The 141,438-nt window shown below is 51.0% G+C and overlaps 2 protein-coding genes and 1 long non-coding RNA gene across 16 annotated transcripts in view; 2 read left to right on the top strand and 1 right to left on the bottom strand.

Moving 5' to 3' along the window:
- Positions 1 to 7,723, bottom strand: part of WRNIP1 (WRN helicase interacting protein 1) — an 11,458-nt gene extending 3,735 nt beyond the window's left edge. The window contains 4 exon segments of the mRNA XM_070361414.1: positions 1 to 32; positions 4,283 to 4,524; positions 4,944 to 5,135; positions 6,839 to 7,723. The exon segment at positions 1 to 32 is cut by the window's left edge and continues 117 nt beyond it. Coding sequence (XP_070217515.1) covers positions 1 to 32; positions 4,283 to 4,524; positions 4,944 to 5,135; positions 6,839 to 7,585 — 1,213 coding nt within the window. The 5' untranslated portion in view covers positions 7,586 to 7,723.
- A 17,117-nt stretch (positions 7,724 to 24,840) lies between these two features.
- MYLK4 (myosin light chain kinase family member 4) lies at positions 24,841 to 95,658 on the top strand. 12 transcript variants are annotated; one of them, XM_070361424.1, is made up of 15 exons: positions 26,887 to 27,023; positions 58,966 to 59,175; positions 59,859 to 60,011; positions 60,220 to 66,014; positions 69,000 to 69,084; positions 72,875 to 72,980; positions 76,801 to 76,894; positions 76,966 to 77,075; positions 78,157 to 78,298; positions 81,143 to 81,213; positions 82,036 to 82,164; positions 82,925 to 83,077; positions 84,816 to 84,894; positions 88,042 to 88,114; positions 91,109 to 94,724. In XM_070361424.1, the coding sequence occupies exons 4-14, from the start codon at positions 65,958 to 65,960 to the stop codon at positions 88,087 to 88,089; spliced, it is 1,074 nt and encodes a 357-aa protein (XP_070217525.1). In that variant the 5' UTR covers positions 26,887 to 27,023; positions 58,966 to 59,175; positions 59,859 to 60,011; positions 60,220 to 65,957; the 3' UTR covers positions 88,090 to 88,114; positions 91,109 to 94,724. The 12 variants fall into 12 exon arrangements, 11 of the variants coding, with proteins under 11 accessions (XP_070217519.1, XP_070217520.1, XP_070217525.1 ...); XM_070361423.1 differs by having other exon boundaries at positions 60,217 to 66,014; XM_070361425.1 differs by having other exon boundaries at positions 59,859 to 60,712; positions 65,623 to 66,014.
- Positions 95,659 to 103,583: 7,925 nt separating this feature from the next.
- Positions 103,584 to 116,605, top strand: LOC138984974 (uncharacterized). Of its 3 annotated transcripts, XR_011462207.1 has the most exons (4): positions 103,585 to 104,253; positions 104,748 to 104,825; positions 105,865 to 107,877; positions 111,537 to 116,605. It is a non-coding gene; the product is annotated as an uncharacterized lncRNA (long non-coding RNA). The 3 variants fall into 3 exon arrangements; XR_011462208.1 differs by lacking the exon at positions 111,537 to 116,605 and having other exon boundaries at positions 103,584 to 104,253; positions 104,751 to 104,825; positions 105,865 to 110,554; XR_011462206.1 differs by lacking the exon at positions 111,537 to 116,605 and having other exon boundaries at positions 105,865 to 110,554.
- The last annotated feature ends 24,833 nt before the right edge of the window (positions 116,606 to 141,438 follow it).

The raw sequence follows: 141,438 nt of genomic DNA, 5'->3' as shown, positions 1-141,438 counted from the left end.
CCACAGCCTTGTCCTCGATGAGCACTGAGGACCTGCAACACCAGCGCATGTCACACTCTGGACACCCCCCTCCTGCAGCACGCTGTGCCTCTCATCCCCGAAAGGCCACTCCCGAGCTGTCCGGGACCCCGAGCCCTGGTGTTGGGGCAAGCCTGTGCTGTTAGCGGCCAGAGACAGCGCGGCTGAGCAGAGCCTCGCCCTTGAGTCCCGAGCTTATTTCACCTGACGTTTGGTCCTTTTCCATCCGACGTTCGGTCCTTTGCATCTCCAGGTTCCACATGCACGAATTCAACCGGCCTCGGACGTAAAGTATTAGAGGGAAAAATTCCAGATAGTTCTAGAAAGCACAGGTTGAGTCTGCTGCACACTGACAACCAAGTACAAAGCATTCAGAACCTATGTGCAACGACCTGCTGCTGCTGCTGCTAAGTGGCTTCAGTCGTGTCCGACTCTGTGCGACCCCACAGACGGCAGCCCACTAGGCTCCGCCGTCCCTGGGATTCTCCAGGCAAGAACACTGCAGTGGGTTGCCATTTCCTTCTCCAATGCATGAAAGTGAAAAGTGAAAGTGAAGTTGCTCAGTTGTGTCCGACTCTTAGCGACCCCATGGACTGCAGCCTACCAGGCTCCTCCATCCATGGGATTTTCCAGGCAAGAGTACTAGAGTGGGGTGCCATGCCTTCTCGGTTGCAACAACCTACACATGGTTTATTTACATCCTGTTAGGCGTGATGAGTCGCCTAGAAACAATGTTGGGAGAAACAAACATATGGGAGGATGTGCTCTGGTCCTAGGCAAACATCAGGCTGTCACAGAAGGGGCCTGCGCATCCTCCAGTCTCGTGTTCTGGTGTCCATGGGGGTGGGGGTCTCTGGATCCAATGCCTTGCAGATCCTGAGGGACAACTCTATAAGCACATCTTCATTTTTGTCCCCAGTCCCTCTGGGCACAGCAGCACCCAGGAGCTGGGCCCTGGGCTCTGGTCTGGGACATGCTGCCACAGGGGTACTGACCACGTGTGGACCTTCGTAAAAAAGGTCTAACTGTGACTCCGAGTCTAATTGAGCAACTTTTCCTATTCTGTCTAGTTAGACAAGGTGTCCAACACTTTTAGCTATATAGAGGGATCTTATTCTTTCTGGCTAGCTGCATACGTACAAAGTGAAATATAACTGTTCAAAGTTACAGCTCAGCCGTGTCCCTGCCAACCTTCAGCTGGAAATGTCACAGCAATTAATAAATCAACACGGATCATCTGAAGCAGCTACCTGGAGAACAACCCCGAAGGCCCCACTGGGCTGGGCAGGGAGTGCTCAGAGGGCGCCCTGCCTCCCTGGGGGGACAGCGTCGAGGACCCCAGGCTGCACTTGCCCTTGAAGGCCCACCTCTGGCGTCTCCCAGATGCCATGTCTCTGAAAAGACTCCTCTTCAGAGCCTCCCAGCTGCCTCTCTGCCCCCAGGAGTCGGCTCACAACGGAAGGCTCTCCCGTTGGCCCGGCCGCCCCTCCTGACCAGACACTCACGCTACACACCAAGACCACAGCGCTGCTCTTTGTAGAGCGGATTCTGGACGATCTGGAGAAACACTAGACCCACCCGAAAGACAACCCACAGTAGACAACCCACACTGGGGCCAGCAGCAGAGGAGGCGCTGTGGCTCGGGGGAGCCACGGAAGGGCACACCTGCCTGTGTCTATGCGTATGTGTGTATATGCTTGTGTGTGTGCAAGTATAAGTGTGCATATGTGTGTGTCTGTGTAAGTGCGTCTCTATGTGGGTATATAAGTGTGTATGTGTGTGTGTATAAGTACATGTTTCTGTGCGTGTATATGTGTGTATAAGTACGTGTGTCTCTGGGTATGTGTGTGTGATATATGTATATGCATGTCTGAATAAGTGTGTATATGTGTGTTTAAGTGTGTGTGTCTCTGTGTATATGTGTGTATAAGTGTGCATGTATATGTGTATATGTGTGTGTGATGTGTATAACTGTGTCTGCACAAGTGTGTATGTGTGTGTGTCTGTGTGTAACTGTGTCTGTACAAGTGTGTATATGTGTGTCTGTCTGTCTGTGTGGGGCAGGAAGACCCACACGGCCTCGACACCTCGCCCCAGAACTAGAATCCGACGGCCTTTCTCCTCGGAGCCGCAGGCAGCAGAGCGCCCACAGGACCACGTGGGGAGCGCCAGGCTGGAGGCGGAGCGCGGGGCTGGAGGCCTGAGCCAGTGTCGCAGGGCCACCCTTCAGAGGCGACTGGCTGCAGCACAGGGGTCCCTAACCCACAGGGCCTGGTGGACGACAGGCCCCACTTGTGCACACCGAGTGGGCCGACTTCAACTTCCCCACAGCCTCAGGATGGAACGTGTATTTTTAAAAACTGAGACAGATGGGAAGTATAAAAGAAAACAACACCACAAATCCTTATCTGCAACACCCAGAGAGGACAGCAGCTGCCAGGGCGCTTGCTGAGCCCCCTCTGCGAGCCACCCACCAACCTCTCACGTCACTGAGCTGGGGGTGGGCCTGGGGGCAGGCAGAACCTCCGGAACGCCCTGTACCTATCTATCCTGTGACCATCCAGTCAAGCTTCGAAAACAAAACTGGGTCATATCATACAGAGTCTGCAACCTTCATAATAAAACGCTATTTTGAAAAGCAAGCCAGGTACTCAGAACTCTCAGTATTATCCTTTTACCAAACAGGCATCATGGAAACTGTCAACACCAGAGACAAAGGGGTGGATCACCGTCGCTGTGCCACCATCGGGTCAGCGCCCAGAGGCACAGACCGCCCTTGTGAGTGACTGCACCTCGCACACCTGGGGCAGGAAGTGGGCAGAGGACAGGCATACAGGCGGTCTCAGAGCCCATCCTCACGGACAGGCGGTGAGCGGGCCTCGTTCGTTATGAAAAAGGCCAATGAGCAGGCTGCGAGAAAGCCTTTAGAGACAGAGAGTTTTCCACAGTTGGAAAATGCAGTCCTCCCCTGAGTGTTTGAGGTCTGCTCTGCTCCACCGTCATCCCTTCCATCAGGTCTGGAGTCATGGGCACCAGGGTGAGTCCACCTGGTCTCCCAACGGCTCCTCATCCCCTTCCACACGAGCCACATTCCAGGATCGCCCATGTCCAAACTTTAGTCTTTCTAAAGTTTAGAAAGTTGGAGTAATAAAAGGCTGCTCAGGACAGTCACGGGGCAAGTCTCCGGATGGGAACTGACTGCCAAGAACAACACTGCACAGAGGTTCCAGCCGCGAGCCAGTTCCCTGCAAGCCAGTTCCTTGCAACCCTGCTGACACCACGCGGGTCCTCAAGAGGAGTAAATACGCTGAAACCCCTCGAGACCTCAGGGGAGGGTGAGGAGGGGTGCTCAGGCCCAGAACAGACAGGGAGGTGTTCAGGGACCTCAGCAACCAGCACCCAGAGAAAAGTGTGCCCTGAGTCCGGAGACGTGCTTTCACGACTGAAGCTTCAATGATCAATGCCCTCAGGCCCCTCTCGGCTCCTCAGTGCCGGCGTGGGTGGCTTTCCCACCCCAGCTCCACCCTCAAGCCATGCAACCTGGCCCAAGTGGGTCCCTGTCCGTGTCCAGGATTTCCTGCACCCCAGGTAATTCCTCCCACATCTGGGACAGGAGCAAACGGCAGAGGCATGCTTCTAACCCAAATAAGGGAAGATCCCTGCTCCACGTAAGGCAATCGATGGCCCACGATTCACACGCCTCTCACGATACAGAGACATCACCCGGAGCAAACGGACGGCCTTTAAGGCATCATTTTCAGTTAGTTTCTTTCCTTTTGTGGAATTGAGTCTGACTTCCAGAGTGCACAACAATCACCCTAAAAACACTCGAAAAAGTTTACGGTAACTTTTACACTAATTCTTACTCAAAGTTTTACAGGGGAAAAAAAAAAAAAACTGCAGGAAAAAGAAAACTGGAATCTGAGTACAAACTCCAAAAGATTCATGACGTAAGTTTCTCCTATGAAGAAAATAATCAAAAAGCCTCTCCAGGTTTTCTGAGCCTTGATAAAAAGGTGTGCCAGGAAAAGCCCGGAACCTGTCAGCACCAAGGCAAACGCCGAGAACTAAGCCAGGGGCCAGGCGGCCAGTCAGAGCCGGAGGAGCCTCGGGGGCGCCCGGACGGGTGGTCTCTCCATCTGCAGAGACAGGGCAGCCCCTTTGCAGCCCAGCATCACATGCACCCGTCCATCCTGGAAGGACACCCTGCTCATCCGGCCCTCCAGCCCAGCCAGGGGCTCCCCCCGGAGCCAGAGCTGCTTACTCGGAGCTGCTGTTGCCGCCGTGGCTCAGAGGGTCGGCAGGGCGGCTGGAGTCCAGCACCTGGATCCCCAGGGAGTTGACGGCCCGCATTAGGATGGTCACCACAGCCTCCACGGGGAGCTTCTCAAGCACGATGACTCGGCAGCGGCTCAGCAGAGCAGCATTGACCTGGAAGGAGGGGTTCTCCGTGGTCGCCCCGATCAGGGTGATGGTCCCACACTCCACGTGAGGAAGGAACGTGTCCTGATCAGGAAGAAAAACAGAAGACGCTGACCTGCAGGATCAGCCTGCAGGATCCAGGGTGAGCTGGCTGTTCCTTCTTTTCCTAATCCTGAGTTCAGGATCCGATCAGCAACTTAAGTTGTCCACTGAGTCCTGATGTTTCAATTACAAATGCCTGAAAATTGGAAACTTGACCCAAAGTAGTTTTTCTCATATCAACAGCCGCGGGATACACCTACAATTTCATTTATCAGACAGAAGCAGCATTTTCTGGACACCAAGAAAATGCTAAGAAAAAGTGAGGGTAAGAGGCGTGAAGAAGGGCGGAGGGCCTGGGCTCCTGGAGAATTAGTCACCCCCACCCTGAACCCTTGTGCAGTGACCGCACAGGCTTCACACTCAAGTCCACATTCACAAGGACCAGAAGGAAGAGCACGTACCTGCTGAGACTTATTGAACCGATGAATCTCATCAATAAAAAGGATGGTTTTCCTCTTGAAAAACCTCTTCTCGTTCTGAGCTTGTTTGATGACGTCCCGCACGTCGGTTGTCTTGGCGCTGGTTGCCGACAACGTCACAAACCTGATGCCGTGCTTCTTGCTGTTGTTGGCTATGATGTGGGCCAGCGTGGTCTGCGAGAGAGGGCAGGAACTGAGACGGAGGGATGGGCACCAGCATGCCCACCAGCAGCCTGGACACTGCGGCGCCCGGCAGGAGAGCCAGCTGAAACAGCTCGGTGTGTGTTTATACACTAAAGACAATGCTACCCATAAAGCAGGAAAAGCAGCTAAAAGCTCAGCTAATCCCAACCTCCTCTCCTTCATGTCTAACTCCGCTGATGCCTTCCGGGGGACGCTAAGATCTGCGGAATCTCTGGAAAGAGCTGCTGAATGGACGCAGCTGAGCCTGGTGGCAGGTGAGACCTCGCCCAGCCAAGAGAGCAGCAATACCGACCAGCGAGGCGCAGACCCCCGGGCCAGGGGGACCACAGCCCGAAGCTTGCAGGCAGTGCAGAAGAGAACCAGCACTTGAACTGGGGGATCAATGGTGACCCTAAACCACTTGTGACCGTCCGCTGTGGACGGAGTAAAGCAGCAGCAACGCCTCCGTCAGCGCTTCCCGGGAAGTGAAGAAATACAAGGAAAAGTGCGGCTCGGCACCTGGCGCTTACGCGGGGCTGCATACACACGCACATGTTCTCATTAAGTTTATTATTACTGTCGGCATCGCAGTGCGGCAGTAAGGATGGGGGTGAAGAGGGGCAAATGTGCTCCGGAATGAGTGGCAAGGGGGCATTTCATTTTCTGGTCACACAGCCCCATCAGACACTGCGGCTGCTCCTCCCAAGTCCCAGCCCAGAAGCCACACCTGCCTGGCTTGGGATGGGTCACCCACCTCTGCACTGACCAGCCCAGCCCACTGCCTTTCCAGCCACGAGTCCTCTCTGAGTGCGTCCTGCTCACCGCCCCAGGGGTGTTCTTCTTGTTCTCTGCCTCTTCTACCTCTTCCATCTGATTAAAGGTTCTGAGCATCTTAAGCAGAGTTCTCGGGAATCAGTAAGGATGCTATTGCATAGCACCGAGCTATGTGGGTTAAATCTGACCAAAGGAAAGCACAAGACACACAGAGGATGAAGCTAGAAAGAAAAACCAAAGAAAACACCATCAAGGCGTCTGAATCTCACAGCTCTGAGCTCTTCTGCACCTAATGCTGGGTTTTGCTTTCCACTCTGTGGTGCTTTCTCCCTCTTCCAGCAGATAAAATGTATGTATTTAAGCACTGCTTGGCTCTCTTTCAGTCTTAACACCTGCCTCCTTAAGGCTCCTTCAGACTCCTGCTCAAGTGTTCTGGCAATGCTCTGTTCTCTAGATTGCAGTATCCTAAGTGCCCACCTCTGGGCTTGTGCTAATTCCCAAGAAAGCACTGGACACCAAGACGCACCCAATTTCTTCTTTAAAGGGCAAGGCATCATAAGAAGTTATGGAAAACAGTGGATGAAAGCGACTTGAAAAGGGAAGGAGTTCTCAGGTCAGCCCTGTTAAATAAGTACAGTTTCAAGGTTTGATGAAGAACTGTCTGCAAGAACAAAGCGAATGAACAAGAAACCCGATAGCTAAACAGAAGGAAGCACAACAGAAATTTAAAATTTTTTGCATTTTTTTTTTTCCAAAACTGAATGGACACACTCCTGAATGGGAAACTGCTCCAGGCCACCTGTCCTTTCCCAGAGAATCAGGCTACTAACAGCCAGCGGGTGAGGGCGGGGCGGGGCGCCTCGGGGCCCTGATCGGACCCCCCCATCTCCCCCCGCAGAGGGCCGGGACGGCGCGCTGACCTTGCCGCAGCCCGGTGGCCCCCACAGGATGAGCGAGGGCACCTCGCTGGCCTCGAGCAGCGAGCGCAGCAGCGTCTCGGGCCCCACGGCGCGGCCCTGTCCCACGAAGTCCTGCAGCGCGTCGGGGCGCATGGTGTCGGCCAGCGGCTTCCCCTCCAGCAGCTGCCGCACCTCCTCGGCCGCAGGCGCGCGCGGGCGGCCCCCGGGGGCCCCGAATGCGGCGGCGCCCGCGTCCGCGTCCGCGTCCCAGCGGCCCGCGTCGTCCTCGCCGTCTGCGTCGCCCGCCGCCTCCTCCTCCTCCGGCGCCTCGGCCTCGCCCCAGCTCCGCGGGGACGCGCCGCCCGCCGCCGCCGCCGCCGCCGGCCGCGGCCCCGCGCCCTTGCCGCCCGGGCTGCCGGGCCGCGCGCCCGGGAAGTCGGGCAGCAGGCGCGCGCCGCTGGGCGTGGGCGGCGCGTCGTCGCTCTCGCGGTCCTCGCTCTCGCCGCCGTCGTCCGGCTCCTCCGCCTCGCCCTCGCTGCTCTCGGCTGCCGTCGGCGTGGCCGGCTGCTTGAGCGCCGAGCTCTCGGACGGCCGGCGCCGCTTGGCGCGGGGCTGCGCCGGCTCCGCCAGGCCCGCCGGGTGCAGCAGCAGGCAGCGGTCCAGGTGCGCGTTGATGTGCGCGGCGGGCATGGCCTGCTGGCACACGGGGCACTGCACCCGGTGCAGCTGCGCCAGCAGCGGGTCGTCCTCCGGCCCACTCACCTCCATGGCGGCCGCCGCGCTAGGCCCCGCGCCGCGCGCCCCCGGCTCCGGGAGGCGGCAGGACGCGCGCGGCCCGGCGCAGAGCGCCGCTCAGGCCTCACGTCCGGGCCGCCCGCGTCGACCCGCCCTCTGCCCGCCGCCCCGCCGCCTCGCGCGGCGCGCCGGGAAGCGGAGTCCGCGGTAGCCCGCCCGGCCGCCGCCGGCGCCGGCTCGCACGGCCCGACGGGAAATGTAGTCCGCGACCGCTCGGCGGGCTGAGGAGCGCTCCTTTCCGGCCGGCGCGGGCAGCGGCTCGCACGGCCTGCCGGGAAACGTAGTCCGCGGCCTCTCGGCGGGTTGCGGCGCGTCCCATTCCGGTGGGCGCCGCGGGAGGTCGGCACGTTGCGCATGCGCAAACCTACCTGCGGGCCGGAGCGGTGGGGCACGCGCCGCGGCTGCGCAAGGGGCGTGGCTTTGCGCGCGGTAGGGGGCGGGGCGGGGCGGAGGGCGGAGTCAGAGGGCGGGGAAATGCGGGTTACGGTGGACGCGGGCGGGACGCTGGGCGGGGACTGTCTCAGGGAGTCCGAAGGGCCACACACAGCGGCGGCCGGAGACACACGTCTAGCACCGTCCTCCCCAGACTGTTGGCCTTTTACCCCGAACGCGTGGTGTCTCACGGCCGCTTCGTGGTTAAACGTTAGGAACGCGCGAGCATCTCCTGGCGCCGGCGGACGAGCGACGTCGGGTTGGGACCCGCTCGTCTCTGGCCTGTGGGCGAGGGGATGGCCTTCTCTGAGCCGCGTTCCTGCTCTTCTGAAACTAATTAAAAAACGTGTCACAAACCTGACTTTTTGGTATTTAGAGAAAGGAAACACAGGTGGCATGAAAACAAATTAAACATTTTTAGGGGAGAATTGACTCCTAAAAGCTGACAAGACTGGAATTTCTAATTCATCTGCATAAGAACTGCTTCAAACTTAACCGAAAGGCAACCACCTAAGGAACGTATGAGCCCCTTCTTGTGCAATGATTTTACAAAAAGGAATGGATCACAGAGAACTTGCTCTATCGCCCAGCCGTGTCCAGTGAGTCAGTTCTTGGCATCAGTTGCGCAAAGCATTGGAGCTTCAGCATCAGTCCTTCCAATGAGTATTCAGGACAGATTTCCTTTTAGACTGATTAGTTGGATCTCCTTGCAGTCCAAGGAACTCTCAGGAGTGTTCTCCAGCACCACAGAGAACTAGCATTATATAAAAGATGGTATAAAAAAGAACAGCAAAGGAAATATTTTTTCAGTTGATACTGGATTTAAAGTATGTGTTGCAACCTCCCTGCAATTGTAAAGAGGACCGAAATCCGATTTTCTGATTAGAAGAGGTAAGCAAAAATGAGAAAGAATCTTTACCCTTTGGCCGTCATACAGTTTGAAATGTAGGATCATGAACTTTTATATAACCTTTTAATTATTACCCAGAGCAAATAGCCCCTGAACTTCACAAAAGCAGGTAGTTTGAGAAGAGGTTTTCAGAGCCTAGAGAGAAATTTCCTCATTCCACCTTAGGTTTTATTAGCTGGGCCCTTCGAATTTAACCAACAGAAGGCAGATCAAAAAGAGAAAAACGGGCCTGTGAGCATGCACAGGTCTCATACACAGGGAGTACCTAGTGGTGACCGGGGGCTTGGGTGGGAGCTTAGCAGCAAACGCAGCACACCTGAAGGAAAGTGAGAGGACAAGGGAGAGGGCCTTGCGTTTCTAGGGAGCAGACAGCTAAGGCACATGTATGGGAACCCACGGGAGACACACTTAGTGTATTGAAAAGCAGGGACATCACTTTGCCAACACAGGTCCGTCTAGTCAAAGCTGTGGTTTTTCCAGTAGTCATATACGATTATGAAAATTGGACTATAAAGAAGGCTGAGCACTGGAGAATCGATCCTTTCATCTGTGGTGTTGGAGAAGACTCTTCAGAGTCCCTTGGACTGCAAGGAGATCAAACCAGCCCATCCTAAAGTTAATCAACCCTGAATATTAACTGGAAGGACTGATGCTGAAACTGAAGTTCCAGGACTTTGGCCATCTGATATGAGTGGCCAGCCAAATCATTGGAAAAGACTCTGATGCTGGGAAGGATTGAGGGCAGGAAGAGAAGAGGGCAGTAGCGGATGAGATGGTTGGAGGGCATCACCGACTTAATGGACACGAGTCTGAGCAAACTCCGGGGATAGTGAAGGACAGGGAAGCCTGGCGTGCTGCAGTCCATGGGGCCATAGAGAGTCAGACACGACTGAGCACCTGAACAACAACAGATGGGAGACAAGAGCCAGTTAGGTACGTTATATAGCTTTCTCTGGTGTCGCCTCTGGGCCCATGAGGGCCCAGGTTCCCTCCAGCGACTGTCCTGGTAGATGGGATGGGGGACACCTTTGCAAATTTATGTCCTGCTCTTAGGAAGTAAGGGGAGAGCGGAGAGCTTTTCTTGTATCAGCTTAATTACCTTCAGCTCAGTATAATCTGTGGACTTCCTGGTGGCCTGGTGGTAAAGAATATGCCTGATGATACAAAAGACTCGGGTTCAATCATTGGGTCAGGAAGATCCCCTGGAGAAGGAAACTGCAAACCACTCCAGTGTTCTTGCTTAGGAAATCCCATGGGCACAGGAGCCTGGTGGGCTGCAGTCCGTGGGGTCCCAGAAAGAGTCAGACAGGACTGAACGACCAAACAGTAACAGTGCAGTCCTCAGGCCAGAGTGACAGTTGGGCGTGGCATGTTCTGCTCCTGGTCAGGTTCTGGGGCTGCCCTCAAAATGAGTTTTGAAGGAACGTATTTCTAAATATGGAAACATAGTACACTATGATGATTTTAAACATTTGTAGAAATAAATGGACACATGGTCACCTTTAACACAAAATATTTTGAAATAGTAACAACAAACCAGGCAACACCTGTGAAGCTTCTTGAATCTTTTAATAAATGTAAAGCTTAAAACTTAATTTTTTTAAAACGAATACACACTTACTGTGAAAAGTCTCCTCATTCTCACTGTTAATATTTTAACGCCCTCTTCCAGTCTTTTTAGAACGCATTTGAAGACCCTGCTGTGTACACACATACGAATGCAATCCTGTGTCTGCCTCTGCTGTGTACACACATACGAATGCAATCCTGTGTCTGCCTAATATGTGTACACACATTCAAATCCTGTGTTTTGCTGTGTACACACATGGAATGCAATTGTATCTGCCTCTATTGTTACCTAATAGGTATTTTCAAAAGTTTTTGCTGTAATGGAAAGCATTTATTGTGTAATACTGAATAAAAGTTAGAAGATACAAAGCCATATAGTATAGTCCTATCTTATTACTATACAAGTGCTTTGTTCATGTATTTGTATATATAAATATTTAAAAGAAAAAAGAAAAAGTAAAAATAGAGAAGACAAAACTCTCCGTATCTCCACGTGTACATGTAGTTTACTCCTGTGGTCTCATCCATGAATAAAATCAAGCCACTTGGATGGAAGGCGAGGTGAAAATGCACGGACTTGCCCTTGAATCTGGGCTTGAGTGGGGCGTGGTGTGACCTTGGGCAAGCTGCTGCCCTTCGCAGGCTCAGCTTCCAGACCTGAGGGCGTTCGGCAACGCCTCGCAGGCCGTTGTGAGCGGTCAGCCATCCTAGGAATGTAAAGGTGTTTAGTACCTCGCTGGTCACCCGCTAAGCCCTCTGTGACTCTGTTTTCCTGAACCCTAGCTCATTCTGTCTGAAGTTCAAAGTTTTCTCCACTAGATGGTGGTACCAGAAAAATAAAATGAATAAACCATACCAGCTTCTCTATCCAGATTTAAACTTTCTTTTTTTTTTTTTTTGATCACTGATATTGTATAGAAGACATAATGTAAGAAGACATAATGTAGTTAATCAAAGCTGACTTCTTTATAGTGGAACTGGAAGAGACCTTATCCATGAAATTTCAATTTTAAAAATTATTATTTCAAGCCTGAGATAATAATTTTGAATAGTTTTTAAAGATGTAATACCTTAAGAGTAAGACTCAGATAACCCTAGTTATGCAAATGATAAACCATTGGTAGAAGAAAGACTCAAAGAGGAAGAAAAAAGACTTTTTGAGCTAGAACAAAGGGCCATTTAAGAATTCCATCTCATGGCCAACTGGCACATGAAAAGATGCTCAACATTGCTAATTAATAGAGAATGCAAATCAAAACCACAATAAGGCACGATCTCACACCATCAGAATGGCCGTATTAAAGAAGTCTACAAACGACAAATGCTATAGAGGGTATAAAGAAAAAGGAACCCTCCTACACTGTTGGTGGTCATGCAAGTTGGTGCAGCAACTATGAAAAACAGTTAAGGAGGTTTCTCAAAAGCTAAAAATAGAGTTCCCATGTGATCCAGAAATCCTATTCCTAGGCATATATCCAGGCAAAACTATAATTCAAAAAGATACACATACCCCTATGTTCACAGCACGATTCACCATAGCCAAGACATGAAAACAATCTAAATGGTCAATGACAGGTGAATAAAGATATGGTGCACATATACAATGGAATATTACTCAGCCATAAAAAAGAATGAAATAATGTTATACGGCACCATGGATATGGACCTGGAGATGATCATAGTAAGTAAGACAAAAGAGAAAGATAAATATCATGTGGTATCACTTATATGTGGAATCTAAAATATGACACAAGCGAATTTATACAAAATAGACTCACAGACATGAAGAACAGACTTGTGATTGACAAGGGGGAGGAGAACTGGGGAAGGAAGGGATTGGGAGTTTGAGATTAGCAGACACAAACTACTGTATGCTGCTGCTGCTGCTAAGTCACGTCAGTCGTGTCTGACTCTGTGCGACCCCATAGACGGCAGCCCACCAGGCTCCTCCGTCCCCGGGACTCTCCAGGCAAGAACACCAGAGTGGGTTGCCATTTCCTTCTCCAATGCATGAAAGTGAAAAGTGAAAGTGAAGTCGCTCGGTCGTGTCCGACTCTTAGCGGCACCATGGACTATAGCCTACCAGGCTCCTCTGTCCATGGGATTTCCCAGGCAAGAGTACTGGAGTGGAGTGCCATTGCCTTCACCAAATAAGTGTAAATCCAGTTATAAGACTGTAGTGAATGAGATCAACGTAGAGCAATAAACCCAGGGCTTGAACGTCCTCCGTCAGTTCCTCCCGCTGTCGTGTTTTCAGCGGCCTTGGCGTTCTCTCTCTCTCTGTCCTCCGGCCCCAGAACCACGGTGGGCCGACGGTCGTGTGCGTGGCTCAGCTCTCAGACCAGCCGTCTGTTCAGTGGCCACAAGGAAAGTCTCAATGTGGCTGCGAGTGCTGCCGGGTAAGGAGCCGCCAGTACTGTCGAGCCTCGGGCGTCATCTTGCCCCTCACATTCACACCCGAGGTACATTGGACATTCTGAGCTCAGTTAACCCCACTGTGACGCACATCCCCGCCGTCTTTAGTCTGCATCCTAAAAGTCAGCCCCAGGGTCGTCCGTTGTCCTTCCTGCTGCAGGGGTCCTCTCCCCTAAGCTAGCCTCATGCGCCTTTCTTGTCCTGACTTTCCCGTGTCCCCTTCACTCTGCACCGCATCTCTCATCAAGTTTATTCCAATAAACTGTACACTTCTTGCTGCTGCACTGAGACCGTCGAATTGTTCTATTACTGGTCTTACTGGTATGAAAGAAGGGCCTTGACTTTTATTATTTCATATTTGGCTTTTATTAGTTTTAAGTGATTTTCAGTTGATACTTGTGATACAAAAAGAATATGTCTGAACTTTGAAATCAGTTTCTGGCACTGAGCTTCAAAAATCCTTGGAATTTCCTGAGTGACAGGAGAGCCAATGGGGTGACTCCTGGCGGGTCCCAGGAGAGCTTCAGGACGGGGGCGGGTCACCAGAAAGGCCAGCCACACAGTTCGAGGTTGGAACTGTGGGCCAGCCATCTCCGGGGAGGGCAGGGCCCTGCATTTGCAGCCAGTCCTGGGAGTGCTGGCCCCTGAGCCTGGAGTCTGAAATGGGCCATTCTTGTGGGGCGCTCTGCCCTGACCCATGGGTTCTGATAAAGCACTGGTGTCAAGAGAATTGAACTGTAGGATGATGCCTACTTGGTGTCAGAACAATACCGTGCCTCTTTATTTCCAAAGCATTTATTCTTTTTCTTTCTGAATTGCACTGGTCAGTACTAGTTATTATTACATTGTTGGAGAAAGCAAATCACTTTACCCCATAAAGTGAAGGGTGAATTGACAGAGGCAAAAATCCTACTTCAATCCCTGATTTTTTAAAACTTCCAGTCAAACAGAGAACAGCTGTGTCTTGGTTCCTATTTACCCTCCGGTTCATTGATCGTCCTTGACCCCCCAGGCTGGTCTGGTGCCTTGCCGTCCCTTCTAGCAGACACCCCGTGGTGCTGTAACTGCCCCCTGCGTGTCCGTTTCCACTCCTGCCCTCGACTTCCGTGACACAGGCCCGTGCAGGCCCTGAGCCCGGCCTGTGGTGCGCTGGGTGTGTCTGAACAGAACCGTGAGTGAAAGCCATCAGGCAGGCATCAAGGGCAGGCTTGACCCTCTGCCCCGAGGTTCACATCAGGAGCACTGTTTCTTCCAGAAAGACCACCCAAGTGGGGCTTTTAGTCATGGAAAGATTAGAGGCAGACTTTCAGAGAAACCTTCCATGAAGAAAAAGGGCAGTGTTCGGAGGTGGGCATGAGATGGTCTCCTGGGAGCAGTGGAGAACTGCAGCTGGCAAGAAAGACTGGCTGGCTCTGGGGAGAGCTGGGTTTTTAACTGAAGGGAGAATAGAATGTGGAGGGTGAGCCGTGATGTCTGTTTCCTTCCTGTCTTTTGAACTGAATTTGAAACCCTACGGGAAGAAGACCAGGATGGTTCAGGAGATGATGGGTGTTCTGGCCACGAATCTGGGTTGGAGGACCAGCTGTACCGCGGTGGAAGGAGGCCTCCCCCCTCCCTGCTCTGCCTTGGCCCGGGGCGTGGTGGGCTTCCCATTTGGACCCTGATGCTCCCACCATGGCCCTAGCAGCACTGCCAGCGCCCAGGGTTCTTCCAGGAGGGTCTTGACAGTGGCCTTCACCCAGCGGGGCAGGAGGGCTGCAGTCCACAGAGCAGCCGGCAGCACATTTCAGTGACCCTTGGAGGATTTCCAGAAATATTAATAAGTAGGGGGTTCACAGGGAGCTGCTAAGTGACTGGTTGGTAAAATGAGGCACGTGTAAAGGAGGATCTCAGAGACGTTGTTAAGAAGGCATTAAAATTACTATGAAGTTCAATAAATGATCCCATCAAAAGTAAGTAAATGACAGAGAAAAAAATGATCCTTGGCTTCTACTTCCACCGCAGGCAAAAATTAATTCAAGATGGACCACAGGCCCACATGTGAAAGCTAGAAGTATGAAGCTTCTACAGGGCAACATGGAAGAATATCCTCATGGCTTTGGGGTATGTGAAAGTTTGTTAGTGATGGCATAAACAGCACTGCTCATTAGAAAATATATATATGAGTGTATATATATATATGTATATATTGAACTTAATTAAATTTTAAAGCATCTGCTTTTCAAAAGACATCTGTGGGAAAATGAAAACATAAGCCATAGCCTGAGAGAAAATATTTGTAATACATATGTCTGCACTGGACTTATTTCCAGAGTATATAAAGAAAATTATTGTAACTCAACAATAAGACAAAATACCCGTTTTTAAATGCACGAAAGGTATAAAAGAATGCTTCACAAAAGAAGGTACACGGATAGAAAAGCACGGGAAACATCCACAGTGAAAGGCACGTTAAAGCTGCAGTGAAACGCTACAGGCCGTCTGCCGTGCCAAGTCGCTTCAGTATTTCTGACTCTGTGTGACCCCGTGGACTGTGGCTCACCAGGCTCCTCTGTCAATGGGAGTCCCCAGGCAAGAACACTGGAGTGGGTTGCCATGCCCTCTGCTGGGGATCTTCCTGACCCAGGGATCAAACCACACTCTCTCTAGAATGACTGAAAACTGAAAAGATTGGCCACATTACATACTGTTGAAAACAAAACACAGTTGGAACTCAAGCGTTGCTTGTGCGAACATACAAGGGTAAAATCATTTTGGAAAATCACGTGGCAGGTCTCTTAAAAGGGCAAACATGCCCTTGCCACATAATCCAGTAATTCTGCTCCCAGAGGGTTTACCCAGGAGAGAAGAAAACATACTCCTGATGTGTCCAGAAAACTGGCTGGACACAGACGGTTAGCACAGCCTCGGTCATAACCACCTCGGACTGGAGACACCGCAGAGGCCCGGCAACAGTGGGATGGAAAACACAGAGTGTGGTTTATTCACACAATGGAATTCTACTTAGTAAAAAAATAAACGTACCTGCATACACAGCAAGATGGACAAGTCTTAGAAACATTGTGCTGAGTAAAATAAGCCAGATGTGAAACAGTGTGTGTGTGTGTGTATATATAATGACTCCAATCATGTGAAAATGTAGACCAGGCAGAGCTCATCTGTGGTCTAGAAATTGCAGCAGTGTGTGAAGGGATGGGGCTTGTCGGTGGCCAGGGCTCGCGGGGTCTCTTGGCTACCACGTTTCTTCACTAGCCAGAAACTGCCTCAGGCCCTGGCCTTTTGGGTAGTGATAGAAATGTGGTGGGCTTCCCTGGTTGCCCAGCTGGTAAAGAATCCACCTGCAATGCAGGAGACCCCAATTTGATTCCTGGGTCAGGAAGATCCCCCGGAGAAGGGATGGAGTACCCACTCCAGTATTCATGAGCTTCCCTGGTGGTTCAAATGGTTAAGAGTCTGTCTGCAATGCGGGAGTCCTGGGTTCGATCCCTGGGTTGGGAGGATCCCCTGCAGGAGGGAAAGGCTACCCACTCCAGTATTCTTGCTTGGCGGGCTACAGTCCGTGGGGTGGCAAAGTGTCAGACGCAACTGAGCGACCAAGGACAGCAGCACAGAAATGTGGAATATATTGATTGAGGAGATGTCAAAACTCACCAGGGCATCCCTGGTGGCTCAGTGGTAAAGAATCTGCCTGCCAATGCAGGAGACACGGGTTTGATGCCTGGTCTGGGAAGATGGCACTTGCCGCAGAGCAACTAAGCCCGTGCCCCACAGCTGCTGAGCCTGTGCTCTAGAGCCTGGGAGCTGCAACCACTGAGCCCACGAGCTGCACCCCCGGAAGCGCGCACGCCTAGAGCCCGTGCTCTGCAGCAAAGGAAGTCACTGCCTGTGCACCAGGAATAGAGAGTAGCCCCTGCTCGCTGTAACTAGAGAGAGCCCTTGTGCAGCAAGGAAGACCCCGCACAATCAAAAATAAAAATCCTCATCACCCTGTACCTTTAAAATGGGTGCAGATTGTTTGTGTAATTTATATAAGGTTGATTAAACCCCCGCAAGATCCTGTTTCCTGCCCCTGAGGATGACTGCAGTTCACAGAGCCGTCAGTGCCACACGCTGGCAGGGATGCAGAGCGGCCACAACGCCCACAGGCTGCTGGCGGGACGCCGTGGGAAGCCTAAAATGGGCTCTTAGAAAAGCTTGCCGATTTCTTACAAAACCAAACGCGCGTCTGCTCTGCGACCCATCAGTTGCACTCTGAGGTATTTACTCCACGGAAAAGATAACATATGTGTAAAATGTCTTGTAGAAAAGTGTTTATACAAGCTTTATTTGCAATAGCAAAACAAACAAGTAAAGACCAGGATACACTGTAAATCCGCAGGTGATGGATAGACAGACCGTGGTCCTTCGTCCTGTGAAATGCTACAGTGAACTAGAAAAGGAGGGGCTGCAAAAGCACACGGGGTTCCCACAAACGCCATGCTGAGGGGACGAAACCAGCGCAGAGGGCACAGGCAGTGAGCCCCTCGCAAGTTCAAGAGCAGGCAAGTCTAGGGAAGCCGGGTGTTAGAAGTCAGTGTCGCTGAGACAGGAATTGACTGAAAGGGGCAAAACAGGAATGTTACGTGTGCGGGTTGGGATGTGGTCTAACCAGGAACCAAGCACTGTTAACAAATTTCTCCTCAATTAAAAAAAAAATTCAAGGGGTTTCCATTTCCAGTAACGGCAGCTGGGAAATTCAGATAGACCAGTATAGGCAACTGCTGAAAACAAGTAATAATGCTGAATAGAATGGCTTACAAATCTTCTTAAAAGTACCAGAGACCTGATACAACAGGAGCTTGCTGTTTTAGTTGCTAAGTCGTGTCTGACTCTCTGCACCACCATGGACTGTGGCCCGCCAGGCTCCTGTGTCCATGGGATTCTCCAGGCAAGAATACTGGAGTGGGCTGCCATTTCCTCCCCCAGGGGATCTTCCCGACCCAGGGATTGAACCCACATCTCCTGCATTGGCCGGTGGATTCTTTACCACTGAGCCATCAGGGAAGCATGAAAATAGGAACTATCTGGGAACAATCCGAGGGAAATGCAAATCCAGACAGAGCAGAAGGACCTGAGCACAAGAGGTCCTTCTGCCCCGAGCGCTTTTACCAATTCTGCCAATTCTGAGAGCGTCCGTCATGCGCCCAGGGTCTACCCGAGTGGAGGGCTCACCCTCAAGCAGAGGGGCCTGATAGTCCTCGCTCCCCCTTCATGAAGCTGGCACCCAGAGGGCAGGAGCCCCGGCAATGCTGAGCAGGAGGCAAATCCAGCCCCACAACCACTGCCCCTAACTATCACACTCATTTTTTCTGGCACTGTTAAATATTCTTCTATGCGTGACTTAATAGAAACATAATGTTCTTTCTCATGGAAGGATAACCAGCTTGTACTTATGTTCTATCTCAGTGTTTTAAATGTAATAAATAACGTCATCATCGATAACTTCAAAGATATTATTTTGCAGTTCTATTTCCTTTGGGGCAAAAGTCCTAGAAGTGCAATTGTGGGTCACAGAGCGCGGCAGAATGGCCTTCCCCCAAGAGGAGGGCAATTCCCACTCCGACCAGAAGTGCAGGGGTGTGCTGCTCTGCGCCCCCAGGCTTCGTGCGCGCTCAGAACGTTTCCCGCATGACAGCTGGGACTCGTAAAGCCCTTTTACCGTTCTACCAGCTGCCACGGTCCTCATGCACCAAGAAACGCCAATACTTTTGAATATGTGGGATAAAACCTAAAAACCTATTATGAACCATTACATAGTAGCCAGATTTATTTTCTCCCTAAAGATACAACTGTTACCCTTGATAAGAAATAACACACCCCTGAGCATGTGGGGCGTCTTCACCCAGCTCCCCGCCAGCCACCATCACCCTCTTGGCTACAAAGTTCTCCCGTGGAAAGTTTCTCTCCTCAACCTTACCCTCGGGAAAAGCAGGCCAACGTTTGGTCAGAAGAGCATGGCTTGGGCTTTGCACTTCTGTAATTTCATGCGTCATTCCTGTCATGAGCTCCTTCTAGCTCTTAAAATTCACTTCTAATTTAGAAGGTAGAAAAGCATCCTCAAGAATGGAAACGTAAATATACCCTTCCTCAAATTCCAGCTGGAAAAGATGATGATTCATGCTGTGCAACAGAGTCTCTAACATTTGGACCTGAACACTCTCACTTTTCCCAGTTGTTTAGAATGGACTCAACAGAAGCGTGAATGCTACCTCACAGCAAGTGTTTTATTTTGTTCTTTCCTTCTTAGGCTTAAAGAATCAACGGGAGGAGATGTTCTTGTGGAACGAGGCAGAACGAGGGGCACGAGGCAGAGAGAATCCTGCGGGGTTGGGTTGGGATTAGAGAACTATAAGGATGAACTCACAGCTCAAGAAAGTTATGCTTCCAGCTCCGTCCACGGAAAAGGACCGGACAGTCCAGTAGCTAAGAGCCCTCTTGCCTTGGTCTTGGTTTCTAAATGCCCTTCTTCCCTGAAACGAACCAGGGCTGCTCTGAGAAATGGCAGATTCTAGAAGAGCAGGAAAAGGACGTGGGGAGCTTCGGCGTCTCTTTCTGCCAGAAAGTCAGGAAGTGCCCCCCTAGAACAGCAGGGGTATGTCAAAAGTATTTTGACCAAATCCGGGACAATTTGAGCATCACAATGAATAGCACAGGGCATGTGTTTTATGTTCAGAAATGATCCTGAAAGGAAGGGTATCAGGATGGGGATGGAAAGCTTCTTAATGAAGAATATCAGTTAACAAGCGTAGAAAATGATGGAATTCAGAAATCACTTCACAGTCAGTGTGGTGATAGCCGATTCATGCAAGAAAGGATACTTAAGTCACAGAGTGATAGATTGTTGTGGAATGGGATACCCATAAAATCTCACAAGTTGCCTATTAATTGCAAAAGGAAAAGGATAATTTTATTATGGAGAAATCTAGCAGACACTTCCTAAATCAGATCACCAAATTATATGATTACTCACGGTGCAAGCCTCATCACGTACCACCTGTCGAGACATTCTGAGAAAGACGTGCCATCAGTGACGTGGTTTTCATGCCCTGTGGTTTACCTGGTTCAAACTATGAGGAAAGATCCAGCAATTCAAATTGAGAGACATTTTACAAAGAAACTGGTCTAAAGTTAAAAATATAAAAAATATCAATGTCATGAAAGGTTAAAAAAAAACCTTGGTTTTTGTTCTCTGAAAAGATAAAAAGGAGACTGAAAAGACATGTCAACAAAACGTGCTGTGTGATTTTTGGTTGGATCCTGTGTCTTATCTCAGGAGACATATGATAATGTATTCGGGGTAAAGCTTCATGAGGTCTGTAACTCAGAAAAGAGAGAGATGGCAAACATTGAAAATAAAAACCTTGGTGAATCCACGTGCAGGGTGTATGGATATTCACTGTACTATTCACGCAAATCCTCTGTAGGTGGTAGGTTCTAAAAATATAAGTCGGAAGGAATGGAACATTTCTAACGAAAATTATACCAAAGTGCTATGAGCTTCAGAAACGTATTTCTGAATTATGAATGGTATTGAGCCATGTACTTGGCTCCTGTTGAATATCATATATGTTTTCTAAGCAGTAGATTAACTCCATGACTTGTATTTACATTTTACAAGAAAGTTAAAAAAAGATATAATTATGTGGACGAGTTGTACAACCTTTATAGAAGTAATGAACTGGAACATTATTTGGTACTTCTGAGGAGACCAATTTTTAAAGGGCCCTAGATGTATTTTTATCTAGTTTTTTTCAATCCTCCTATTTTCATTTTTTATTACATGAAATTTAGCTACTTACTCACTGTCACCTGGACATTTTAAGGGTCTAATATCAGCAGGGTTGTAAACAAGTCCGAATGTTCCATCACATCACTGTCCTCCCGGCTCAAAGCGTCCTCTCCCCAAGTAGAAAGTAAGAGATACAAATTAGCTTTAAATTTCTGTTAATTTTCTACTAATTATGAAACCCTACACCATGCGACATTCCTTCCAGGAGAGAAGAGTGAGATCTTGGCTCTTTCCCACCCACCGTTCGCTCTTCCTTTCTCTGGCCCGAGATGGCCTGGCAAGCGCAGGGTGTGATTTATGACTCCTCGGGTCCAGCCTAGGTCACCTGGAACAGCCGGCCACCAACTGTTGAGTGGCTCTTTTTTTCCTCTTAACAAGTTTCCCTTTCATTATTTATATTATTGGGTTTTCTACTTTCTAAATTACTTTTTTGAAGTATAATTTGCGCACCCTACATTTCACCCATCATCAGTGGACAATTGAACTACGTGTTAGGAAACACACTGAATTGTTCAAAATGTTTTTTGAACGTTTCCGTCACCTGAGTAGATTTTGCTTACAGTTCATCCTTGTTCCTACTCTCAGCCCAAGGCAACTCGAATCTGCTTCCTGTGTCTACAGATTTGCCTTTTCTGGACATTTCATACAAAAGGGAAGTTTCAGTCTGTCTTTCTGACTCTCTTCACTTAGCACAGTGTAGCCAGGGTTAGTGCTGCATTCACTTCTACTGTTGAGTAGTATTGCATTTGAATGGCTACATGGAGTACTTTTCTCCATTCACTGAATCCGCTGCTGGACACTGGACTGTTTCTAGTTTTTGGCTGCTGTGAATGACACTGCTGAACATTTGCATGCAAGGCTTTGTGTGTTCACGTGTTTTCATTTCTCTTGGGTAGATGCCTGGGAGAAGAATTGTTAGGTCAGATGGAGAATAACTTTAACAAACTGCCAACCTACTTCCTAAGACCTGAATCATTTTGCATTTCCTCCAACATGGGTGTTGAGGGCTCCAGTTATCCCACGTCCTCACCAACGTCTTCCTGCATCTGTCTTTTTATTATAGCTCTACAAGTGGGTACGAAATGTTATTTCCTTGTGATTTTAATTTGCATCCCTCTAATGACAGATTTTTGAGCATTTGTGTGTGTGTATTAACTATTATATATTTTCTTTTATAAGATGTCCTTCAAATCTCTTGTCCATTTTTAGAATTGGGTTGTCTTCATATTGTTGATTTGTAAGAGCCTGTGTCAGGATATGAGTCTTTTATCAAATATATGGTTTCACAGTATTTTCTCCATGTCTGGAGCTTGTTTTTCCATTTTCCAATGGTGTCTTTTGAGGAGCAAATTTTGAATTTTGGTGAGTACAGTGTATCAATTTTTGCTTTCCTGGATCATAGTCAATGATGCTTTTTGAAAGGAAAGTTTAATAGCTGTGTAGATCGCGGGGGGCCTTTCTTTGCATTTTGATATTTATGAAGATGGCTGCACTCCTGTGTGTACACATGCAAGAGCCTTGCTGTTCTGGGGCCTCAGGATGCCGAGCAGGCGCAGGAGCTACCAGCACTGCCCAGGCTGTCTTTGCACCAGCCAGCACACAGAGTCTCTGGCGATGCCTGCCTCGCCCGCTCCATGACGGCACACTCTCTTGCTGGTCAATGTCCATTGAAAGCAATCGCAATTTCTATGGCTCTGTGGAATGACGTTTTCTAAGGTTGAAGAAAGTGAAAGTGTTAGCTGCTCAGTCGTGTCTGACTCTTTTGTGACCCCATGGACTGTAGCCCGCCAGGCTCCTCTGTCCATGGAATTCTCCAGGCAAGAATACTGGAGTGGGTTTCCATTCCTTCTCCAGGGGATCTTCCCGACCCAGGGATTGAACCCAGATCTCCCGCGTTGCAGGAGGATTCTTTACCTTAGATTAGTATTTCTATAAAAGATTTGTGGCTCCAAAATAAGAGGCAAATCCAGGGGAAATGTCTGGAGCTGTTTCTACCTCTCCTGTGAGGTTTTCCACTCGTGCCATCTGTAGAGACGCTTCGGCTCCGTGGACTTTGGGGGGGTGAGGCGGGGAGGCCCCAGCGGGTGTGCCTGCTCTGCCTGTTTTTCTTGGTGGTCAGCATCGTGCCAGGCTGCTTGTGCTCGGCGCTGCTGCTGCTTAACTTCAGAAGACAAGCAGCCTGAGAGCAGTCCTTTCAGTTGACTTTTCCTTTAGGTCAGTTGCTGCTGCTGCTGCTAAGTCGCTTCAGTCATGTCCGACTCTGTGCAACCCCATAGATGGCAGCCCACTAGGCTCCTCTGTTCCTGGGATTCTTCAGGCAAGAACACTGGAGTGGGTTGCCATTTCCTTCTCCAATGCATGAAAGTGAAAAGTGAAAGTGAAGTCACTCAGTCGTGTCCGACTCTTCGAGACCCCATGGACTGCAGCCTACCAGGCTCCTCTGCCCATGGGATTTTCCAGGCAAGAGTACTGGAGTGCGGTGCCATTACTAGGACAGTGAGGCACAGTTAAAAACCTTCTCTCTAGTGAACTCTGGTATTTTGGTCACCTGATGTGAAGAGCTGACTCATTTGAAAAGATCCTGATGTTGGGAAAGATTGAGGGCAGGAGGAGAAGGGGACGACAGAGGATGAGATGGTTGGATGGCATCACTGACTCAATGGACATGAGTTAGAGTAGACTCCAGGAGTTGGTGATGGACAGGGAGGCCTGGTGTGCTGCGGTTCATGGGGTCGCAAAGAGCCGGACACAACTGAGCAACTGAACTGAACTGAACTAGTGATCAATCAACAGATGTGTATTGAATACATATTGTGCATGAAACTGTCTGCCTGTGATAACTTCATGTCTGCGACCGGGACCTCTCCCCTGAAGTCCAGGTTTCTGTCTCACAACCTATGCAATTCAGATATCTAACAGGCCTGTCAAACACGGAGGGCCTGACTCCCCCCAGAGTCACGTCTCCATCACCACCAACCTCAGCTCCCTCCTCCACATGCTCAGGAAAAAACGTGGAGAGTCATCCTTGCCTTCCGGCTTCCTTTCACTCCTCACATCCAATCCATCGTAAATCCCGGTGGATCTAAATGAGTATAAAGTCCTGGGTGAGATTCCAACGTGGAATAGGAACATCAGGGAGGAACTCATGAAGCCTGAATAAAGTATTTGTTTTTGCTGTTGTTTAGTCACTAAGTCATGTGCGACTCTTTGCAGCCTGCCAGGCTCTTCTGTCCGTGGGATCTCCAGGGCAAGAACATTGGAGTGGGTTGCCATGCCCTCCTCCAGGGGATCTTCCTGACGCAGGGATCAAACCTAGGTATCCTGCAATGCAGACAGATTCTTTACCATCTGAGCCACCAGGGAGAGAATGCCATCAAATTAGCCAAGGCCACTCACCTGGCTTTCTCTGGGTGTGGGGATTTGTCACCTTATCTGTACTTCACAGTTTAATTACTCTGAGGAAACTGATAACCTCAAGTCAGTTCAGTCTTTTCCATTCTGTCACGTAATCTATCTTTCACAAACACATAATATTGTGAAGTTACTCTGCCTGAAGAGCAAAGTTCTCTGGTCCTAGAGAAACATCCAAAGTTTGGCTTTTTAAAAGATTTTATATAATTTTTATATTCTATTCAAAATGAAAATGTATTCTTATTTAATATGGAAAACACGGATCTGAATTAAAGATAAGAACTTAAATCTTTGAAAAGCAAGAGGCCACTAGAGATGGGTTGGGGTGGAGAGAGGGGGGTCGGCAAAGGCTCTGAAAGACGAAAATGGAAGGATTGTAGGATCACCGGTATCAGTTTTATTTTTTGGGGAATCGAGGTTTTACGCAACTTCAGTAAGTCTAGGAATCCCCTGCTGTTGGGAGCAGGCAGGTGGTTTGTTGGCACTGGATTCCCTTTTCTTGGCTGAAGACGGGGAGAGGCAGAGTGTTGTTTGCAGGGAGAGTTTGTGAAACCTCACTCCTGTTCTTTGTAACTCCCCCGCACGCCTGTGCCTTTGAACTTTCCCTGGAGCTGTAAATAGCTGGAGATGTTGCAAATAATCTTAAGCACTGAGAAGCTTAAAACTGTCGAGTGCTTTTGCTGGCAGAAGCTCTCTCCTATTGTAGTGGGATGTGTTCAAAGTGTAAGGTGGGCCAAAAAGGTGGGCTTCCCACGCTTGAACCCTCCATCTGGGAACGTGCTCGAGATGCCAAGACCAAAAAGGGAGGCAGAGCGGGGCGTGAGATGGCAAAGACAAACGCAGCTCTGTCGTCCTGAGGCTGCTGCCACCGTGACGCGACAAGAAGGTGAAGGTGATATTTCATCCACCGTTGTGGTGCGTCCTCTCCTTACCTGACCTCTGAAATGGAGCCATCGGCTTTGAAAAGCCTGGTGTCTAAAATTAATATTCTTCCCCATCTGACTAAGAAGGCAACAGCTGAGCAACATGAGATCAAGGACCATCTGAGTTTAAACAGGGGCTCAAAGTGGCATTCGAGAGAGAGGCTACTTCCTCCCGGAGTGGACACTTGTCTTTTCAGAAGACTTACTCTGATCGCAAGGCAAGACCTTTACCAGGGGGTTGAGTAGTCGTTCTGAACTCTGCAAACTCCCTTTATCTGCTGGAACTTGTGCTCGACGCTTGGAGTGGTCTGGACCCCAGCATGTCCTCTTATAAATGGTAATAACTCTATTTTCTTTCTTTCTATGTTGTCTTACATAGCAAGTTTTATCAAACTCCAGGCAGAACTTAATGTTTAATAGTTCTCTGCAAAATTTTTGTATCTTGGACCCAAGCTTTTGTTTTAATGTGCTAATTTTTATGTGGCTTCCTGAGCCAATTTGAGCACCTTCTACAATGATGTATTAGATTTTAGTTATAGTTTGTCTTAGACGTAGCTGTGAAATTCTTATTATAATAACAGATTTTTTCAGGGCAACTTGTAAGAACACTAATGATGGTCTGTAGTATATTTCACAGAGCTCTGGTTGATCCTGTTCACATTTTAGTGTGGATAAGTTTATGGTCTTTCTACGGTTGAGTAGAATTATGTAGAGCATTGGATTTTAAATAATTTAGAATTTCAAAGTATCATTTTATTATACTAAAGGAGTTGAGAAAATGAAAGATGAAGTTTTGTGGGGATAATTACAGATGATTTCAAATTGAGAAAAAGGAGGAAGAAGCAATTTCCAGAAAATCTCCAACAGGGGGCCTCTGGAGGGAACCAGCCACAAATTTGCATCAGCTCCCCGAAATGGTCAGGAGATGCGTGGATACAGACACCCTTGTGGGGCTTTAGTATCGGAGCAGTAATGAGCCTATTACTTCGTTTGTAAGTAATAGTGTAAGTGTTACTAGTTGTAACACTTGTAAGTGTATCTAGTGTGTGAAATCTTCAGTGAAGTGTAAGTGTATGTAGGGTGTGAAATCTTCGGTGCTCAGCTGCTAATGACGCAGAGAAGGGTGTCTGGGAATCTCGCCTATGTGAGAGGACTGTTAGGAAGCCAAATTCTTTTTAAAATAAACATTTTAAGACGTAGGCAGCAAAAGGCTCTGAAAATGGCGCATTTGGTGAGACCACTCCCCCGAGGGGGCAGAATCCCCAGGGGAGGCCAGGGGGCCCATTCCTCACGCAGCATGCCCTTCCCATGTCCTTGTCCAGGGCCAGAGGGGCAAGGCCAGCAAGCCAGTTAAACCCCAAGAGACTGTCTCCTTAAACCGGACGCTTAGCCTAGATCTTCTCTGAGGCAGTGAGGGGGCCATCAGCCGCCCCGTGACGCTCAAGTTGCTTCTCAGTATTTGCTTTTGTAGGAAAAAGAAGGGAGAGAAAGCTTTTTCCTTTCAAAGTTCCAACGTGTGAAACTCAAGTTAATATTTGCATTTCTCTTCCTCATTTGGGGCCCTTTCTCTAGTTAAGATAGAAGCAACCTCAAACTTCCCGCTGTACATTTTCCCAAAGAGTCAAACGTGTGTCTGGGTGATGGGAGCTCTGTCTCTCCCCCTTGCAGTGGAGAGAAGAGTCGTGATGACTGTGTCCTCATTCACAAATCAGAGACCGAGGGGGCAGAGACCACGCTCCAGACACGAACTTCCTTGGACTCACCACCAAGATGCTAACAGTGAAGAGGCTGGAAGGAATCAACGCGTGTTACTGCAGTGACCAGCTGGAGAAGATGGCCTTTTTCCAGTGCATGGAGGAGGTGGAGAAGTGCTTTCTGGAAGAAAGTTCTGGTGAACAAGATCCGAGATCTGGAAAGAACCAGGTAAGCCACGCCCGTCCGTATCTGTCGGACGGTTTTCAGATTCTGTGTGTCGTCACTGGTGTAGAATTAAGGAAGCTCTAGGGACAGGCAGACCCGAGCTTCGTTCCCTGGAGGTGTGCCTCCAGGTGGGTGCGGTCGCCACTGGGAGGCCTTTGAATGTGCAGCTCTCCCTGTGGGCGCCACCATGCTGGGTCACGAGGGTCGTGTGGAAGCGCAGTTTCTTAGGAGGGCTGGTTTGGGCATGCAATCTGGAGAAGCACGTGAAGGCCACAGCTGCTCTGCAGACGTTTCCAGTTCCCTCAGGACCCCGAGGTCCCCACGGAGTAGGGGTCAGGGCTGTCGACAGTGGCCGCTGGCGACAGGCTGGCGGCAGGCCCCGTCCTGGCAGCCGGCTCTTCGGGAGGTCCCTCGCCGAGCGTGGGGGCTACTGCTCTGAGCGGCGGATGCCCCTGTGTGCCAAGCACCCAGCACCGGCTCCGTCACGGTGAGGGGTGTCCTCGGGAGTGGACCGGCGGGCTCTGTCCCCTGCTAGGCCCCCTGGGTCCCCTCCCCCTCCCTCCCGGCTGGAGGGGGCCTCACCTGGAACTTGTTTGTCACCCTGCCCGACGCCCTCCTCAAGGTCGGGACCCCATGTCACCCACCTCGCCTGCTCTCCTGCTCATGGTACCAAACAGGCTCCGAGAACGTTTGCAGAACAAACAGGCCTGTTTAAGTGTGCCCTGCATTCCCCTGGGTAGGGAAGATCCCCTGGGGGAGGGCATGGTGACCCACTCCAGGGTTCTTGCCTGGAGAAAACCGCTGACAGAGGAGCCTGGGAGGCTGCAGGCCAAAGGGTCGCAAAGAGTCGGCCATGACCGAGCGACTTCACTTTCACTTTCCTCTTCGTCCAGCTTCTGTTCCGAAAAACCCTGTCCAGGTAGGAAGGGCATTTCTAATGGTACAACAGATGGTGGAGCACAGCTGTTAGGTGTGAAGAGGGGAGGAGTCTTTTCCCTGTGAGTACAGAGAGATAGACCTTGCTGGATAGGGGGAACGAGTCGGGCTGAGAGTGGTGTTTGGAGACTGCCCTTCCCCTGTGGGCTAACATCTTGTCCCGCATACACCAAGAAGACACTTCCTCGGCAAAACTGAAGTCAGATCCGAGGACTTCCTCATTCGGGCTGCTTGTGATGCAAATGAATAATCAGAAGGGTTTCCTTTTCGTTCATTAATTTCTGTGGAACAGGGGAGACAAAGTATTCTTATAGGCTAACTTTGAAAAAACCAATGATTTGTATAGTTTTTTTTTTTTTCAAAGTTCTTTTTAATTTTATTTTATTTTGATATTTGGCAAAACTAATACAATTATGTAAAGTTTAAAAAAAATGATTTGTATAGTTTTTATGAGTTTGATTAGGTTTCCAGGATGCTTTTTCGCCAAGTTCTGTGATACAAGTTTTGTAAGCAGGCAAGATGGTACTAGGTGGAAACACGAAGATTTTCAGGGAGTTTTGGTGATGATCTGCTCCAGAGAAATCGAGTGAGTGGGAAGTGAAATGCTTTAGGACACTTCTGAGGGAACGCCTGAGGATGCTGGCCCTGCGGTCCTGACAGAAGGTCCTGTGTGATGGGTCTGATGTCTGGCGGCGCCTGCGCCCGGCGGTCACGGCCGCGCGGAAGGTGGGGAGGAACCGCCGCGTGTCCCATTCAGTTTCTCGCCGAGTGGCTCAGGGCCCAGAGGTGTCGGCAGTCAATCTCCCTGTCTCTCCCTCGCCCTGCGGGGGACGGACGGGCCTGGACGGGAGGCACAGAGCCCTTCTCCTTGCCGTGTCTGCCAAGGCCACAGGCCCCGGGGCCCTCGCTGGCCCGGTGAGCGGGTGCCCGGGCGGCCAGCAGGCCTTGGCAGGGCTGGGAGGAGAGGGCCTTCCAGCGGCTCGGATGTCGTCAGGAATGCAGACGGAGCTGGGCTGACACGTCTCCATCTCCTGCTGGGGCCACGGGAAATCTTCACAATCCCGGGCCTTTCTCTCCAGGGACCATACAAACATGCCCACCATGACTCTCTCCACCTCTCCTCTGTCTCTTCATCCCTCCTCTCTTTAGGAAGATTAGCACAGCTAATCATAGTAGGAACCCTCACTGCGCTGCCCTGAGGAGAATTTACTCTGCATTGCAGGCGCTCTGGTGACAGGCACACTGCTCGGAAGGCCTGAAGCACAAGCTCTTTCTAGAAGAGTCTTTTCTCGCCTAACGAGAACAAACTGCGCGTTCCACAACTTACATCCTTCGACACAGTTCAGCGTAGCTCAGATTCTTTTCCTGCTCCTAACCAGGTTTCTCTGTCACTCATTTTGCCTCTTCTGGCTTTACTTTTGCCTCTCTTCCTCTCTTCCTCTGATTTTTTGAATTGATAGGACACCACATTTTCTACTTTTGTGCTGTGTTTTGTTCCTTGTGCTTTCCAACTTCCCTTCTGATTGTTTTTGAAAGGCTTTTCTTATATTCTCTTATATTCTACATACTGTTCAAAATCGCCTAAGAAGTGTAGAATTCTAAAAGCTTGTGGCGGAAACACTGGGCTTCCCAGGCGGCACTGGTGGTAAAGAGCCTGCAGGAGACGGAAGAGATGCGGGTTCAGGCTCTGGGTCGGAAGATTCCTTGGCGGAGGGCGCAGCTCTCCTGTGGGTGGCCGCAGCTCTGGAGTGGCTCCCTGAACGCACTCCAGTATTCTCGCCTGGAGAATTCCATGGACAGAGGAGGCTGGAGGGCCATGATCCATGGGGTCGCAGAGTTAGATGTGACTGAAGCGACTTAGCACAGAGCAGAGAGACTATGATAAACCAGCTGGAAAACCACACAATACGGTGTTGAAACAAAGTGAAACTTAAATGAGGGACGTGGCACGTGTGAGTCATGGTCTAATAGCTACCGTGTGCGTCGTTAACTCGGAGTGGTAACGACTCTCATAACTGTGATTAGCAGAATTTCACACAGTCAGATCCAGCGTTTCCTCTTCTGTTGTTCTGTTACCCGTATAAATAACCACCATGCTGTATTTCCCTCAGATCTGACTTGCTGTCTGATACACGCAAACACACACACACACACACACATTCTTTTTTCCCAGTGGAAGACCAAGGAGCTCCTGTTCTCAGCAACCTGAGTCCGTTCTCCCCTGCGGTTTTCTGCCCCCTCTGCTGCCCCACTGGCTCTACGCACCCTGCTTTTTCTGCTCAGGCTTGTGTGTGCTCACCTCCTGTCCTCTGGTCCTCAGCCCCTGCTCCCCCAACAGGCACGGTCCCCAGGGAGGAAGGGACCGTGCGGAGGTGGCGGGGGGTCACAGCTCCCGGAATGCTGAACCACTGGGCACAAATGCTGCGAAGACCAAACAAAACAAAGTATTTATGATCAGGATGTGAGTAGGCAGAGCAGATTGGGACAAAGCCTGGGTCTCCCTGTTGCGATGGCAGTCGGCGCATTCAATAGCAGGCGGCCCTTCCTGCCTCACCGCGGTGAAATTGTACTATCAGCGGTGGTCACCGAGATTATAACTTGGATCTCAAAATAACGCAGCTGCGGGCGGAGGGTTTGTTATGTTTGAAGCCGTGCGCCCCCTCCCGCCCACCCTGTGCCCCTCGCCCGCGTGGCAGGAAAAAGCTCCCTGGCGGCGGCCCCGTTTCCCTGGTGCCTATCGTCCTTGAACGGGAGACTAGCATGCTCTCCACAGTGTCACTTGCTGCCAGCCGGCCTCCCTCTACCCTGCACCTGTTTCCGATCTGTCACCCGGGCCATCATATTTTTCCTTTTAAAGAGGCAGATTAGCCGTTGATGGTGTAACTGGAACCGTCACCGCGGGGTCCCGCAGACCCCGCCGCTCAGCACCGCCTCCTGCCCGGAGCAGAGTTCTGCCTGGAAACGAGCTCGTGCAGGGTCAGGGCGGGAAGGGTAGGATGGACTTGTCACTCAGAAGAAAAGGCGTTTGGATTGCAGGTAGCCTGTGCCTTCTCTCGTCTCCCGTCCTCTGGCGTGTGCTCCGGTCCGTGATGACCCGCGGAGGTCACCGACAGGCGCCTGCTCTTGAGGACACCCAGGTAGTAACGTGGCCGCTGTCCTGGCTGAGTGTTTCTGGCCGGGGAACAGGCTCGCCCCGGCAGACGGAATGCATGCCCTGCCTTGTCCTCCCCGGGAAGGCCGCCCTGCAGGGGTGGGATCAGGAGAGGTATGCAGCCCTTGTCAACATCTCCAAGTCTCCACCAACTTTCGGGGAACCTGGAGGCAGTCATTCCTGACGTGTATGAAAGCTGGCGTTCTATTTTTGTCTGTGAGAGCTAAAAATAATGTCAGCGTGTCCTCTTCTACTTCTTATGTAACTGAGGGAGATAAAGTGGCACCAAAGCACAGCGTCCTTTCCCCTTGCTAAGAAGTGTCTGCAGAAGAGTGGCCGCCTCTTCTGAGCAAGCTCCCGAGCACAGACGGCCTCCCTGCCTCTTCCTTGGGACCTCTGCCCCTCCCTGCCTTTCCTGGGAGGCCACAGCTGCTCTCAGAATGGGCTTCAGTCAGGAAAACAGGAGAATTTTGAAGTAAGAGAAAGAATTCAGATTCTAAAGATTTTAGCGCTTCCCAAGAGAGAGTATTGTATCTGGGAAATCAGTTCTTCCTACTTGTTTAATTCTTTCATCAATTAGCATAGAATGAGTTATTTTTAGGATAAAGGAGGCAGTTTAGCAAATACTCTAGGAGGTGTTCTGAGTTGCTTTTCCTACCGGAAGTGGTTGTCAGCAGAGCTGCTTATCGCCGTCTCCCCCACCGCAGGGACTTCTGGCTTTTTTCTGCTTAGTCAAGCCCCTTCCTTGAAATCGTGCTGTCCCAGACGCACTCTGTACCTGTGTGTGTATTGCAGGTTGTTCTGTGCTTTGTGCACGGAAACAGTATGATTTTCTTCACTTCTCCCAAAGAAGTAATTTTTGCCTCTTTGGATTTGGCCCCTATTGAAAATGCGTGAATTTATGGTTAAAAGTCTCTCCCGGGGAGTTGGCTGACATGTGTCTATGCCGGCATGTAGATATCTGTCTTATTCAATAAGAAACCACCAGCTCTGCATCTGGGTGGTGCTCGGAGAGCCCGGAACTCGAGGAGCCAGGTCCCCGTGGGGCCCTGCGCCTCTCCGGGGAGCCGACAGGACGAGTGTTCCTGTCACTGGTGCCCAAGCCCGGCTGTGTTTGGCTGTTGCACACATGCTCCGGGGGAGTTGGCTGATACGTGCCTGTGCCTGCAATAGACTTCTGTCTATAGGGGACGCACGGTAAAGAACGGCCCCTCCCCTGGCTCTGAGCGGTGGCCCCCAGGAGTGTCCCGAAGGAGGGGCCGGCAGGGAGCTGAGCTCATTAGGAGTGCTCTGGTGTGTGTCTTTTATAAAATGTCGTTGTAACTTTCTAACAGTAAGGAAAATGTCTCTTAAATTAGGTTTTACAATATACCCTCTTCTCTTTTCCATTGTGAATGGTTATTTGGAAATGCGGGCGACCTCTTGTCTTAAGAGTGTCTACAAGAGCAGTTTTAGGAACTCCCTTTCCAGGGTGTCAGAGAATGCCATCTGGACGTCAGTCTTCACTGAAGAGGTAAAACCGTGGAAGGTATCCTGACACCCTGGGAGCACGTCTCTGCTCGTGTGGGAATTCTGAGAGTCCCAATCTATGTCCGTGTCATTTGGGTTCTCAGAATCGTTGAAACTGTGATCGTTTTATGTCATTTGGTGGAATAGGGAAAAAAAGGTCTTATTTTCTCTCTCTAAAAGTTAAATCAAAGTAGTAAAATTTACAAACATTGCAAATCAAGCCTGTGATTCTGTTAGAAAATGATGAGCATATGGATAATGAAATTTCTAGATACAGTTGACCAAACTGTGTCCCGATCCACTTACCTAAGACATGACGACTGTAAAAAGCACGTTTGTCTATCGGGGTTTCCCAGACCAATTTTTCTCACACTCCCTTCATGATTTTTGCTACATCTACACATTACTTTTACTCCTGTTAGTTAATATAATATTTTCACACATCAAGTCGTTAAAAATATTTAGCAAAAGCAAGAACAGAGTGGAATCACAGTTTCGATGTGCTTATTCTAGATTTTCAAATACACAGTAACACACGTAAATAAATTTGAAAATGGTTTCTAGTTTACAACCCCCACGTCACCCCAAGCTTCTAGTAAAGAGGTGACTTCACGTCACCGTTGGGCACTGGCCTCGGGCTGCCGTGTCCAAGTCTTCCGCCTGGGCCGTTGGGCACTTTGGGCTTTATTTTGAAATTTCTGCTCAAAACATAGCAATGATAACAAAGACAGGGAGTGATAAGCAGACAGTGGTGGCAAGCGAAGAAGCCCAAAGTGTCCCCCTGAATGCAGATGCATAGGAAACTGCCAGGTCAGGTTCACCTGGTGCCCCTCGCTGGTTCTCCCCGCTGTCACTGAGGTCCCGGCAGACAGTGGGGCCAAGGCGGGCGTGCATGTGGGGTGCTGGGGGTGTCCTAGGGGTGCACTCGGGGACGGGGAGCGGGGACCCCTGATGGCTGCACCGCCGGGCAGGAGGGCCTCAGAGGGTGAGGCGGGGGCACGATCCTCTGCCTCCTGTCACACCAGGGCCTTCTGCAGGGTGATGCTGCTGCTAAGTCGCTTCAGTCGTGTCCGACTCTGTGCCATCCCATAGACGGCCTCCTACCAGGCTCGCGAGTTCCTGGGATTCTCCAGGCAAGAACCCTGGAGTGGGTTGCCATTTCCTTCTCCAATGCCTGAAAGTGGAAAGTGAAGTTGCTCAGTTGTGTTCGACTCTTAGCGACCCGTGGACTGCAGCCTACCAGGCTCCTCCGTCCATGGGGTTTTCCAGGCAAGAGTACTGGAGTGGGGTGCCATTGCCTTCTCCACTGCAGGGTGATAGACCCCCGGCATTTCCAGCTGTGTGTGGGTGACCTGCACCCTCAGTTACAACTTTGGTCAGGGAGAGACACGGGCTGGTTAGTCCACTGACGGTGCAGAAGCGACAGACCCAGCCCAGGGCTGCCCTGTGAGCGTGGCTCTGGCTTCGTCCCCCCGGGGTCCCGGGGAGCACAGGTCACTGTGGCATTTCCATGATGGTTACGGGGTCAGGGGGCCGGGAAGCACAGACCTTGGAGGTCAGCTGCTGCAGGTCTTTCTGTGAGGGCAGCCTTCTTCACAAGTGGCTGGGCAGCCCTTGGCAAGCTCGCTACCAAGTTCCCATGTGGATGCAGCCAGCAGCCGTGAGGCAGGCCCTGGGTCTCGCAGGCCCCTCACAGGGTGGCTGACCTGTCCTGGACCCCGGCCTCTGGCTTTGGTGCCACCTCTTCCTGACTCCCCTGTTCTTTAGGCTCCTGCACTGGAAACGACCCCCCAGGCCTCGAGCTGGGAGCTTGGAGTCTGAGCAACAAGGCTGGGGTCGTGACAGGCAGGCCGATGCTCCAGTCCGTGACCAGGTGTCAGGAAGTTCTAGAAAGAGGCAGAGAGCAGACTGGCAGTGAGGGGTGTGTGAGCCCAGTCTCCGGGTTGTTTAGTAGACCTTCAGCTTGTAGGCTTTGCCTTGCAAACATGAGTGGAGAACACGGACGCCACCCTTCCTGTTACTGTGCTTTGTGCACCATTTAGGGCTTAGCTGATGAGATGGTCGGTACACGGCGAGTGCAGAGAAAAAAACCGAGCCGGGCAGTCAGGCAAGAAAAGGAAATTTATTAGAGGGAAACGAGAGGGTGACTGGCCCTTAAGGAGAACCTGTGTCCTCCCTTTCTGATGGGGTCTTTCTTATACCCCGCCAGTGAAAAATTCTCGGAAGGGATGGTCATGTAGTGGGAGGTCTGGAATCTGATGGTCTCGCAGCTTTAGAAGGTAGGCGCCAGTGAGAGAACGTCGTTTGGGCAATCTGTTCAGTCTCAAGGGTCACTGTGGTTGTATTCTTCGTTTGCGAGGTCAACATCATGAGCCATCTTATCAGTGAGGCCCCACGTGGGCCCTATTAGGTGGATGGCATCACCGACTCAATGGACATGAACTTGGGCAAGCTCCAGTAGACACTGAGGGGCAAGGAAGCCTGGTGTGCGGCAGTCCATCTGGTCACAAAGAGTCAGACGTGACGGAGCGACTGAACAAAACAGAACAGGGGGCTTAAAATTAAGGTGGGGCTAAGTATAGAGATTAACTATGAAGACAAGATTTTAATTCATGAATGTATTTTTTTTCTGCGTCCCAGAGAAATGGCTTTCCCTTCTGAACAGCGCAGAAGCTGTATGATGGCGCGTCCCCTTTCAGCTGTGCGATTCCAAGCCCAGCTCTGATCTGTTTGGCGCTGGCAGCGCGCAGGTGCGCCAGACAGTTGACTGCGGACACCTGACCGGCAGACAATGGGCACTGGCAGGGGCCGCTCCGCCCGGGCCTGGCCCAGGGCACCTGTCAGTTCCGGGGCCGCGTCCAGCCTGGGCGTCTTTGAGTCCAGCGTTTGTATGGTTTGCAGGACGGTTCCCGATCTGAAAGGGGTTGGAGCTCCCTCGGGCACCAGGGGCAGGACGGAGGCAGCAGCAGGAGGTGTAAGCTCTCAGAGCCTGTGCAGGCCCAGACTCCCGAGTCTCTCAGGCCCCTTGGGTTCTCAGGAGAGGGCTCAGAAGATGTTCAACATGATGACCGTCCAGCCTCCACCCTAACGAGGGGTGTTCCCAAAGTGCCCAGAGAAGGGAAGGCTGGAACAGGCCAGGGAAACACGTGATGAGTCTATGCTGACCAGCTCCGTCTGTCCTGGGACCAAGCAGTTCTCACAACGAGGTCCCTGGCCCCCCTGGGGGACCCTAAGACTCTTTTGGAAGTCTGCATGGTCAAAACTGTTTTCTCCTCTGTTCTAAAATTTTTGCCTTTTCCGCTGCTTTGACTCTTGCACTGATGACATCAAGGCAGTGATGAGTAAGACTGCAGCACCTCTGCACAAAATCAGGCCTGGCACCAGCGTGTCCTAGCAACCGTGGCGTGTTTCCCCACCAGACACTCAGACACAACAGAAAGCTTTAGTTTCTGTTTTCTAAAGAGCCAGGTTCCTTAAGAATTTACTTGGTGAAGCAGGAATAAAAATGCATCTGATTACCTGTGTCAGAGCTGAAATATTCACTTAAATATTCACTTTGTGCCTGAATTCTATGCTTATTTGCTCAGTGAAGAATCTCCGAGCACCCACTGAGTGAAGAGGAGGCAGAGTTTGATGAAACGGGGTCGTTTATTTAAAGGGCTCACAGAGCCTGCAGCTCAGCATGCTTACACAGAGGGGCTTATGATGGGGTCTTCCTGTAGAACCCTCGAGGGCTTCTAGTTATTTCAAAATTTAAAAATGGATGATGACACGAGTAAGGTCTTGTTTCTTCCCAAGCTTCTAGGATGAGCATGATGAGTTGACAGGATAATAGAAGCAAGTTTCTGCACTCGTAAGGCTGTGTTTGTATTTTACTCACGGCTGCCTGATGTGAAAAGCCTGCTCACTGGAAAAGACCCTGATGCTGGGAGAGACTGAGGGCCGGAGGAGGAGGGGGCAGCGCAGGATGAGACGCCTGGACGGCATCACTGGCTCAGTGGACCTTGTGGGCACCACCGCCATCAGCTCTGACGGCCGTGATCTCCAGCATTTGTGCTGTTTCCTGTGTTCCGGGCTCCGTGCTCAGCTCTTCATCCCAGTCAATCCTTACAGTGGTCCTGTGAAGCTGTGTAGTTGCTGTTTTATAGATGAGTAAACCGAGGGTCAGTGAGGCCAGTCACCCAAAGTTACAGCTCTGTGCCACGATGCTCTGTCTGGATGGATTAGTTAGTCCCACACATGGAACGGGCAACGAGGTTCATTTGTAGGCCATTTGGTGTTGCCGTTCAGTTGCTAAGTTGTGTCCAAACACTTCACTGGAATTTAACTCACAGACCATTTAACTGGATTTAGTTTTCAGAAATCAAGCATTAAGTATTTGAAAACCACCTCTGACGAATTTTCCAAGGACAGCTTATATCTTCTTCACGTTATCGGATGTGCTTCTCACCTTTGCTGTTTGGTCAGTTGCTCTCCTCCCTGATGCAAACACAGCCAGACTGGGTAGACAGATTGAAAGAAAGGGCTTGTTTCTTTTTCTCAGCAAATTGAGGCTCTTTTCTGGAACTGATGTCACAGTGACCTCCTGTGGGAAGAAGCTGCAAAAGTTGCCGCAGTCCTGCCGTGGGGTCAGAGCACTTTTGGCTTGTCCTTCCAACTGGGTTTTAAAAATTGTTTAAATAATTCATTAATTGAGGGATAGCTGATTTGCAATATTATATTGATTTCAGGAGTACAACACAGTGATTCAATATTTTCCTATGTCCGTTTAAAGTTGTTACAAAGTCGTGGCTTTATTCCCGTGCTGTGTGGTGCGTCCTCATTGCTGGTCCATTCTGTACACCGCGCTTCTCGTCTGTTAACCCCACACCCCTACGTGCCGCCCGCCCTTCTCTCTCCCGTTTCGTGACCGCTGGAGTCTCTTTCTGTTTGGCTTCTGCATTCGTTCATACAATGTTTTAGATCCTACATGTAAGTGGTATCATACAGTATTCCACTGAGCAAATGCTGTCTAGGTTTGCTCTTTTACATGATATTTACATGTTGTTTTACATGATATCATTTCATTCTTTTTTAAGGCTGAGTAATATTCCCCTGCATAAACACACACACGGCATCTTTATCCATTTGGCTGTTGATGGGCTCTTCCCTTAGCTCCACACCCTGGCTGCTGGAAGCAGTGCTCCAGAGAAGGCTGGAGTGCGCGTGTCTTTCTGGGTTTGTGTTTTTGTTTTCTTTGGATTGAAAGATTGTCTGGTGCTATATTTTTAGTTTTCTGAGAAACCTCCGTGCTCTTTCCCACAGTGGCTGCAGCTTCCAGTTATCAAAACCAGTGTCTTGAGGCTGCCGTCCGCCTGTTCTCAGCCACTGATTCCTGGGCAGAGGAGAAGCCAGGAAACAAAACGTTGGAACTAATGATTTTCTCAAACATATAATAAGGCTGTAAAATTATAAGCTAAATGCTGTGTGTCAGCGTACCTAAGATATTTAATTTCTTTGTTGTATAATACATAACAGTTTTTATAGTCTGTAGTTTATTAACTGTAGTCATAAGTCTGGACTCTTGAATGGATCTGACTTTCCACTACCTTTAGCTGGTGGACGATAGACAGGGAAGGTGGACGATCCAGGGACCAGCTTGTCCCGCTTTCACCGTGCTGCTCGGTATTTCTGCAGGTGCTTTACACACACTGTACTTAGTGAGAAAGTGCGAGGTGAGCCGTGGTTGCTGTGCGCACAGACTGGTGTGAGACCACAAGCGTGGATTTCACGTCCCCTGTGCTGCCTCTATGACACTGAGCGTATTGCCCAGCCTTTCATCTGCTTCCTCATCTGGGGTCAAGAGTACCGCCCCCAAAGGCTTGCTGTTGTCTAAAGCAGGCTACACAGAGCTTGCTGTGGAGAGAGGCTCACAGACCACACGTGGGTGGGCGTTGTCCGCAGAGCTGGCTTCCCCCCTGGGGTCTGACTGCTCTCCTGCCGAGAGCCCCACCGTCCGCCTTCCCGAGGGACTCTCCTCCTCTCCTCTCCTCTCTCTCCGCCCGGGAAGTCCTTCCCAGTCCCTGGGAACAGGCTTGGAGGCCTCATTCTCTCTCCTCTCCTGGGCCCTTGCGGGTCCTTCTGTCCTTCAGGGCCAGATTCAAGCCCACCGCGGTTGGCTCTAATCCAGCCTCCCGCATCGCCCTTCCGGGACGCTGTGTGCCCTGTGCCAAGTGTGCGGGCAGTTCTGATGCCCTTTCTGGTAATCACCTTGGGTTTGGCCTCTGCTCCTGAAAAGCTGGGGCCTCTTCCCCGGGGGAGCCTGCTCTAGTCCATCGTGCCTTTCACGGCACCTGCGTCACGCGGGTCCAATCTGTTTGTGTTCTAGTTATTCCTAACACGGTTTAGGGACTGTTTCGTACTTTAAACCTTAGACGTTAGGATAATTATTAATATACTTATTTCAACTCTTCAAACAAAGTCACGGGCAGGGCCAACCTCCAAAGAGCAGGATATCTGGAATAATATCGGTGGGGGAATTTTCCCCAAGAGTCCCACGAGGATGTGCTTGAGTGCGTTTTACTCATCTTGATGCGGGCAGGGTGGCCTTGGGAGTCAGCGTGACCTGACACACAGATCAGAGCATCGCCCCGCTGACCTGCTGCCTCCTTCTCTCAAATACAAATTTGTCTACCAGCCTGTATTCTGAAAATGCTCTCACAAAATCCAGGGAACATTGTTTACGGTCATGGCCGAGAGGCATTGTATAGATTCTGAAGTCTGTTTTGAGATTAATTTTCCAAGAAAGAATAAGTTTATTTGAACACGGTTTTTATTTGTTTCTCTGAGGTATTCTGATCTTTAACAGTCATCGTTTTCTGTGTGATGAAGATGGTCATTCACCACAGACCAGAACCTTGTTACTCAAAGGGTGGTCCATGGCTTGCCAGCGTCGCCTGTGAGCTGGTTAGAGGTGCAGACGGTCAGGTCCCTCCCAGACCTGCTGGGGAAGAATCTGCATTTTAACAAGGTCAATTGGTGACTCCTGTACTCATCGAAGGGTAAAAAGCGGTAGAATATTCACTGCCTCCTGCAGTTGACGGATGAAGGGTTCATTCACGTTTACTGTAAAAAACTTCCTGGCAGGAAAACAATCGCTACCACGGTTGTGAATACACGCTTGCGTGTTACAGGCATGTGAAAGCGTTAGTCGCTCAGTCACGTCTGTCTCTTTGCGACCCCATGGACTGTAGCCCGCCAGGCTCTGCTGTCCGTGGAATTCTCCAAGCAATAATACTGGAGGGGGTTGCCATTCCCTTCTCCAGGGGATCTTCCTGACCCAGGGGTCGAACCTGAGTCTTCCTCACTACAGGCAGACTCTTTATTGTCTGAGCCCCGAGGGATGGCCTTCATCACACACATGCGCACACACACACGCACAACACTTGTGTGCACGCGTGTACATGCATGTGTGCGTGTGGGCGTGTGTGTATTTAGTGTGTACATCTTTCCAGGGGGTTGTCAGGCTATTTCTTGGGAACCAGACAATATCCTTTCTTGAACATTTTAAGAACATATTTTCCTTGATAAAATAAATAGGTCTAAGAATAGTTCTTTCCATTAGATTTCTCAGGCAGACAAAACACAAAACTAGTACTAGGGCCAGTTAGATGAGCTGCGGGAGGGACATGCGAGGTGCTGGGCGTGGCCTGCCTCCCAGTTAGATCAGCTGTGGGGAGGGACATGTGAGGTGCTGGGCGTGGCCTGCCTCCCAGTTAGATCAGCTGCGGGAGGGACATGCGAGGTGCTGGGCGTGGCCTGCCTCCCAGTTAGATAAGCTGTGGGGAGGGACATGTGAGGTGCTGGGCGTGGCCTGCCTCCCCGTGAGGTCACTGGTCCTCTCCAGATGGACCCCAAGTTCCTGGCCCTTTTGAAAGGCAGGGTCCCTGACGAGCTGCTGTGTTATGGAAATTCCTTGGTCAGCCCTTGTCCACAAGGCAGCAGGTGATCTAACTGAGAAAAGGGATCATCTGTGAGGCCCTTCTAGTGACAGAGGCCCTTCTAGCGTGTAGGCATAGCATCTTGTGGGAGGCGGCTGGATCCAGGGCGTCTATTCAGGGAGGCCCTGCTCCCGAAGCTCCCAGGGTTGGGGGGAAGGTCCCTGTGTCTGGAGCTCCGGAGTCCGCCTGGGTTCCGCCCCTCACATTGGACAAGTGACCTTGACTCTGAGCATGTGTGTGGCTCTCTGATATTTGCTCATCCAGGGCATGTGTGCTAAGTTGCTTAAGTCATGCTCGACTCTTTGTAACCCCATGGACTATAGCCCGCCAGACTCCTCTGTCCAAGCAATTCTCTGGGCAAGAAGGTTGGAGTGGGTTGCTGCTTCCTCCTCTAGGGGATCTTCCTGACTCAGGGATTGAAGCTGCATCTCTTGTATCTCCTGCACTGGCAGGTGGGCTCTTTATCACTAGCCCCTCCTGGGAGGTCCCAGGGCAGCATTTCCCAAGCTCCTGCAGATGAGAATAGCCTGTACGTGGTGGGTATTCCAACCCCAGGCCCCTGGAACCACAGCGCCAGGCTCCCCATGAGGGACCTGTGCCTCTAACGCTCTCTGGGGCTCCTCAGGGACCCCATGTGCCCTAGGGACCCCACCTGGTTCCAGTCCAGCTGACTCTCCTTCCCTCTCTGGGCTAGCTGGCACCAGAGGACACCCACTGCCAACTGAAAAGATAATGATGTGTCTCTGCTGGGGGTTGGTTAGGCCGTAGAACAGATATGATACTTGAAATATTTGGTCTCTGTGTGTGATGTGCACTCATCATGCATCTCTTCTAATCAAGTTACTCTTGTGACCCCTGACGTCTCCTTAATTAAGGCTGAGCACAGCACGCATGTCAGAGGGCTCTCGGTTCTGAGGAACAGGTGAGTGCTGGCTGCTGTCATCGAGTTTCTTGCCCTTCGTGTGCTCGCTGGGTCTCTGGGGATCGTGGTTGCGTGGGAGGCGTGGGGACGCTGGCTTTGTGTGCGTATCTCCACTGGGTCTCTGGGGATTGTGGTTGCGTGGGAGTCGTGGGACGCCGGCTTTGGGTGCGTGTCTCCACCGCCACCACAGCTCTCTTACCTTTGTGTTAGTTGCTGCAGTAAACATTTTGTGCCGTAAGTTGGGTAGCAAAAGAGGATTCATGATGATAAAATCAACAGATTAAGAATCTTAGCAGAAGGAAGATGTTACACAAGGTTTAAGGAAGAACCGGTGGTCGGGTCACCCTGTGTCCAAGCAGGTGGATGGGCCTGTCTCTGTGGAGAATTACACTGAAGCGGATCTTCCATGAATCGACTTGAGAGACTGAATGAAATCCAACCTGAGCGCTCTGGGCCCTACACGTGTCCACAAATAGCTGGAGAGGGCACCCGTGGACAGCGGGTCAGGGGAGGTGGCGGCGGAGGAATGTTTGGGAGGAACATCGAAGACCAGGTGGAGAGAAGGCCTGGCTTCTGCAGCGTGAGGCCTCTGGAGCGGACACGAAGGATGGGGCAGTGCCTGTGGCCATTCCTGCAAACCCTCCCCGTTTCCAGCTCTGGGGCCCGAGTGACAGCCTCTGCTTCCCTCCCAGAGTGCCGGTCCCACACCAACCTGGACACCAGTGGCCTTTGGGCTTCCCTCAGCACGGCCCGCACAGAACAGCAGAACCTGCAGGTGGGGCGGGGGGTGCCCTTTGGAGCTGGTGGTGAACTCCGTCAAGGCCAGGACCCAGCTCAGACAGATGCTCTGGACGGGGTGGCCCAGCAGTCTGTGACCAGAAGTGCAGAGACTCACAGGCTCCACTCAGGCCGAGTGGAAGCCTTTGCTAAATGCCTCCCAAGAACCATTCCCGCTGGGCTCCAGCGAGGAGGACAAAGAAATGCAGTTTGCAGAGCCCAGTGTGCTAGCTGTCAGCCACTCCGGCGCCCACATGCGCTGAGGGTGACCTGGGCGTTGGTGATGCTGCCCTCCTTGGGGCTGGCGCGCAGGTGTGCCCAGTCTGCGCGGAAAGCGCTCAGCGCCGCAGATGCGTGACACTGCGGCTCCGTCTAAAAGATCATCGTTTAGCTGAGGTTGAAATGTCAGGCTGTCTGGAGCAGGAGGAAAACCAGATGGGCAGTCCCAGCTTGGTTCCTGGGGCCGGAGGTTCTCTGTGCTCGGGCTGAGTGTCTGGGCCGCGCCTGCAGGCGGGCCCCTTCAGGGCTGTCTCAGGTCTCACTTGGGTGAGCAGAGCGGGGTCAGCCCAGGTGCAGGCGGGTGTCCACCGACCGCTCGCTGCAGCGAGGGGTGGGCCCCAGCCAGCCATTGCGACGGCCACTCAGTCTTTGCTGCTGCTTCTCTTCTTGGCCAGTCCCCTTAATGCTCAGTTCAGAGCCGAGTCTCCAGGTCCATTTGGAATAGAAGAGACACTGGGTCCGTGAAGCTGGACTCACGGAATCCGGCTTTTGCCCCGCTACTCTCTGAGCACGCAGCGGGAGTGCAGGGTGGGCGACATGTACGCCCGGCTCCCCTCTGCCCTCAGTCTTAGGGAGCAGGCAGGCGAGGAAGGGGCGTGGAGGGCTGAGAGCGGAGCGGGTGTAGGGGGGTTGCCTAGTCTGGGGGCACTGGGGAGGTCCCCCGGAGCAAGTGGCGTCTCGGCTCTCACCTGACACGCTGGCATTCAGGAGGCGCTCAATAATTAAGGCTCGGAGTGAAGGGGGAGGCAGGCGTCAGGAGAGGAGAAGACACCCTTGCTGACCGGCCCGGCCAGGCCGAGAGAGCGGGAACCTCAGGGCTGCCCGGAGCCCGATACCAAGGTGGGGGCACCTCCCCCAGCTCCGACTTCCTGCTCACAGCCCTGCCTGTGTTTTATCAGCCCTGAAAGTTAATTCTGGTGGTTCCAGGCCTCATTCCTGGGACTTCTTAGAAATGAAATACACTTGGTGCCACTTCCCCTCCTTCTGAAATTACTGTTGCTATATTTTTAGTACGTTTTAGGGGAGTAAAAAGCATTACTTACCTCTAGTTTTCCACATAACCACTTCTGATGACTACCCCTTTTAAATAGCTTTTTTTTTTTTTCAGGCCATCCAGCCTGAATTAACTTTTCTGTGAGAAAAGGTCTTTCGTGGTTTATAAATTTTCATGCAGGATGCTAACTGCCAGGATATTCTTGGATCACAACCAGAGGCTTAACCAGCCTCCCTTAACGATGAGACGAGGCGGGCCTGAGCCGCACCTGGACACAGTGGCTCTTTCATGGTCCACGTTCAAAGTCATGGCACCTCCCGGCTCAACCTCAGGACGTCAGGAATTCTCTTTAAAAACCTGTTTCCTGGAAATGGGTCTTTGCTGTGCTAATGGATAATTTTTCACTTCATATTTTTTTAAGGTGCATAAATTCTATTTTTTCCCCTGGCAAATAGAGAAACCCCAGGGTATTGGGGTGTGTGGTAAGAGCCTCCTCTGTATTAAACAGGACAGAGCATCCCTGTCCTGGGTCTTTAAATATTTCATTAGCAACCGGGGGTTCTTACACTGACTCCTTCTTCCCTGTCCTCCCCAGACACTGGACTGATTATTTTGATTAAAAGTGCTGAGTAAGAGAATGTGGCCTGAGAATTAGCCTCGTAAGTAAATGCCCAAGGCTTTAACCACAGAGGGACCTGCTCTGGGGCTGTTTAGAGTTCTCTATTCGACGTGCCTTTAAGGGAAGCTGGGTTTTTGAGGCCTGACTTCCTCCTTTGTTTTCTCATCCTTTCTCCTCCTGCGCTGAGTGATCCTCCTGGGCTCGAGCGTCACTCCAAGCTGGCAAAGTTCCTTGGTGCAAAATTTTCAGAGCTGCTCCCTCTGGGCAGTAGATTTCCTTCCCTGTGCTTGGTGGCCTGACGTCCAGGCCAGCTGGTGACGCCTGTGGGAGAAGTCCCTTCCTCCATGGGCTCAGCCCCGGGGGCTCAACCACCGCTGACCCTCGATCCACCCGTCTCCTCCCCGGGCGGCTTTGCTCAGCCTGTGAACCACACACAGCGGACATCTTGCTGGAACGGCGAGTTTGCTGTCAGCCAACTATCCATTCGTTCCTGGGGAACCGCTGACAGCTTACTCCTAAGACTCCAAATAAAACAATGCGTTTGCGAAAGACCATGGTGGGTTTCCCGGGAGGACGGTGCCTGAGGAGGTGGATGGTTGCTGGACGCGTCCCCACCTGGATGGGGCAGGGCTGCTTGGCCCAGGGGTTCTGCTGGGAGGACTGGCTCCAGTGACCCTTCTGGGTTATGTCAATGAAGAATCACAGAGGCCGTGGCTCCCAGTGTGGGTTTTAAGAGGCTCCTTTGTAGTTCGTCAAAAACTGCTTTCCCAGGGGTTTTGGTGTGTAAACACTGAGACATACCTCCGAGCGGGAACCTCCTAGAAGGAAACAAAATAAGGCCTTCAGCGTCTCCCCAGGAGGTTCAGAGTCACGACAGCACATCTGATGAGCTGAGCCCACCGTCTGGAAAGTGTCCCCAGAGGCCTAGGAGGGCGTCTGGCCCAGCGCTGCAGGCAGGGGGCGGGCAGGGCTGCCAAGTAAAGGTCAGGAGCCCCTGCAACCTGAACTCCAGAGGAGCAGTGCATCCGCTTTAGCGTGCGTGTGTCCGTGTAGTATTTGGGGCATATTTATACCCCACAGTTCCTCATTGCTTCTCTGACTTGTTCAAATTCTGCAGGACCTCCTGTTTTCTCAGTCACACGGTAACAGGGCGCGGCCTGTGAGCACGCTGCACACGAGGTGCGTTGTGATCGTGGCCACGGGCTGACGCTGGAACCCAGAGGCCAGGTGTGGGTGCAGCTGGTGGGCTGGAACCAGGAGGCGTGGGGACTCCCGTGGCCCACTGCAGGGGTGCTGATGTCCTTACAGTGTCGGGGGCTGTTAAGGCCCAGTGGGGGAGAGGGACACGGCAGGGCTGCAGACAGGGAGGCCTGGGGCCACTGTGGGGGACAGAGAGAGGCTGACGGGGAGGCAGGGCTTGATGGACTGGTGTGAGGTCAGAAAGCAGCAGGTGTGACTGTCCTGGGTCTCCACATGGGTGACGGCCGGATACACAGGACTTGTGGTCAGCATGGTAACCAGGGGGTAAGAGAAATGGCCCCACAGCCCCGCTGGGTTCTGAAGCCCCAGCCTGACCTGATAGTCAAGTCACAGGAGAAGAAGGGCCCCATGGGCGCTGGGTGAGGTGGAGGTGGCAGGAGCCCAGGATGCAGGGGCAGGCTGGTCGAGGCCCCAGGCGCCGATGAAGGCGTGAATCTCCTGCAGCTGCAGTCACCAGATGCTCTTCTGTTGACCCCCTTCTTCAAATGTTGCCTGACGGGCTGGGCTGTATTACAGACAAGTGAGTGGCCCCTCCTGAGTGGTGGGGGCACTTCTCATCCCTGCAGAGAGCAGGGAGGAATCGCTGACCCCCAAGCTCTACGTCTGAGAACAGTCTTCCCCCAAAACAAGGACAGACAGGCTGCCCGCCCAGGACCGCCGCCCAGGGCCGCCTGGCCCTTGTGGGGACCTTGGTCAAGCTGCGATACCTGCTGACCTTTAGAAACAGAGGCAGGCGCTGCTCCCTCCTGCCCAGTGCCCTTGGAGTCCTGAGGCACTTTCTGGGCCCTGGTTTGCCTGTGTGGAGGGGAGGCCACATGACCTCCTGGTGGGTTAAGCAGGGGCCACCGGGCTGTCTTGCGTCCTCAGACGGCTGTCGCTGCCAGTGGTGACGTAGCGGTGAGACATGGGCCAGCCCCTCCAGACCAAAGCCTCAGATCTGTGCGAGTCCTGCTCAGGTGATTCTTAGGGTTCTACAAGCTTGAAACACGTTTCTTGTGACAGAGCGTCTGTCCTCAGGGGTTTCCCAGCCCCTTTCCTGGTACTTCCCCATTTCCCTTCTCAGTTCCCGTTTTTATCCCCAGAACCTTGTGGGGCTCCCTAGGATCCCACTCCTTCCTTGTGACCAGAATTGTGGAGCAAGAGAATCCAAGGGCCTGTGTTTGAGTTCCTGGTGGATCGCTTTCATTTTCAAGTCTGATTCAGTTAAAGGAGCCAGTTCTTCAAGAGTCATGAAGATTGACCAGAGAGAGCAAATTCCTGAAGCTCTTGGGGTGCCACCCATCTGCCCACATCCATGTTCCCCGAAGCCCCACAGGGACTCGACGGGTACCCCACTTCAGAAAGCAGCGGCCTGTGACATAGTCACAGCTCAGAGCATCAGGGATTGGTCTCTCCTGCCGGGAGGGAAGAAGCTGGCAGTAAGATGTGTACACAGAGGTCTGTTTTAGCCTGAAGGACCGTTCAGTTAATTACAGTTAATTACGTCATCAGGTCTGAGGCTCCTCGATCCCCCGTGTCTCCCGCCACGGCTTTTGTCTTCTCTGAGTCCGGCCACAGGGGACAACATCAAGGGGGGATTTCCTTAGGCGGACGCCTGACACTGGGATCTGGTTTCAGAAACCACTCACCTATGGTCTCAAGATACTTGAGCCAGTTCCTGGCGAAAGGCGCCGGCGCTGTGTGCCCGACCCCCTTCCTCCCCGCCACCCACTCCGTCTGCTCTGCTGTTACGACGTCTGTCTGTAACCTGAGGCACCTTGCGTTTTCTGCAGGCCTGCAGCGACAGGGTCTCGGTACCAGTTTTGGACGTCCACGGCCGTGTATGTCGGAGAGGCTGGCTGCTTCCTCGCTTCTTCAGAAACCAGCGCCCTTACCTCTGGGCTGACATGTGCAGCTGGCAGTGAGGGGAGCTCTGCTTGCTCCCCGGTGAGACAAGAGACTCTCGAAGACAAGAGGCGAGGGGCACTAACCCTGGTGGACCAGGAGGACCTTCCGGATACTGGGGTCTTTCCCTAGGGAGGCCTGGCCGAGCCGCGAGCTCGAACCTGGACCCACGTGTCAGGGTATCACAGAGGGAGCCGGGATGAGATGCGCTCAGGGCCACTGCCAACCGCGGGGTCTTTTGTTTTGCTTCAATACGGAGTCCTGGTGTTTGTTCCCTCGGTACATATGAGGTTAGCGACTGACCACAAACGTTTGAAGGATCGATTTCTGTGATATGAATATTTTATTAATGTTTGGCAAAAAAAGCCCTTTTTCCTTCCCCACAATTTTCCAGAAAGCTATCACTGACTCTTCACATTTTTGTTCCTCAGCTAGGGTAACAAACGGTGTCTAAATGTCTTCCTGCTTGAGTTAGGGCTTGAGTCAGCTGCATCAGAGTCAGAACACCTTTTTCAGAGCCCCATTGGACCCAGACCCTCTGGGATTCCTGTTGTTTTCCCCTAATATACCCCTGTCCAGAGCAAGCCCCCTCTGGACCCTCGGGGGCAGGAGCCCCAGGACGCAGGGTTTGGTGGTAATGTCTAGGCTACCGAAAAGCGCCTGTGAGTCCAGCCCACCCGTGCAGGTGCCGGGGGAGGAGCAGAAACGCCGTTCCTGGCCGCAGGGCGTCGAAGAGGGATGGCCATGTTCAGAATGGTCCACCAGAGAGCCAGGGAGATGGGGACAGAAACAGACAGAATCGCTTTGTGGAGAAGAGCCCAGAAACAGTGAGGCTCCCGCAAGTGCTAACAGCCTCAGGAAGGGCGTCTGTCTAGCCGGGGCTGCCTGGGGCTGGAAGCCCCCGCATCCCAACCGCTTCCCCGTGAGCTCTGACTGAAGATGCCAAAAGCCAAAACCGTGGCTTTATGAGGTGCTCCGGCTGGGCTGCGATGGAGAGGGAGCATGGAAAATAAGACAAAGAGCACACGCAGACTCTGGGGTGCCAGTGAGGGCGGGAGAGCCCAGGAGAGCCTGGGGTGAGCGTGGCCCTCAGCGTTTCTGAGCAACCTTTGCGTCTCCTGTTCTGCCGAATGTCCTTGCATCCTTCCGTCTGGGAAGCTGACTTGGGCAATTCCATATTCTCTCATTTCCGTTCTGGAACGCCTAGTATTTGAGTGCTGGGTCTCCTGGTCTCGGAATTTCTTACCTTTCTCGTCTGTTTTCCTTCTCTGCTCTGCTTTCAGGGAGTTTTCTTTATTGTGGGGGTTCCTTCAAGTTCTCTCGTCAACTATCGGAATCGATCCCAACAACTCTTTCCTATTCTCTGAGCACTTCTTTTATGTAAATCCTGTTCTAGTAACAGAGATTGAACACGTTTCATGGGCGTATTGATGAGTTTTCTTTTAGTTTTTTTTTCTTGCATCACCTCTGCTGCCTCCAACTTGCTTTGCTTCATTGGTTTTAGCCTCTGGTTTTCGTGCGAGGGCAGAAATGCCAGCACTTGTGGGCATGTTAGAATTACCAGGAAATCCTTAAAAACTCAAGTGTCCAGACCACAGGCCAGTTGAATTATAATTGAATTATAATCTCTGGGACTAAGATGAAATACTTAGTACTTTTCAAAGCTCTCCAGGGTTCTGTGGATAAGCCCTGTTGCTTCTCCACGTCCCTCCTCTGCTGTCCTGAGACTCCACTCTCTTGTCTGGGTCATTCGCCCATCTGCCTCCCGTTTCTAGTGTTCTGTTGCCTCCATGTCTCCTCATGTTACCTCTTGTTTCTGAGTGGGTGTCACCCGTTTATTGCTGTGGTGGTTTTAACAGGGTCTGAAGAAGGCGCAGAGCGTGGAGTAAGACAGGGAGGAAAGGAAGGGCTCTTAGAGGACGTCAGTTCCAAACCAGGAGGAAGGGTCCTTCTAGTTCAGTTCTGGTGGATACGGACACAGGTACAGCTGTATCAGCAGTGATTTTACTTTGCTTCATTTATTAAAAACGGGGCTATTCCCTGAAAATCCACCCAGATTTTCTTTGACTACGAGAGCCCTGGCACCACCCTCGTCTACAGTTAAAACTTCACAAGGTCAGTGTTTACTCATTTATGGTTTAGTCACTAAGTCCTCTTTGTGACCCCACGGACTGTAGCCCTCCAGGCTCCTCTATCCATGGGGTTCCCCAGGCAAGAGTACTGCAGTGGGTTGCCATTTCCTTCTCCAGGGGCTCTTCCTGACCAAGGGATCAAACCCAGGTCTCCCGCATCATAGGCAGATTCTTTACCAACTGAGCTACGAGGGAGTCCCTACTGATTTATAACTAGTGATAACAGACTTGGTGCAAGTTTGCTTTTCTCTATTTGTTCTGGTTAAAAAATTAGTGTAAACAATATTGCAAACTGGTAAACTGATTAAGAGAAAGATATTCAAGGATCTTACTAGAACTTAAATGCAGGAAGATGAACAAGTTGCTGTGACTACAGATGCTGCTGATCTGGTCTGCTCTGCCCTGAACCACACTTCAGTAGCTGTTAATCTGTGTCACTGAATTAACAGAACTGGAATAAAATTCTTCCTTCTTTTTAAACAGATTTCATAATTTTATTTTTTTACATACGTTTGGTCTGCCTGAACTTGGGACTGTGGCGTGTTTAATGAAAATAACAAGAAGACCAACTGTGAGGTGGAACATGTCATTTCTAGTTAATAAACCAGTAAACACAGGCAAGGAATCCCGGCTGTAAAGCACTGCGCCTTTCCACAGTCAATTAATGCAGAATTATTTGGCATGTTCAATTCTGTAGCTAGGTGGGAGGTTGGTGTATTTAATTGCGCTCAAGCTCACGCACTTACCTATGAAGCAGGGCTCTCTTTCCTGCTCTCAGGGCCGGTAACGGAACCCGGGGCAGCGGTGCCTCGGCCGCCCCGCCCCGGAAGCACGGTTGGTTTGTCTCCCCCACCGTGACCCCTGCCCTCTCCCCCTCTCTCTGTCTTTCCTTCTTCGCTGATGAACTTCCAGCGCTCTGGTCCCTGTGCCGGGGCCAACTGGTACACTTTCTCCCATGTGTGGGTGGATGTGACTCAAGGATGTGAGCCCAGACCTAGCTACACATCCTGCCTTTTGAAGGGTGTGGGTGAGTGTGTGTGTGTATGTGAGTGTGAGTGGGTGTGTGTGTGTAAAGTGTGGCTTTCTCTCAGAAGCCTGGGAGTTTCGCTCACTCCTGGCTGGTCTGTCTACCACAGCAGTCCTGAGTGGGGCCAGTGGAGTGAAAGAGAAGGCAGGGAGCCGGCCTCGGAAAGTCACACGAAGGCTCCAGTGGGACTGGTGACATCCAGCCTTATGAGTGTGAAATTTACAGACTCCCAGTTTCCCCAGCAACACAACTGCACCTCTTTTGTTTCCTGTTGAGAAAATAGATGACTAAGAGCTATTTTATCCATCAATTCTGTCAAATAGGCTTGACTTTTGCCAACCACACTGGTGTGACCGAACATGTGAACGACGGTCAGAGTCCGTGCGTGCCCGTGTTCAGTCAGCTGCCGCTTAGGGATGGTACGTGGCTTCTAGAAACAGAAGGGCTTCCCTGTGGCTCAGCTGGTAAAGAACCTGCCCGCTGTGGAGGAGACCCGGGTTCCATCCCTGGGTTGGGAAGATCCCTTGGAGAAGGCAATGGCAGCCCACTCCAGTATTTTTGCCTGGAAAATCCCATGGACAGAGGAGACTGGTGGGCCACAGTCCATGGGGTCGCAAAGAGTAGGACACAACTGAGCGACTTCACTTTCTAGAACTCACACTCTAGTGAGTTGAGTACATGAAGGTTTAGACCCTGAGAGTCTAGACGTCCAGAGGTTTGGTTCACAGCCAAGCTCTCTGAAATGCTCTGGCTTCTCCCTCACGGCCCCAAGGAGCTTACTGGGGCTCCTGCCACGGACCTGCTTTCCCTGTAGCTTAAGGACTGGAAGGGCAAGAAGTTTTCCTTGAAAGCTTTTTACTCTCTGATGCTTATATCTCAATGGCCAATCCTTCTACAAAAGAGGCTGAAGAATGTAGTTTTTTAGCCGAACACATAATCCAGGTGTCTCTTAGAGGGAAGACGGGGAAAGGACATTAGACAGACTGCTCGCGACCTGTGACATGGTCTGTCCAGAGACCAGGCCGAGTGAGCGCATGGGTCCGTGGGCAATGAGGGGCTTCTTCACACGTGGGCCAGAGACCCCAGCCCCGGTGTCCCCAGCACTCTGACTCCCCGAGACTGGGGTCTTGGGTGCTGGGTGTAAAGCATTTCCCAGAGGAGGCAGCTCATAGCAGTAAACGGAATGCTGAATACGGAGAGAGAGGAGATGGGTGCACATCCTGAGGAGGCAGCTCATAGCAGTAAACGGAATGTTGAATACGGAGCGAGAGCAGGTGGATGCACATCCTGAGTGATGCTCAAGCTGGACAAGCTGCTTGACTTCCTGGAGGCTCAGCTCTCCCCTGCCAGGAGGACACGCTCACCTTTACTCCCGGGAGGGCCGAGATGAGCCGGGGTCTGCGGACGTGTCTTGGCTGGGAGCCTCGCACACGGTGCTGCTGACTCAGCGGCCTTTAACCTGAGGAGCTGGGGTCGCAGGCCCACCCCGGACTGGGAGACCCCCGGACTGGGGGACCCCCGGACCGGGCAGATGTGAGCTGCTGGACCTTCACCTGGAGTCCCACACGTGGGTGCTGGGGTCGACGGCCACAAGGTCATTCCCAATGCCAAATGGCGCCTTGTGAGCCGCTCGGCCCGGGGAGCAGGTGCAAATCGGATCTCGCGAGGCGCGGGCCAGTGCCCGCCGCAGCCCACCCTCCCTGGGCTCTGCTTGCGAGTCTGCTTTGTGTTTCAGGAGTTTCGTTTTTATACTGGCTCGTTTACAGATGTTTGATCAGGTGTGAACTTCTACCAAGAAGACTATAAAAAAGCAATTTAACCAGGGAGTCTGAAATGCCATACGAAGGGTCGGCCTCTACACGAATTACGTACTGGACTTTAAAAATGAACAAAGTTGCTCTTTCTTTTTCATTTCCTTGCGAAGCTCCTAGAAGGAAAGTTCAGGAGTTCACTTCGCCTGTTCGGGGCAGCTGTCCCAGCAGCCACACTGTCCTGTCTGACCTCAGTTCTTCTCTTTTCCTGACACGGCCTCTCCCTCCTGCTCACCAGGCAAACACCTGGGTATGTTTTCAGGCCTGGCTCAAGGGGCAACGCCGCCTCAAAGCCTCCATAGCCAGGAGCCCCCGGAGGAAGCCCTCTTTCCCCTGGGCTGGGGTAACCCTGCATCTTTATCGTAAGAGCGTCAGGCGCTGATTGAGAGCTTACCACGTGCCAGCCGCTGGTCTAAGTGCTTCACATGCGTTCACTTCATGCTCATGAACGCTCTGTAAGGTCAGAACCCTTATCATCTTCAGCTTACAGATGAAAATTGAGGCACAGAAAGGTTAAGTAGCTTGCGCAAGATCACACAGCTAGAAAAAAAAAGCCAAGGCAGGACATTCATCCAGTCTCTTAAGCAATTATAACCCATACAAGATAATTCTTTTAATAATACACTTCTCAGTTTTTCTCACTTGATTATAAGAATTTTCCGTCAAGGGCTTTGTCTTATTCCTCTGAACATATTCAGCATTCTATCTTGAATGGATGAATGAATGAAGGGGTATACACATACCAGCATGGGGAAACAAATTCAAACAGTACAGGAAACTTGAAAGTGATGAGAAATTACACTATGGCTCCAACTCAAGTTTCTCTCCACAGTGCATGCTGTTGAATTTCCTGTGATTTCTTTTAGGAATGCCAGCCTATATGTATCTGCTTTAAAGAATTCATCCAAGCAGGATCAAACTTGAACACATTCTGTTCATTCCTAGTACATACAGGGCTATTTTTAACTTAGCAAGACTGAAAAGCGTTTCCCATCCATCCACCGTCCATCCATCCGTCCATCAGCAGACGCTTGAGTCTCTTCCACATTTGGCTGTTGTGGATAATGCTGCTGTGAACAGGGCTGCGCAGATACATTTCTGCATTCTTGCTTTTAGATCTTTTGGGTGCACCTCAGCAGCGGGACTGCTGATCGTATGGTGGCTGTCTGGTTGAATCTTTGGAGAATCCGCCTCACCCTTTGCCCTGCTGGCTGCGCCATTTTATGTTTCCACCATCAGTCCACAGGGTCCCGATTTCTTCACGTCCTCACCAACACTTACTGGTTTTATGCTAGGCTCCCAGGCGCGATGGGTGTGGGGCTTATGTTATTTTACTTCTCTGCCCATGTGGCATGTGGGATCTTAGTTCCCTGACCAGGGATTGAACCCATGGCCCCTGTAGTGGAAACTCAGGGTCTGAACAGCTGGACCGCCAGGGAAGTCCCCTGGCTTATATGACTCTTCATTCAAGAAAAATCATCCTTCACCCTGGGTTTGGGTGGGAGTGTTTTAAGGAGAAACAACAGAAGCAAAGCTCTCTGTGGGACGTGGCTCAGGGCGTGTTTGTCAGCCAGCGTCTGGGCCCAAATAAGGGATCCGACCTTTAAACTGGCTGGGAAGTGCTGCACCGCCCCGCCAGGCTGACCCCCAGCGACCTCCCCGGGGATTCCTGAGTGTTAAATTGTGCCCTGACTCTGGGTGGGAACGGCCTGCTCTAACAAAATGCTGGTGACTGCTTTGTGCTGGCGTTTATGGCAACGAGAGAGTGTTCTTCCAAGTGTCGGGGTCAGGCATGGATACGCCTCCCGGGAGGAGGTGGACTTGCTCCGGGCGGTGGAGTCTGTGCAGACAGCTGACCCGGCTGTTCTGGGGACCCTGCATCAAGCTGGTGTTTGTGATGCTTTTCTTTTTCCAAAAACACTTCCACATTCGTCACTGTATGTCAGCCCCTCAGTGATCTTTAAAACTAGGGGCGATAAGCCAGCGTCTCTAACGTGGAGCGCTGTCCGCAGGGGGTGCAGCTGGTTAGCAGAAACACCCCTAGGATCCAGCCTCCTGACTGTGGGCCAGTGATCCATCTGACAGAGATGGTCCCCTCCCAGAGTTAGGATTTCATGCCTTTGAAGAGCCTGCTTTCTTCAGGACTTTTTCTGGCTTCAAGCAAAGTACCCTGTCGAGCAGTGGCAGAGGGCAGCTTGTATCTGGCCCTTTCTCTGTGGACCCTGGTGGTAAAGACCAGCTCTATGAGGATGGGCACAGCCCTGGGGCCTCCCTAACCTTGGCAGGTGCCACCTAGTGCCCCTCACAAGCCTTCAAGACCAAGGCTGGTTAACTCTGCTCAGCTTAAGGCTAGAGACCTCTGCTGATGACTCTCATGATGGTTAAAACCAATGTCTCCAAGCATGAATGCCATAGACTGAGGAATGCCCTGGGTCTCCTCTTGTTGCTCTGCGTAGCTTGAGTCAGAGATCACGGGAAGTTCTGTGTCATCAGAGAAGGTCTCTGAGTGACCGGTGGTTCCCAGCTGGACTTAGGGCGGCCTGAAGTAGGTACAGGTCTGAGTGGCCCTCCCCAGGCTACTTGCACAAACACAAACCCACGCATAACCAGTCTGTCTTCTGGAACTTGCTCTCTGTGAGCTGAGTGGCCGGGGCACCGGGGCTCATGGACACAGCAGGTGGACACCACTGATGGACAAAGGCGGCCAGCTGAGCGTGGTGGCGTCGCTCCACAGAGGTCATCCCCAGCTCAGGTGGCCCCTGCTGAGAGTGAGCCCCGGGGCATGATGAAGCTGTTGTTCCAGGGACAGCAGAGTCAGCGCCCGGGGGTTTCAGGTTTCGTGACTGTTAGTGGGAACACGGTGAAGGTTTCCTCAAATAGACGGGCTCACAGCGTGTCCTTTTCTGCTTTAAAACAAAAGAGGAGAAAAACCCACCTCACATGCTACCTCTGACATGTTATATACTTACTTGCAAGATGTATGCCTTTGATTGATTATTTATATCTTTACAGAAGCACCTTCTTTGTCAAGGATACTACAACTGGAGGAAAGAGCTTTTGTTTCCAAGGAAAAACAGTCATCGGTCACTCTTAGGTCGCTCTTCAAAATGACTCCCCAGAGCCTACTTAAAAATTACAGACCCGAAATGTTGCCTTATGTCTTTTAAACCAGAGATACCCAACGTTAGCATTACTTAAAAATAGTTTTTAATTAGTGGATAATGTTACACATGAGATGCCCTTCCAAAGCATCTTAGCACTTTACAGCTTCTCAGATGATACCACCCTGTGAGAGTGTGTTCTTGAGCCCTGGGCTGACTCCCCACGCAGAAGCTCCTGAAGGGTAACCAGGTTTCCTCCTGTGTCATGCTCAAACACAGTTTGAAAATAAAAAGTCTTGCCCTCATTTCATTCCATCTTTACTGAGCCAGAGGTAAGAGAATTTCATGAGGAAGTTTGGAAGTAACTGGTGACTTGAGGATATTTAGAATATGGACCATCTGAGGGTGAAGACAAGGACTGCTAAAAAATACCTCCACAAATTTGTAAGTTGCATTCATCAAGGAAATGTTGTGCTAAACTCATTCTTTCTTCTCCTGAGTTATTAAACTGGCTGACGTGAGAGTGCCGTGACTTAGATAAATTTCCACAGCTCAGTTTCTTGCCGTGTCTTGTGGGAAATGCAGAGGCATGTGAACTGGCCAGCAGCAGAGCGGTGATGCTGTGGTTGGCTAGAGAACTATCCCCAGGACAGAGCCCGGGGCCGTGGTCCTCAGCGTCCTTCCTGCTGTGGCTCGGTCGGAGGCCCTCTGTTCCCGCCCTGACTCCTGTGCGTGGCTGTGTGCAGACCAGCTCCCTGGCACTCAAGAAAACACACCTCCAGACCAGTTAGGGTGAGAGATATTATTATGAGAATAAATGCACCACTGCGACCTGGAAAACGGACGGCCAGCAGATTTCAGTACCTGGGACACAATTAGTACCAAAGTGTTTGAGCATCTGTGAGGGACCCTAAGTAAAGCAGGCTGTGCTGTGACCTTGCCCTTCGTCTCAGCCTGCGCAGCATCTAAACTCCAGTGTTAAAGACACTGTAAGGCGCGCTTCCAGTCTCCCGGGGAGGCCCGGCTCCACAGCTGAGAGCAGCCTGCGTGAGAGAGGCGGCTTCACATCTCCAGGGGAGGCTTTCAGGACCGGAAAACCTACAGATGAGGGAAGCTTTAAGCCAGTACATACAAGTGGTTAATTTTTAAAAATGAAGCTTTGATGTCCCATCCAAAAGTTTTCAAAACAAGGCTTGATTTCTATAAGTTTTGCTCCAAATGGACTTCTCTGATAAACAGACATGTCAACATGATCAATTACTATTTGGGTAAATATTTTAAAGAACTGTAAGAAATTATAAGAAATAACTTGTTATTCTATCCTGCCTCTGGACGGCTAGTCCTTGGACGATGGTGACACCGTCTTGCTGGTTGTCTCTTCACCCTGGCTGTCTCAGGCACGTGCCATAGAGGCTTGGTGAATTAAACGCTAGTTCACAGACCTTGCAGAGGAGTCTTGGCTGTGACAGAACTCTCCGCTTAAGACAAAGTTTGCAAATTAGATGGCTAGGACCTGGAGGAGGTAACCCCAGGGCAACTGTTCCCCACCCTTGACTGTGCGTTACTCACAGGAGCTGCCCAAGAAAATACACAGGGCGCCGCTTAGAATGGAATTTCAGAGAACGAACGATTTTTTTTGGTAAGGGACACACATTAATAATTATTTGTCATTCATCTGAATTTAAATTTAACTGGGTGTCCTGTGTGTTCCTTTGCTAAACCTCATAAGTCTAAGGCTTTAGAAAGGGTTGAAACGAGGTTCTCACTTTGGCGGTTTGGCCTGGGATGGGGCGCCAGGGCTGGGGTGCTTCAGAGGCTCTCCAGGTGACTATTCTGCAGGTGGGGTCGCGGGGCGCTGTCCTGTAGGGTACATTTCGACCTTAAACCTGTTCTCATGACCTCCAGTTGGAAGCATCTGCGCCTCCTTTCCGAGGTATCCCGGGCCTTAGGACCCCAGGGGCCAGTGGTGGGGGTCTGTGGCCCGCAGGCCTGGGGAGAAGCGGGAGCTGTGAAGTGGCCTTGACATCTCTGCCCTTCCTGAGACAGCGGAGCTTTACCCTGGGAACTTCTCCCTGTTAGAATTCTCCCGAAAAGAAGTGTCTGTGCCCAGGCGCTGGGCTCCTTGGCTCATCTTGCCATCACAGATGCTGCTCCCAGCTCTGCACGGTCCTCAGAGGTGATGCTCAGCCCCTGGGCACCCTGAGTTCTCAGGAGGCCTCCTACACCCGAGTTCCCACACCAGGGCACCCCACAACCCAGGGAGGCCTCAGACTAGGAGAAGGGCCAGGCTTTGCTGGCCCCTCCAAGTTTGATCGTGTATGAGAGCCGAGTCTAGGCCTTAAACCCTTCGGACTCCCCACTGGAGAATGCTGCTGCCTCCTGGGGCCCAAGCCCAGCATCGGGGCCTGTCAGCCAGGAGCAGGCCTTGCAGGGTTTGTCTTCCCAGCTGGAATCCACAGCGGTGTGTCTCTGGATTCCCGCTTGCTTTTCTCTGCTCACTTGGTGGTGCTGGTCACACGCCTGAACTGGGGAGCTTGCCACGGCCTTGGGTCTGAGGCAGGCGAGGCTCCTCTGAAGACAGTGCCCAGTGGGAGGAAGGGGACTCGAGCGTGAGGTTAGGCCTGGCCCTGGGTTTCTTTGAGCCGGACACCACGCCTCCCTGGCAGCTCCACAAATAAGACACAGCACTGTGGATGGAGACTGGAACCCCTGAGGGCAAGCCAATGCAAGTGTAAGATGGTGGGTTTCATTTTAGATTTGTACGGTTTGAAATCCTGATACCATGACAAAATGGTAAGATCTAGTAATCATTGGAATCATGGGATTAAACACAGAGTTCTGAGCTCATTTGTGTAGAGTTTAGTTGAAGGTGTCCGTGAGTCCTCCAAGGAGAAAAAACTGGGGCTCGGTGCTCACAGATGTCAAGCACACGGAGGAGAAGCTGGGAGCTGCGTGATAATGGCCAAGGCAGGAAGACGTGCCAAACAGCTGTCAGCTCCTGATCACATGTGGACCCTGAGGACCGCTGCTGCGATGAGGTCTAAGATGAAGGCACAGCATCGCCTGCGAGGATGGGATTGTCTGCCATCTGATAGGCGCGTGGCTGATGGAGGGAGGCTAAACCGTTAGATATTTTTACTAGTGACCTATCAGAGATGCTCATTTAGAAAGAAACCAGATAGCATTTTCAAGGATGTGAGCTCTGTAGGAAAATTACTGAGGTGTCCTAGCCAGAAGACAAACCCGGTCTTAATAAAGACTTCTGCACTGAGGCAGCCGTGGAGGGAGGAGGCCAGAGCTTTTAATTTGAGTTGGAGTACAAAGTAAGACGCCAAAAGATTAAGTGGAAGGAACATATAGTCCTGGATATAAACAAAACACAGCCCTGTGAGAAGCCCAGCGCTGGCAGAATCCTTGAGCCTATTAGCAGCTAATTAACTCCTGTGCTAGCTCGGGCTAATGAGACCGATGGCCTGGTCACAGCAAATCCGAGAGGGGACAATTCCTTCTGTCTTGTTAGTGGGGGGAATGGAAACGGGACACGTGGCTTTTTTCTTTTTCCAGGGCCGAAATTCACGACGACAAAGGCTACACTGTATGGCAGATCTGTGAAGTTAAACTTTAAGATCAACTCCTTGGTATCCTCTGAAAAAAATGATTTGAAAAACGACTTGAAGAGAAGCTAACAAAATATAATGCTTAAAGGCAAATTTAAAAAAACAATTTTCATCAGAGAACGTGACTCATAAGCACACATTTTTGTTATTTCTAAGCGTAAGTACGTTTATAGATTCAGTCAGCTTTCCCAGCTTCAGCTTCGGAGCTGGTGTTCTTTGGCTAGTACTTGAATTTAGTAAGGAAACTTATTTAGCATTATGAATTATTAAAGCATTGTTTAGAGGCAGTATATTTAGATATAAAGATGAGACTAATTCTATCAAAATTCTTATTTTTTAATTTTGATAATGATGTTAGGTTACCTGGGGGAAAAGGTTATGTATACTTTCAGACATGAATTTGGTTAAATCAGTATAGATGGGAGCAAGGTTTAGTAAAAATATGGATGATTATGAAATGCATATGAATAGTATGCTGTTTCATTAAATATATATACATATATATATATCCATGTTATAGTTTTAGTTATTTAATCACTTGAAAAGAATTCCTACATTCTAGAATTTTTGAGTTAAGGATTTTTTTGCAGCTGGAGTCCCTATTTTATAGAACATGGATTTTCATAGGAGTTGGAATCCTCATCTGGTTAATTTTCTTTAAAATTAAAAAAAAAGCCCCACATTTGACTTCGACATTAATTGTTATTACTTTTAGGAGAGAAAAAAATTTGAGGTGCTACTAAGAGTAGACTCATAAAAAGGACTTAATATTTTTTATAACATTTACGCGAGAAACTGAGCTTATTTATTTTTAAATAACACTACTTCTGTGTTAAATAGGGAAAATTGTGCCGATATGAGTGGCTTTGTGGAGTGAGCAGAAAACGAGCAGCAGCCAAGTGCTAGCGGGTGAAGCAACGTCCAGGCTCAGACGTGGCCGACGCAGCCACAGCAAGTCACATATTTGTGTAAATGTACCCCAGCAATAATGAGGTCAGCTTGAAAAATATATTGCTTATAACTGAATTAAATCAAAATGAAAAATTTTATAGTGATTGTTAAACGCCAAATTGAACTGATCTCATTAAATGTGAAATTCAAGTATATTTAGACTTTTGCCTAAATTTTAATACATGAAAATAATGAGACATGACCAGAAGAGTTGGAAAAAGTTACTTCTAACTTTTTTTTCTTTTAGCAGTCTCTCATTTCACAGCTTAGATGTATTTTCTGGAGTTGGATGAAGTAGCCTAGCGTGTGAGCCTCCAGCGCGCCGCGCGTCGCAGTGAACAGAGGACGGGCTGCCGGCGTCGGCCTGGAGGTGGAGCAGACGTGAGCGTTCTGCTCGTGACCCGTCACCTAGTGCGGTTATCTTTCGTGTGAGTCAGGTTCACAGAGAAGAAAGAGCTCATTAAACTCGAGGAGGGGCTGCAGTGGCGTGGAGTGAGCGTAGACGAGGTTTATACGAGGTTGTAACTGAAAACAGACTTCAGTTCTGGGCTTGGGATACCCACAGCTGCAGCTTGCGTCCAGGTGGGTGCAGTGCCGCGTGGGCTGCGGCCAGCTGTCGCCTCCTCGTGGGCATTGATTTATCTCCTGCTCTTCCGGGGGCAGTCTGGCCAACAGTCTCCAGGAAGATGGATGAGCAGCTGGGTGCTGTGTTGCTTCCTGTGGAAACCCACGGAGAATTCCAGGTGGGCCCCCACAAGCCCAGGAAAGTAGGCCAGCCCCTCCTCGTTTTCAGACCCTGTCCAGCCCCAATCTACTCCATTTGGATACAAGTGCAGGCACTGACAGAGTTTCCTTAATCCCCACTATTAGGTCTTATTTGAGAAGAAGTTTTCCCTCCAAACAAAAGTAGTCACTTTAAAGTTTACTGGACCTGTGTCCTTCTCACTCTGGCGACCCGATACCAAAAGACAGATTAATGCTTCTGTTTATACCGGTTCATAACATAAAACAATTCTGCAGTTGCCTGTTCTAAGCGTCTAGAGACCTGCTGTGTAGTAACACAGCGGGTAAGGAGAGCTGTGTGCACATTTGGAAACGGTACTGCGGTGGGCGGGTGTTTAGTGAGAGGAGAGGAGAGCACAGTCTGTGACGCATGAGTCCAGTTGGCACTTTAGGGAGGACGGCGTTGTGGGGGAAGTAGCCAGTACTCACAAGAACCATCGCTTTTAGCAGAAATGCTTCCGCTAATTGGGTGCTCTTTGGTAAAGAACCCTCCTGCCAATGCAAGACACGGAGATGAAAGAGACATGGGTTCAATCCCTGGGTGGGGAAGATCCCCTGGAGGAGGGCGTGGCAACCTACTCCAGTACTGTTGCCTAGAGAATCCCTTTACAGAGGAGCCTGGTGGGCGACAGTCCATGGGGTCACAAAGAGTCAGACATGACTGAAGCGACTTAGCACACAAGATTAAAAGCTCCTACAGTTGAGTGGAGCTGAAAAGACTCTCATTTCTCTTCTCTTCAGCTGAGCTGACTGGGCCTACGTGCTCTTCAAGGTCTCTTCAAGTTCTAGATCATTTTATGATTTAGTAAGTTTTCTATTTCTTGTTTTATTTTGAACGTTTAAAACACTGTGTTCCTTCACTGTGACTTGTGTGGCTGGGAACACAAAACAGTGACGTATCCAACCCACCAGATTGGGAAGCAAAGTACTTTCATTATCTCAATTCCTTTAAAATGTCTGATTTAAGCCTGTGGTGTTTCATCTAAGGCAATTTTGTAGGTTTCTCCTTGCTCTGTCTTTGGTCATCGTGGAAAATAAAAAGCATTTTTTCCGTAATGAAAAATGCTACCTTTCCACATGTATTAGTTTTGTTCATGGACGAAGCGATCTTTTTGTGAACAAGAGATTGTTATTCTTATTGGAATCAGTGGATAGCGCTTTCTTTTTAAAAAAAAATAAATGTATTTTTAATTGGAGGATAATTGCTTCACGATATTGTGCTGGTTTCTGCCAGACATCAGGGTGAATCAGCCATAGGCATCCATGTGTCCCCTCCCTCTTGCGCCTCCCCACCTCCCAGCCCATCCCACCCCTCTAGGTTGTCACGGAGCACAGCACGGGCTCTCCCTCTTACACGTGGTGTGTATGTGTCTCCACGCCGCTCTCTTGATTTGTCCCGGCCTCTCCTTCCCCCACGGTCCATGCATCTGTTCTCTCCCACTGAAGCAAGGTGGACAGGCTCAATGCCAGCACTGCCCGAGACCAGGAATTCACAGAGGAGCTGAAGTGCGCATCTCAGGGGTCAGTCCCAGAGCCCCTGCCCCTGAGCAATGCTAGGGAAGGGGCCTCATCACACTCCATTCCCCTCAGACAGAGGGGAGATGCGAGTCTCCTGATAAAGGTCCCGAGAGATCACCCTCCTCCGTGTGGACAGGGCCCGAGGCAGAGGGGAGAAATCAGCTCTGTGGAAGCAACTCCCTCACCAGCTGAGAAATGGAAAGAGAGTCACGTACAAACAAGCACACACGTTTCTGTGATCTGCCCTCAGGACACCTCCACACGGCATCTGGTTATTAAATCATCATCACGGCAGAAGAGCGATTCCGAGGACGCAGGTGCCTGGAAAGGGCCCCCAGAAGCGGTTTCTCAACCAGCAGACAAAGATTCGGAGAGTGCGTTTAACTCCACAGGCTTCAGTCCAGAGTCAGCGGCCTCGCAGACGCTGAGAGCCGCAGGGGCGTTAGAGCATGCGGGCCGTGTGTAGGCGGGCTCCTTGGTCCCAGGACAGGTGCAGGGAAGGGCTTCAGTGTCCGAAGCAAAGGCACTGACTGGGCACCTGGTGTGGCGTCGAGCTCAGCGATGCACAAAGAAAGCTAATCAGATGTTTCAGAGGAAATCACTGCGGCTTGCTTTTGCCTCCTGGAAAATTAGGTTTCATGACCCTCATGAAGTAAAATGTGACCGTGCCAGCACCCGCCTCTAACCTTGTCTCCTCCCATCATCGCAAGTGCTCATTACGTCTGAAGCACGTAAGGCAAGTTGCACTCAAGGTCTGCGTGGTCTGCATTGCTGACAAGGTCTCGGGGGAGCTGGACACAGACCTACTCTGAGTAGAAGGGACCAGCCAACTAAACCTCTGGGCAGAGTCATCACAGACAAGTGTATATCTACAGCATTCGCATAACATTCCAAGTTCAGAGACTTCTCAGAGACGCCTTTTAAAGCCACTTTGCTTTGTAATATGCTTGCAAAACTTGCTGCCCTGGGGAAGCTGCAGAAAGGCAAACCATGGCAGGTGCAGCATTTTGCTCAGTGATTCTAAGCTCGGATCTCTGAACTTCCCTTAAGCCCAGGGGCTACACAACCCTCCCCCTGGAGAATGCTGGGCTCCCCAGAGAGCGCACCCACCCCCGTGAGCCAGCTTCCCAGGGGGCTGGGCTGGACCGCTCGCCGCTTCCTCGGAGCAGGACACAGGAGATGGAGCGATAAAAGCGAACATAAAATAAAAATTAAAGCGCATACGGAGAACACCACGTGAAATGAATCCTTATAAAACTGTCTGCAGTGGAGAAAAATCAAAGGGTTTTATTAGGTGATGAAAAAACCCTGTAAACTTCATGTGGAAACATTCCAAGGTCGGGTCTTGTGTTGTATAAGAGAGTTATACTAAGTAAGACTCATTTTAATCAAATGCACATCAAGGAGCTCAAATCCCATTTGTACCTGAGTTTGAAATTGGTTATTAACACACACACACCCCCCCCACCGGTGCCATTCCTCAGCAACTTTGCAGGTGCTATTCTGGGGACAGAGGCGGCCGCGACTGGGGGTTTCAGATTCACTTTTGTGTGAAGCGTACAAATAACTCCACGCCCTGGGAGGCAGTGTTCCCCACTGCAGCCAGTCTCCTCTCTGCTCACCGGCATTTGCACGGACGAATTCAGTCCCTTGCGATGGCCACATTTTGACCAGGAAGCAAGGCGAGGATTTCAGGGGAGAACAAGGGATGTGGGTGGGAATGTGGGCTTTTCCTTGGCTCCTCCCTCTCCAGATCCCTGCAAGATCATCTTGGAGAGGGGTCTGTGGTCTGCTGGGCAAGCGCCCCTAGACTCGTTCCTCGTGTGTCCCTGGTGGCCGGTGAGGAGGAGGCAGCAGTTTGCTAGATCATCCATCCTGGGGAGGATCGAAGACCCTTGATGGTGGGAGGGAGACGGCAAGGCTGAGGAGCACAGCCTCCCCAGTGTCTCACTGTCGTTCATGCTGCGGTGGGGCTGCCAGGGTGGTGAGCAACCAAAAAGTCCTCCAGAAGCCAGAGGCGTGGGCCCCGAGTGGGCAGAGCCCCGGCTCCCAAACCTGGCAGCTCTTATAGTGCACAGGGCGTGGCTGGGGGTCAAAATGTCAGTCTCCAACCCACTCTTGGAATTTTATGAGGCTCTCGGGAGCACCCAGGCACTGATGGTTTTCAGCCCCCTGCCCAGGTGGTTGAGAAGCAGCAGGTCAGAGCAAAGGAGGATCTGGGCAGGTGAGAGGGTGGAGGGCGACCGGAGGGTGGCTAGGCAGAGCCTCGTTGGCGGCTCCTGGGAAAGGCAGCAGTTAAGGGCAGAGGGCCCAGCGTTTTCTGCTTAGGAAAGACAGGAGAGGTGGTGGAGGGAAGGAAATAAGAAAGTATGAACCTCTTTAAGACGTCTGAGGTGAGTGTGTCTGTCAGCAGTAAGAGGGAAAGTAAAGTCTGTATGATCCACATGCCCGTGTGCCTGGATCTTAGGCCGTCGTTGCTTAGTCGCTCGGTCCTGTCTGACTCTTTGTGACCCCATGGACTGCAGTCCACCAGGCTTCTCTGTCCATGGGATTCTCCAGGCAAGAATACTGGAGTGGGTTTCCATTTCCTCTCCAGGGGATCTTCCAGACCAGGGATCGAACCCACATCTTCTGCATTGCAAGCAGATTCTTTACCACTCTGCCAGCCCAGATCTTTAGGAGAAGAGTCTTAATTTATTCCCGATTAGTTCTAACCAGTTCTTTTAAATCAACAAAGGCAGGCTGGAGAGGAGAGTGGAAGAGAGGGTGTATTTTCAACAGTCAGTGTCTCTAGTCCACAACCTGGTCCCCAAGGAGGAAGGGCAAACCAAGGGTTGGCCTCTCCCAAAACCTTGGGTCTTTACACGCCTGTTCAGGACCTTCTTGTGGCCCACTTGGTCACTCAGCTATAGCAGGGGTTTTGGGGGATGAGACAACATGTGCATGCCCAGTGGCTTCAGTCGTGTCTAACTCTTTGAGATCCCATGGACTGTAGCCCACCAGGCTCATGGGATTTCCCAGGCAAGAACACTGGAGTGGGTTGTCATTTCCTCCTCCCGGGGATCTTTCCAATCCAGAGACAGAACCGAATCTCCTGCGGCTCCTAGGTTGGCAGGTGGACTCTTTACCACTTGAGCCACCTGGGAAGCCCAGACAAAGCTTGAAAGTGTGTGAAGTAAGTCAAGTCTGTTCTCCGTGAAGAGTGGGAGCGCGTCTGAGCAGGGCAGGCCCCACCCACCTTCTCTCGCCGTAGGGGCAGTGACGCGGCGCTGTGCTGCCTGTTTACAAAACTGCTGATTCATCTTGTAATCAAATGAGGGTAAAATGATCCAGGTCTCTGCCCTTGACACAGGCGCCCATTAGGCTTTCCTGAACCAGCACCGTTGATTCTGGCCTCTCTCTTGACACACACCTGGGAGCAGTCATCTTTCCTTGGTGGACACAGCAAGAGGCTTTGGTCTTCCTGGCGGGGTCGTGTTCTCCTGTGACCGCTGACTGTCCCTGATGTTTTCTGCAGCCCAGGGGGTGTCCGCCCAGTAGCTCTGAGGTCCAGGTTGGCACTTCCCTCCCAGGTTTGGTCCTGCCCTGTCCTGCCAGGCCCGGCACGTTGCTCAGCAGGTTGTATCTGCCGGGGACTGTAGGAAGTTTTCTTCCTTAAGGTCCAGAGAGTTTGCATGTGCGCCGAAGATGAAGAGAACCAGATTTCTCTTACAGATGATCTCTACAGTTATCTTGCAGGAGCAGGTGAGGAGACCGAGTTTCAATATTTCTTGTGAAAATTCTTTCCTTTGTCTTGTTTGAGGCTCTGTTTTCCTCTCTCCCCTGTAAGGAGCCTAACCAAAGTTTAACAATTTAACATTACAGCTTTTGTAATTTTGCTTTTGTTTTTCTAAGGCATTGGTTAAAGTTACCCAGAGTGCTCGCTCACCTTGGCCCCTCAATAGCAATAATACACCCTCAGCTCAGCATACAGGCAGTTAGTTTGGTCGTGTCCCATTGGGATGTTAAGAAAACGGTTTTCTGAGGCAGCTATAATCCCCCCACAGAGAGCCGCGGCGATCCCGTAAACCAGCTTAGGGATGCAGACTGTCAGCGGCGCCCGGGGAGCCCGTCTTCAGTGGTGCAGCCTGATGGGGCTTTCCTGCCCGGCCACCAGCAGTCTGGAAAGCACGTTTTCCTTCTTGCGCATGGGTTCAGCAGGCCTGCCGTGCGGTGCCACAGAGTGGAGTGCAGGGAAAGGTCTGTGCCCCGGGCGAGGATGGTGCCCGGGGTCAAAGCTTCACCCTGAAGTTTTTGTTCAAACAGCAAGGAGAACTACAGCTGCTGCCTGTTTGGAGTTCGTCGGGTCCAAGCTCCTCTAGATGTCAGTATGACACAGGGAAACGAGCTATGACAGGCTGTGGCAACGAGGGAAGACCTTCTTACATCATTCAAAGGGGAAGGCGTACCCGATACACAACAGAAGGGAAAAAAAACAGAGCCTCACTTGGAAGCTGGGCTCTCACCTCGCTCAGCGCCAATACTTCTCCTGTTGGTCAAATCAGACCGTGGCACCTAGCGCGTCCTGTGGGCACCCACCACCGACATGGAGACGGCCCTGGAGGCAGCACCACCCACCACCGACATGGAGACGGCCCTGGAGGCAGCACCTGGGGTCGTGGGCACCCACCACCGACATGGAGACGGCCCTGGAGGCAGCACCCGGGGTCATGGGCACCCACCACCGACATGGAGACGGCCCTGGAGGCAGCGCCTGGGGTCGTGGGCACCCACCACCGACATGGAGACGGCCCTGGAGGCAGCACCTGGGGTCAGCACGCCACGTTATCCATTCTGCGTCTTTTGATAGACTGAAACCCACCTACACACACCAGTTTTCTTTCCTGAGTCCCCTGTGCTTTTACCATCACATTCATGCCATCCAGTATAAATCCAGAAGAGCAACACCTGCCCACCAGGGATTTTCACTCCAGAAGAGAAGCATTGAAAGACAAAGCTATCAGACATCTGAATTTGTTAAACTACCTTATCTGACTCAAAATCTGAATGGAATTCTCTTTCTCTCCTTTCTGCCATATTAATTCTGATCTTCTGACTGATGAATATTTATTTCTTTTCTTATTTGTTTCCATCTGATGGCATTTTCTTGTAACCTTTTGTCTTCTCTCCTGTGGTGCTGGCTGTATGGTAGATATCCCATCAATATTAATGATATACCTCGCCTATAATCTTCTATTTCTTTTTTCAGAGTGACAGTACAGCTGCAGTTAAGAGTTAAAATCCTGGTTATGCCATTTCTGAATTATATAACCCTGTGAAATTATCCAACTGTATTATAAAATGGAGTTAGTAGTATATATCTCGAAGTGTTCCCATGAGGAACCAGAAATTACTGATGTAATGTACTCAGAAACGTGCCTGGTGTGTAGTCAGTACTTAGAATATACCAGCCACCATCATCACCATCACCACCGCCGCCATCATCACCTCCACCAACATCAGTCCCTGAGTAAATGCCAGGGACTCAGAGACGAATCTGTCTTTTTGCCCACTGGAGCCCTACATCTAGTGGGAAGTTGATGATAAAGACATTAGGAAAGCGTTGCGTGCTGTTTGGGGTGGGGATGTGCTGGCCGCTGTGCTTGAACGCAAAGGGAAGCTGAAGGCCATGGTCCTGGCTCTCACTAAAAAAGAGAAAGTTCCAGACTACCAGACTCTAATCTCTAATTTTGGTTTTCCGCAGATTTACTAAACATGCCTCTGTGTTTGAAGGTCCTTATCTGAAAAATGAAAGCGCTCTGAACCCATTGCACTGCCTCTTGGCTTGTTTAAAAGCACGCTTATAACTTGTCTTGACATCTGTGACCTGCACTTACATAGTATTTTGTGCTTGTAAGTCACACACAGGCAAATTTTGCTCTTTCCAAAGTGAAAAAAAAAAAAAGACTGATTCTTTGAACACCCATAGAATTTCATTAATTTATAATGCATAACTTCAGAACTTGTGATAATCTGGGTGGACTGGGCTAATGTTTACCTTTTATGTGGTATTTAAAAAGGGTTTGGTAAACTAATTCGGAGAAAGTAGAACTGGGAGAAGAACGCTCATCTCCTTAGAAAGGGGCCGTCTGTTCTAAGTGGCATAGAAGCCTCTTTTATGAATGCTTACTGTAGTCTTCTACTTTCTGATTTGCAAAACCTATTCACATAGAGCCTCTGATTTTTATGTGAACAATATCAAGACAGAATAAGCAGAGGTCAAGGGTAACATACACATTGTCAATATCCTTTAATCTATCCAAGAAGATGGGCCTTCTTCTACAAACAATGCCAGAGTTTTATAAAACTTCTTTTAAAACATTCACTTTCAAATACTCTAGTTGCTACAGGGCTTCATCTATTCAGACTGTTCTGCCCTCTAAATTACTATCTATTTTTGGCATTTTTGTCCGTGTTTGAATTGTGTAATGTAGTGGTTCTCAATCTGGGGTGAATTTGTCTACCAGACATTTAGCAATTTCTGGAGGCATTGTTTTTGGATATTTCACCTGGGGGTTCTGTGGACATCTGGTGGGCAGATGCCAGAGATGCTGCCAAACGTCCTGTAATTCTAGAGACATTCCCCACAATAGAAACTTCTCCAGCCCCAAGCGTCAGGAGTACTGTGGTCAACAGATCCTGCTATGATGTGTAATTCACATTGCTGATTACTCCATCGTGTCCCCACAGGCTAAGGAGCAAGCGTGGTCACTCCCTGGCCTGAAGGACACAGCACCTGCCACCACCACCGATGAAAGGACAGCGGCCCCTGCAGGTAACCTTTCTGTGAGATTAGATATTGATGAATGAAGAGGGCTCCGTCACGCAAGGCCTGTTGTAATTCTTATCCAGAGGAAGTTACACTTTCGTGAAGCCCTGTGTTGGGTCAAGAGCTGCTTGAATACCTTTATCTGATTGGCTTTGGGTCCTCCTAGCTGCAGACCAGAGGATCTCTGGGGGCCCGGCCCTCAGTCCATTGGCCACATGCTCTCCTACTTTGCTTTCCAAAGCGTGTATCTGCCGATAAAGAGAAGCCTGAATAGAGGTGCCATTCTGTGAAGCCAGAATGACACCGGTCACATGCGCCCTTCATTAAAATATTTTGTGTCCTATGGTGGCTTTTAGAGAGATCTTCCCAGAAGAACCTGCCCTCCTCTGAGGAAGAATCGTTTAACAAGCTCGACGAGAAGCAGGCTGAGAAGACCCCTGCATCTCTAGCTCAGAGAAATTCCGCCACATGTCAGACAGAAAGACCCCGCGATAAACCAGGAGATTCTGCCCTCAGAAATTCCACAGAGCCGAGAAAGAGTGAGGACGGAAGAGATATTTCATGCCCAGGGAGACTGAGCCGACAGGATGCTCACAGCTCTGGGGCTGAGCGAGGCTCTGAGGATAGAAATGAATGTCTGGTGTTCAAAGGGGAGGAAAAGAGGCTTCGTGCTAAGGGAGAGCCTGGCGACGGAGGAGCTAAAGAAGCTGGAGGATCCGAGATGCCGCATAGAACAGGGCCGGCCAGGAGTTCACATAAAGAGCAGTGTGTTGATAGAACAAACGGTGGTCAGCCCCATGGAAGGTAGGGTTTACAGCGGTCGCATCCCCAGCCGCCGCTTTCTGTAAATCTAGGAGCCGTTGCAGTTTAAGGCCATACTGAAGGATTACTGAAGGGACTCTTTAAAATGACGGTTTAGAAGCTGCTTCCCCAGTGGTGAATTTCTTGCCATTATTTTTTCTTTTTGCTGTGACATTTTCCAGCAATTTATCACTTTCTATGTCTCCTACCAACTGACAGACAGATATGGTGATTACCAGCAATCACATTTTGTATTTTCTAAACATCAGGTAAAAGTTTCTTATTTTTAGCAATATAGAGCACATTCTTCCTGAGATCAATAACTGAGCAATGATCAGATTGATCAGATGGTACCTTGGCTGCTTCCCAAGCATTATGAGGACTGAGTAGGTTATTTAATGCTTCATCCTCATCTGCGAAGTCTCACATAGAAATTCAGGCAATTACGCAGCCAATTAAAATGAATGAATCTATGTTGTGATCAACCAAGTATCTACTTGAAACAAAGAGCTCCCAGATCCAAACATCTATGGTGTTTTTTAGGGATTGAAGATATAATTCTTATTTCCTTTTTGAATGATGTATTTTGGAAGCTATTTGTAGAGAAGTCTAATTTTTCAAGAGTTAAATGTAAACATTAATGCTTACGAAGGAAGTCCATCACTGAAGACATGGGTTTAGTAGCGTCTGGAGGTGTTGGAAAGTGGACATTAGGTCAATTCTTTCACCAGCAGAGGCTCCTCTCACTGCTGGTGCTATTCAGAGACCATTGCTTTTTTTTTTAATTGCACTTTAATGCGGTCGTTTCCGTCTTCTTTAAGGAATAAAGTGGAAAATGAAGATCAAATTAGTTAGGGAGTCATAAAATGACTGCTGTTGTAAAGGGTCTGTGGACTTGCCATGAGGTCGTTAGGGAGCATCTCTAGGATGTGGGCTATCTCCAGCTGCTTGGGATGATGGGGGTGCACCCAGCTCCATCTCACCCCAAAGCCTGACATCGCCAGCTCCCTGTCTTGAAGCTTACATCCCATCAGCAAAGCATCGTCGCGAGGAAGCTTTCCTGCTCAGAAATGTGACCATCTGAGAGTTTTCTCTTGGGAACGTTGAGAGCTGTGGCTGGATTCTATTTTCCAGGCGTGTCAGCTCCGTAAAAGCCATGCCCCCGTCACGAGCCGTGGGAAAGGCAGCGACAATACCCGTCTTGCAGAAAGCTGCTGCAACACAGGCCTCGGGAGGCGGGAAGAGGAGAGGCAGCGAGAAGAGCTGGGTCCAGGAGGAGATCAAGAAGAGCAAGACAGGCGTGGCGGGTAAAGGAGCCGGGGGCCCTCGGAGCACGCCGCAAGCCAGCCGCGCTGGGGACTCCCTGCAAGGCAGAGCCCCCGCGCCCTCTGGAGCAGAGGCCCCCAGGCAGCAAGCTCTGGAGACCCCCCTGGGTAGGAAACGACTTTGATTCCAGCCCTTTGAAGCATCTTACCTTTTCCAGCAAGCATTTCTGACTAAATTTCACTTAGACTAATGTCCCGCAGGATGCCTTACAACATATCTACAGCATTTGTGTTCGTCACTCCACCACTGTTTTGGGTGGCGGTTAAGAGACAAGTGCCACCATGAGGAATCTTTCCTAGCTGCTTCATTTTGCAGCACATTTATGGTGTGAGAGGAGAATGTCCTCATCAGATCAGATGCCCAGAGATTAATATCAGTATCTGAATCTTAAAAAAATATGAACTCTTGGCAGAGTGCCTAGCACAAGATAAGTGTTTAAGGATTACATTTTGAATAAATCGGCTCACTTCCCTCTGTAGCCTTTGGACACATGTATGAAGCTGCGTGCAGTAGGTGATTAAATAATGAATAAATGGAGAAATGAATAGGTTCATGGCAAGAAAAGTTTTACAGTAACTCTGGAAAAGTGAAAAGCGTACTGGAAGAATATTAGTAAGTAACTATGTATTTTAGGGCCTTGCAAGCTGGCGCAGTGGTTAAGAACCTTCCAGTCAATGCAGGAGACACCAGTTTGACCCCTGGGTCAGGAAGATCCCTGGAGAAGGAAATAGCAACCCACCGCAGTATTGTTGCCTGGGAAACCCTACGGACAGAGGGCCTGGCAGTCTACAACCCACGGGGTCACAAAGAGTTGGGCATGACTTAGCGACTAAACAGCAGTGTATTTTAGAACAGATCCTGCTGTAGACTGGAGGTTAAACGCCTAGGCTGGGAGGTCGAAAGTGGGAGAAATTTGCGAGCTGGAGAACATGCACTTAGGCAATGTTACAGGTGTTTTGTTTCTAGTCAGGAAAAGTTCATCTTTGAGCTTTGTGTTTAGTCGCTCAGTTGTGTCCGACTCTCTGTGACCCCAGGACGGTAGCCCACCAGGCTCCTCTGTCCATGGGGATTCTCCAGCCAAAACACTGGAGTGGGTGGCCTTTCCGTTCTCCAGGTGATCTTCCCAACCCAGGGATCGAACCCAGGTCTCCTGCATTGCAGGTGGACTCTTTACCGACGGAGACACCAAGGCAGCCCCTTTAATCTTTAAATGTGTCTTAAATAAAGGCTAAAATATTTTGGAAAGTCACGTTTAGTAATATCAAACCTTTCAATGATGGAATAAATTTTTCATTTTTTCCCTCTCTACTTTAATTAAAATTGTGGACTTTACCAGTTGTGTGTTTTTTTTTAAATGGGTCAAACAGTGTCAGGGGTTTGAATGTAAATGACTGAGACTTGGAAGCATTACCTGTTTGGACGTTACGTGGAGATCTTTGATTGTTTTGTGGTTTCTGAAAGCCGTCCCGGGGAAGCTGGGGGCTGAGGTCCTGACAAGCTTTCTCACAAGTGTCGGGGTCGCCTTCATGACCCACAAATCACGATATGAAATGAAGGTCTGTGTTCCCTGGATCTTTAGAAACCCAGGGGGCTGCTCGCGTTTTGCTTCTAAACGAGCACGTTGGCACGTGGGCCGCTTCTCACCAGCACTTCTCCTCTCGCCTCCCAGCCGACGCCCCGGCACCGCCCGCGCCGTTCGACCACCGCATCGTGACGGCCAGGCAGGCCGCGGTCAACAGCTTCTACACCGTGAGCAGGACCGAGATCTTGGGAGGGTGAGTGCCGCTCCTCTTCTGCACCCTCTTGACAAGGAGGAAAGAGTGCTTGCAAAGACACAGGTCTTTTTTTAAATTCCTACGTGTTTCATCTTTCTATTTTTACTTTTCTTGGTTTTTGTACTGATTTTTCATATTTTTAAATTTATATTGGAGTATAGTTAATTTATAATGTGTTAGTTTTGGGTGTACAGAAAAGTGGTTCAATTACATCTATATATTTTTTTTTCAGATTCTTCTCCATTACAGGTTATTATAGAATACTGAGTAGAGTTCCATGTGCTATACAATAGGTCCTTGTTGGTTATCTGTTTTATATACAGTAATGTTTATATGTTAATCCTGAACTCCAGATTTAGAACCACGCCACCCACCTTTCCCCTTTGGTAGCTGTGAGTTTCTTTTCCAGGTGTGTGAGTCTGCTTCTGTTTTGTAAATAAGTTAATTTGTATCGTATGTTTGGACCTCATATATAAGGGATATCATATGGCCTTTGTCTGTCTCAGTCTGACTTAGTTCACTTAGCACAATAATCTCTAGGTTTGTCTATGTTGCTGCAAATGGCATTATTTCCTTCTTTTTATGACTGAGTAATACATATAAGCTGGAATCAAGATTGCCGGGAGAAATATCAATGAGCTCAGATATGCAGATGACACCACCCTTATGGCAGAAAGTGAAGAGGAACTAAAAAGCCTCTTGATGAAAGTGAGAGACGAGAGTGAAAAAGTTGGCTTAAAACTCAACATTCAGAAAACGAAGATCATGGCATCTGGTCCCATCACTTCATGGGAAATAGATGGGCAAACAGTGGAAAGAGTGTCAGACTTTATTTTGGGGGGACTCCAAAATCACTTCAGATGGTGACTGCAGCCAGGAAATTAAAAGACGCTTGGTCCTTGGAAGAAAAGTTATGACCAACCTAGATAACATATTAAAAAGCAGAGACATTACTTTGCCAACAAAGGTCCATCTAGTCAAGGCTATGGTTTTCCCAGTAGTCATGTATGGATGTGAGAGTGGAATTATAAAGAAAGCTGAATGCCTAAGAATTGATGCTTTTGAACCGTGGTGTTGGAGAAGACTCTTGAGAATCCCTTGGACTGCAAGGAGATCCAACCAGTCCATCCTAAAGGAAATCAATCCTGAATGTTCATTGAAAGGACTGACGTTGAAGCTGAAACTCCAATACTTTGGCCACCTGATGCGAAGAACTGACTCATTGGAAAAGACCCTGATGCTGGGAAAGATTGAAGGAAGGAGGAGAAGGGGACGACAGAGGATGAGATGGTTGGATGGCATCACCGACTCAATGGACATGAGTTTGAGTACACTCCAGGAGTTGGTGATGGACAGGGAGGCCTGGCGTGCTGCAGTCCATGGGGTCGCAGAGAGTCAGACACGACTGAACTGAATCTATATACCACACATTCCTCATCCCCCAGCTATTGGTGGACACTTAGGTGACTTCCACGCCTTGGCTGTTGTGGATAGTGCCGCTATAAACAGAGATGGATCTTAAGAATTTCATAAATGTTTGTCAGTCTCACCCAGAGAACCAGAAACATCATATACAGTTATTTTAAGTGATTTTAACCATTTCTGAAAACTGTCGCTGATGCCGGAAAGGCTGATGAGGTGACTACCCTTCACGTTTCATCTGCTTCACTTCCCATGTTGTCCTGTCCGGAGTGAGAGGAAAGCAATGTGAGTCCCCAGGAGGTTTAGAAGCTTGAACGCTGAGGAGCAAAACGTAGAAATGTGTGAATGCTGTTTATCTCATGGCACAAAGTAAATATTTTTTTTTTAAATCATCGCTGGTTTTCCATTTGCACTGATACCATGTGAGTTACCGCCATTCATTTCGGTCGGTGACGTGCCCTGCAGAAGGACTTGCTGGCAGGACATCCACACAGATGCCCTTCCCGAAGAAGGAGGAGGCGAGTCCACCAGGGAGGAGGGACCTTCCTCTCCCACTTCAGCCACGACCCCCCGAGAGGTCCTGTGACTCCCAGTGTTGATCCCAACAGCAATCTATGTAAAGTAAGAGGCGGAGAGCAGGAAAACTGTACATGTATTCAACACATAGACATTTACTCACAACACAGGGAGAGCACGTGTGGTTCATAGCGAGCGTGTTTCTGCCTGTGGTCAGGGGTGTGGCTGACTCTGCGAAGCCCCTCCTGGGTTTTCCAATCCCGTGGCTCCTTTGCCCTCTGTCACAGGACACATCCGAACTTTCTCCTCCTCAGCCGGCTGATGGCAGAGAGGCCCCCGGCCTGTGAGGACAGTCGAGGGGGACGGGGCTTCCGGAGCAGGCAGCGCTGCCTGGGGCCCCCTACTCTCACGGCAAGCATTAGCTTATCAGGGTCTTGAGGAACGAGGGTAGCAAGCCAGCCACCGTTTCTCTAAAGGAGGAAAGTTTTTTGCAGAAGCGGCTTTGGAGCAACCCCAGGGTTTGTGTGTGTTTCTGGTCAAGGTCTCTCGGTGACTCTCAGAGCCTCCGGGGCAGCGCGGGGTCTTCTCTGGCGGCTGCAGGCGGGACCACCCGCCCATCGCCCCATCCCAGGCTCAGTGAGGAGCTTAGAGGGGTGGTCAGCTGGGCGTGCTGGCCTCGTCAGCGGGGACCTCCTCTCCGTCGGGGGCGAGTTGAGGCGCAGCCCCTTGTCCTACAGAGTCGGCGGGGCCAACCCCCCAGGGCCAGGATCCTGGGGCCCCCACGCCCCGGCAGGCCCCTCCATTTTCCTGGGGTTCCTTCCCCACCTGTGGCCTGTGGGGTGATTAGAGTTTCTGCTCATCATGGTCAGTTATTCCTAGCATGAGGTTATCAGCCTGGCGGGCCAGCAGGGACCCTTGAGGCCACCTCCCGCCCCAGGCCTTGCAGGGTGAAGCCTTCCAGAGGAACGGAAGGAGCTGAAGCTGAGCAGTGACGGGGCACCACGGCTGGGCCAGGCCGATCTGGGGGCCATTGCTAATTAAGGGAAAAAGACCTTTCTTAATGAGGAGCCACATCTGAAGCGCCCGGGGCTGTGTTCCTGGGCTCCAGGAGAGAGAGCACGTCTGGAACAGTGGGTGGGATTGATGTCACACTTGGCTGTGCTTACGGTAATGTCACTCCACCCCCACCCCAGGACGCATCTGCTTCTGTGCAAGGAGTGTGGCTGAGTGGGGTGGGCTGGGGTGACCTCCCCCCAGCTCCCCAGCCGTTTCACTAAGTCAGGAATCACACCAAGCAAGAAGACTGCTCATGAGTGTGTATTTGGGGAGGTGGTGACGTTTGTAAGAAGCTGCCTTACGAAGTGCATTTAAATTGATATCCAAGCTCAAGTGTGTACTGTATGCTTTGATTAAATGTGTCTATATGCAATTTTGTGATTACTTATTTATTTATATGCAGTTTCCAAAAATAATCTGACTTGCCTGACCAATAGCCTGTATCATTCTTATGCTTAGAGAACCTAGCTTGTTATATTCACATGCATTCAGAAAGATTCTATTTTCTCTACGATAGAAACCCTCAAATTTTAGGGTGCATGAGAACCACCCAAGGGATGTTGTGAAAATGCAGCTTCTGGGGTATTCCCCAGCCTTCCTGTTTCAGTAGGGCCGGGACATCACCCCCAGGTGACTCTGAGGCCTGTGGCTCGTATCAGAACTTGACCTGTTCTAGGAGATTTGGCAACAGCAGGGGCACGTTAGGCTTGCTCACTCAAGTCAGAAAGAGGGGTGCCGGAAAGCTTCAGTGTCCACCGGGCAGCGGCTGGACCGGGGCCCTGGCGGGGACAGAGCCTCACCTGGGCCACGACCTCTTCTCCCGCAGTGGGCGCTTCGGCCAAGTTCACAAGTGTGAGGAGAAGGCCACAGGCTTGAAGCTGGCGGCCAAGATCATCAAGACCAGGGGCGTGAAGGACAAGGTAAGGCCCACGCAGTGTGGACACGGTGGGCTGCCATCCGCCCAGTGCTAAACCAGCCCTCCCTCCCCCAGGACGACGTGAAGAATGAGATCAGCGTCATGAACCAGCTGGACCACGTGAACCTCATCCAGCTCTACGACGCCTTCGAGTCTAAGAATGACATCGTCCTGGTCATGGAGTAGTGCGTCCCCCATCCCCTCCCCATCCTACGCGCACATCCCCAGCACACCGCCCTGTCCTGCCTCCAGCTGGACCCTGCTGGACCCCGGGATTCTGACTTGCATGTGTCAGAACTGCATCCGCCGCGCGAAGGAAATTACTCAGGAAAGGGTCTCCACGTGAGATTCTGTTGCTAAGCAGCAGGACGACCACACAGGTTTAGCTCCGTATGAGCTGTACTGTCGAGGCCCTGTCTTAACTCTTGCTCTGGGTACCCTGGAGGGGTGAGCCTTGAACTGTGTCCTACTTTTGACCTGATAGTGAAAACAAAGCTCATGTCAGACTCTTCTAAGTAGAGCTAAGAGGCTTCTGTTTAACATCACCTTTCTGGGGCCATCCCTCATGGCCCAGTGGTTAAGACTTCACCTCACCACGCAAGGGCTGTGGGTTTGATCCCTGGTCTGGCAGCTACAGTCCCACATGCCTCGTGGCTAAAAAAACCCAAACATAAAACAGAAGCAGTGTTGTAACAAATTCATGAAAGACTTTAAAAATGGTCCACATCAAAAAAATTATAAAAAGTAAAATAAAATCACCTTTATAAAAACTTGAGTGTTTAGTTAGAAAGTGAGTCATTCTAACCAACACTGAATCCGTGTCTGCGACTCACTTCAGCTCCCCACCCCCAGCCCCCACTTCGGGTTTTGCTTGTCATTGTGCGATAGGAATTTCGGGTAATGAAACATCCAGCATGAGCTCCACACGAGCACTTAATCGCTGAAATCAGCCTGGCCCTCCAAGGAGTCTGGAATTCCCTCCACCCCTGCCTTCCTAGCGTCCTCCTGGGCCTCCGTGCTCCTTAGGAGATGGCAGAGGTGGGCCCACCCCAGAGCCGCAGCCCCTGCAAGGGAGGGGCTTTGAGACTTTCCATTTGAGCAAGTGGTGGGGCTCCAGTGACAGCCATCACCGTCAGAGGCATCTAATTCAGAAGGTAGAGAGACACAGCTGCAGACACATCCGGTGGGCGGGTCAGCGGCGCGCAGACGCGAGGAGCAGGTGCTCGTCGAGGGCGCTTACTCGGAATCGCCCCCTCTCCCCCGCAGCGTGGACGGAGGAGAGCTCTTCGATCGCATCATCGATGACAACTGCAACCTGACGGAGCTCGACACCATCCTGTTCATCAGGCAGATATGCGAGGGGATAAGACACATGCACCAGATGTACATCCTCCACCTGGACCTGAAGGTAGGGCGCGCTCGGCCTCAGGGGGACGCGAGCCCTTCCCCCAGGCGGGTCCGTGGTCCCTCGGGTACTGGACACCCGCTTGGGAGACGGAGCCCGTCGCTGGGTATGTATTCGGGAATTTGAAGACTCTGGACTCTTAGCCTCATCTCCCTATTCCCAATTTCTGTCACTCCCTGGTATGTGCTTGTCTCCATCCTTAGGGACTGCTGTTGAGAGTCTTATTGTAAGTTGCTTATGTTAAAGGAACTCATAGGGAGGTGGTTTCTACCATCACACCAGCCTCATCACCACCATCCTGGTTGCATCCTCTCATCATCTGAGTAGGTGGGAGGAATTTTAGCTGACTCAGAGTTCCCTGCTTGTGGTCAAACTCCCCAGCTCTCCAGAATCCCCAGCAGTCCTCTAAAACCCTCCAGGAGGCTCTGGACTTCAGGGATTATTCTTCTACAAGCGTGCTGGAGCCGGAGGGAGGATGCCATGGCAGCATGGGATCCAGGGCAGCCGGGGGGAGGTGCTGAGAGGCTGAGGGGCAGAAGGGTGGTGGGGGGGCTGGGCACCCCCCCGGGAGCGGTGCGAACCTGTTGTAAATGGTGGGGAGCCCACCCTCTTTCTCCTCTTATTTTATGACCTTTCCCTCTCGCGCTCTCTCCCTTTATGAAGTCCCTGTAATTCGACTGTGCATCCTTACGACCAGTGAAATACGGGCCCAATAACTCCGAGCAGCTCTCATGTCCTCAAGGCATCTTCCTGTGTGGCTCGGTCGTTTCTCATTTCCCTGTTTGCACAGTGTGACACTGAGATAAAATACACATTCTGTAGAACATACCATCTACTGCAAGTCATCAGGGATCGCGGAGCTAAATCAATTCAGCTTCCTTGAATAGGTTTCCATGGGCCTCCGTTCCTGTAACTTGGCTCCTCTCACCGTCCTGATTTACGCGCTTGCCTCTCCCATCCACAGAGCAGGAGGAAGTGGTCGATGGGATGACCGAGCCAGAGGTTAAAAGTCATTAGCAGAGCCCATGGCTATGAACCGGTTTGATAATGCGCACTTTCACGGAGCATTTTCATTGAGTGTAGATACTCTCTGAATATCCCTAACGGGGTTTGATTGGCAGCTGAAGCGGGGACCTGACCCGTCGGAAGTCAGGCAGCTCCATATGTGGCTTCAGAATGTTGACTGAGGACTTGCATGGGCAGTTCTAGTTGTGGCTCGTTCGTAAAGATGCAATAAAGACGACGGCTGGATGGGTCATCAAGGACCGGGCGCCCTTTCAGAAAGCTCCTTGGAAGGAGAGGGGCCAAAAATACCAAAGGCTTGTCTCTCTGTAGGGAGATTATAGGTGGCTTAAAATGGTCTCCTTCCTGCATTTTTTGTGTTTTGTAAATCTTATTCAATGAATATGCTTTAATTTTATAATTAGAAAAAAATTAACTTTCTGAAGTGCCCTCAGAGCTGTTTTTTTTTTTTTTATTCTGCAAACAATTCTTTTGTGTCGTGGTGCTTTTTGGCAATTGGACAGCTTGATACAGGATCAATCAGTTATGTAAGCACGAGGCCAAGTCTTCCTGTGCAGCACCCACTTCTCTATAAATTGCCTTTGCCTAGAGACATCTGTTTTAGAGATATTTTAGAGAAAAAGCTTCCAATGACATTATTCCCAACCAAATGGACAATTGAATGTTGACAAGCAGACACTCCTGGAGCAGGAAATGGGAACCCACTCCAGTTCTGTGGCCTGGGACAGAGGAGACCGGCCAGCCACAGTCCATGGGGTAACAGAGTTGGACACTACTTAGTGACTAAACCACCACCACCAAGCTGGTGCTAGCTCATCTCATAAAGTGTTGCTGTGTTTCTGACCTCACTCTACCCTCTCCTCCACCTGGACAGGCAGGGTAGGTGGGCAGCCATGACCCCATGTGAAGGGTGGGACGTGGAATCCTGGGGACTTGGCACCTCGGCTAATGCCCCCTCCTAGCGCTTAGGGAAGATTTGGGATGAGTTAGAGCTTGAGAGTTCAGGCGGTTCTTTGAAACCTTTATTTCTCTTTTTAGGATGAACTTGACTTTAAGTCAGATCCCCTATTTTTCCCATCCCTCAGGTCTTCTGTCCTAACGTAGGGAGGTGCACTTGTCAGATGTTCTATAAATACCGAGTTGCAGGGCTATCTACCTCTCTCCTCTGCACCCCGAGACCGTCCCATTGGCAGGGCCAAGTCTTTCCAGAGGCAAGCTCCAAGGGAATGCTTAGTCAAGGCTTTTAGGCACGGAGACCAAACTCAGCAACTCTCTGGAATCGCCGAGAATGAAGAATGAACGGGGGCGGGGGAGTCCTCCCCTCACAGATGACTTTCCCATAGACTGAGCTCAGGGAAAGCCTGGGGGTCAGGGCTGCTCGCATGTGGGTGCGTGCTCGGTGTGGCCGGTGGAATGAAGCAGGCCATTTCTCCTGGAACTCATAAATCCTCGGGAAAAATAGTCCTCCAAGAAGGGGAAATTCATACTTAATAATTTTAGGGGGGCGGATGTCAAGTCTGAGACGGCCTCCACCAGGCCATTTGGAAAGTCCTGAGGCAGGAGGCCTTGGCCTGAACTCAGGCATGGTCGTCAACGGCAGAGCTGGTGGGGGAGGGAAGGCAGGGTCATGCGAGCTTGGCAGGGGCCCACAACCTCATCCACCACATAATTAAAGGAGAAAATACCCACGCAGACAAGCCCGCCCCAAAGTGAAAGGCCTGATATGTTTTTCCTGAGCATTGTTGTATTTTTAGTTGTGGTTCAAGGACAATTTGAGTGAAGGATGGTTGTTTTCATTGCTAATGTGTCTCTTTCTCCTGGCAGCCTGAGAACATCCTGTGTGTGAATCGGGACACTAAACAAATAAAAATTATTGACTTTGGATTGGCCAGAAGGTATGTCAATTTGGACATAGGTGTATGAATTGAGTTAGAGAACATGATGGGTGATCTTTCTTTGCAAAGATAAATCTGATATACCCCTTGGTTTCATATCCCTGTTTAGAATTAACCAAAATTATGTTTCAGCTTTACTTTGCTGGCTTCAGAATTTGAACGTTTAGGAGTTTCTACAGTGCATGCAAGAAAAATATGGAATATTAAAACCTAGTACAGTGCAGTTATTAAATGTTAAGACATTAATCCATAATTTGTGAGAGTTTGTCTTAGTCTTTTGCATTTGGTCCATCTGTAAAGAGAAGACTTGCCTTAAAAAAGTAATTGTGTGAGCAGGATTGCTCACAGGGTTCAGGCAGAGATGAGCTCCTCAAGGGAACGGAGTTTACTCGGACCTCAGCGCGTGAGTGAAAGTGTTGGGCGGTCGTGAACGGCCGCGTCTTCTCTATTCATTAAACTAGGCTTGTTTGAGCTGTCGACAGGGCACAGTCTGTTCTCACGGCTCCTTCAGTCATGTTTCATAATTCATAATTCAAGTGTTCTAATTATTCCGAGTGGCTTTTCTCACAACCATTTCAGATTATTAAGGATCTCTAGGAGAAGCTTCATTACCGTTTCAGACTCTTCAGGCTCTCTGGTGGGAAGCTTCGTTACCAGTTTCGGACACTCTGTCTTTAATATACGATTTCCTTCAGTCTGTTTACATTAACTGTGCTGTGCAGCTGCAGTTATTTTGCTTATAGACTGCACCCTTTCTGTTTTCTTGAGTTTTGATTTTTGGCTGACCCTCTTCATTCCTCTGTGTTGTCTCCTAAATTTCAGGTACAAACCCAGAGAGAAGCTGAAGGTGAACTTTGGAACTCCTGAATTCCTCGCCCCTGAAGTTGTGAACTACGATTTTGTCTCCTTCCCCACTGACATGTGGAGTGTGGGCGTCATCACCTACATGCTGTAAGCACACTCCCAGCCCCTCGGACACTTGTTCTCAATCGCCGTGTAAATTCCATTTGCTATTTTGAATAAAGCCCTAAGTTAGATCTTTCAAAGATAAATAACTCTGCCCCATACTCAGGTACTTCCCATGTTCTGTTGAGTCTGGTGGATAAAGGAGTAAATTCTTTAATCATCAGAAAAAGTAATAGTCTCTCTTCTTCACTGATCACCCAGATTCCTAGACCACCATCCTATGCTCTAAAAGGAACTTAAAAAACACCCCCAACTGTGTCCTGATCCCCTGAGTGATGAAGCAGCCTCACTGTCCAGGGGTGACGTTCCTGGCGTCTGCCATCTGAGGACGTGATGGCACTCTGTGGCAAAACGCGTTAAAAGGGCATCTGTGTTATTCTGTGAGATTCGTGTTTGCGGGTAGCTGTGCCTTCACCACAACCACTGCTGATAAACAAAAAATCATGCTCGCGAGTCGCTCACTCGTGTCCAACTCTTTGCAACCCCATGGACTGTAGCCCACCAGGCTCCTCTGTCCATGGGTTTCTCCAGGCAAGAATACTGGAGTGGGTTGCCGTGCCCTCCTCCAGGGGATCTTCCCGACCCAGGGACTGAATTCACATCCTATGGTAACTCCTGCATTGCAGGCCGATTCTTTATCCCTGAGCCTTCTTTCCATTTTAAATGACAGAACCAGGAAGGCACCTGTCTTCACAGAGTCTGAGGGTGTTTAAAGGCTTCTCACCCTGGACGCCGTGTCTTACAGACTCAGCGGCTTGTCCCCCTTCCTGGGCGACGACGATGCCGAGACCCTGAACAACATTCTGGCCTGCAGGTGGGACCTGGAGGACCAAGAGTTCCAGGATGTCTCGGAGGAGGCCCGGGAGTTCATCTCCAAGCTTCTCATTAAGGAGAAGAGGTGACCGCATCCCCTCTGGGCTCAGGAGGAGGCAGGGCGAACAGAGGCGGGGCCCTGGGGCCGAGAGGACCGCAGTCAGGGAAGTAGCCACCAGCCCCGCGGCTGTCTCTCTGGTGCACCTGTGGGGCTGTAGACACAGTGACTCTGGTGCTCTCCACCCGGTCTCCTGAGGCCTGGAACCGCTGTGATCGCGGGGCTTGAGTGGGGCTAGGGGGCTCCACGCCGCTGAACAGTTGTTTCATGGGAGAGCCTGCTGTGGGCCAGGCCTGCTGCTGCTCTCCAGACATGTTCTCTTTACCCACTTCCCAGTTCCGTGGGAGGAGGGCATTATCAGTCATGTTCTTTGATGATACTCCAAGATCACATGGCCGGTTAAGTGACAGAACCAAGAATCAACACAAGGCCGAGCACGTGACTGTTATGTATGAATGGCCTGCTTTCTGTCTTGCTGATAATTCAGAATTCAGTGGATGAAGGGTACTGATACTGAAATACAGGGGATCACATTTTAGGATCATAGAAGGGGTGGAGGACTGTGATGAGCCAAACATACTTTTCAGATGATCCTGTCTTAAATATATAATGACAAAAGATAAGACTAAATAACAAAAATTTTAAAAAAGACAACTCCCAAAAACAGAAAAGAAAAATACAAAGAAAAAGAAAACAAATTAAAAATAAATAAATAAAAATAATTTTTAAAAAAGTTTTAAACAAAAAATGGAAAACAAAAAACCTCCAAAATGGAAAAATAATGAGAGAAAATAGAAAAATAATAAAACACATAATGGTAGATGGCATTTAAGATGTTCATGGCCAACAATACTTGCTTTATTTTTTATAGCTTTTAAGTTATATAACCACCACCATGAACCAATAGACAGGTGGTTCGGCGGGGTGGGGCCGGGGCTGACCCCAGATGCTCCTTGCCCTGCACTTCACTGTCCCTGATCTTCCAGAAATTGTATCTGGGGCTTTGAGGGCAAATGTATAAAGCCCAGTTCCTGGCTTTAGGTAACTTGTGATCTAATAGAAGAGACAAGCAGTTTTTAGTTCAGTTCAGTTCAGTCGCTCAGTCGTGTCCAGTTCTTTGTGACCCCATGGACTGCAGCACACCAGGCCTCCCTGTCCATCACCAACTCCCAGAGCTTACTCAAGCTCACATCCATTGAGTCGGTGATGCCATCCAACCATCTCATCCTCTGTCATCCCCTTCTCCTCCCACTTTCAATCTTTCCCAGCATCAGGGTCTTTTCAAATGAGTCAGCTCTTCACATCAGGTGGCCAAAGTATTGGAGTTTTAGCTTCAGCGTCAGTCCTTCCAAAGAACACTCAGTACTGATTTCCTTTATGATGGACTCTTTTGATCTCCTTGCAGTCCAAGGGACTCTGAAGAGTCATCTCCAACACCACAGTTCAAAAGCATCAGTAGTAAAGAACCTGCCTGCTAAGCAGGACACATAGGTTCAATCCCTGGGTCGGGAAGATAGAAGTTCAATTTATGAAGCTCAGACATCTCATCAAGAATGGTTATTTCTATTTGAAGGAAGATGTTCAGGTAGCATCAAGATTTCAGAATTGTTTGTCTTGCTTGTCTTACCAATAGTGTTACCCTGATGGGATTGGAAGGTAACCTATCCCTGATACTAATGCCATGGGAGACAGAATTGCCTGGCAACTTGACACGAGGCCATCTGGTCTCCGCTGGGTCCCTAATAACCGCTGCCTTTCCCTTTAGCTGGAGAATCAGTGCTAGTGAGGCTCTCAAGCACCCTTGGCTGTCGGATCCCAAGCTCCACTCCAGGCTCAGCACGCAGGTAACCACGGCTGCTGTTCTCCCTCTTCTTTCTAGTCGGCTTCAACCTTCTGACGATCAGATGCTAGCGGCACCTCAGCCTTGAGTGAAGCTCTTTCTAATTAGTCTCTCACAGCCTTCTAATCTTGTGCTAGCGCTAAATTGCTTAAAATGCTTTTATTGAGCAATTTGTGCTTTTTAATGATGCTAACTACACTAGAGAATTATTTTCAGCAGAACTATGTATTAGGTTTATTATTTAATTACTGTATCCATTGCAAAGTGAATCGTTTCATCACCGTAACCGCACCCACACTTACACATTTAGCCTCAGGCATAGGTCACATAAAGTTTTGGAGAATACATGTTAATGTACATTCAAGATATATCTCCTACATAGAACTCAAAATTCTAACTTCCCTGCTTGCCTGGTTTAGTGTGCTCTAAGCACCAAAAAAAAAAAAAAAAAGAAAGGTAATATTCAGCTTGGACAAGAGATTAATGTAAGTGCATGGGAAGGAGACTGAATGGTGGGGTGTACCTTGAGAGTGACCCGGCCTCCCCGTGTGGTCACTTCTTATGCAAACTCCTGACCGCCTCTCACCGCCCTAGCCAGCGCTTACATCTCACTTCCCTTGTCAGTACCTCCAGCACAGGTCTCTTTCCTAAGCTTTGGGCCCGAATACTCCCCTGTGAGCTGGCCATCTCTGCTTGGATTGTCTCCGCTCCCCCCTCCACCATCCTCACCACCCTCCCAGACCCCAACGCCTCTCTGTGCCCCCTCTCCCTCCCCCAGTCCCCTCAGCTCATCCATAATTTTCCTTCAACGTCTGCACTGATTATTCCTGGAATCTGTACAGTCCCCACCGTCAGGATGGTTGTCTAGGCTGAGGCCACCTGTCACCTGAGTGACTACCATCGCCTCCTGCCGACGTCCACATCCAGATCACCGTGGATTATATAAACAGCACAGAGGCAGAGGGGTCGCATCTAAGCAGCTTTCCTGAATATTTAGTGTGGTCAGCGGGGCGCGATCCCGGAGAGGCGGCGGGCAGGCCCTGCCGTCACTCCCTGTGGAGGCGGCTGGTCGGCCTCGTACACCCCCCTCCCCTCCATCTTTGCTCCTCCGGGGTTTGGAGTGCAGCTTTTCCACCGACCAAGCCCTGGGATGACTGTGCCCCTGGTACTCATTTTTTCCACATCCAGTTTTTATTGAAATTACTTCTAAATTCGGCATCAGTTGTAAGTTTTATTTGTGTCTGAATATACCTTTCCTTGATAATTGGTACTGATGTCAAGTAAAAATAGGCTGATTCCCTGGTAGGTACCTCACCCAGACGGCATAAACTGCTTATTAGGGTTACCAACCTATTCTGGGCCAATTTTCCACCCATGTATTTTTATCCAAGCTTATTGGTGTCCAAATACACTTTGACATGGTGGACAATATGGAAACCACAACAGATAATTAATGACATTATACAGTGTAGAAGTGTTTAAAAATATTTTTTAGATCATACAACAATAACAAAAATCACCTTTTTGTTATTTTATCCAACTGCTGGTACCTAAGGTGAATAGATATTTCAGGGATGGTGAGGATTAAACAAAAAAAATTCCGTTGTATAAATCCTGTTAGTTACCGTGAAAGTTATAATTGTACAGCACTGCGCCAAGCACTGTTCTGATGGCTTCAGGGAAATGAACTCATTTGGTCCTCAGGTCGATGCTCTGATTCAGACATGCCATCATTCCCTTTATGTGAAAGGGCCGCTGAGGACAGGGGTATAGACCCACCCATGATCCCACCACAGGCAGCAGACCCTGGAGTCGGGTGAGGCTCCCCACTCTGCCGTCCCGCTGGAGGCAGGCTGCTGGGCCAAGGGGGCCTGTGACACTTCCAGGACCACCCTGTATGACATCTTTCATGTTACTGAAGGATAGCACTCAAGCTTAATATATTTTATTTTTTGGTGAAGTATTGAGAATAATTTTTTCTAGGTGATTCACTTCTGGGAGAATCTTGTTTCTATGTCCTGTAGAACCAGAATTCAACTTTATGTTGACAATTCAACTCTTACTCAAACTATTTAAATCTAAATTCTGATATTTCAAAGTTTTCATAATAAACTTTTATTTGTCTCTTTTCATTGTTTCATGCTTAAAAGCACTTCCTGTTTCCCAGCCACTGAGCATGTCCGTGATCTGTGAACTTGGAAGGATTCTCCCTCTTAGACACCGAGGCCTGCGGTCTCCACCTCCTGAGCTGGGCTCATAGGGCCAAGCCCACCACCCGCACGGGACTCACTGCGTCAGGCACAGCCTGCAGCAGGGCCTCCCGGAGGGCAAACCCGTGCGCTCTTGGCCAGCACCTGTGCAGACACAGTTGCTGCTTTGGGGCTGGGGCGGGGAAGCAAGCAGGTGGGGCCGATGCTGTCCTGCCGCGGCTCATGACCATCCAGCTCTCCTCCCCGTCTCCTGGGCGCCGGTCTCATTCTCTGCTCCTGTCTACCGAGCTAATGACGATGGACGTGCTCAGAGCCTGCGTGCGCCCACGCTCTTCCCTGTCACCAAATCATCCCTTCCTTAATTATAGCTCTGACCGTATCATCCCCTGATGAGAGAATCTCCCAGTCTTCCCCTCCTTGCACCCTGAACCCCCATGCCCAGCAGTTCAGGCCCCCATGGGTGCCAGTGTTGGGGCCCAAGTCCTGGGCAGTGTCCGAGGCCCACTCCCAGTGCCCTTTCTCCAGGACGGTCTCCTCAGCGCCAACCAGAGGGACTTCCTCTGTCCTCCGGAGCTTCTCCCGGGGCCCTTAGCTCTCGTCTGCTGGCTTGAGAACATCTGCAAGCAGCCATGTCTGTGTCTGGCTCATCCCTGTGGTCAGTCTATCTTGACTCTCGTGCTCCGTCCGCCTGAGTCTTGGCTAAACACACACGTGTCACAACAAGGGTCATGGAGCGCGAGTCTCTCTGCCCATGACTCCGAGGGGAGGAGCGGTGAGTGACGACAGGGGCGTGGAGGGGAGCGCGGACGCCCTCGAGCCGGACTCTGCGGCCGTGAGCCACTCAGGGTCCAGGGACGTGTCTGCAGGAACCCCTGCCTCTTTGGGTATCGTCAGACCGCGTCAGTCTGACCCTTCTCGAAATGTCTTCTTGGTTTTCCTAGAAAAGGAAGAATTGCTGCTCTGATGCCCGGGACCTGGCGACCAAATAGTGTCCGGAAAGTGCCCTCTTGAAAGGTTGGTCTAAAGGGGCCTCTGAGCCTAGAGAGAGGGTGGGGAGAGTGTGGCTGGCTGACCGCGAATGCAGCGGGGTGCGTTCCCTCCGGGGGAGGCCCCGAGGCCAGGAGGCTGTGTTTGGGTCTGCTCTGCTGTTTCCTAGCAGAGGATCCTCCGTCTTGTGATTTGTGGACTGGGGACAGTCTCATTTCCCATGTTTGTAGAGTGGCTCCACTGAGACCATCCAAGCAAAGCCAGAGACCAGGGCTCGGCACACAGTAGGTACTCAGGAGGGCTCCTGGGAGTCCTTGCAACAGTTGTACATAGTAGGAGTAGCAGGCGAGGGAGCGCTATCTGCAGAGTCGGGGAGTCTGAGGACCTGCCCAGGGGCATCCCCGGAGCACGGTGGAGCCTGAGCACCCCTGGAGCACGGTGGAGCCTGACGCTCTGGGGAGTCTGCTCACTCTTCTCCTTCCGAGCTGTTGCCAGGCCCAGACCCCATCTTGGACCCCAAGGAACTGCCTCTTCATACAAAGCCTCTGCCTTGCTTAGAATTTTGTCAGAATTATTCAGAGAAGGAGTGTTACACACGAGCATGTGCTGTTACATCAATAAATGGTCCAATTTATGGCCTAAAAGGGGCTTCCCAGGTGGCGCCAGTGGTAAAGAACCCATTTGCCAGTGCAGGAGACATCAGAGACATGGGTTTGATCCCTGGCTCGGGAAGACCCCGTGAAGGAGGGCAGGGAAACCCACTCCAGTATTTTTGCCCAGAGATTCCCATTGATGGAGGAGCCTGGTGGGCTACAGCCCATAGGATTGCAGAGAATTGGTCATGACTGAGAGACTGTGCACACACACACACACACTCACACACACACGGCCCAAAGGAGAGGCCGAGGGCGTGCACTACCCCAGAGGGCTTCGAGAAGCCCCAGGACCCCGCTGGCCCCGGCCAGCCGCCCCGTCGTCTGGGCTGCGAGTCCTCGGCCCCCGGGCAGCTCGGCTTCAGTGGCCCTGCTGGACTCGAGCCTCGTGAGGCGACACTCTGCTGCCTGCCTGTCCGAACTCTCACCCTGACTTGTATCTACTCTGGCCCCGAGGTTTTCTTGGTCTGTTGCCTGTGTGCGCTCTTGCAAGCTGCCTCAAATCTGTTGAGGAGTAAGATGGGGTAGAAATAAATCACCAAATCATCATACAAGTCACGAACCAGCATCGGCGAACACCCTGGCTTTGGCACGACGTTCCCTTACTGGGGACCCTTTCGCTTGTTTGGAGATTGATGTGACGTCAACGGGAAAGCTTTTGCTTTCTACATACAAAGACCATTCTTGTTTGTACAGACTAGCAGGGGGTAGCCTCACGTCTGGTGCCACGGTGGAGAAGGAGGGCCATCTGCACCCCTGAAGTGGGCATCCCGGCTTTGCTGGGAGCCGTGAGCCCGAGGTCTGCGGGCAGCGCGCCCCGGCGGTCCTTCTCTCCCCCAGCCCCGCCCAGAGGCAGCTCTGTTCCCAGCGACCACAAACCCTGAGGGTTTGCCGCAAACCACCTTCCCACCATAAGCCCTGGGCAGGCTCTGGGGGCTGGTGGGAGCGAGGTCACTGAGTGCCAGGAGGTGCCCAGGCAGGAGGCCTGGCGCCAGGGGCTGGTGGGAAGGATGAGGCGAAAAGGCAGTGGGTGACGGTTCAAGGAGGTTTGCTCTTGAACCCAAGGTGATGGAAGGTGGTGGCGGCCAGAAGGACAAGGACAAAGGGTTGTGGGTTTTCCCCCCCAAACTTCAAGCTTTTTGTTTTGTATTGGAGTATAGCCAGTTAAAACCGTCGTGGCAGCTTCAGGTGAGTGGTCAGGGGACTCAGCATGCGTGTGGGTGTACACGCATCCATTCTCCCCAGATGCCCCTCCCATCCAGGCCAGCACATGACGCCGAGCAGCGCTCCCTGTGCTGGGCCGTAGGTCCCTGTTGGTTATCCTCTTTAAAGTGTGTACGTGACTTTCCCAAATGACAAAGCGCTTTGAGCCGGTTGCCCTGGCAATGCAGCATCTTTGTTGCAGATGCTCAGCGAGACCACTCCAAACCTGGCCTGGTCCACTCCGAGACGGCCACTCGGGCTGGCCAGCTTCCCTTCCTGGGTCCCCCCCACCCCTCCAGGGGCCACAGAAACCCACCTCGGTCCCACCGCATGTCCATGCGATGCAGGTGCTTCCTGGTTTGCTTTCTCACTTTTTTTTTCTTTCTCAAACTAAAATGTAAGGTTAAGAAATTAATGCTGGGGGCAGCCTTCCTTGAGAAGGATGCTGTGCTAAAAGCAGTAGACCGTGCTTCACAATCTCTCCTGCCAGGAGGAGCTTGGAGTTTGGCAAGACATAACATGAGTAAAACCAATTTTGAGATAATATTGATTTTTAAAATCTGGTGGTTGGAGATGATTCCTGTGGAAAAAGAGCCTTATGAATAAGGCATAACCCGCAACGCAAATTGAGGACAGAAATCTCCTGCAATTTGTCAGAGGTTTTTTGATGGGCTGAGGAAGTGCTCTAAAAACAAACCAGGTGGCGTTTCGTTTCTCCTTCCTGCTGCTCCGTGGCCAGCCCAGGAGACGCGCGCCGGGGCCAAGCCCTCGGGTCTACAGGGAGGACATGGGTCATACGTGGCTGAGACAGATGCAGAGAGTCCCACGCGCGTCCCCAGCTGTGCTTTGATGCCAACGGAGCTGGCGGGATGCAGGGTGGCAGCGGGTGGGAGCTGGCTGCACTTCAGGCGAAACAAAGAGGCCTTGTCCTTCGATCCTGCGCGTGGTACCAAAATATCTTGCATAAACTGAGCACACACACACACACACACACCCCACCCAGCTCTGGTAAGCAGTGGATCCTTCAAGGAGTTCCTTTTTTTTCTCACAGACACACATACATTATAAAAAGTCATCTGTGGTTTTCCTAAGGGGCGCAACCAACTAATTACAATTTTAAAAGCCTTGCTGAATTAACAAGAGTCATATTTTGTTTGCTTTGCAGGAAAACTGCTGCGGTTGCTGCTGCCTTGAGAAGATTTTTGGAAAAATCAGCAATTCTGATGCCTTGACCCCTACGGAGACTGGTGGCTCTGGGCGGTGGGGAGGGGAGGGTGCCACTCTGAACTCTGAGCACCTCTGCCAGGCTTGGGGGCGGGGGGTGCTGAGAGTTGAAGCCCTGGAGGCAGGCAAGCCTGCGCCCACCCCAGCCCCTGCCACACCCTGCGGCCGGGAGCACCCAAGAATATGGTTCCCTGCCATCCTGAACTTAAAGCTTTCTGTCTTTGTTGCTGGGGCCCAGCAGGCCTCGTCTCTGCTATGTCTCAGATCACTAGAGTGGTCATACTGGAGCCTGAGCTGAGGGTTTAAAATGTGTTGGAAGCAACAGCAAACTATTATCTATAGGATGGATAAACAGCAAGGTGCCACTGCACAGCCCGGGGGACTGTACTCAGCATCTCAGGATAGACCGCTGTGTGTGTTCACGCTCGGTCGCTCAGTCCTGTCTGACTCTTTGTGACCCCACGGACTGTAGCCCACTAGGCTCCCCTGTCCATGAGATTCTCCAGGTAAGAATACTGGAGTGGGTTGCCATTTCAGGCCATAATGGAAAAGACTATGAAAAAGAATGTATCGCTGTTCGGTCGCTCAGTTGTGTCCGACTCTTTGCGACCCCGTGGACTACAGCACGCCAGGCCTCCCTGTCCTTCAGTATCTCCCAGAGTTTGCTCAGACTCACTTCCATCGAGTTGATGATGCCATCCAACCATCTCATCGTCTGTCGCTTTGCTCCCTTCTCTTCTTGCCCTCAGTCTTTCCCAGCAACAGGGTCTTTTCCAATGAGTCAGCTCATTATAATGGAAAAGAATATGAGAAAGAATGTGGATATATGTTAAAAAAAAAAGTTGGATACATTTAGAGAGAGAATTTCCTTTCAAAGGGGTGAGTATGTTGCCAGAAAAAGTTCTAAGTCCGGTGAACCCTTGACCGCTTTGTTTCTCGGACTTTATTATTTTGATTTGACTGAAATCCGGTGAATCCAACTGATGAGTAACTTGCTTTCTGGAATATACGCTTTCTTTGAATTCTGAGCAACAGGATCAGAAAGCCTATTTTCCATTTGTTTTGCCATCTCCTCCAAGAGCAGCAGTCTTCCAAGCAGCTGGTCTACTTTCAGCTGAGGGACACAGGTTGTCACCGTGCACTTGGCTCTCTTCTGAGGGAACCGTCATCCACGTGAAACACGGGCCTCGAGAGGCAGTGCATGGTTAGTCTGTCCATTCATGGCCTTGAGAGTAACGTTAACTGTCCCGAGAGCTTCCCTCAACGCAGCTGGAATGAGAAGGACTCTGGTGAGTCCTTCAGGGGACAGTGCTGGGCTTCCTGTCGAGCAACCTGGGTAGAGAGGACCAGTGGCCACGCCACGTGGCGGCCCTTTGGCTCAGCCCGGCACAGGGCACCTCCACTCGGACGTGACCCTGATTTCCAGCTGGAAGCTCTTCCACTCCCGAGCTCTAGTGCCATTTCTTCACATGTAACAGGGGACCCGAGCCCTGCTGCAGAAACAGGAGTTGCTTCTCCAGGAAGCTGAGACGGTGGATGCCACGCCCATCACTTACTTCTTAAGCCTCTCTCACATTTTCCACTTCCAAATACCTGTTGTGTTGAGACCAGCTATAATAATGTCTTTATTTTTAGCTTAAGTCGCTCTAGGCTCCAGTTGTCTCGATAGTGATGAAACCAACTGAGAACAGCTCCGGGGCCCCCTGGGTGAGGGGGTTCTGACAGGCGCTGACAGTTCACCGTCCTCTCTGATCCCACCTGGGCGTCCTCCTCACCCGCCCACGTGTTTCGGGGGCGGGGGAGGCGGAGACAGAAGACACGTGTAATTAGTTCAGGCCTCTTGCCAGCTCACCGGTAGTGCAGTGCGAAGCGTCTCTTTCTCCTTTGGGCCTGCGCGCTCATCCAAGGCTGGCTTCTCCTCTTCCTGTTCTGTGATTCTGCTTCGTGTTTAATTTAGTTTCCTTAAAACACACATGCGCACACAAGGCCCTGTGACTGACGTGTTATGTCACCACTCTGTCCTTAGCTGCTGGTGTTCATCGGGTCTGGAAAAACACGAGGTGGTCCAGGTTTCATGCTCAGCCCACAGAGAGCTGCATCCGCTCAACCGCTGAACGGGACACAGGGGTCTGATCGGAAGCCCCTCGTGGAGGGTGTGTTCTGGCCCGGGTGTGGGCTCCCCCCGGCCCACATGGAGGACCTTCCACTGGGCTTGGGGTCTCCTCAGTCCTGGTCACCTTACCTGGTCCCACTGCATGCGGAGGACCCAGCTGGGGCCAAGTGAACGAGTGCTTGCTTGCCAGATTCACCCACTGACGACCCTGCAGTCAGCGGGCGTGGGCTTTAGGGTTTAGAAAGGAGACTCTGCTTTGAAAGCGGCTCTCCTTAGGCTGCATAGTTAGATTTGCACGCTTGGCTGGGGAGTGCCAGGGCGGGGTCCAGGGGGCTTTCTGAGGGCGCTAAGGACAGTGTGCTGAAGAGCTGATGATTGCCCTCCAGTTACACGAGATGGGGGGTTCCCGTCTCCTGCTCAGTGGTCCCCTCCATCCACACCCTCGTGTCGCTGCGGGATGCGATGATTCTTACGGGAAATGGGGTTTGCACATCATAGGAATCAAACCATAGGAGCGTGTGGACCCAGAAGCAGAGTCTGGCCAAACCGGGGTCCTCGTGACCCCTTTTCTCCAGAAGTCACCAGGGCCGAGAGGCTGTGCTGGGCTTCCGCCTCCTCTCCGTGGACGTGGTGGCCTTGCTCACTCCTTTAGGCTATCGCTGTTTCTCCAGCAAATGGAGAAAATCAAGTGACAGGGGGGTGGGGCATGTCCCCCAGGCTGGGGAGAAGGAAGCCGACAGGGACCCAGAGTCTGCTGCTGCTTAGAAACCAGGGAGAAAAGGACCATGCTGTTCACGACATAACCCCGCCCCCCCCCGGCACGGACTCCCACCTGGATTAACCGTGGAAACCACTTCCGGGTTGAGGTTGGCTGACTCGTGTCTTTGGGCGCTGTAGAGTTGCCTGGAGTCACTTTCTGTCTGACTTGACATTTTTTTGCTTTCTTTCCTCAAAGATGCAAATAGGCGTGATTTGTCATGCGAGGCCGACTCTGATATGATGTAGTCTCAGATCTGTGAGAACTAATGTTTTCACCATCTTTATGGAAATTAGTACAGCAGCATTTTGTCCTTGTTTTAGAACCAAATATGGATTTTTATACGAGGAAACGAGCAAGACTCTCCTTTTATTCGTTTTTTGTCCTTCTGTTCCCACGACCCCAACTCCAGCCTCTGGGTTGTGGGAGGGCCAATATTAGACTTGAGCCTGTTGGGTCTGGACTCCAGGCCAGTTGAGGGGCCTCCCTTGGAAACTGGTCTGTGAGCTCGTAACTAGGGGCAGGCGGGGTCGAGCTCAGCTCTCTCCCCTGGAGACTCCGTCCTGGGTTCAGGCCGTTCCTCTGTGCCCACGCCCTTCTCAAACTGGCCACGGTGCCCTCCTCTGCTTTTGCTCCACCTTTTAAAATATTCTACTTCTTTCTCTTTTTCTTAGATTGGAATCAAAGTCCGGCTTCTTATGTATCACCATGTTCCCCTAGAGCCTCTCTGAGATGAAAATTATGTTTGCAAAATGCGAGTTGCTTTCTGTCCTAAAGGACTGAGATGCTGCACTTGGTGGGCGGGACTTCCTGAACCAGAACGACTTCTGGGCCTTGTGTGAAGCTCACAGCTTCTCACCCCAGAGGGTCGGTGTATTTCTCCTCCCAGCTCCGATTCAGGCAGGCGCGTCGTCCCTGGCGGTCCCTCTGTGGGCGGTCTCACCGTGCGTGAAGGCTTCTCACTCCCCTGCTGCCCACTCGAAGGGGCGGAAGAGCCCTGCGGCGTGTGTGCCGTGTGGAGCCCCGCACGCTCTGCAGTCATCCCGGCGCATAGGTGCCGGTGAGCCCTCTGGACGACGTTTTTCCACGCAGACAAGAAATAAACACGGAGTCCCGAAGCCGTGACTACGCTTACCGTGTGCATTTTCTATTTCTGGTGTAGTTCTGTTCATCTGTACTCCTTTTCCTTATACAGATGTGTAACAGTCATATGTACGTGTCGTATTGAAGAATAAACTCGGACCTTGTTTATCCTTTGGTTAATGAGCTGATCTGTGGATGTGGCAAACGTGATGCAAGCGCTCTCCTTTGGACGAGGATGGCGTGTGGCGTCTGCTGATAGCAAGAACCCAGGCTACACGCACAGGGGCCCGAGACCATGCACAGGAGCCTGGGGAAAACTGCTCCCCCAGCTCGGACGCAAGGAGCCGACACAAGCTGCAGGGGCCCGAGACCATGCACAGGAGCCCGGGGAAAGCTGCTCCCCCAGCTCGGACGCAAGGAGCCGACGCAAGCTGCAGGTTTCCCCCAGTTTTAGCGCAAAGACACAGACTGACACACACAGAGCCCCGGTGCCGGCACCGCGGGAGAAGTCACGCAGGCCGCTGGCAGCTCGCCTTTCCTGCAGCTCTGGGCGACTCCTTAGACCCAGGGCGGTGTGCGTCACCCCAGAGGACCTACCGCTGAGGGACTCAGGAGGAGACGGCTGCCCAGCCCGGGGCCACCAGTCGCCTTCCCGGCTGGAACGCTGCTGTGAGGGCTGCCCGCCTAGGCGTTGTCTGAGGGTGACGTGGGGCAGGCCAACATCACTAGTCTAGCCCCCCAGGGTGGCTGCCCACCCATACTGGCTGGCACGGTCCTGCTGGGAGCATTGGACCCTGTGTTCACAGAGACACCCTGCTACTCACTCGAGACTCAGGCTTCCCCACCCGGCGTCAGGCCAGGCCCTCTGACCTCTTTCCCGGAGGAGGAGCCCTCCTGGGCCTCTGTGATGTCGTGACACAAACCACAGCTCTGTGTCTGACCCGGGTCCCAGGTCCTGGCCTGGGAGCTCCTAGAAGCCCCGGGATTTCCTGAGCGTCCACAGCTGAGCTGTTGCCCTCAGGTGATTCTGGGCGGATGAGGCTGGTGGTCTGAGGACCCAACCACAGGATTGGGGGGGGGCTGGCACCCTCACCTGGCCCCCACCGCCCCCGCCCCCAGGGACGGGGAAGGAGCTGGGACAGAGCTAGCACCGGTGGCCGTCACCCCTGGGTACTGAAACCTTTATTAAAAACCCTGAACATAGGGACCTGGAGAGGTTCTGGGTTAATGAACATGCTGGAGGGGGCGCACCCCAACTCCATGGGGTCAGAGCCTCCTGCTCTCAGGACCCGCCCAGGCCTCGCCCTTCTGGCCGCTTGTCTGTGTCCCTCACTACGTCCTTTGTAGCACCCCGGGAGTAGGAGGTGAAGGGAGTCCCTGGGTTCTGTGAACCAAGCATTAACTCAGGTGATGGAAGCTCAGGGAGGCGTCTTGGGAAGCCGTGATCTGTAGTCGAGTTGGACAGAAGCCTGTCCAGGGGTGGGGGGGTCTAAGGGACTGAGCCCGGAACCGGGGTCTGCGCTGACTCCAGGCGAGTGTCACAACGGTTGTGTGCGGAAGCCCTACGCGCTTGCCGTCAGAAGTGTTTCAAGGAGAGACACAGTGTTCTTCTGCCTCCAGTATGGGCACAAGCAGGTCAGGGTCCAGTTCCGCCCTTTCCCAGGAGGGCTCCCCCGCTGGGGCCGGGGGCTCTGGCTGCTCCCTGTCCTCCTGCGGGGAGGGGACGGGGCGGTCTCCCTCACCTGCGTCCCAGGGGAGGTCCCATGGTCACCTCCCCAGTCCCCTCTAACAGGCGACCCCACCCCACCTTGGATCCAGACCCATCAGGGGTTGAGAGGGTTTGGAAGCCCCCCTTCAGTAACTCTCTGCTCTTGCTCCCAACACGGGCATCCCCGAGAGCTTGTCTGTGTCCCCGGATGTTGCCGGGGACAAATCGTTTCTCAACAAAGATGCTTACCGGTGCACGGGGCCTCGCCTGCAGAGCTTGGCACCCTCAAATCTCACTCGTTGTTAAGTGACTGATGGCAAAAGTACGGATTATTATGAATAAGCAAGATTTTCTTTGCCATGTGTCCTCATGATTTTAAAATTATTTCCCCTGTGCATATGCTCAACTTGAAAGAAAACAACCCAACGAGGATATTCATAATTCCTGCTAATTAATGTCTGAACTCCTTCCCCCTCAATGACATCACACACCTGTTCACTGTAAATTTCCCAGAAACTTTTTATACTATATTAATGTTGTCCAGAACTTGGACACACACCTGAGGTTTTTCTGAATTTTAATTATTCTCAAGTCAATTTTAATATTCTGAATAATTTCAGACTTGCCCATATGTTTAATAAAATTGAACTCTAAAACATTATGAAGTTTTCCTAGGGTTTTTTTCAAAAGATAATGTACAGTCAGCCTTTATAAATGCTTTAAAAATTGTTTTTAGAAACTGCTTTCACTGAAAAATTTCCGATTTGTCTCAAATCTTGTTGCACAATTCAGTTAGTGGCTTTTCTTGTGAGCTCACAGCTTTCCAAGGGGACAGGAGTTTTGCTACTCTGTCAAGACCGCCTTCTGCTGACTTCTCGGGTGTCGGACGCTGTGGTTTTGATCGCTTTTCCTGCAGCAGTTTTCACGTTGCTTCTGCCTCACCCAGGAGCTATTCAGTCCCAGCTGTGCTACCTTAGAAGTTTGTCCGACATCCACCTGTTTCTTAAAACATGTTTGGTTAAGGAATTTCAACACACAGGATATTACTTTGTTGTTATCGTTTAGCCATTAAGTTGTGTCTGACTCTTTTTTGACCTCAGAGACTGCTGCCACCGGGCTCCTCTGTCCATGGGATTCTCCAGGCAACAACACTGGGGTGGGTTGCCATTTCCTTCTCCAGGGATCTTCCTGACCCAGGGGCTGAACTCAAGTCTCCTGCGTTGGAAGACAGTTTTTTTGTTTGTTTGTTTGTTTTTTTAACTGCTGAGCCACCGCAAATCGGGTAAAGATGGTTCCTGTTGTGACAATCTACTGGGACTTGAAATTTCAGAATAGTACTCTTTAAAATAGAAGAGGAGGCCTTGTCCGTATCGGCAAAGTAAGGTTTCCATTTTGTCACAGTAAGCAGCAAACAGCGTTTACTGTTTAGCCTTCATACGGGAGTTTTATTGCACAGTAACTTAAAAGTCTGGCTTCCCTGGTGGCCTGGTGGTAAAGACTCGTCTGCCATTTCAGGAGGCGTGGATTTGATCGGAAAAATTCCCTGGAGAAGAAAATGGTAACCCACTCTAGTATTCTTGCCTGGGCAATCCTGCGGACAGAGAAGCCTGGCAGGCTACAGCCCATGAAATTACGAAAGAGTCAGACACGACTTAGTGACTAAAGAACAATAACAAACTTAACAGCCGTTTTATTAGTTATTGGTAGTTACTATGTGGTAACATTAAAGAGGCAGCTAGCAACAAAAATTAGACTTAGATGGGCATATGGGGCTTCCCTGCTGATTCAGCTGGTAAAGAATCCGCCTGGGAAGCAGGAGACCTGGGTTCAATTCTGGGTGAGGAAGATGCCCTGGAGAAGGAAACGGCAACCCACTCCAGTATTCTTGCCTGGGAAATCCCATGGACAGAGGAGCCTGGGGCACTGCAGTCCATGGGGTCGCAAAGAGTCAGACTCGACTGAGCAACTAACACTTCACACTTCAGAAAGGTACAGACGGTTACGGACTTTCTGACGCTAAAAATAGCCTTTCTGTATGTTCACCTGTTGGTCATTCGGGTTACATCCAAATTTTAGCTTTTACAAATAAAGTTGCTGTGAACATTCCTGAGCGGGTCTCCGCATGAACGTCTCTTGCTGATGAATCTGGTTTGAAGTTTATCAATTTTATTGATCATCTCAAATAACGAACCCTTTCCCCCCATCGGTCTTCTCTATTAATTCTCTCTTTTCTGTTTAATTGCTTTCTATCCTTATCGTTTATATTCCCTTTCTTTTCTTTACTTTGAGTTCAGTTTGGTCTTTTTAAAAAATTTTTTGAGGAGGAAACATAGGCTGTGTATTTGAAATATTTCTTCTTTTGTAATGCGGGCACTCAGTGTGAATGATTTCGCTGTCAGCCCGAGGAAGCCTGTGATACAAGGGGGAGGCCATCCAGGTGGGATCATAAAGCGGAGTACCCAGCTGTCTCCTGATAGCACTGCCTGTGGGGCCCTCTCAACGCGTGTCCTTGCAGACAAAACCAGGAGCCCCTTCATGACTACACTCCCTGGAGGCAGCCCATGGAAGAGCCGTGTCGCTGTGTCATTAAAAGTGAGGTTCTAACATGCTTCAACAAAAGGCTGGCACTTGCCATCTGCCTCTACAAGGATTAATTCACAAACTGCCATGACCATTGACCTTCAACACCCTCTGAAATGAGTTCAGGGTGGAGATCAGGAATGAGGCGCTCTGTACTCTGGGAAAAACTGCCAGAACACGTCTTTAGATAGTTAGAGATTTCCAGGAGAAGATTTTATGAGCTCAATTCTTGCATCTCTTCATGTCTAGAAAAGCACTAAAATCTTCCATGGTGACGTCTGCTCCTCGGGACCAGCAGTGACCTTCACAAGCCGGGCAGAAACTGTCTGCAAAAACGTGTGTTTGATTGCGTGAACTGCCCTCAGCACGACCGCGTGTACGCAGACCTCCCGACCTGTGCAGAGCCGCCTCTCAGAGCCATCTGACACGCCGCCTCCCGCCTACAGTCTGCATTTTGCCCCAGATGAAACTTAACTCTCACTGTGCTTTTTTTTCTCAGTCAACATAAGCATTGGTGTTTACCTGCCTGAAAAGTCAACCCTCTGGCGTACCACGTGCATGCTCATCCCCGTTAACTAAGCAGATGTTTCGTACAGGATCCTGGGTGTAAGATTTGCCCTCACTCTCTAACTTCATCTCCACGGTAACCTGTGTGAGGTGTTGGCCCTACGATAATGCCATTTTTCACACCAGGAAGCTTCGTCCTCCACAGCGAGGCTGAAGGTCATTCTCTGTGAGCGTGGACATGGGTTTTTCCTAAGGTCTTTCTGATCCCAAATCACAAAGCAACCCTCTCCCTCTTGACTGCGTCCACAGCCTGTGCACAGATGGGCAGGTGATCCCTGACGAGCAATGGCCTGGTGAGGTGGCCCCCAGTCACGGGGCAGGGAAGAAGCCGGGTGAGAGCTACAAATCTGAGAAACTGCGATTCTCCCCCTTGTGAGAAATGCGTCTTCTCCCGAGGGCTTCCTGGCAGAAGCTGCCTCAGCTTATGAGATGACCCTGCGGTGGCTGTGGGCACACGGTCAGCCCGCACCCACGGGCACTAACAGGCAAAGTGAAGCTCTCCTTATGCCTGTATTGTGTCCTATTGTTTGTGAACACACACACACACACACACACACACACGATTTCACCCTCAAGCAAACCTTTAACAAAGGTTAAGTTAAATGATCATGAGTTCATACATCAAACATCGGAGCACAGTTGGGTTAAGGGTGGAAATTTGTTTAAATGCACACAGACACACATGGGTGCTCACAGGTAGAGCTCCCTGAGCGCTCCCTTGTAGCATCTGTCCTGAAGTGGAAGACGAGGATGTGTCTGGTGGGGGGGTCACCGGATGCCCCCACCTTCTGCGCGGCCAGGTGAGTGCTCACCAGGTAATCATTCCCGGGAAACGTGTTTCCGGGCTGCACGTGTTAGAAGTTCTGACCCATCATCTGTTTGAGGATCCATCTGTTCATTCGATGAGGAAGCAGTGCGTTACATCTTCACTCTACCTGCTAGTCTGAAGCTTTGTTCATGTCCGTTGGCCACCCTGCAGCGGCTGAAATCAGCGCAGGTTTTTGTTTTTTATTAAATGTTGACTCTGCTCTGGGCGAGGCCAGCCTCGCCGTCACCCAGAGTGCTCAGCAGGCCCTGGGAGTCCCGGTGCAGAGGAGCACTGCTGTTAGTAAAGCTGGCCGTGGCTCAGGGCTTATCTGTGCTCCATCCCCTCACCTCTGGGCCCCTCTGCGCTGCTCGGGGCTCCGGTTCTTCTCTGTCGGGAGGACAAGGGTTTTGTTCCAGGACGCGAGCTCCGTGGAGACTCAGAGACGCCTGTCCAGCACTCTGGGCTGGAGGGGCCTCTGCAAAGCAGGCCGGGAGCATCCAGCTGAGGTTTCAAACATGGCAGAAACCAGCTGATCGTCCCCCGTCTCCAGAGAGGAGTTCAAAAAGCCCAGGTGACGCACAGGCCTTCGGCAGGCGTCCGGCCGCCCGAGCGCTCCTGTTACACTCGTGCACGTCCGGTCCACCAGCCCCCGGAATGAGGCTGGGGTGTGGGTTCTCCCTGTAAACCTTGGGTTCCAGTAGACGTGGGGCCCTTGTGGCCCCGGCAGGAAGTGCGCCCCTGGCCTGGAAGAACTGGACACCGTTAGACCTTCTCTCATGTCTGTGCAACAATTCGGCTTAAGTCTAGGGATGAGAGGTGCAAGGTAACAGCCTCACAGCTCTGATTCTTCCTGCCTCAGGGAGACCCTCGCCGGGACAGGGACCTGGGACCAGAGGGTGACAATGTGGGAAGTCCTTGCGTTCACCCTCCTGCCTCGGAGCAGCACGGACGGGCTCCCCAAGTGCCCCCGGGTGGTCCCTGCCCTCGTAGCATCTCAGAGGGTGATGGATTTGTGTTCTCTTTGGCCAGAAAGACTTTCCCTGCTGGTGTCCACGCTTGGACTCTACCTGCAGCTGAAGCCGCACCCTCAAGCCACCTGGGTTCACGGTGGCTGCAAGGGCGCCAGCCCTCCCCTGGCTTTCAACGTGCAGGACCCCTTCCTGAGTCACAGGAAGTAACCTCGTCCAGGTGGGCACAGCCCTGGAGCAAAACCCCAGGGACCCTCAACCCAGGGGAGCTGGACCAGAGAGAGACGCCCGCTTCAGCCCGGAGAGAAGCAGGGGCACACTCCCCACCCCGCGCCCACAGCTGGTTCCCAGCAACAAGGGCTCCATGGGCCCCTCTGCCTCTGGCTCTCCCACGCCCCGCCCCTCACTCCTTCCCCGTAAACGAACCGTGTCCAGGCTCACGTCTCAGGATCTGCTTTCAAGATCCCTCAGATGAAAGCAGACACCACGGTGAATCCACACGCCAGCAGGATCACCGCCTGCGCAGGGCACTCCCGCTCACGCTCACGTGTGCCCACGGACGCGGGGAGGAGGAGGTCGAGTGACTCGGTTTCCTCGCAGCCTGTCCCTGCGGCTCTGCTCGGAGCTCCCGGGCGCTGCGTGCCTTCCCTCCGCGGTGGTCTCCCGCCCGACGGGCATCTGCCTTAGGTTTTCAAGACACCCTCAGTGCTCCTCACGCGTATCAAGGTCGGGGACCACTCACTGCAGAAGGAACAGGGTCCAAGCAGAAGCTGCTAGACCGTGAAATCCGAGGAAATATTCTCATGGTAGGAAGGATGAAGACGTGGGTTTTTCACTGGGAAACAGGACTCAGCTGATCCCCCGGGTGGTTCCACTGAGTCTACCCTTACGGTTTTTAGCTGGGGAAGCTCTGCCCACCTTTGCAATTCCATTCCTTCCCTATGAGGATAGTCCCCACTACTGTGGGGTCCTTGGTTCCCCAGTGCCCCCACTTACCACCCTTTAAAATGGGCCCATAACCGAGGGTTGTTCATCTTTGTGACTCTTTGCAGAGAGCATTAGACTTTTCAGTAGGAGACTGAGGGACTGAGATGAGTGCTGAGATGTGAAAATAGAGATGTTCCCTCCAGATTATTTTTATCTTGTCTTAAACACTCAAACACCGAGACAGGCAGACCAATTAAGCTTTCCTGGGAAGCTGTGCATGTCTTCCAACCACAGCAAGTCTGGGGTTATAATTCCCGGCTCCCTACAATAAAATCGTTTCAAGGGTAAATAAAAGGCCAGTGAGAACAATGGCTGGTTGAGAACAACTGTCTCACAGTGACCACTTCGTACACCAACTGTGCGTGAGCAGATCCTGCCGGCCACAAACCGGTTCCACTGGGGCGACCGTCCGTGGCGCTCACTCCCAGGCCTGGTGGAGCCACACTGCCTCCCCCGGGTCATTTGTGTCTTGGTCTCATTCCTTTATAATCTGAACAGTCCCCCAGCCTGGCGGCCACTGGCCTTCAAGGCTGATGTGCGTGGGGTGCAGGGGCTTCGCAAGGCCGCAGAAGATCCAGCCTGGCCGCTGCTGACCTCTGGATGCCGCCCGGGCATTAGTCACACGGTCCCCAGGGTCCCCGAGTCCTGGGGGACGGCCCCCCTCCTCCAGCTCCCAAGGTCCTTTGGGGGGGGCGGGGGGAGCAGAAGAAACAGGCCCGTCACAAGGCCACGCAGAGGAAACCTGACCGCCACGTCCAGTACAGCACGTCCTCCTCCGAGACGCTGCAGAAGATCACCCTGCACAAAGCCCCCAGGCAGGGCGTGTGAGGGTCTCACTGATCAGAGGAAGGCACTGTGTCAGCTCAAACCCGTCAGAGCCTCCATCAAAGAAACAGAGAAGCAACGCTGGCAGGAAAGCGGAGCCGGGGTGCCCTGCTGGCCCCGGTGCCCTGTTGGTGGGGGTGCGGCATGGGCAGCTGTGAGGGCAACAGCACAGCTGTTCCTGAAACCTTAGATGTGGAGTTAGTCCATGACCAGCAATTTCATTCTGCATGTGTGCCGAAAGAGGGAGAAGCAGGACTCAAAGCAGGTGCCCCGCTCACGGCAGCAGCACCCACAGCATTCACGGCAGCTGAAAGGGGGAGCACCCCACCTGTCGGTGGACGATGGGTAAACAAGACGTGGTCCATCCACACAGTGGATCACGGTCCAGTCTCAGAAAGGAAGGAGGTTCCGACACGTGCTGCAGCATGGAGGAACGCTGAGAACATCCTCAGTGAAATAAGCCAGCCACAGAAGAAAAAGCTCTGCATGATTCCACTTGTACGAGCTCCCTAGAGCAGATTCATAGAGACAGAAAGTGGTTTCCAGGGGCTAAGGGAGAAGGTGGAGTGAATTTTTAATGGGAGAGAGTTTCAGTTTTGCAAGAAGAGCTCTGGAGACGGTGGTGATGGCTGTACCACTACGTGACTGGTCTTAGCACCACTGACCTGTGCGTGTTAAGTGCTTAAGATGGTAAGTTTTCTGTTGTTGTGTTAGTCGCTCAGTGTCTGACTCTGTGACCTCATGGACTATAGCCCTCTGTCCGTGGGATTCTCCAGGCGAGAACACTGAGTGGGTTGCCATGCCCTCCTCCAGGGGATCTTCCTGACCCAGGGATTGAAGCCGGGTCTCCTGCATTGGCAGGTGGACCTGTTACCATCTGAGCCAGCAGGGAAGCAGAAGAAGAAAGCAGCTCTCCACCCGGGGACGAGGCGGCCTCGAGGTGGAGAATCTGGTTTCCACCCCCGAACGTGCTCACGCCGCCCTGCGCCCACGGCAGCTGCTCGTCCTCTGTACAGGGGGCTCTGGCCAGTTTCTCCCGGATTCGAGGAGGGGCGAGCACTCGGTTCCCGCCGTTCGGGCCTTTGCCTATTACTCCCGTGTGTTTGGGTTTTACTTTTCCTGACCGTGACACTTCTGGCTCTGTTGGAAAATGTCACGTGGTTCACACCAACGTTTCTATTCAGCAGGTGTGTAAGCAGCAGAGAATGCACGCGCAAGGCCACTTCCACGTCTCCCTGGAGTTCACACCCATTGCTTTTAAGGTGGGTTTGATCCATAATGTTTAGAGCACGTCCTCTTTGGAACCATCGTACCTAAGTGTCAGTCGGGTTTTTTTCTCCTTTACTGGTTACTTTTACGAGGCTGTTCCCTTGAAAGAAGCTCAAAGAGCTTTATATAAATCCATTGTATGAATCTTTCTCACACAGCAATGCGGTAGAGCGGGAAGTGGTAAGGCTCTTCCAGTTATGAAGAAACAGTCGAGGGAGTGGAAAATTCCAGAAGGAGCACGCCTCCTTGAGCTGCCATACCCCACCCTGATTTCCAGATATGCCACGGCTTTTTCCTCAGTCTAGACTGGAGACACTTACAGCGAGAGGCTGGAACTTTAATGAAACGCTCTGTTAGAGGCAGACTTCTTCAAGCTTGGCTTACACATCCAGGGTCACGCATGCCTTTCTCACGGATGTGTGGATGGGGGCAGAAGCCAGGTTTCTGGCTCAGAAAGAACCTGAGTTCTGAGTTTAGACAGGAAGTCCTCAGTCTGAATAATTAAACTTAAAACCCGGCATTTTTACGTAACACAAAGGAAGCACAAGCTTTCATTCCTTTTCGAGTTTCATAAGCATTTTTGGTCGCTCTTGTTAACAGAGATAGCAGCGTCTTAAATATTTTGCTTATGAAAAGCAACATTATAAAATGCCCTAAAAAAGTCTATTCTTTAGTGCGCTCTCACTAAAAAGAGCTACTCAGAAATTCAGCTCACTATATGGGGACCAAAGAAATAAATAAATTCAAAGTCTTAAAAAATGAGATTTTTATCCTATGCTTCTTCCCAGCTTGAAGGCTTCCGGGGGAACTCTTTGGATTGCGGGGTTATGTTTTCTCTGGGATTGTGGTGGTAACACTGGTTCGCGTGCATCCTGGGGCGCTAGCTCAGCTCGGCCACCAGGTGGCACTGTGGTCATTCACCAGCGCCCGCGGCGCCCCGGCCGGCGAGGTCGCCCAGGCATGTGCAGCCTCCGGTGCTCAGCCTGCGCTCCGTTATTATTTTTTGATTTATAAAGCGCCATTCCTCCGCAGATTCCCTGGCCGCAGCTGCTTTGGAGAAGGCTCGCAGAAGCATTACCCAGCAAGGGGAGTGACCCCGGCAAGGCGTAAGGTGGTCTGACGGACGCGCGCAGGTGGACATCTGGAAAGAAATCTGCTGACCCAAAGGGCCCAGCGGCCAAGGCCCCGGCCAGCAGAGGAGGGGTCAGCCCCGGGGCCACCCGTGTCCCAGCTAGCATGGAAGGCAGTCCCTCCAGTGGGCACACGCGCAAATCTGTTCCCGTAAAAGATAGAGGCAAGAGTTCTTTCGGTGGTGAGCAATCGAAACATTGCAGCTGGGACCTGCTGGGCCCGGTTCAGCCTTTGTGTTCCATCCAGAGTTGGGCTGGCTCCAGGCGCTCGGTTCAGTCTGCAGGGAGCCAAACACGCTCCTCATGGTTTAGGGAACTGCTGCAGTCGAGACCCTGAGCGGGCCGGGGAGCTGGGGACACCAGGGACCCTGCCTCTGGGGACAGTGCTCTGAACAGGGCGGTCATTACAGGTGGAGCCTTTGTAACAGCAGCCGAAAACTTATAAATCCAATTCTAAGTCATGACTGTGCGAGCCAGAGGGGAGCACGTTGATGGGATGCAAACGAAAATACAGAAGCTTGATGAAAACAGCACGACTGTGGGAGGCCAAGTGGAACCGAGGGCTGCGAGCTGGCGGTCCGACGACACGGGTGGGGGGGGTGACCTCCAGTGGTGCGGGCACCCACATGCCCTGAGCCCCCGCCCATCAGACCCCGTGCTCTAAGCCCCGCCCCCCATCAGACCGCGTGCCCTGAGTTATGCTAAGCAGTTCTCCCAGCAGTCTAGTGTAACAGCCGTTGTCATCACTGCTTTACAGAGGAGGACCCTGAAGGCCCGATGGTCAAGATTACATGGCCAACGAGACACGTCTGGGAGCTAGAGCGAAGGCCCCTCGGCTCCCAGGTCCCTTAGGGGCACCGCGCTGCTTCCTGAACAAAGCGGAGCGGGCGGGCATGGCCGCACAGAACCTCCGAAGGGTTCGCCTGCATCCCGCAGGCCTTCCCGCTGGCCGAGAGGAGGAGCGTCCAGAGCTCGGGGCCTGTCTGCCCTCCTCCCCAGCTCCAGGCGGGAGCCGGGCTACTGTGAAGACCCGGGCCCAGGGGTCTCCTGCGGTCTATTCTCTGCTGGTAGCCACTCGCGGAGTGCGGGAGAGAGGAGGAGACCCTGCTGGTCACTCCTGGGGAGCCTGTCCGACAAGCGGTGGAGAGTGGCCGAGCGCGGTACCCGCGGCCATGGCCTGTGCACATTTGATTGGGGGATGATAAACTGCGCACAGGAAACTTGCTTCTTTCATCAACTCAAACAGGGAGGGAAAGCTTGAGCTCCCGGGAGGAGGAGGTGGGAAGACGGGGAGGCTGGAGCCCGGGCTGCCCTGACTGAGTGGAGGAGCGAGGGGAGCCGGGAGGACGTGGACGGATTTGCTGAGGACGTTATTGATGAGCAGAGTGCGGATCCCTGGCCCTCATGGGACGTCTAACCTGACGATGGGAAAGACGAAAGAGCTGGTGAGGACTGGCCTCCAGCTGACCTGCCAACTTCTGGAAAGAGACGGACGGCCGCAAGCGGAAGGTGCCGGGCCAGGGGAGGAGGAAGCAGAGAGCAAACGTGGACGGTGCCCGTGGTGAGGCACAGGGGCCTCTCTGACCCACCATGTCTAAGGAGCCCCGCAGAGAGGAGCTGGGTGCTGGGTTCTAGTGGAGACAGGCTGGAGCCAGGCCGCTCGGCGTGGGGCGGGTGGGCTAGGGTGGGCTCGCACTGGCGGGGGCTGCACAGTCGCTGTGGCTTCACACGCCCGCTCTGGGCTGCTCGTCAGTGTGGCCGAGAGAGCCACACCCGGACGGAGATGCGACACCGCCTTCTGGGGTCCACAGCTAAGTCTTCCCACCTCCCCCGACCCCTGGTGACATGGAGGCTGTGGAGGAGAAGCAGAAGGAACATGGCCTTCTCCGACTTTGCTGGGGCTGATCAGTGTCCAGTAAGTACCTTCTTTGAAAAATGACTTTCCCCAGCAGGTTGTTTTGGAAGTGAAAGTGACTCAGTTGTGTCCTACTCTTTGCGACCCCATGGGTTGTAGCCCGCCAGGCTCCTCTGTCCATGGGATTCTCCAGGCAAGAATACTGGAGTGGGTAGCGTTTCCCTTCTCTAGGGGATCTTCCCAATCCAGAGATTGAACCTGAGTCTCCTGCGTTGCAGGCGGATTCTTTATCAGCTGAACCACAGGGAAGTCCGGTTGTTGGGAGTGTTAGAATTTTTTAAAAAATTGACTCTTCTCCGAGTCCTATTCTAGCTGTGTGGCTGTAAGTTATGCACGTGAAGCGTCAGACCTTCCCAGGAGGTAAACACTGCCGTCTCCGTGCTGAGATGTGGACACGAGGCCCCTGGAGACACGGGGTCACTTGGGGCCTTGGCTGCTGGTGGCAGAGCTGGCATTGGACATTGGGTCTAGACTCAAAACTTGGGGCACTTCCTCCTTATTTCCGTAAATACAAAATAAGAAGAAATAAGAAAACATATCTCATTTGTTTTGTGCACACAACATTATTGCTTTTATAAAATATAGTCTGAAAAATCATCTGAAATGTCATCAGCCATCAGCAACCAGGAACATTTCAGTGATTCTCCATGAAGACTGCATTCATTTGCTGCATTCAATTCACTGCTGCATTCATTTCAAGATGAACTTGTCAATACACAGGTTTCTCCTTCTTGAAAACCGATTGCAACATATCTCATCGACCGGAAGTGTCTGGCTCTTTGGTCTTCAGGTTTGCCCAGTGGGGTGGGCTTGGGGTTTCCATAGGGGGAAGGGCCTCCCTGGCTGCAGGAAGCCTCACTCCCGTGTCTGCCCCCCCCCCCCGCCCACTGGGGCAAGGCTGCTGGGAGCATCTGTGGGCTCTGACCGGCTTCCGAGAGGGGGTGTGATCTGCCTCTTGGGACAGGATTCTGGGGACGGGTCCTGGAAAATGAGAACCACGTCCACCCTCATCTGCCTTGACTGTGGGGATTTCCCTCCAGCCAGGCCCTCCAGGAAGCACTTTCAATATTCCCTAGAAATGCCACGAGGTGACATGATGGTCCATTTTCTGTCGCTTGGGTGGGCGCACAGCTGAGAAGGGCTAGGGTCTGCCCCCAGGCCTCTGTAACTTGGAGCCTGTGCTCGGCGTCCGTTCAGTGTGTCCCTGAGTCACGTCACCATCGCTAGCAGAGGCTTGTGTGGGAGAGGTCTACAGGAAGGTGCGGTTTGGGGGTAGGAGGAGTTAGACTCAGCAGACACACACACAGGTGTGCACACACCTCGCACCAGCACGGGGCCTCCCTCTCAGAGGAGCCTATGAGCGAGCAGCCTGTGCTGGCTGGGACTCAGAGCCCAGTGCCCGCCCGCGTTTGGGAGCCAGCACCAGCTGTGAAGGCGCCTTTGTTTTCCTTATTGTGCAAAAGGTGTTCTGATTACAATGTGTTTTTCTGAGTCAGACGGGGGAGGTAAAATGTTGGCTATGAGATGGTATTTGTGAAATCCCAGTGGAAGAGATCATAAAGTGACTTTAGTGCTTGTTTACGAATGGTTTTGTGATCTGAAGGAGAACAGACTGAGCCGTAGTCACTTAGAGAATTTCTCTGGCAGGTTTGTAAATGCTGATGTTCAAGGAGGTCAGAAGAATGAATAATGAGACAGCTGCTTGGGGACTTGTATCAGTCAGGAAAATGGGTCCTGCTGCATAACAAACAAGCCCCTGAGTCTCCTAATGCAACAAAAGCCGATCTCTTATCCAAGTGCAGGCTGGCCGGCTCACAGGGCAGCTCTCCTCCCAAGGATGAGTGGGGATCCTGGCTGTTTCCCCTGCGGACCTGCCAGGGAGCGATCAGGTTTCAAGGCTGCCACACTGAAGAAATGAGGGCCTGAGGGCGGGTGGGGTGCTTTGAAGACCATATTCCGACGCCAAAATCAGAGGTTTGCAACCACTTCAAGAAGGACAAGCTCTAACTTTCACATTTGATGAAGGCACCTTGAAGAAATGTGAAGGTTAGCTCTTCTCTCACGAGTATAGGAACATATTTGGGAATAACAGGCCCAGAACTGTGGAAGCGGAATGGAAGTCCGTGATGAAAAGGAGCTGTCGTCAGACCTGGAGCTCACCGGAATCCAGGGCGGTCTCGCCTGGGATCGCTGCTTGGTTACCTCTGCACAGACTCTTCCCAAACGATGGCTCCGTCATGGACTCCTTGTGGACGCATGTTGGGAGGAACCAGGATCCTACCTACGACGACCACCGTCTGCAAAGAGCAGACATCTTGTCCCTCATGCTGCAGACATTTTTTATGAAACAACCAAGTTTCACCAAGGAAACTGGAATCCTTGGGTTCCTTCTGGACCCCACTTCTTCTCCACATCCCTGCCGCCCCGCCCCTCCCTCCTTAGAGGACACAGCTCTGACTAACTTGCCGCGGTCCCTTGTGGGACACTGGTTTAGAGACTCATTGCACCGCTGTTTTCCGTAATAAAGGCATAGGGTTGATTTATGTATTTTCAAAATTTACACAAGTGACGTCCTGTTGTGTGCATTGTTAGGACCACTTTGTATATTCAACATTTGGTTTTCAAGAGCTGTTCAAGGCGTAAACTTAATTGTTCCTTTTAATAAATATTTTGTATTCCGTTATATTGGCTCTTGATGTTGGAAATTTAGACTGTCTTCAAATTCTCTTCTTACAAACTAGTTAGTGAATGATTATCAGGGTTCATCAGAGAAATGGAACCAGTAGTGTGTGTGTGTGTGTGTGTGTGTAAGTAATTATGTCTCTATACATATAGATATAGAACCCACTTATACTTAATATATATAAACACATATTTTTATATGAAATGGTTGTAATATATACAACAATTCTCAGAATGCTCAGCTCAACTTTGAAGCCTCAATTCAACAAGGATCGTTTACATTTTATAGGCTCAAACCCCCAAAAGCAAGTCCTCTGGCTTAAAAAATCCATTCGTAGCAACTCTTCCAGCCCCGGGCACCCGAGTAGTCACCGAGGTCCTCTGTGGCCCCGCCTGCAGCATCCGTCTCCTCTGTCATCCTTGCACCTCAGCTCTGGTTTCCCACCTCAGCGCTGCTGACGCAGGGGCTGAGGAGTCCACACCTGGGGGGCTCCTGGTTTTGGAGGCTGTTAAGCAGCCTCCCTGGCATCTGCCTGCTCGATTCTCACACTCCCCAAGTTGTGAAAATCACAGCTGTTTCCATTCCCTGCCAAATATCCCACGAGGGCAAAACGGCCCCAAACTGAGAACCAGTGACTTAATTAAAACCCCTCGGTAACGTCCCCATGGCAGATGCTCTCAGAGAAAACGCCAGCCCGCCCACTCTGCCCGCAGGTACTGGGTGGAAAGGGGAGAAGGATGTGCAACCTGATTGACCCTCCAAGGTTGCCCTTGAGGTCTAGGTTCTGAGTTTATTTCTCTGCTGGCTACACTTAGGAGGGATAATTTCGTGAGTAAAAACGATATGGTCAAGACAAATTGAGAGCAAATAAAGAAAGAATCTCTTTTTTTTCTATGGCAGGAAATGATAGGAACCTGAAAGGGAGTTTGCTTAAATTTTTGTCTCCCTAATTTAATTTTCTCTGTTGTTTTCCCAGTGGGGACCAGGCTTCCAGATGTTACCGCTGCCTTTTGATGTTAAGGGGGCTCCGGACAATGAAGAGCCGCAAGCATGAGCCCCCTTCTCCACAGGCCAGACGCGCGTCAGTCACCACCACCTAAGACGCAGGGAAGAATCTGGAAGAAGCAGAAATGTTTTCCAAAGAAAACGCACGTCGTGAGGTCCGTTCACAGGCTATTTTGACCCTAACTCAAGGGAAAGTTTTCCCCACGGCCGGACTCTCAGTTAAGCACATTTTAGAGAGTCTGACCGCTGACTTTTCCTGCAGTAGACTAGGAAAGAGTGGGCGTCACAGAAAAGTGTCCTGAAAGCAGAGAAAATGGTTGTTACCCCCTGATGGGAGAAGACAGAATAACAGAAACGGGAGCAATAAAAACCATCTCACGACCCCAAAACCTCAGGGGCCCGAGGTTAGCTAATATGTAGCATAAACTGCACAAACACTTCATTTGTCCCCTCTCCCTCCATGAGTAATGTTACAACGCTCACAGCGCTGGAGGCTTATGGGCGATGCTGAGTCTTTATCAAAGCAAGTTTCTCTTATGTTCACGATAGTCCTGCGGGCAGGGGTGATGGTCTCACACGAGTGTGAATGTGTGTGACCACCACTGAACTGCACGCATAACCCTGATGAGACTGGTGAACATTATGCTGCGTGTGTCACTGTTATGTAAAAAATCAGGTCTTAGGAGGACTGAGAAGTGTGTAATGTATTTTGGAAAAAAATAACCAAAACATATATGATTCAAAATAAAACTGTGCTGCCTAGGATAAGCAGACTCTCCTCGTGAGACACTCAGGAACAGTGTCTCCTTTATCACAGAAACTTGATGGTCACGATGTCTCTGGAATTTGCTCAAAATCAGCAAGCGAAAAAAAAAAAAAACAGCAAGGAATCAGGTCCTAATAGAAAGAATCGGATGTCATGATTTGGGGACTGGCTTTTTTAAAAAAAAAAACTCTGACAATGAAATACGACTACAAATCTTGTGGTTTGATAATAGAACTTAAAAAAAACCCATGTTGGATGACTGGGTCCATTTCTGCGGCTCCTCTGAGAGTGTGAGCTTCAGGATTCCACCTTTACGCATCAGGATGAAGGATGAATAGGTGGACTGTCTGCCTTGACGACGGCGAGCAGATTCCTGGCGGCCCGCACCGAACACAGCGACCCCCGCGGGCCCCTCAGCGACCCCAGCGGGCCCCGGGGAGCGGCGGCTTCTACTCAGAGATCCGACCACTTGCTGTCATTTGTCACCCTGTTGACTGCGGCAGTAAGGACTCACTCACGCTGCTATCATGGTGCCAGGACCACGCCAGGGACTTTCTGAGGAGCTTTGTCCCGTCACATGAGAAGGTCGGATTGGGCGCTGCCTGCTTCCTGCTGTCTGGTCCTGCTGTGTGTTTCGCTCGATGTTTCTGCTCGTCCACATTAAAAGGGGAGAAGTCCTGAAAGCACAGACTATTGACCAAGGTGGGGCAGGCTCTGGAGACTCAGCTGACTTGGATTGACCACTGGCCCTCTCATAATTGTCTTTTTAAGGCTGCTGCTGCTGCTGCTGCTAAATCGCTTCAGTCGTGTCCGACCCTGTGTGACCCCATAGACGGCAGCCCACCAGGCTCCCCTGTCCCTGGGATTCTCCAGGCAAGAACACTGGAGTGGGTTGCCATTTCCTTCTCCAATGCATGAAAGTGAAAAGCGAAAGCGAAAGTGAAGTCGCTCAGTCATGTCCGACTCTTAGCGACCCCATGAACTACAGCCCACCAGGCTCCTCCACCCATGGGATTTTCCAGGCGAGAGTACTGGAGTGGGGTGCCATTGCCTTCTCCATCTTTTTAAGGCAGGGAGCTTCAAACCTTTTTTTTTTTTTTTCGGAGAAAATTAGATCTCAAGTTTGGGGTTGGAATTCTAATTTTGTTTTTGTTTTGCTTAGTGAGAAATTTGATGTTCTGTAAGTGACTTTTAAAGTTATTTCTTTTTTGTGGCTGCGCTGGGTCTTCGTTGCTTTTCTCTAGTCGCGGCGAGTGAGAGCTGCTCCCGTTGAGGTGCACGGGTTTCTCCCTGCGGTGGCCTCTCTCGTTGCGGAGCATGGGCTCTAGGCACTTGGGGTTCAGTAGTTGTAAGATGGGGGCTTAGTTGCTCTGCAGCCTGTGGGATCTTCCCAGACCAGCGATCAGTGCATCCCCCGTACTGGCAGGCGGATTCTTATCCACTGTGCCGCCAGGGGGTCCCTGCAAATGACTCTTAAGTAAGCACTATTTGATGGGGGCGAGTAGATTCATCCAACTCTTCCTTCCCATCACATGTGGCTCTCAAAGTCTGGTCCTCAGTTAGGACCAGGGGAGGAACTGGCACAGCTGGAGGCATCCTCTGCTCAGCAGAGAAACAGAATTAGCCCACAAGTCTGAAAAACTCAGCCGTTGGTCCGCGTGGGGGCTCTGGGCAGCCAGCGGGGATGGAATTCTCTGAGGAAAGAAAGGATTTTTCTGAATCATTTCCTCAGAAGGGAAATAACCACCCAATTTTAGCCTCAAGCTTTCAAGTTATTTCTCCAAATCTCTGGAGGTTTTTCAGATCCAGTTCTGAAGGTTTTTATAAAAGCGAAATGGCCCTGAGATCTCCTGTCCAAGTGCAGAGCCCCTTGCTGAATGGATGGGGTGTGATGCGGTTTTCTGAGAGCTTGTTTGGATTTCAGGAAGTGAACGAGATAAGCTGAATGGCCTTTTCCTGCTCTGACTCTTAAAAAAAGAGTCTTGCCCAAAAACGCTTGAAAGAAACCACTGACATTTCCTAACTTCAAAAGAACAAAACTCTAACAGGGGAGGAAAGAAAATCACAATTAGAGGCCCAGGATGCAGCAGAGACACAGCCAGTGGTAACGCCAGTGGGGACAGATTTAGAATAAACACTCGGTGCCCCAGAGGCTGTGTGTGCATCTCGTTTTGTTTTGTATGAACGTCCCTGCTAAGAGCGTGACACAGAAACACACCTGTCTGGTCTGAAATGTTTCCCTTGCCACCCTCCTCCTTGCTTCTTGCTTTGCATTTCACTGTCAGGGGAGGTAATCTTGGCGTGTGTGTGTGTGTGTGTGCGCGCGCTAGAGGCTGTTTCAGGGAAGTTCTGTGTTGGTAAACGAGGTGGTTTAGGGCTGAACGTCATTTCTGTTATTTTTGTGGAGAGATGGAAAGTCAGTGTGATGCCCTGATCGCCGCATGACATCCTTCAGCATGGGCAGAATTTCCAGGGAAGCCCACCCCAGCCACCCCTGAGCAGCTCCGGGCTGGACTTTTCACCCTGAGAAAATGTGGTTATTTCAGACACCCCTCATCACCCAGTCCTGAGACGCTCGGCAAGAGCAGGGGAGCAACACCCAGCCTCTATTTGAGGGCAGGAGAGGAGAGCCAACCTCTGCCAGGCCTGGGCCGAGACCCGGGGCTTCCCAGAGCCCTCGCCCACAAGCTCCAGTGCAGCCTGTGAGACGACAGGTGACCCGTCCCCCCTTCCCTGCATGGAAAGGCGTGACTCCGGTGTAGGTGTGGCCTTATTCTCGGAGTCAGGGTTCACAGGCGATGTGAAGAGATGCAACGCTCCCTGCCATGGCTGCATCAATCCTTGAAAACTCAAGGAGGCTCAGCTCCGGGACCTAAGAGCTAAGGTCCAGAAGATCAGGGAGTAAAAGCCAGTTCCTTCATGGCCTCGCCGACTCGATGGACGTGAGTTTGAGTAGACTCTGGGAGACGGTGGAGGACAGGGGAGCCTGGCATGCTGCAGGGGTCGACCCTCAGGGTCTCAAAGAGTCAGACGCGACTGAGTGACTGAATTACGACCACAACATGCTCCGTGGCACGTTCAGGATAGGAGAGTAGACGTGAGAAAGTAGCGAAGCGGTGGGCATCCACAGTCACTCCAGAAACAGTCCCTTGCCCTGGGGGCAGGTGGGGGGCCTGTTACTCTCCTCAGCAGGAAAGCGCCTCACAGCTGCTCTGCCCGGAAGAGCCCTCAGCCTGCTCCCGGCCCCACTCGAGCCCGGCCCCATCGCCGTCTCTCTCCTCCATCTCCCCAGGCATTTGCTGTCAGGCTTGGAGCATTTTCCTCCTTCCCCCATGACCCCACGCCCTCAGAAACCAACTCTGGCCAAGTTACTCCTTGGCCTGTGAGAAGCCTGGAGACCCTCTTCAATCCAAAGGACATTAGAAATGGCATTTTCTGACCCTCCCTGGACCGGGCTCAAGGGAGTGACGTCTTTGCTTCCCGGTCCCCTCGATGAGCTCCTTGGAGATGCTAGTCCCGGTGAGTCACGCCTGCTCAGCACTGTCGGGGCTGCCTCCTGGGGGGGCTCCTCCTGCCTAAGCAGGGGGCCAGCCTTGGCAGCCCCTCCACCCCACCTCACACCACCCGAGGGGCAGGGAGGGGGCTGGGAAGGGACAGGACCCTGCCTTTCCTGGCACCAAGTACTTCTCTCATCCCTGGAAGCGCTTTCCTGCTGAACTTCAGAACGCAGTTATTTTGAAGTCAAGCCAGGAAAAGCTCTGGAAACAGTGATGGGAGCTTGTGCTGGAAGCCGAGGACACAAGCTCCATGCCGACTCTCCAGGCCTTATTTATTTCATGATCTGGACTAATTTCTCAGCTGTAATCGACACCACCCACCACCTATGAACTTCCCAGAAACGTCCGGCAAGGGAGGGGCGGGACGAGCAGGAATGCCCGTGGCCGCCAGGCTCCAGGTCCAATCTGTCACGGCCGGCTCCATAATTCATGTAGACGGCCTCCTCAAATAAGCGGAACTATTGGCAGCGAACGGTCGGAGCAAACGTCCCAGTTTTATTACAGGACGGAGTCTGTTACACGATCGGGTTGCAGAGTGAGTTGACGTGTGAAGACCCAGCTAGCCTTTACATTTCGATATTTTGCTCATCTTGGATTTCTTTGGTATTAATTTTGATCTTTGAAAAAAAAGTATTGTACTAGGAAACTTAAATGCGTATTACTAAATGAGAGAAGCCAATCTGAAAAGGCTTGTGCTGTGATTCCAACTCAATGACATCCCAGAAAAGGCAAAACTATAGACACAGTGATGAGATAAGGGGCTCCCAGGATTGGGGGGCAGGGAGGGAGGGAGGGGGCACAGGCGGGGCACAGAGGAGCCTGGGCGGGCCATTAGACTCCTGCGTAGGACGCCGCAGTGATGAATACATGCCATTAAGCATTTGTCCAAACCCTTGGAATGTATAACACGAGGCATGAACCCTGATGTAAACAGCGGGCCCTGGGCGCTGACCGTGTGCCAGTGTAGGGTCATTGATCATAGCGACTGTACCCCAGTGGGGGTGCCGATAATGTGGGAACAAGGCATGGGGGGGTAGGGGGCAGGCAGGAGATTTCTGCACCTTTCTCTCAAATTTGCTGTGAACCTAAGACTTCTCTAAAAAATAGAGTTTGATACAAACATTGCATTAATATGCTATTATCTGGGACATTACCGTACGATGGGGACAGAGTTTCACGAGACGGAAAGAGTCCCGGGGAGGCAGAGATGGGACGGGGCAGCATGACTGTAAAGCTGCTGAACCTGAAAGTGGTTAGAGGCGCATTCTGTGTTGTGTGTGTTTGATCAGAACTTCGACACGCCATTTATCTTAGTGACGGAGTTTTTCACCCCCCCTTCGCCTTGAGTTGGGTCCTTCTGGTCTCACCCTCGTCCTGGCCCCACTTCCCAACCTCTGAGAATCTGAGCGCTGCGGGTGTCAGGGGAGTGAACCGCCTACGCCTGATGCAGACAGCAACCTATTTTATTTTGTTTTTCTTATGCCTGCTGCTGCTGCTAAGTCGCTCCAGTTGTGTCTGACTCTGTGCAACCTCACAGACGGCAGCCCACCAGGCTCCCCCGTCCCTGGGATTCTCCAGGCAAGAACACTGGAGTGGGTTGCCATTTCCTTCTCCAATGCATGAAAGCGAAAAGTGAAAGTGAAGTCGCTCAGTCGTGTCCGACTCTTCGCGACCCCATGGACTGCAGCCCACCAGGCTCGTCCGTCATGGGATTTTCCAGGCAAGAGTACTGGAGTGGGGTGCCATTTCCTCCTTCAGGAGATCTTCCTGACCCAGGGATAGAACCTGCGTCTCCAGGGCCTTTTCTTTAAGAGGAGGCTCTTTGGTGTAAAATCATTCTTCTCAGTCTGGCTTACCTTGTATTGAATGTGCATCAGAAATAGAGGATGAGAGTGAGTGAAAACGATGGAAGATAGCCGTGGAAGGGTGCACAGGGGCTTCTTTGGCGGCTCAGATGGGAAGAACCTGCCTGCAATGCAGGAGACCTGGGTTTGCTTCCTGGTCAGGAAGCTCCCCTGGAGAAGGGAATGGCCACCCACGCTAGTGTACTTGCCTGGAGAATCCCATGGACAGAGGAGCCTGGGGCGGGGTGTGTGTGGCTAAGTTCCTGGGGTCACAAAGAGTTGGCCATGACTGAGCAACTGACACTTTGGAAGGAGGCTGTATGCATTTCCCACTGTGGAATCATGAACAGCACAAACAGTGGCTGAAAGCTACGGTTTGTCATCTCGATGTTACTGATGTCTCTGTGGATCAGACGTCCAATGCGGTCTGGCGGCCTTCACGTCTGGAGTTTCCAAGCTTATGCTCCTCATCGGCAGGATCCAGTTCCCTGCGGTTGCAGGACTGGGGTCCTTTTCCTGCCGGTGTCAGCGGAGACTTGCTCTGAGTTTGCGGGGGTCACCTCCTCACCACGGGCCCTTCCCCTCTCAGTTAGCAAGGGCATGTCAGGTCCCTCTCCTGCTCTGAATCTCTGAGCCCACTGGGTCACCTCCCCGGGGTAAGGTCAGCTGACTTGGGAGCGTACTGACATCCGTAAAGCCCTTCACAGCAGTGGTCAGGTTCACCTTTAACCGAATGGCTGGGAGGTGTGCACACACCGCGGATGGAGGTCTTGGAGCCTGTGTCCTGGACTTTGAGGGGAACAGTTTTGGGGTCTTAAAGTCCTGTGCTGGCTCCAGCCTCGCAGACAGCGTGCCTTTACTCTTCATTAACCTCGGAGGGCCTCCGCACTGAAAGAGTCGTGCCTCCAGGGACAAGAGAGAGCGGTGTGATGCTTGCTTTGTTCCAGGTCAGTTTGAGCCTGGGACAGGACCACCCACGCAGGTGATAATTGTGACGATTTTCGTGGTGATCAGATTACTGGTTGACCCCGTCCCCTCCTGTCACACCAGGCCCCCAAACCCTCCTCAGATGGAAATCATTTTCAGAACTTGACCGTGCTTCAGAGGCAAAGCCCTCGCTAGCCACTTACAAACACCATTTGGCGTCCACCCGTGTTCTCTGAGAGCGCAGTATCTGACTGACGTCTGCACGATTACTGCGGGGTGATACGCTTCATGGGTGCCTATCTTTCTAACGGAAGTGGTGCAAAGACAAAGAGAAGCATGTAGATTACCAACTTTGCAATTGGGGTTGGGAGCACTGACTGAAGTTTATTTTTGTTCTCTCCAAGCAGAAAGGCTGTGTTCATAGGGCAACTGTGGCAGAACGCCCTGCCTACTTATAGCCTCAGAATACTCCGAACAACTGAAAACCCCTTCTGGGTGGTGCGTGCTACATGATGAACTTTCACTTGTTTTAAATTAAGTTTCTAAAGCTCCCTATCTGCTCAGGTACCGAGAGGAGAGCGTCTCCTGCCAGAGGCCTGAGATGTGAACTTTGGATACAGCTGGCTGCTGTCATCCAGGAAAAGGATGAGGAAAGCGTTCCTTTCCAAAAGCTCGGTCTCAGGTTTCAGGGGGGTTCGCGACCCTGCCCTCCTCCCCTCACCCCGAGACCCTCGCTGCCTCGCGAGTCCCTGTTACAAAGGCGGGGCCCTGTGGGGGCCTATTTGCCACCTGCTGGCTGCGCTGAGCGGCACCTGGCCCCGCCAGCCGGTCAGCACAGGGGCTCATGCCTGCCGCTCGCCTCCCAGGTGGGCTTTCCCGCAGCCCAAGCTCTGCAGTCCCAGCCCGTTCCTCACGGCTCCCTGTGGACCCCTGGCCTTAGCACCCCAGAAAAAGGAGGGCCTTTTCGGCCTGGGCCTTCCTTCAGACTATCTCGCGTACAAGTATTTGCCAGAATTCCTCCAGCTGCTCCCCATGGACGCTGGCTGTTGCCGGCATCATCTTCTTCATCCTTCGCTTCCTCTTTCTCCCCCACCCTCTCCCACCGCCTCCTCCAGGGAGCCCTCGGAGCATCTGTCCATCCTGAAATGAGGCCCACTGTGACAGGCACACTCTGCCTCTCCCACAGCCCTGTGACTCCATTGTTTTTGCCCTCCATGGATTTTTGACAGCCTGAGTTTATCTTGGCTCATCTTCCTTCAGTTCAGTTCAGTCGCTCAGTCGTGACCGACTCTTTGCGACCCCATGAATCACAGCACGCCAGGCCTCCCTGTCCATCACCAACTCCCAGAGTTCACTCAGACTCACGTCCATCGAGTCAGTAATGCCATCCAGCCATCTCATCCTCTGTCGTCCCCTTCTCCTCCTGCCCCCAATCTCTCCCAGCATCAGAGTCTTTTCCGATGAGTCAACTCTTCACATGAGGTGGCCAAAGTACTGGAGTTTCAGCTTCAGCATCAGTCCTTCCAAAGAAATTCCAGGACTGATCTCCTTCAGAATGGACTGGTTGGACCTCCTTGCAGTCCAAGGGATTCGCAAGAGTCTTCTCCAACACCACAGTTCAAAGGCATCAATTCTTTGGTGCTCAGCCTTCTTCACAGTCCAACTCTCACATCCATACATGACCACTGGAAAAACCATAGCCTTGACTAGACGGACCTTTGTTGGCAAAGTAATGTCTCTGCTTTTGAATATGCTATCTAGGTTGATCATAACTTTCCTTCCAAGGAGTAAGCGTCTTTTAATTTCATGGCTGCAGTCACCATCTTCCTTCTGTGACCCTGAATTCAGTGACACTTCTGGCAGATAACTGTCCAAGTCTCTTCAGACTTGCTGGAGGCAGCCCCAGGCCAGAAAGAAAAATGGTCTAGGAGCCCCTCTGGCTTCTGTGCGCCCAAAATGTAAGTCATTAGAGGAGAAGAGGTTTAGGATGCTGCCAGATGTGCTTGCCAAAGCAGGAGGCACAGCCAGAAGAGAGACTCCTGGGGCAGGGGACAGGGTGGGGAGGGGCTGCTGGAGAGGCGGCAGGCCTCGCCGAGGAGTGGTGCCCACGGCCTGGGAGACCCCGGCTGCACCCAGGTCTCTGGGCCGTGTCTCGGAGGGAAGAACCGGATCAGCCCCAAAGGTCCCCGGTGGGACCCACCTGTCCCTTCCTGGTGGCTTTTACAGGATGGGTGTTTGCTGTAGTATTTAAGAGCTTAGTAAGAAATACTGTTAGCCTACGTCTAATGACTTCTTTTGCTTGAAAGTAATATTTCTTTTTTTTTTTTCTGAATATAACAGAATTTTCATGGGTTTAAGCCACGCTTCCTGTTGATTAGCAGGAAACAATGCTTTTTGCTCTAGTTTTCTAGCAACATGTTATACACCCTACGGGTTTTGACGAATGCTTGATGTAATAGGGTGTTCCAGGTGGTGCTAGCAGTAAAGAACTTGCCTGCCAATGCAGGAGACTTAAGAGATACCAGTTTGATCCCTGAGAGGGGAAGATCCCTGGAGGAGGGCATAGCACTCCAGTATTCTTGCCTGGAAAGAATCCCATGGACGGAAGCGCATGGTGGGCTACAGTCCATGGGGTCACAAAGAGTTGGACGTGACCGAATTGACTAACACTATGATGTCATGTGTCCCCATGACAGAGTCATATAGGGTGATTTTGCCCCTAGAATCCCCTGCGTGCCACCGTTTATCCCTCCCTCGTCCACCCTCCAACCCGACAATCATTGCTCTTCCCACTGTGGTCTTTTTACATGGTTCTGCCTTTCCCAGAGTGTCACATCCCTGGGATCGTACAGCACATAGCCTTTACAGATTGGCTTCTTCCATTTAGCAATATGCTTTTAAGGTTTGGAGGCAGAATTTTTATGCAGCAACAGATAACCCAAACACTTGACATATAACATGTGTGTCAATTAGGAGACCAAATGCGATCCACACACACGATTCTGTTGACCAAAGGCCAACTGACTGCAACCTCTAAGAAGAGGAATGTTTCCATGACATCTCAGTAGCATGGGTTATGAGATGATACTCAGGGCAAGGCACGTTTATCTGGAGACAGTTCAAGCCAGCAACTTGCTCCAAAGTAGAGAAGTTCAGCCGAATGACCACTGTTACAAGTTAATACCAATTTGATGCCATCATTACACTCTTACGTGATCAAACCAGTAAATTATAAAGGAACTCAGTCCTGAATATTCATTGGAAGGACTGATGCCGAAGCTGAAGCTCCAATACTTTGGCTACCTGATGGGAAGAGCCAACTCATTGGAAGAGACTCTTGCTGCAAAAGATTGAAGACAGGAGGAGAAGGGGATGACAGAGGAGAAGATAGGTGGATGGCATCACCGACTCAATGGACGTGAGCTTGAGCAAGTTCCGGGAGTTGGTGAGGGACAGGGCGGCCTGGTGGGCTGCAGTCCATGGGGTCACAAAGAGTCGGACACGACTGAGCGATGGAACTGAACAGAACTGAACTGAGTGCCATCATCACACTGTTACATGGCATGAGGTTTTACTACCACTTTTCCCCAGCTACACACGTGGGAGTGCTAAGAGGCTCGGTTGTGTCCGACTCTGTGACCCCATGGACTGTAGCCTACCAAGCTCCTCTGTATGTGGAATTCTCCAGGCAAGAATACTGGAGTGGTTTGCCATGCCCTCCTCCACAGGATCTTCCCAACCCAGTGATGAAGCCCACGTCTCTCATGTCTCCTGCATTGGCAGGCGGGCTCTTTACGACTAGCACCACCTGGGGAGCCCCTCCTGATAACACGCACACACACACACACACACAGAGTGTTATTTTCCCTACAGAAGCAGGAAGTCCAGCTGTTTTGAGACAGAAATATTTAACTTTTAAAACAAAGAGTTTCCGCCGCCCCAGATCAGAACCCAGGAAGGTCTGTTGGGCGTCCCTGGCCCCGGGCTGGCCGTGGCTCTGCGCTCACTGGTGGGCGGCCCCGGCCTGTCACCTGGCTCTGCACCCCAGCTACTCCATTCAGCAAACAGTGAGGTTACAGCAGGCGGCCAGCAAGATCTCTTCCAGTTCCTGACCTGAAAGGCAAATTCAGCAAACTTACTGACCTACATATAAAAATCTCATGAGAATCAGTTGCTTTCCTGATTTGTAGAGAAAATTGTCTACATTACAACCTTTTACCAAACTCACCTGGGGTCTCTCAGAGTAAAGCCAATCCCCATGCCCATGGGGGCCCAGACTCCAGACGGAAACCTCAGAGTGGGCAAACCCCCACAGCGCTCCACGAAGGCCTGGCTCGTGAGTGCAGGGTGAGCAGCTGGCCATGAGTTCCCATTTTTTCTTTAGCACAAATTTTCTTTAAAAATGAATTGACAAACGGGGAGTTATATGAAGTACATGCAAGCCAGGAAATGATTCTGGCTTTTAGAGAAGATTTTGAACAAGAGTAGATGGACTATAATAGTGATTATAAGGTTTATGGTCATCTGTTCATTCTTCCTTCAAAAAACCAAACACACACAAAAATATACTCAAGCCCATCATCCCTTCCCATGGTCATCTCACATCTCTAGTTCCCACTTTTCACAAAATAGAGCTTTTCTTAGAAAAGCTATTCCTGCACCAGCTCAAGAAAACCCTCATCGGTAAACTGCCCTATAGCGCACCTGACGTATTTTGGTTTACGATGGCTCCGCACTTCTCTCTCTCTCGCCTCTCGTGTGAGTTTGGGGTGCCTCGTGTCTGTTCCAATGACTGTTGGAGCTTCTTGAGGACAGGAATTAGATGGTCTGTGTTGTTCCCCACGTTCGAATGCTGGGCGGTGTGCAAACAACCAAACCAAACGTAACGTTGACAGTGTGGGGGCACATGGCCTGCCCGCTCACACCTGTGCCCCCAGGCAGCCCAGAGGGCACGCCTGGCCCCTACATGGCCAATAAAGAAGTTTCCAGAAATGTGGTCACCACGTGAGCAAAAACAGAGGCTGGAGTGAATGGTTGTGCAGTGTGTTTTGAGCTCTGAGCTGATCTGCTCATGATTCCAAAACAGCCATCCTGTTCAATAAAAAGATTCGCTAAGTAAATAAAGCAGCCCTGAGCTGAGTAAATATCCATGAGCCCACGCTGATATAAACAAAGGATTGGATAAATAAACAAATGGCGGAAGAGAGACAAGTCTTCTCTGCAGAAAATTCCAAATGATTTATGGAGACGTTCTGTCCTCAAGGAGACAAAGCAGAGCCCCAACCCCTAAGTGTGTGCTGTGCACAGAGGCTTCCTTCCAAGGAGGACAGTGTGTGTGTGTGTGTGTGTGTGTGTGTGTGTGTGTGTTTGTGGCGGGGCTAGGGGGCTAAAGCAGCTTCGCAGCGGAGAAGCCTGGGGCTGGAGCAGCTTCGCAGCGGAGAAGCCTGGGGGTGGAGCAGCTTCGCAGCGGAGAAGCCTGGGGCTGGAGCAGCTTTGCAGCGGAGAAGCCTGGGAGAAACAAGCTCAGCCCAGGCTCAAGGTCAGTATTGACAGTGACAAGTCATCGTAACTGTATGTACCCCTGACAGGAGGTGATGAGAGTGGCATATTGCCTGTGGTCTTCCTCCCCAAACCATAATCCCAGCTTATCATGAGGAAAAAACCCTGGACATTCCACAAAATTCCCAATCAGCTCTCTTCAAGGTTGTCCAAGTCATCAAAAACCAGAAAAGTCTGAGAAACTGTCACAGTCCCGAGGAGCCTAAGGAAATGGGATGGCTACATGCAATTAGGTGCCTTGGAGGGGATCCTGGGACAGAAAGAAGATATCAGTTAAAAAGTAAGGAAATCTGAATAAAGTATCAGTTCAGTTCAGTTCAGTCACTCAGTCGTGTCTGACTCTTTGTGACCCCATGAATTGCAGCACACCAGGCCTCCCTGTCCATCACCAACTCCCGGAGTTCACTCAAACTCATGTCCATCGAGTCCGTGATGCCATCCAGCCATCTCATCCTCTGTCGTCCCCTTCTCCTCCTGCCCCCAATCCCTCCCAGCATCAGAGTCTTTTCCAATGAGTCAACTCTTCGCATGAGGTAGCCAAAGTACTGGAGTTTCAGCTTTAGCGTCAGTCCTTCCAATGAACACCCAGGACTGATCTCCTTTAGAATGGACTGGTTGGATCTCCTTGCAGTCCAAGGGACTCTCAAGAGTCTTCTCCAACACCACAGTTCAAAAGCATCAATTCTTCGACGCTTAGCTTTCTTCACAGTCCAACTCTCACATCCATACATGACCACTGGAAAAATCATAGCCTTGACTAGACGGACCTTTGTTGGCAAAGTAATATCTCTGCTTTTCAATATGCTGTCTAGGTTGGTCATAACTTTCCTTCCGAGGAGTAAGCGTCTTTTAATTTCATGGCTGCAGTCACCATCTGCAGTGATTTTGGAGCTCAAAAAAATAAACTCTGACACTGTTTCCACTGTTTCCCCATCTATCTGCCATGAAGTGATGGGACCAGATGCCATGATCTTCATTTTCTGAATGTTGAGCTTTAAGCCAACTTTTTCACTCTCCTCTTTCACTTTCATCAAGAGGCTTTTTAGTTCCTCTTCACTTTCTGCCATAAGGGTGGTGTCATCTGCATATCTGAGGTTATTGATATTTCTCCCGGCAATTCTTGATTCCAGCTTGTGCTTCTTCCAGCCCAGCGTTTCTCATGATGTACTCTGCATAGAAGTTAAATAAGCAGGATGACAATATACAGCCTTGAAGTAGTCCTTTTCCTATTTGGAACCAGTCTGTTGTTCTATGTCCAGTTCTAACTGTTGCTTCCTGACCTGCATATAGGTTTCTCAAGAGGCAGGTCAGGTGGTCTGATATTCCCATCACTTTCAGAATTTTCCAGTTTATTGTGATCCACACAGTCAAAGGCTTTGGCATAGTCAATAAAGCAGAAATAGATGTTTTTCTCTCTTGCTTTTCCAATGATCCATTGGATGTTGGCAATTTGATCTCTGGTTCCTCTGCCTTTTCTAAAACCAGCTTGAACATCTGGAAGTTCACGGTTCATGTATTGCTGAAGCCTGGCTTGGAGAATTTTGAGCATTACTTTACTAGCATGTGAGATGAGTGCAATTGTGCGGTAGTTTGAGCATTCTTTGGCATTGCCTTTCTTTGGGATTGGAATGAAAACTGACCTTTTCCAGTCCTGTGGCCACTGCTGAGTTTTCCAAATTTGCTGGCATATTGAGTGCAGCACTTTCACAGCATCATCTTTCAGGATTTGGAATAGCTCAACTGGAATTCCATCACCTCCACTAGCTTTGTTCGTAGTGATGCTTTCTAAGGCCCACTTGACTTCACATTCCAGGATGTCTGGCTGTAGGTGAGTGATCACACCATCGTGATTATCTTGGTCGTGAAGCTCTTTTTTGTACAGTTCTGTGTATTCTTGCCATCTCTTCTTAATATCTTCTGCTTCTGTAAGGTCCATACCATTTCTGTCCTTTATCGAGCCCATCTTTGCATGGAATGTTCCCTTGGTATCTCTAATTTTCTTGAAGAGATCTCTAGTCTTTCCCATTCTGTTGTTTTCCTCTATTTGTTTGCATTGATTGCTGAGGAAGGCTTTCTTATCTCTCCTGGCTATTCTTTGGAACTCTGCATTCAGATGCTTCTATCTTTCCTTTTCTCCTTTGCTTTTCACTTCTCTTCTTTTCACAGCTATTTGTAAGGCCTTCCCAGACAGCCATTTTGCTTTTTTGCATTTCTTTTCCATGGGGATGGTCTTGATCCCTGTCTCCTGTACAATGTCACGAACCTCCGTTCAGTTAATAACGACGCTATCTATTTTGTTTCATTAATGTAACTAATGTACCAGATTCAGTTCAGTCCAATTCAGTAGCTCAGTCTTGTCCGACTCTTTGTGACCCCATGGACTGCTGCACGCCAGGCCTCCCTGTCCATCACCATCTCCGGGAGTTGCTCAAACTCATGTCCATCAAGACGGTGATGCCATTCCAACCATCTTAACTTCTGTCATCCCCTTCTCCTCCTGCCTTCAATCTTTCCCAGCATCAGGGTCTTTTCCAATGTGTAAGGTTAATAATAGGGGAAAATGGGTGTGGGGCATACAGGAACACTCTGTATTATCTTTGCAATTTTTCTGTAAATCCAAAACATCCTATTAAAAAGTATTTTCTTTCAAAAATATCCAGCTGAACATCTAGGGTCAAAATCTGTTTTGAGTTTGTTGAGTTGACCAGACATTCCCATGTCTCGATTGCATTGTGATCATAGCAACTTTTTTAATTTCAGAGCTAACAAAAGATACAAATATGACCCAGACCCAGTTTTCAAGAAGGCACAGCCTCACTCGACAGGCGGAAAGGGAGCCGGGCGTCTGTGGCACCGGCATTGCTGAGGCATTTGTGGGGCTGCTCCGTGGTCACCGCTGGGCACGGATGGACAGCGGCCGAAAGCCCCCGGATCAGGTCTCCTAACAGCTCTGGTTCCTTCACTGGGCTCAGGCATATTCTCTTGCTCCTCAAAGGAATTCACCTTTTTTCTCTTAAAAAATGTGAGATAAGAAGGCAAGCTGGGGAAAGAGCTACTCTCCCCGGAGTCAAGTTCTCAGCTTGGGTCGGGCGTCCAGGACAGAGGCTGAAGGACTGGAGTCCTGCCTGCCCTGGACGTCTGCTGGTTTATTTCTTTCGTTTTCACAATACTCACCCAAGTGTGGCTGGCTCCGCTGAAACAAATTCCCCGAATGTCTCGTGAAGCTCTGCGTGATTGTAGAAACAGAGCCACGGTATAGGGCCTACTTTATTTATTTCTTCTCTTGGCCAAAAAATTTTCCAACTACTTACTTATTTCTTTGAATATATATGATGGTCACATGGTACAGAGGGCGTGCGCTCAGTTTCTGGGACTGCTGTGACAAAGTGCCTCCAGTCGGTGGCTCAGAACAACAGAGATTTATTGTCTCACATCCTGGAGGCAGGAGTCAAAATCAAGGTGATGGCTGGGCTGTTCCTTCCAAGGTCCAAAAGGAGCCTCTGTTGCAGGCCCCTTCCTGATTTCTGAGGGTGTGCTGGTAATCTTTGGGGTTCCTTGGCTTGTAGAAGTGTCCTCCAAATCGTGCACGCTCAGTCGCTTCAGCCGTGTCTCTCTGCCACCCCATGGACTGAAGCCCACCAGGCTCCTCTGTCCATGGAATTCTCCAGGCAAGAATTCTGAAGTGGGTTGCCATGCTCTCCTCAAGGGAATCTTCCTGACACAGATCTCTTACATCTCCTGCACTGGCAAGTGGATTCCTTATAACTAGCTCCACCTGGGAAACCCCAGTTGTCAAGATTCAGTTACCTGGTCTGCACCCTTGGACCGGGTTATTGAAAGATTAGGAAAACCTCCTGTGGACTTGGAAAGATCACAGATGTGGGAGATAGATTTTGCTTCCCCGGCCCTTTATTTCCTCTCTGTTTGTTGCTCCTGACCACTGAGTCCCTGGTTCACATTAAATCACATAAACAGGGATGTTCTGATATTCGGTGCCCATCCCTACCCCATTCTGGGCCGGGCAGACGTTTTCTTAAAGGGTCAGAGTGTGATTTTTCCAGGCTCTGTGGGGCCAGATGGCCTCTGCCACAACCACTCAACTCTGCCATTTGAAAGTAGCCACAGACAATCCTCAGACATGTGGGCGTGGCTGCGTTCAAATAAAACTTTATTTGTAAGATGAGGCTGGATTTGGCCCCTGGGTCACGGTTGCTGGCCCCTGTCTCTGTGAAAACTCCTGGACCTCACATTCTGTGGGACAGCAGCTGACACCGGCCGCCATGGTCTCGTGGAGTCCTGGGTCCTCCCCAGCAAAGAGCGAGGCGAGGAAACTCTGCTGGGGCCCCCAGGAGCCAGCATCTGGCCTCTGCCTCCTCCGCATAGCAGACTGCTCCAGAAACAGCGCTGTCTTTTCAGTTATTTGCAGTAACCAAGCCACCGCATTCGTTAGGAAACACCAAATACATCTTTCCGCCTCCCCCACCTCCAGTGCTGCCCGAGGTAATGAATATCCAGCTTGGAAAGGAGAGAATGTGGGCCATCTCCCCCAGCTGTCAAGGGCCAAGACAATTAGGCGAAATTCTTTCTCTCGCCTCCAAGTAAAATCTTGGACAAGATGGCAGCTGCCTCAAGAGGGCACCCCCCCCCGCCCCCGCCTCCCCGCCAAAGCCATTTAGATTTGCCAGTGTTCCATGTGTGGGGCTGATTTGTAGGTTAAAAATATGCAGTGTTCGAAAGAGGGAGTCATTTATTTCTTGACTGACCTTGGGCCTTGATTTATCTCAAAACAGAGAGAATTTTCCTCTTGGTAAAGCAGGGCTCATTCTTTCAGTGAGTCCTTGAAAGCTCATGCCATCAAAAACAATCCATATGCTGAATGCACAGAAACACTCTGAATGTCAGGAAGGTGGCGGGGGAGAGGCTGGAGGCGAGGAGTCGGGCGATGGGAAGAGGCTGGGAGATCTGGGGGAGGATGCTCGCTAATGACGCGCATTTCAGGGAGGGGAAGAGCCTGCGCGGGGGAAGGATGAAGGTGGTCCCTGCCACCGTGGCGGCGCACCCTCCTGGGTCCCCTCCTGGCCGACCTCCCCCTGACTCTGGGGAGGGCGGAGAGGCAGCCTGTGTCCTCGCGGGCAGGGCCTTCCTGTGACCCGCCAGGGACCCCGCGGCCCTTTCCCACAGCCCTCCCCTCGAGCCCTGCTGCAGCTCTCCGTTTATTTTTTCAGGTGAGTAAACTCCGTATCAAATGCTGGTTTCTCAGTTGCTTTTAATTAGGCTTCTGGGCTCCACTCTTTCATCTCGGTGAAGTCTGCGCCACTTTTCCCCAGCTATTTTTGGTCCTAAAGCCCGGGGTTTGCTTTCATTCAGCTAATTGAAGGCACACAGGAAAGGAGAGAGGGGATAATCCTGATCAGTCGACGTTTCTGAAGGCTGTGATAAACCACACGTTTGTTCAGCAGCAGAAAATCACTTTCAAAATGTTAGCTCTGCAGCCCCTTCCCTGAGGGGCCGGGATGCGACCCACCAAGGTGAAGGTCACAGGTCAGGTGGGGTCCCAGGAGCCCTGAACTCCTGGGGAGGCTGGCAGGCGGGTGAGATGCCCCCCTGTGGCCAGATAGCCCCTCCACGATGTTCCCCTTGGTGAAGGTTCAGGCAGACAGCCATTAACGTCAGCAAACAGAGCAGACAGTGACACCCTTGAGATGAACAGCCAGCCAGCCATCAGGTGCTTCTTAAATCTCAGAAAGGAATATATATCTATGTCTACAGACCCTTGAAAGCCCCTTGGACTGCAAGGAGATCAAACCAGTCAATCCTAAAGGAAATCAATTCAATATTCATTGGAAGGACTGATGCTGAAGCTGAAGCTCCAATACTTTGGCCACCTGATGGGAAGAGTCAACTCGTTGGAAAAGACCCTGATGCTGAGAAAGATTGAGGGCAAGAGGAGAAGGGGGCAGCAGAGGATGGGATGGTTGGATGGCATCACCAACTCGATGGACATGAGTTTGAGCAAACTCTAAAAGATAGTCAAGGACAAAGAGTCGAACACGACAGCATCTGAACAAAAATATATATGTGTGTGTGTGTGTTTGTGTGCATACATATTAGTAAAATTTTATCAAGTCTTAATAAAATTAAAACATGATAAAAATTAAAAGGTACTTTTTTGGCCCTTTGGGGCAAAACATTCTCTGAAACTATATTCATGAAGTATGTACACTTTTTTTTTTTTGCTGTCCAACTCTGCGACACTTTGCAGGGTGTAGCCTGCCAGGCTCCTCTGTCCACGGGATTTTGCAGGCGTGAATACTGGAGCAGGTTGCCATTGTCTTCTCCAGGGCATCTTCCTGACCCAGGGATTGAACCCTCATCTCCTGCACTGCAGGTGGATTCTACCCACTGAGCCATCTGGGAACCTTCTCATTTATTTATTTTTTTTTAACCAAGCTATTTAGTAAATTTTAGATCTTGTCAGAGTAATACAAATAGGTTTATGTAGGGCAAATATTCAGTTTTATTGCTGTTATTCTATCTTTATAATTGATAGATACAATTATGGATATTCCATAATGTTTCTACAAAGTGAAAAAAAACCCTCAGTTTTTTTTACTAAAAAAATAAATCATATTTATGCTTGTATCTTAATATACTGTTGTCCCCCAAGTCCACTCCCAGAGACAAAACAGTACAACCAACCAACTGCTAGAGTTGGATTTATGAGAGACTTTATATCTTTTTTTTTTTTAACTACTTCTGACTTAAGAAATAAAATACTTACATGGATCCAAGACAATCAATTGACAATAAATTCAAGATTCGTGTTAAAGTAGGCTTCATAAGACAACAAATGGAAAAAATATTTGCAAGTCATGCAGGCAAAGGGGATATAACTAATACCTAAATCGTTCCCACAAGTCCATGAGAAAAAAACCCAGTGACCCAGTAGAAAATGCTTAAAAGAACACTTTACAGACATTTAAATATATGAGTAGAAAAGATGCTCAAGCTCACCCACGAGTAAAATGCAAATTAAGCTAGACTGAGATTTCATTACCCAATTCCTAGTTTGTTTTTTTAAAAAAAGGATAATGTGCTGAAGCTGCAGAGGAAGAAAAAGTCACTCATGAAAAGCTGATGGAAACATGTTGTTTCCAACTTCTATGGGGAATTTGGCAACAGATATTAAAATTATGAATGTATATGCTCTTTGGCCTGAAGTAAGTTATATTTATTTTATAAATATATTAATTCAAGGGAGAAATAAAATATGTACAAGGTTATTCATTGGTATTGGCTGCAACAGCAAAAGCTTAGAAACAACCCACTTTTCATCAGTAAGGGACTTGTTAAATAATTTTGTTATAACCCTACAATAGAATATTATACAGCTGTAAAAAATGAAGGGTCTCTATCAAATAGTCTCCACTACATATTATTAACTGAAAAAAAAATCTAGCGTTGTAATTTGTTAAAAGAAAGTGAAAGTAAAGCATTAGTTGCTCAGTCGTGTCTGACCGTTTGTGACCCCATGGACTGTAGCCCACCAGGCTCCTCGTGGAATTCTCCAGGCAAGAATACTAGAGAGGTAGCCATTCCCTTCTACAGGGGATCTTTCCAACCCAAGGATCGAACCGGGTCTCCTGCATCGCAGGCAGATACTTTACCATATGAGCCTGTAGGGAAGCCATGTAATACCTAATGGCTTGCTAATAATAGGAGATAAAGATAGATATATTACTAGATGATAATGACAAGGAACGAAGGCAGAAATAACCAGTGTCTGGGTTTGCGCTTGTTTGTAACAATATAAAGCAGCTCCGGAAGGACGTGGAAGAAATACGTGCCTGTACAAGGGCTAGGGAAGGTGCAGAACCAGAGTGGAACGGTTTTCACCACACGCGTTATTATAGGTTAGATTGTGTCCCTAAAGATATGCTGAAATGTTAACCGATGAATGGAACCTTCTTTGGAAATAGGGTCTCACACTGAAGACGCAATCACATTAAAACAAAATCATTCTGGATTGGGTGGCCCGAATCCAATGTGACGGTTGACCATACTGGAAGGGAAAGGGCACACACGTGTACATGGAGACAGTCAAGCGAAAACGAAGGCCGACCCCGGGAGGACACGGCTGAGCGGCTGCACGAGCGCTCACTGTCTCCACTTTCCCTACATCTGCACCTGTCTTCACGGAGGCACGTGGCTGGACGGCAGGACGACAAGGACACAGACGGGACCCCCCACCCGGCCTGGTGTCCCAGGACGAGCTCTCCGTGTCACCACGGGCCCGGGGGCATCTGAACGCACCGCCAAGTGTGTGGCCGGTGGCGAACGCTGACCCGAGGTGGCCTCGTCCTGCGTAAACACGGCGCTCGGTTCCCGGAAGAGCCCAGCCTGCCCTGCGAGAATCGCCGTCATGACCCTCCTGCCATCGGCAAGCACGGACTGGCCTTCTCCCCACCGTTGAGGCAGAGAATGAAAGCTGAAGGGACCTTCTCAGAACTGGGGCAAGCTGAGGTTCCCCTGCTGTTCATGCAGAATTAAATGCCTCTGAGCCTGACGGATAACTGGCCCAGCAGTGGACGTTTTGATCCCCTCTAATTCCCTAATGTGTTTCTCAGAATATTTTGGATTTTGGTTTATTTTCTTAAGCCAGTGAAGGACCTCCTTATGTTTCCATTCACTTTAACAACGTTTTTGTTTTTTTTTAATGATTTTTTTCCCCTCCTGGAGCCGCTGCTCTGCGAAGGAGGTGCAGTGAGGCCTTGGGGGGATCCGTGTGCTTGTGGCCCATTTTCTCTGACTTGGAGACAGTTTCGAATGAGACCCACTGCCCGGCCCGGCGTCCGGCGAGCAGGTACAGTGCCGGCACAGGCACTCTGGCTCTGTGGTCACCTGGCGGCACATCCGGGCCTCGGGCTCTGCCGGGGTCTGGGGGCTCACCCCTGCTCTCCACCAGCCGGGCACTCTCCACCTCCACTGGCACAGCTCTGACCCGGGACCCCAGCACTCAGCAAAGTCATCACCCCAGCTGCCCCCAGGGGTCTGGGCGTCCCCCCTTCCCCGTCACCCAGTGGCCCGAGACGCGGACGCAGGCCTCTCAAGTCTGCATCTTGGTGACCAGGCCCTTCTTCGGGCAGCGCGCCTGAAGGGCCCGCCAGGAAGCTGGCCACGAGGGCCCTGCGTGTGTCCTGGGACCCCCCAACTCCGCGCCGTCTCTGGCTTACGGGGACGCCCGAGTCTCGCTCTAGTCTGGGCCCATCGCTCTTGCCTCAGTGTCACCGAGACCACGGTCGTCTCCATGGTCTGCAGGACAGGCCTCTGACTGCCCCTCCAGCCCTGACGCCGTCGCTGAGGGTGAAGCGCTGTCTCCTGGGCTTTGCCCCACGGTCCCTAGGGAGCCTGGGTCTGTGCCACCCGCCTCGGGGTTGGCTCTGCCTGCTGAGGAGAGCTGCCCTGCACCCTCCCCGGTGCTGTCCTGGGGGAGGCCCCTGCTCTGCCCTGCAGGCTGCGGCCGGCTGGGCACCTTCTGGCCTTACGTGCCGGGTGGAGCTGCTCTGGCAGACCGGGGTCCTGGGCTCTCAGCCTCTCTGGGTCCAGGGCTGGGACAGACTGGGCTCTGCTGCTTCACGGTCGCTTCAGTCATGTCCGACTCTTCACGACACCATGAACTGTGGCCCACCAGGCTCCTCTGTCCATGGGGAGTCTTCAGGCAAGAATACTGGAGTGGGTTGCCATGCCCTTCTCCAGGGGATCTTCCCCACCCAGGGATGGAACTCAGGTCTCCCGCATTGCAGGCAAATTCTTTACCATCTGAACCATCAGGGAAGACTTAATATATAATTAATATAATATTCTTGTATTGATGAATAACATTCTTATATTATTGTGCTAAATATGTCCCAATATTGATAAGGTCCACCTGGGGTCTCGTTGATAAGATGGTTCATGATGTTGACCTCTCAAACAAAGAATAAAACCACAGTGACCCTTGAGACTGACCAAATTGCCCAAATGACGTTCTGTTTTCTCACTGGCGCCTACCTTCCCAAAGCTACGAGACCACCAGATTCCAGACCTCTGCTTCGTGACCACAGGGCTCAGCTACAAGCTAAAAATTAACCACCCCTTCCGAGAACTCTTCACTGGTGGAATATAAGAAAGACCCCGTCAGAAAGGGAGGACACAGGCTCTCCTTAGGGGCCAGTCACCGTCTCGTTTCCTTCTAATATATTTCATTTTCTTGCCTGACTGCCCGGCTTGCTTTTTTGTCTGTACTCGCCGTACAAATATGGAATATCCCACTGGCTTTTCTTAATATGCACTTAATGATTAAGACGTCTTCAGGGTCTTGGGATCAAGGATATGCTGAGTGGGAGGTGGAGAGGCTGCAACTGCCTTCAGCCCTGGCACAGTCAAAAGGAGCTTCAGAAACCATCTCCAGTCTCCATGAAGCTGGGGCCTGGATTCTGGCAGGAAGACATCTGGTTCCTTGCCCTTGGGCTCGGCTTCTGCCAGGCAGGCAGCGAGAACACACTTGTGCACATTTTCAAACGCCCTTGTTGGCTCCGACCTTGGCAGCCCAGGGCTGGGTCACAGCAGCAAATGTCTGGCAAGTTACCAAGTGTGTGTCCTGAGACACTGGTCACTGTAAGGGCCGGAGGCAAATTCTGACCCAATGGGCTCTCGGCGCTGGTGGGAGGGGAGCCGTGTGTGCGTGTGTGTGTGTGTGTAGGGCACTAGATTCTTGCATCTGAGAGGCCTCGCTGTCTGCCTCTGCGAGGAGCCGTGTGTGCGTGTGTGTGTGTGTATGTGTGTGTGTGTGTAGGGCATTAGATTCTTGCTTGAGCTGCTCTAATTTGGGGTGTTTTGCAGGTCTGCTGTCTCAGTGAGACGTTCTTAGGTGGACTGTAAGGCTGGCCTCTGTCCCCCGTGCTCTCTGGCTGAGAGAGGGAGAGAGAGACACCAGAGCGAGCCCCAAACTGGCGTCAGACCAAAAGCAGACGACGGTGCTTCTGGCCACCAGGACTCGACTCTTCAACCTCGGGCTTCGTTCTCCAGGACGAGAGAAAGGCTCCACCTTTAGTTCCACAGGTCTCACCTGTGTCTAACGTAAGCAGAAGCGTTGACTGCTGACCCGGGGACACGGGCCCAGGGTATTTAGAACATCTACACTGGCACACTTTCCCCCAGGGTGACTACAGCACCCATCTCCTTCTGATGTTGGTGCTCGGCCGGGGGACCAGGCAGTGGCCCTGGCCGTGACCGAGTTCTCACTGTGGTGACGCAAACATGACTCCGAATTCTGGCATCTGTAAAGAGAGGCCTGCCCTGGACAACCACTTCTATTTCTTTATTTCTGCGATTAACTGACTCAGCCTACCTGGAAATCTGTATCGATTGCACAGACCAGAATGCAAACAGGCCCACCGGTGTCCCGCAGTAACCCCAATCTGTGTAGCACCGAAAGGAAAACACTGAGGTTAGCTAAGGAGCAAGTGCCACGTTAGAGAGGCTGATCGCCCCGAGCTCTTGGTTTCCTTTTGTTTTGTGGTTGGTTGCCTTTTGGTGGAAGCAATTCTCTCCCTTGAAGGATCCATTTCTTCTGCTGGTCTGGTCAAGGTCAGAATCGTTGGTGTTTACACCCCAGACCCTTCATGCCTCTCTCCCCAACCCCTGGCCCGGTGGCTAAAGATGCTGCCTGAAGACGAGGATCCAGGGTGCTCCTGGTCCCAGGTGGGAGGTAGGAGCGGGTGGGGCTGTGACTAGCTTCAGAGCAGACTCTGCGGAGGAGAATGGGGCAATTCTGCAGCCACGCCTAGATTCCACACAATGGTGCGTTTCAGAGACAGGAAAACAAATGAATAAATCTGGAGAGATAAAATCAGTGCCCTGGAGCTGGCTGAAGCAACAACAGTGTGAGTCGGAACTCTGCCTCTCGGGGAGTCCCGGCCTGGAAACCAGGGTGGGTTGGAGGCTGTGACTTGCCTCTTCTCTCTGCGTGGAGGTGAGACGTGATAAAGGACTGAATGGTTCCCGTTGCTGTCTTCAGTTGCCTTCTGTTGCTTTTTCCTTCCATGCTACCTGGAGTTCAGTTCTGCCTCATGAGAAATAGTGTTGGAAGTAAGAGTCTGAGGTGGGAAAGCCGCATGGCCATCGCCAGGGCTGCGGTTTGGGATCCTTTCTGCCTCTCTCCTCTCTCCACCTTTCTTTTAGTTCCCTGAGATGCTGACTCTAGAAGCTGCCACTTCCCGGTCAGCTGTTCTTCACCTGTGTTTATAAATCGCCCGATGTTGTCCTATCCTTCCTCCGGGGGACACTTGAAACAGCCGCGCTCCTTGTGGGTTCCCTTGCTGCCCCTCCCGGTTGGCAGCCTGGCCTCCCCACTCAGGGCCCACCTCCCATCATTACAGATGACGGGGCCCCAGGCCCCCACCCCCAACACAGGCAGAAGGGGAACTTGCGCGTCTACCGTCTGCTCAGCCAGCACTAGCACGGCAATGTCCTGTGTGTGTGTGCATGTGTGTGCATGTGTGCATGTGTGAGCGTGTGTGACTCAGGAGCAGAACATACTACAAAGACCGCATCGCTTCCCCTTTGGAGAGCTTCCAAGTTAGTAGGGTCGACAGGATGACCACGTGAAACAGTGAGCAAACGGGGAAGGGCGGAAACGGGAGGATGAGGAAAGGGCAGCCGCGGCAGCGGCGTTGGTGGGCTGGCGGTTACTCAACGCTGAGCACGCCGAGGGCAGCGTCCAGTCGGGTTCTCTCCGCACCCCTGCAAGTTAGGCACCGTCGTATCTCATTTTACACGCGAGTCAGCGAAGGCCCTGGTAGTGCTACCACTGAGCGCTGCTGAGAATGCCGGCAAGCTGGCTCACATGTGCGACTGCTGGGAATATAAAGCAGGCCGGACGCTCTGGAAAGCAATGTGGCAGTTCTTTAGGAGACTGGACGTGCAGCTACCATGCGACCCTGAAATCGCACGCTTGGGCATTTATCCCAGAGGGAAAAATTATATTTACACACAAAAAACTGTACATAAACTTTTTATTTATAATAACCCCCAAAGTAGTTGGACACAACTGAGTGACTAAGCGCGCACACACACACACCCCAAACTGGACACAACTTCCAGGTCCTTGAACGGCACAAACACACCACGAAATTATTGTTGTTTAGTCACCAAATTGTGTCCAACTTTTTTCAACTCCAAGGACTGCAGCATGTCAGGCTCTTCTGACCTCCATTGTCTCTGGGAGTTTTCTCTAATTCATGCCCATTGAGTTGGTGGTGCCATTCAGCCATCTCATCCCCTGCTGCCCCCTTCTCCTTCTGCCCTCAGCTTCAGCATCAGTCCTTCCAATGAAATCCAGGGTTGATTTCCTTTAGGATGGACTGGTTGGATCTTCTTGCTGTCCAAGGGACTCTCAAGAGTCTTCTCCAACACCACAGTTCAAAAGCATCAATTCTTCAGCACTCAGCCTTCTTTATGGTCCAACTCTCACACCCATACATGACCACTGGAAAAATCATAGCTTTGACTAGACGGACCTTTGTCGGCAAAGTAATGTCTCTGCTTTTTAATACTCTGTCTAGGTTTGTCACAGCTTCCTTTCTAAGGAGAAAGCGTCTTTTAATTTCATGGCTGTAGTTACCATCCACAGTGATTTTGGAGCCCAGGAAAAGTAAAATTTGTCACAGCTTCCACTTTTCCCAGGGTCTCCTGCATTGTAGGCAGATTCTTTACCGTCTGAGCCACCAAGGAACCCCGCCAAAGATGATACACAGATGGAAAGTAAGCATACAACAACATGCTCAGAACCTCTTGTCGTTAGGGAAACGCAAATTAAAACAGCAATGACATACCATTTTGTACTACAAGGATGACTAAAATCCAAAATTAACCGTAGTGATTGCTGGTGAGGACGCAGAGGAAAACAAACTCTCGGGCGTTGCCGGCAGGCGTGGTCTAACCTGTCCGCAAGACAGTTTGGTAGTTTCTTACAACACTGAAAGCAGAGGAAAGTAGAGCAACTTTGCAGGAGAGAAACCTGGAGCCAGCATCATAGTGATGGGCCATGCTGATGGCGTGTGCCCTGCACACGGTGTGCAAGAAAGGCACGTTCCTCCTGTCTTCCTCCCAGGTACCCGGTCTAATCAAGAGAAAAATGCCAGACAGATTCCAGTCCAAAGGACCGTCTTGAAAATACAAAGGGAGCACCTGGCCAGTACGCCTCGGAACAGAGAGTCGCCCGAGACGAGAAGTGAAACGCTGTCACCGTCAGGAAGAGCTGCGGAGACTTTACGCCTCAGTGTGAGGTGCTATCTGGATGGGATCCTGGAACAGAAAGGAGACATTAAGTAAAAACTCAGGAAATCCAAGTAACTACAGACTCCGATGAATAATGCTGCATCAGTGTCAGCTTCTTAATTGTGACAAATGTACCACAGTAATGTGAACTCAACATCAGGAAACTGGAAGCGGATTTATGGGCGCTCTGCACCATCCTCAGAAGTTTCTGTATACCACGTCTATTCCATAATAAAAATGTATTCAAAATTTAAAAAAAATGAATAAGCTATCATTTTCTGAAAAGGCAAAAAATTATACTAAAGCTGAACCAATAAAAGATAGCTTTAAATGACAGAAAATTATAAAGCTAATCCTGAAGACATCTTTTTATGCAATTAAATTATCTATCTATCTATGTATCTTTTAACTTCTAATTTGAACTTGACCCCAAGTTCAGGGACTATGGACACAAAAGTAAGAAAGAAATGATCCCTGCCCACAAGAACTGCAGATCTCCTTGACCTTGGGCCTGAATGTCTACAACTCTGGTTGTCCAGGTGGGGTTAAAATGGTGCTTGCCCTTCTTCTTTGCAAGGCCAGGGGCACACAGCATTCTGAGCCTGCCATTCTTTGGAATTTTTGTTTTTAAAATATTGGTTGGAATTCCAAAATCTTTGAACCTATGTGGTGAGACAGCAGAAACCTTAGTGGTGTCAAATCACACTGGTGTTGGCCTTCAACTCTTGAGGAACTTCCTGAGGCACAGAAGGATCAGCGGTAAAGAATCTGCCTGCCGATGCAGGAGATGGGGATTCGGTCCTGGGTCGGGAAGATCCCCTGAAGAAGGAAATGGAAAACTACTCCAGTATTCTCGTCTGGACAATCCCATGGGCAGAAGCGCCTAGTGAGCTACAGTCCATGGGGTTGCAAAGAGTCGGGCACGATCGAGCACTGGGCAGCCGCTGCCAAGTGCTTTTTGCTGACCTGGTGTCATGTTTACATTTCTCTCAGGGTTCTGTTATTTCCTACGTCATTAGGAAGCTCCAGATTCAGGGTAGCAAGCCTGGTCCATGCCTATCATGTTTTCCCATTATGTAGTAGAAGGTTTAAAATCCCCTCCTGGGTCAGAGCTCCTCAGGGGAAGGCTTCGGTTTATCGGTCACTGGAGTCAGAGTTTGTTTGAAAGCCCTCTAGTGTTTCACAATGGGAAGGGAACAAAAGTTCTTGGAGTCTGTGTGGCATCTCTGCCACCTCTGGGCTCAGGGATGCTACATGGTGGCTTGAAATGGGCCAGGTGGGAGACATACACCACGGAAACCAGCAAATCCTACCAACCGGGTCTCTACCAGCCGCGGGCACCCCTGAGGACAGCTTCACGCCAGGGCCAAGGAGCCACAGCCTGCTGCATCCAGGAGAAGGCTGCCAGGCGTTGCCCAGCCGTGCTCCCCATATTCTAGCTGGATGAACTTTGGGGGGAAGGATACAGGACCTGTCGTTTACTTGCATAAAACGCTTTTCTTTGCTCTTGGGAGAGAGACCTTAACACGACCTTTGAGGCCCTGAACGGTTTGGCCCCGTCCATCAGTCTCACCGGATCTTGTCTGGGGTGGGGAGCTGCCCGCATCTCCCAGCGAGGCTGGCCTCCTCCCCAATCCTCAAAGCTCCGGCTTCCAGCTGCAGTGGGGTCTACGCACCACACCCCCTTTCAGGGACGGTCCTTGTTTTGCCCAGAAAGTGCCCATCCTCGGGGCTCCCCAGGTTAACCCCACTCGCGTGGAAATGCCCTTCCTCCCCCTGTTTCTTCAGCTGCTCTTGGTCAACGCAAAGACGTCACCCTTTAGCCCCTCGCCTTTGCCCATTTCCTTGCCCAGACCTCCATCATGGAGTCAACTCCTCCGTTAGCTCAGAGGACAGGGCAGGCTGTGGATTTAACTGCAGACTCCCCCTTGTCACTGTCTGATTCGTGTCTGTCCCTTCCACACAGCAGGCAGCTGTGTGCCACGCCCCTCATTCCCAGTCCAGAGCCCAGCAGCCAACAGGTGCCCAAATAATTATTGATTAAATCAATGAATGAAAGAACTCCCCCCCAGGGATCTTTCCACATTGTGACAACACCCCGCAGATTGGAATACAGCCCTGCTTAACGGTGGGAGTGGGGAGAACAGAGAAGATGGCTCTCGTCGGGTAAAAGAGCAGAGAAACAGAGCTTCAGATTTTTTTAAAGGTCTGCAAGAGGGTCAGGCATGTGTCAAAAACAGATTCCTGGCCTCTTTACAAGTTTGTGCCTATAGCAAGCCCCGATCATGACAGGAGCGGCCCGCACAGTTCAGGATGTCATCAATTGGCCGCTGCATCTTGACACCCACTCATATGCTTTCCTTTGGGGCAGGCTGCACTCCTATTTGAGGCTTATTGTGTAAAGTTTGATCCACCACAGTATAATTGAAGTAGAAAAGCATCTCATTATAGAACCGCAAGCCCGTACGGAAGCGCATCCTCCTTTACGCAGAGGGGTGAGAGAGCAAGGGTCCCATCAAACCGCTCGGGGCCCCGGCCGCGTGTCCACACCCCCAGAGACCCAGGCAGGCCTTTGGACAGGGTGGCCCCGTGCACGTGATCTGCGCACTGACAACTGACTAAGTGGCGTGGAGATGGGAGCAGGGCGCCCTCTCTGTTTGGGGCTCCTGTCTTCACTCACCTCCCAAGCCCCCCGATTAGGCAATGCTCATGGGCAGGAAGTGCTTTGGCTTTAAGGAGTTGGTTAAAAATCAAAAGGCTCATTTTGCTCACTGCAAGGAAATGCGTGCCCCCCGCCCCTCCCTGACCCCAGCAATCTCATCGCTCTGCCGGAGTCAGGAGGGGGATGCCAACTGGCAGGCCCGGGGCTGCGTGTTTAACTCACGGGGGAGCGAAGCAAGG

Source organism: Bos mutus, chromosome 23 (assembly GCF_027580195.1).
Source record: "Bos mutus isolate GX-2022 chromosome 23, NWIPB_WYAK_1.1, whole genome shotgun sequence".
Taxonomy (NCBI): domain Eukaryota; kingdom Metazoa; phylum Chordata; class Mammalia; order Artiodactyla; family Bovidae; genus Bos; species Bos mutus.
The sequence above is the reverse complement of the archived record's forward strand: the minus strand, read 5'-3'. Positions and strand labels throughout refer to the sequence as shown.

Excerpts from the sequence above, each read along its gene's own strand:
- MYLK4 (XM_070361415.1), top strand. The coding sequence starts at position 69,800 with ATGCCGCATAGAACAGGGCCGGCCAGGAGTTCACATAAAGAGCAGTGT. Across the intron at positions 71,313-72,874 it reads AGCTCTGGAGACCCCCCTGG|CCGACGCCCCGGCACCGCCC; the intron begins GTAGGAAACGAC and ends CTCGCCTCCCAG. Across the intron at positions 78,299-81,142 it reads TCCTCCACCTGGACCTGAAG|CCTGAGAACATCCTGTGTGT; the intron begins GTAGGGCGCGCT and ends TTCTCCTGGCAG.